At 44.5% G+C, this 144179-nt stretch overlaps 1 protein-coding gene and 1 pseudogene across 4 annotated transcripts; one reads left to right on the forward strand and one right to left on the reverse strand.

The window, feature by feature from the left end:
• Positions 1–13422: 13422 nt before the first annotated feature.
• On the reverse strand, positions 13423–84685 carry ITGA6 (integrin subunit alpha 6). Of its 3 annotated transcripts, none has more exons than XM_081095511.1 (26): positions 84269–84685; positions 51344–51468; positions 49675–49754; positions 48285–48540; positions 46719–46850; positions 43563–43773; positions 42691–42884; positions 42463–42551; positions 41660–41778; positions 38837–38935; positions 38542–38603; positions 33499–33659; positions 33172–33315; positions 31379–31494; positions 31073–31262; positions 30903–30986; positions 30723–30802; positions 30492–30569; positions 30302–30404; positions 28422–28595; positions 25824–25922; positions 25619–25729; positions 25425–25523; positions 20540–20665; positions 17712–17841; positions 13423–15587 (listed from the first exon to the last, which is right to left on the reverse strand). In XM_081095511.1, the coding sequence occupies exons 1-25, from the start codon at positions 84448–84450 to the stop codon at positions 17734–17736; spliced, it is 3222 nt and encodes a 1073-aa protein (XP_080951637.1). In that variant the 5' UTR covers positions 84451–84685; the 3' UTR covers positions 13423–15587; positions 17712–17733. The 3 variants fall into 3 exon arrangements, with proteins under 3 accessions (XP_080951637.1, XP_080951636.1, XP_080951638.1); XM_081095512.1 differs by lacking the exon at positions 17712–17841 and adding an exon at positions 44863–44979 and having other exon boundaries at positions 13428–15587; XM_081095510.1 differs by lacking the exon at positions 17712–17841.
• LOC308522244 (dnaJ homolog subfamily C member 30, mitochondrial-like) lies at positions 26336–27016 on the forward strand (annotated as a pseudogene). Its single transcript has one exon. The product of its transcript is annotated as a dnaJ homolog subfamily C member 30, mitochondrial-like (transcript).
• Positions 84686–144179: the final 59494 nt, after the last annotated feature.

The raw sequence follows: 144179 nt of genomic DNA on the forward strand, positions 1-144179 counted from the left end.
GGTGGGGAGGTGCACATGTCTATTTCATCTTCAATTTCCCTTTATTTCTTCCATGTCATTTGTTCTTGAGTTCCTAGCTGCCCCTTCTGGGGTTCATTCATTCGTTAAGTGTCTCTGGAAATGCTATGTGCTGGACGTAGCATGTGGAGCACGATTTCCAGGTCCCTGCTCTCCTGGTGCTTCTGAGGGGAAGCAACAAGTAATAAATAAATATGTAGATTACGTCAGAGAGTGCTAAGCTATAAAGATAATAAGACAGAGCAATAGCTCTGTGGGGGGGGGGGAGTAGGGGGGGAGTGGGGGGGGGGGAAGTGGGCACGATATGGAAGCTATTTACTGAGGAGGTCAGCAAAGGCCCCTCAGATTAGCACCTTCAGAGGCCCTAAGAGAAAAGGTGTCAGTGTGACCCTTCCCACCATGATCCTCAGAAAACCAACCATCCCTCTTCTAAAGAACAAAACAAAACAAAAAAATCCCTAAACTTGTTGGCTTTCATTCACTCATAATTCAGCATGTTAAAGAACAAAATTCAAGTGAGTAAATGTGGAGATCTAATTAGCTATGTCAAGTGATTCCTGAATCAGGCAACATCCCGCCTAGCACAAGAAGCGTGCTCCAAAGGGTAATAAATGAAGGTTTTCAGAGGAAGACTAGTGTATGGCATGGGAGTTAGCAAAAGAAAGGTTTACAGTCATGCACTGCAGAAGGATGTTTCAGTCAACGGCCAGCAATGCTCCCATAAGACTATAATGGAGCTGAAAAATTCCTATTGCCTAATACCTAGTAACGTCATAGACTAGAGCAATACACTGTTCACATACTTGTGTGATGCTGGTATAAATAAACCTGCTGCACTTCCAGTCATATAAAAGTCTATCACATACAATTATGGATAGTGCCTAATACTTGATGATAATAAGTGACTGTTACTGGTTTATATATTTATTATACTAAACTTTTTAAAAATATATATTTTTATTGATTTCAGAGAAGAAGGGAGAGGGATAGAGAGATAGAAACATCAATGATGAGGGAGAATCATTGATTGGCTGCCTCCTGCATGCCCCACACTGGGGCTTGAGCCCACAACCTGGGCATGTGCTCTGACTGGGAATTGAACTTCGACCTCCTCGTTCATAGGTCAAGCTCAACCACTGGGCCACACCGGCCGGGCTATACTAAACTTTTTATCATTAGAGTCCACTCTTCTATTTAGGAAAAAAGTTTGCTGTAAAACAGTATGCCATGTTCTACCTGCACAACCTCATACATCTCATGTTTACTGCATCTCTTGATGCCATCATTTTATCTTGGGCTTGATATAATCTCGTGTTGTTTTGTACAGTAACATGCTATACAGGTTTTGTAGCCTAAAAGCAATAGACTATACCATCTAGGTTTGTGTACGTGCATCCAATGACGTTTGCACAACGATGAAATCTCTTGATGACACATTTCTCAGAATTATCTCTATGACTATTTTTAGACCAGGACATCTTCTGTTGGAGGAAGGGAATGGCAAAGGTTTTGTTTTGTTTTTCTTATCATGCATATTGCCTCCTCTTTCTGTGGGGAATAGAGACAGCCCAGATGATAGGTTATCTCCGTGGTCGGCAAACTGTGGCTCGCGAGCCACATGCGGCTCTTTGGCCCCTAGAGTGTGGCTCTTCCTAAGCCTTAGGAGTACCCTAATTAAGTTAACAACAATGTACCTACCTATATAGTTTAAAAAAATTTGGCTCTCAAAAGAAATTTCAATCATTGTACTGTTGATATTTGGCTGTTGACTAATGAGTTTGCCGACCACCGTTATCTCATTGGTGTTGACCAGAAAATTCCAGACTGCGATTTAAGATTACATTTCTGGTGAAGGTTGAAACTGCAGTTAAGTCAGGTATTAAATCTAGGTTTGGTATCACGGCTCTAGCACAAGTGATGCCACTTTGGGCTTGTGGTTTTTCCTTTAACAACAGTAATCAATATGCCAGTGTGGGATGTTTTAGAGGACCTGTCTTGGGCCCCAACAATATGCACAAGGAATCATATCATTAAAATCTGTGTAAACATATCTATGAGCTCTTAACAAAATAAAATTCTAAGGAATAAGAAAGCATTATGTCATTGGAAATTTTTATTTCTTTTTTTTTTTTTAACAGCAAAGGTGGAAATTTATTAAAGAACAAGTACAGACTCCCACGTGGGAAGGGGGAAGAGTCCCACAGAATGGACTCCCATGTAGGGAGGGGGAAAGGGTCCCCGGAAATTTTTATTTCTTACTAGTTCATAAAAAATCTTGCATCTTAGAATTGATATGTGTATTAGATGTGATGAGTATGGTTTCACTGTTCCTATCTAGAGTAAAGAGGCTCCATGGCTTTTTGTTGTTGTTAATCCCACCCAAGGCTATATTTTCCATTGGGTTGTGTGTGTGTGTATGTTTTAAGAGAGAGTGGAGGTGGGGAGAGAGACAGATTGATGTGAGAGACACACATGGTTTGGTTGCCTCTCACACAGGCCCTGAACCTACTATACACCCTTGACTGGGAATTGAGACCAAGACCCTTTGGTGGGCAGGCAGATGCTCTAACCACTGAGAACACCGGCCAGGGCTAGGCTCCATGGCTTTGTTTAACCCTATAAGACCCACATTAGGTTGTTGGGTTAAGATTTTAGGTAGCAAGTAGAAAACATCCTCCTTTTCAGAGCTCTGTTACCTTCCATCTTTGCCTCCAAATGGATACCTCTTGCTTGAGCTCATCGCCTTCACAGGACTGTGCTAAAAGCAGGAAGACGCAGTCAACAGACATCAGTACCTGAGTCTTTTTCTACCCTTTCTCCTTGGCTGGATTACAGTCACCTTCCAAGGTATCACAGAGGATGGTGTTATTAGATGTTTTGAATAGCATAACAAGGAACACAGTACTGCAGCCTATAACATCTGACTTCCCTTTGCCTGTTCCAAACATTTCCATGCAACTAATGCCACATGGCTATGCCGAGGTGAAACAAAAGTAGAAAGAGGGGTTTTATACTGAGGGGTTTTATACTGAGTGGTTTATTTGTCCAGCTAACATTTGTATTATCATGGTAAAAAGAGAAAATGTTCAACAATAACGAGTTAATTTTTTAAGAGAGAAAGAGAGAGAGAGAGAGAGAGAGAGAGAGAGAGAGAGGAGAGAGCTGTCTCTAATGCAAATGGTAATTGGAGTTGAGATCACCTGTGGAGGGTAAGAAGCCAGAGACAAGCCCCCACAGCAACAATACTTAAGGAATGACCAATCATAGAAGCCAAGGAAGGAGGGCTTTCAAAAATGAGGGGGCATTTGATACTGTTACATATGCTTTAGCAGTGACATAAAATGAATCCGGAAAAGAAAGCTTTAGACTTAACAATAGAACGGTTGTTGGTGGCTTTGGAATATGTGATTTCATGAGCACAGTGATGAGGAAGTAAAGATGACAACTGTAAATAGTCCTTGGAAAGGGTTATGGAGCTGCATGGGTTTATTTATGGATTTGACAATGGAAAAGTCTGAGTAGTCTAAATGTGGGCAATGAGGAATCCATGAAGCCAACTGGCTGTAATGAAGAGGCAGAGGTTAAATGCCTGAGGAAGGTCTTGAGGGACTGGAAGGGTTGCGTAGATGGGAGGAGGGACATGCATCTGACTAGGAGGCTTTATCAGCATGTTTAAGAAATGTGTGGAATTGATGTGGGCAGAGTTGAGCTGGAATCAAGGCTCCTCCACTTTCTAACTATGTAATCTTCACTAAGTCGCTCACCCTCTCCAATGATTAGGGCTATTTCTCTTATTGAACACCTTCTGTGGGACAGGCACTAGCCAGTGAAATCGTTTTCCAGAGGAGAATGCTGAGGCTGTGTAGCCAAGTGGAGAGAACATGCGTGTTAAAGTAAATGAGACCAGGGCCCAAATCTAGGCAGGAAATTGGGAAAATCCCCACATAATTTGCAATATTTGTTTAGCAGGAGGCAGCATACAGATGAAGCTGAGGGGAAAGGTGGGGGAAACCCATAGGAAAACCATCTAACAACAGGAAGTTCATAAAGCCAAATATGTGTCTTCTCTTGACGATCCTTTCAGAGATGAGATGGGGTTGACAGATTTTGCTTTATATTAGGCAGGACTCTTGCAGACTCAAGTATAGGAAACCCATTTCAAACCTCCTTAAATAAAAAGAGACTATTTTGTCTCGTGTCCCAAAAAATTCCTCAGGTACAGTGTGGATTCAAAGCATCAGAGTGCCTCTGGCCCTCCTCCTCCTCCTCCTCTCTTTTCCTCCCCATATTTCAGTTCTGCTGTCCTTAGTGTTGGCTTCACAAGGCTGACTCTTTCCTCAAAACGACAGAGAGAGCAGAGTAGCCCTAGATGGGCAAAACCTTAGGAATGAGACCTCCCTTATCGTTCAAGAAAAGCACCAGACTGACTCTGATTGGGCATGTTTGAGCCATGTTTACACTCCTGGAAACATGTGAGGACACATGATACACACACACACACACACACACACACACACACACACTCATGGACTGAGTTAGGAAAGGTTCCCCAAAGTATGCAGCAGATCCTTTTACCCAAAGAAGGGATGCTGGGCAGGTAAAAACACCACACACTCACTGTCTATTTCCATGTTCTACAGACTGTGAATATATTTTCTTATATTGTTGTATAGTTACAAATTTCTAAGAGATTTTTTCATTTTTGCAAATTCATTACGGGGATTTAATTAACACATTCAGTCTATGAAATATGGTATTTTCTCAAACTTGATTACTTTTCATATTTCCCTCTATTTTTATTTCCTGATTGTTTCCTTTTTGAGTCAGGTGATGTACTTACATGTTTCCACCCTCTCTTGGAGATTTAGAAAAAAAAAAAAAGATTCACCTTTATGTGAATTTATTGGACATGTATCTTGAGAGTCAAGTTGATCTTAAAAGCAATAAAAGTGTTCTGGATCTAGCATTAGCTGGAAGAAGACAGCTACCTCCTCTCTACCGGTTTTCTCTTTTAATCTCCTAGATCTTTTAGCATTTTCTTTGAGTAAGTGGCTATATTAGTCAGGTTTCAATGCTCAAAATAGAGACCGCTCTAAATATTATTGGCATGAAGGGATTTAATTCAGGGGATTACAAGTATTCAAAATAGACTGAAGTGTGCTCTTAACTTCTAGAATAATGACCCACCCAGGGATCTCTGAGGCAGTCACTGGAAATTGAGGTGAAGGAAAATACTTGTTAGCTGCAATCCAAAGGAATCAAGAGGCCACCACCAGTTAACTCTTCTCTGATCATCAGAAGACACTCACACTATACATAAAAGAAGTAAAAAATAATGACAAAACATAAATGTGGAGGGTGTAAGTTAAAAATAATAGTGATTTTAGAATGTGTTCAAACTTAAGCAACCAGCAATTTAAAATAGACTGCAATAAGCATAGCTTGGTATATATGAAGCACATGGTAACCACATACCAAAAATCTATAAGAGACATACAAGAAATAAAGAGGACAGATTACAAACATAAGAGTATAGAAAATCATCAACATATAAGAGAAGAGAACAGGAGAAGAAAGGAACAGAGAAGAACTACAAAAACAATAAAAATATCATATCAATGATTATTTTAAATGTAAATGGATTAAATGCTCTAATCAAAAGACGAATGGATAAGGATGTGATATATATATACATACAATGGAATATTGCTTGACCATAAAAAATAAAGAAATCTTACCATTTATGACAACATGGATGAACCTAGAGAGTATTATGCTAAGTGAAATAAGTCAGATAGAAAAAGACAAATACCATATGATTTCACTTATATGTGGAATGTAAAAAAAAAACCCAAAATAAATGAACAAACAAAACAAAAACAAACTCGGATACAGAGAACAAGCTGATGATTGCCAGATAGGAGGTGGGTGGGATGAAAAAGATGAAGGGATTAAGAAATATAAATTGGCAGTTACAAAATAGTCACAGACATGTAAAGTACAGTTCAGAGAATATAATCAATAATATTGTAATAACTATGTATGGAGTCAGGTGGGTGCAAGACTAATTGGGCCAGGGAGGAGCCTGCAACTGGTACACACATGCCCTTGACCAGAATCGAACCTGGAGCCCTTCAGTCCACAGGCCAACGATCTATCCACTGAGCCAAACCAGCTAGGGCTGGGAGGAGTATCTGGATTGCTTGTGATGGGAACTGGCAAAGAAAAACTGGATAGTTGATACCTGAGAAATGTCAGATTGCAAACACTTCACTCTTAAAGTAAGCCTGAACCTTATCTCAATCTTTTTGTTTTGTTGCTGATTTAGAGACGTGACTATGACCAACCAACATCTGTGAGTCACTTACTAGAACTGACATATTGTTCCCCATTCTGTTGTGACAGTGTTCACTGTAATGGGGTTTTTGTTTCCAGCAGGGCAGTTATCTTGAAAGCATGGCCCATAGCAGTAGTCTAAGACTATCCTGGCAAGACAGTGCAAGCTATATGCTCAGATATAACAAAGATTATAAAATGTGCCCTGGTAGCTCTTTATTATGTTTGAGGATATTAGGGGATTGGAAGTTCTAGAGAAAGGAGAAGATGGTATCTTTTGGCTGGAAACCTAGGTTATAATCCTAGTTATCCCTATAACACTTTACAGATGAGGAAGTTAAACAATGAAGGGTTAGTAAACTTGCCTAAGGTCACCCAAGTTGAAAGTGGCAGAGCAGGGACTTGAACAAAGACTGACTCCAAAGATCCTTGCTACCTAAAATGTAATCCATGGGCCAGCAATATCACAGCACCTGGAGCTTGTTGGAAATGTAGACTCTCAGGCAGTATCCCAGGCTTCCTGCATCAAAACCTGCATCTTAACGAGATCCCAGGTGATTCATGGGCATGTTAAAGTGTGAGGAGGACTGCTCTCAACCACTCTGTTGATTCTGACTTCCTAACCAGCGGTGGCTTCTTGGGTTAGGTAAATGCCCTAGAACTGCAGCTCCAGCAGCAATTTGAGGACACCTGGAATCAGACAGCTCACCAATCTTAGGGGAAATGCTTTTTTTTTTTTTGCCTTTAACAAAAAAAGGGAGTTTTGTTGAAGAGAAATGGGAGGTTTTGTACTCTGCTCTTCCAGTGACAACTTTGGTCTAACACACATGATGTATCTCAAGCACAAGATGGCTCTGTGAGCAGCATTCCCTCTTCTGCACAGCAGCAAAGATATAAGTGATGAAACTGCAGGCTGCCCTCCCACTGAAGGAAACAGGAGACTTTATCATGTGTGTAAAGAACTGAGAAAGGGTTCAAAAAAAAAAAAGAATCTGCTTTATATACTTACATTTCTTTTCCTTTTTAATCAAGAATCAGTACATAGCAACCTCAAGATGCCTATACACTGACTCTGTGTGCTCCGACCCCAACCCAAACCTGCAGATGGTCCCTGCAGTAAGTACTGCGATGGAGTTTAAACACAGAAAAAAGGTCAGTCTTGTACAAAATGGCCTATATTGGTAAGAAGTTTAAATTTAAGAGTTAGGATCTCTTTTTTGTCTGTTTGTTTGTTTAGTTAGTTAAGGGCAGTTAGCCTTGCAGATTGTAGCTCTCACAGCCTCTGATAAGTCATGATAGACTTTGAAGAGTGAGGAGACAGACAGAAGGTTCAAGTGACAACTTAAACTGTGTTTACCCATCTGTGAAATGAGGAAGTAAAACCAGACTATAAAAATAGCTAACATTTAGCCTGGCCGGTGTGGCTTAGTGGTTGAGCATCATCCTATGAACCAGGAGGTCATGGTTCAATTCCCGGTCATGTTTGGGTTGAGGGCATGCAGGAGGCAGCCGATCATTGATGTTTCTATCTCTCTCCCTCTCCCTTCCTATCTAAAATCAGTAAAAATGTATTTTTAAAAAATAGCTAACAGGAGAAACTAAGATGGCGACATAGATAAACACCGGGAAATAGTCGCCTCCCACAACAATTGAGAAATATCCCAAAGGACGGAGCAAACATCGTCCAGAACAACAGGAAGGCTGGCTGAGTGTAATTTCTACAACTAGAAGAAAAGAAAAGCACGCTGAGAGCCAGAGGAGCTGCGGAGGCTGAGTGCAGAGGTACGGCGGCGGCTCGCGCGCGCGGAAAGGGGGTGGCACCTGAGGACGCGGCTGTCTTTTTGAATCACAAGCTCCTGACTGCTCTGAACTCCGGTTCTGGGAAGTCTCTGGGGACCCAGGACTCATACAGGGAGAGGCTGCTCTGTCAGGCGGCAGCGGGCGAACTTGAGGGCGGATTTCCCTCAGAGGTGCTTGCAGCCGTTACCGGGACACTGAGACGCGCGACTCCGGGCGCAGAGAATCAGCCATAGCTTCTTTCTCCGCCCTTTTGACTCCCTGAGACCCCGCCCCAACCAGGCTGCAGCAGAGGCTTTTGCATGTGAATGTACCTAACTACAGCCCAGCCAAGCAGACCCGGAACTTCCAAGAGAAGGCCCAAGGCCCCGCAGCGGCTTGCATTGCTTCACAGCTGAACCTCTCCGTGGCTCCGGCTGTGTGGCCTCAGGCAGGGGCTGAATTAGCACCTCCTTAGATCCAGGAGCCACTGTACCCAGTGGTCAGAGGGGGACCACTTCAGACACAGCTGCTTCCCACAGCCAATTGGCCTGGAGGTCAATTCCTCCCAGTGATCCTACAACAACCAAGGCACCAAGAGTGCACCAAGAGTGTCCACCCCAGGTAACTGGGGAGGCTGAGCCACTGGGCCCTACAGGACACCTGGCACGCAGGGCCACTCTATCAACACAGGGAAGCAGCCAAAATGCGGAGACAAAGAAACAGGTCACAATTGGCAGAAACGGAGGAGGGCAGACGACTGGATATAGAGTTCAAGGCTACGTTTATAAGGTTTGTCAAGAATTTTATGGAAACCGCTGATAAATTTAATGAATCCCTCAAGGAGTATAGGGAGACCATGGAGGACATGAAAAAGGACCAACTAGAAATTAAGCATACACTGACTGAAATAAAGAATAATTTACAGAGATCCAACAGCAGACAAGAGGATCCCAAGAATCAAGTCAAAGATTTGAAATACAAAGAAACAAAAAATACCCAACCGAAAAAGAAAAAAGAAAAGAGATTCAAAAAATATGAAGATAGTGTAAGGAACCTCTGGGACAACTTCAAGCATACCAACATCAGAATTATAGGGGTACCAGAAGGAGAGAGAGGGCAAGATATTGAAAACCTTTTTGAAGAAATAATGACAGAAAACTTCCCCCACCTGGTGAAAGAAATGGACTTACAAGTCCAGGAAGCGCAGAGAACCCCAAACAAAAGGAATCCAAAGAGGACCACACCAAGACACATCATCATTAAAATGCCAAGAGCAAAAGATAAAGAGAGAATCTTAAAAGCAGCAAGAGAAAGACAGTCAGTTACCTACAAGGGAGTACCCATCCGACTGTCAGCTGATTTCTCAACAGAAACCATGCAGGCCAGAAGAGAGTGGCAAGAAATATTCAAAGAGATGAATAGCAAGAACCTGCAACCAAGATTACTTTATCCAGCAAAGCTATCATTCAGAATGGAAGGTCAGATAAAGAGCTTCACGGATAAGAAAAAGCTAAAGGAATTCATCACCACCAAACCAGCATTATATGAAATGCTGAAAGGTATTCTTTAAGAAGAGGAAGAAGAAAAAGGAACTCTTACCATTTGCCACAGCATCGATGGAACTGGAGAGCGGATAAATACCACAAGATCTCACTTATTTGTGGAATATAATGAACAACATAAACTGATGAACAAGGACTGATCCAGAGACGGAGAGGCTTTGATTGGACTGTCGGGCCTTGGAGGGAAGGTAGGGGAGGGTGGGAGCAAGGGGGAAGGATCAACCAAAGGACTTATATGCAAGCATATAGGACTAACCAATGGACACGGACAACGGGGGGGGGGTGAGGGGATGAGCGGGGGGGGGGGGGTAGAGGGTACACATATGTAATATCTTAATCAATAAAAAAATATAAAAAAAAAGAAAAAAAAATAGCTAACATTTAATGAACACTACCAGATCTTCTCATTTACTCCTTACAAGGCCCTATGAGATGGGTACTATTATTAATCCTATGTTATAGAGGAAACGGGGGTACGATGTGTCAGTCACTCACCAGGACTATATTCCAAGAGGGGAAGCTAATTTATATCCAGATAGCATGACTTGAGCCTTATGGCAAATACACCTCTACCGTCTCAGCTCCTTACTAGTGTAGAGGCACCGCAAGCAGAAATGGGGCACTCCCACAGTGGGCAGAGCCCTCTCGATAAATATTCAGGCCATCTGACACCGCTGAAGCAGTTCTCAAACTTGGCTGTAGTTTAAGAGTCACTTGGGGAGCCTTAAACAGCACTGACACCTGGGTCCCACCCTCAGAGGTTCTGATAGTCAGTCAGACATGTAGTCTGGGCACTGGGATTTTAAAAAATGTTCTTGAGGTGTTCAAGTGTGCAGCCCAGGTTCAGAATGACTACTCCAGTTTTTCTGGGATTGGTGTTGGTCCCAAAGACAAGCTCCACCCACGTAAGATCAGGTACTGACTTTATCTGTCAACAATGGGCATCATAGTACACGATTTTGAATTCTGCTACTTACATAAATTGCATCCACCTGTTTGTCAGTATCATCTGTTGTTTTAAATATGAGCTTCCTCTAAAAACAGTGGTTCTCAACCTTGGCTGTACATTAGAATCACCTGGGAATCTTTTTAAAATCCTGATTCCTGGGCCTCATCCTCCGGAAAGTCTGTTTGTTATGGGGTGGGGCCACAACATTAGTAACAAAGAAACAGACTTTCCAGAGGATGAGGCCCAGAAATTAGGATTTTAAAAAGATTCCCAGGTGATTTTAATGTGCAGCCAAGGTTGAGAACCACTGCTCTAAAAGGTCAGAGCCAGTGTCTTTTTTGTATGTGTATCCCCAGAGCCGAATAACATCCTTGGACATTGGAGGGAAAATGATTGAACCATGTCTGTCTCCATCTCACAATGACAGGATCTTCACAGAAAACTCAAATCTGCTGGTTATTGAGGAATTAAATATTTATCTGCTGGTCCCTGTGGATGTTCCAGAACAGTGTGCGAGAAGTTTTATCCGACCTCCAACAGGTCTGCCTCTGCCCATTTCAGTGACCCTGGCACAGGCAGCCTGACTGAGGAATGGCTCCAGGGCAAAGGCGAAGAGAAGATTGAGGCATTTAAACTTGCTGACTGCTGCAAAAATCTTGACTCCTTCACTCCAGTGTAATCAACCATTACCTGGTTAGCTTGCCCTTGGTGGGCACCTGCCCACCCCTGCACTGTGCTGGAACAGTTTTCTTACTCAGATTTGTGTTTACAATTCACTTATCCTTCATCAGAGGATATAATCTTGAATTCCCTTTATAACTTTCCTCCTAGGTGGGTCTGTTGGCAACACCTCTGGCTCCAGCCACTAGTACACACCACTCCCACATATCTTAACAGCTGGATAGGATGCCTTTCTGAGTTAACAAAACCTGTTTTTTGAGGAACAAGGAATACTCACTTGCCATTTAACCATCACTAACTCCCAGAACAGACGCCTACTAGCTTCTTTGCAATAGCCACTCCTTTGAAATCATTCTCAAGTTCACTTTCCTCATCTCATTGAACCTTGCCTTCCCCTCAGTTGGACCCTCTCCTTTGATTCGAGGAACTGCCTTTAATCATTTACTTTACGCTACGAGCTGATCAAATAACTTTTCCACATTCAGTTTCCTCAGGGTCCGTATGTGGAACCCAGCCACCCACAGCATTTCCTTCTTTCCCTCCTTTAAAACAAAACAACCTCACCACCCCGTCTGTCTTCCCACGCTGTCTTTTTGTGGGCTGTGTACTAGAGATCAGTTTCTCGTTTAGATGTTTCCATTTAGGATAGAATGTTCAATCTTATGCTTACTTCCCAAGTCTGGACAATTAAAAGCATTCCCCACCTACATCTACCCTACATTCTAGAATATTCTCAACCACAAGGACACAACATAAGCCATGACTGTGCATGACTCATATGTAAGATAATAGCAAGTGCTCTGCAACCAACAAAGTGTCAATGTTTGCAACTGGACCCAAGGATAGCCCTATACTAGCAATACCATTACTACGGCTAGGCATTCCTGTATGCTCCCGTCCAAGAGGGAGAGAAAGAGCTGGAGTCCCAGGAGCCATATACAGCACTGCCATGACCTCCAGCCCGGGTCATTTATGCCAGAGCCCTAGCCAGACCACAGCTACGGACATCTTTAATGGTTACACATTATTACAGAGATTTAATCTGGATATATCCATGGGACTGTGGCTAAAAAAAGGTTCACAGCCTCTGGCCCTTCATTAAAAACTACGTGGTAACACCTGTTTGATCTTCAAAGCATTAAGAAGGCTAACATTTACTGTATAATACTAAGTATAATGGAAAATACTGGACAGATAACACATTTTAGATTGGAAATTTATTCAGGATAGGTAGGGCATGCTGTATTGTCTGGGCACTATTACATGCTTTATTTTTTAATGATTTTTTAATTGTGTTAATCAGCATTGTTTGAGGACTCTTTTTAAAAAAATTTTTTTAATTGATTTTTTAGAGAAAGGAAGGGAGAGGGAGAGAAACATGGATCTGAGAGCAACATGAACACCCTCTATCAGGGACCCACCACCTGCTCATGTGCCCTGACTGGGAACCAAACCGGCAACCTTTCAGTGCACAGGATGATGCCCAACCAACTGGGCCACACCAGCCACTGGCCAGGGCTATATGCTTTATTTTCATTTATTAAATTGTGATAACCCAGCTAGAGAAGTTTCATAAAACCACTTCAATCTAAATAAAATCCTTCGGTAAATTTTTTTCCTGACCATTCAACTCTGCTAAATCAGTCCTTGGTGTTCAGTTTAATGATACATGTCACAGCTGGACTGCTCTCACATCCAAAAGGTGTTCTAAGAAAGCAACTTAGCCATAAGAACTCTGATTTTTCATGCCATAGCATCATTGCTGAATAATACCTTTTCCTTCACAGGCATAACCTTTGAAGCAGATGAATCAATGCAAGACATTTCCCAATGTGTAGATGTCTTGAATAAACCATCTTTAAGATCATTTTCTTTTGAGTATCAACTGAACAGTAAAGCCAAGCGGGGGGACAACGCTCAATCGCATTTGTGGGGGCACACTAATAGCTTCTGCTGATCTGAGATTATATGGGGCACTCAGAATAAATGAAAACATCAAAAACTTTAGTTGGGCTTAATGAAGTAAAAAAAGCAATTCAGGTTACTTATAATTTTAGAGTTTGTTTCACATATACAATGCCGTGTTACTAAGTAATGAACACTTTCATAAAAAAATTTATTTCATACTTTTGTACAAATATCCACAGGTTTTTCTAATCATGAAATAATTTTACAATGCTAGTTAGTATAAAATGTATCAAATGAGAATAGACCAGTGACTTGACTTGAGATGACATTTTTCACAACTATAAACGTAAAGACCACCACATTCTTGTTTCTTTGTTGTTGAGCCACCCTTGCACCCACCTCCCCACCCCTTCCCAAGGACATTCGTCTTTATAACAAGGGCCTATACACACGTTCAAAATATCAGCTTCTTAGCAACCTATGAAGTACATTGGGTTCCAAGTTACCTAAGCAAGAAACTGAGATTTTAAACACTGTTATGACCTGTTCTCAAGAAATTTTTGTAAACAAAATATCATTTGGAAAACAGTATTTGTGAATGAAATTTCTAAAGTACAACTAGAGTAATGTTCTTAGTATCTTAAGGGTATAAGATTTCCAAAAAGGAAAGAAAATTAAAACTCCAAAGCAACAATGGTACATAGCTGTATTTTGTTAAAAGAATGAGACACAGCTTACATTACATCCAAACAAATTAGCACCTGGTTTGCTCTGGCTCCCCATATAACTTAACACCTTGAAGCACAGTCATTTTTTAAAATCTGGCTTTCATATCTATTCAATCTCTATTGAATGTATAGAAGAATAATGTCTTCCTCCCTTCCTCCACTTTTACACTTAAAAAACAAGTTAAAGTCCTTGTTAGAGTAGTCCTAAAATAATTTGGGGAATATACATAGGGGAGGAAACACAGCAAAAAAATAGAACTCTGACTCACATGACATGATTCCAATAATATTTAAAACGTAAAAGCCATGATGTTCTAATCTGACTTTTGGTATCGGGTATTCAGTAGTCTTCCACTGGATCGGATTGGATCCACCATAGGCACTCACCATTTCTTTCAAGTCCTGTATATACAGCAGTGAAAGGTCAAGAAATAAACCCCCTTTTTTTCCAAGAGTTCCTGAAAGTTATAGCATAAAATTCAGAATTGTCACACAGGGCTCCAAACTCAAAAATATCCATTGTCTGTTCAGAATTAAACTTCTAATGGTTAATCCTATTTCTTAAACAAACCTTTTGGGTTTGGAGGGAGGGGGTCAAGGTAAGGGATGTCATGAAGGAAGATGTTTTAATAACTTATCTGTAAATTATAACAACTCTCTGGTACATTTATAAAGCATTATTTTCTTTTTGCAGTAAATACTTTAGATCAAACCAATGACCTCCCATGTTCTAATTCTGATTGCTTACTCCAACCTGCAGGACAAACTGGAGAATCTTTGGCCCGTTAGTCAATAACAAAATGGTTTGTAAAAAAGAAAAAATAAATACCATATACAAATAAGGATAACTAGCATTCAAGTCAGTTGCGCCTGTGTGTTTTAGTGAAAAGGGAGAAGGAAACCTGGATGTCTTTGGTGTGAACAGGTATTCACACATCTGGGAAATGGAAAAAGATGGCAGGATGGCAACATCACCTTCTATTGCACATTTAATTTAAGATAGCACTTTAAATGGAAACACAGCTACCCCCACGGCATTGTCTTGTGATGGGGGACAGTTAACTTGCAGGTTCTCCAGTCCCATTGGGAAGAATGCTTGCAGAGGCAGCACCGACGGTGACCACGGGCGCCTTCTTCCAGGTACACTAGCGGGAGGATGTCAGATGAGCGCAACTGGGCGGGGCCTTCCCCGGCACGTGTGAGTCAGCCACACCAAAAACAAAGGCAACCCGGAAAGTTAAAGTAAGGCAGTTAAAGAAAAATCCATTCCAACAGTCTTACATTTGGCTGTGCAAAACAGGAGCCGTAGGCTACGTAACAATGTCCACAGCAGTTAAAACTGTCGGTTCGTACTATGGTGCAGTCTGTTTGAACTCAATAGTCAGGGACCGGGCTTTTAAACCATTTGAATTTCTGAGCTGGGGAATACAAAAGCAGTCGGGGGCGGTGACGCGCCTCTGGCCCCTAGGAGCAGCTTTCATTTCCACTCCACCTGGTGATCCACTGCTTTGTCTCCGGGCGATCGTTGTATTTTTCATCTCTGATCTCTCGCTCTTCTTTCGGGATCTTTACAGCTTGGTATCGGGGAATGCTTTCATCGTACCTAGAGCGTTTGAAGAATCCACACTGGAGAAGAGGGAAAGATAAACAGAAGCACGTTTAGTAATCCCAAGGAAAGCAAGTGCACTAGCCGGGAATATCTAAGCTTTCTGTTCAGATCGGCCTACCTCTGGGCTAAGGAAAAAAGACACGGTTTTCTTTTCAGAAGAAACTAATCGGCTGAAGGTGTTAACAGCCAGTGGGGACAAATGGAAGAGAAAAATAGTTGTAAAGCTGCTAGGAAAGTCTCTTTTTCCATATTGTTTTTACATTTGGAAACAATGTGAGCTCTCTCCTTACTGAAATTTAAGTTTATGCAACAGTGCTCCCATTTTTTATAATCCCAATACTATCTGTGAAAGAGCTAACTTTTAGATTAGAAGAACATCATTTTGAACAAAGAGGCCATAAACCAAAGGTTATTTCATGCCCCTCTTCCACTAACGAAATGAAACTCAGGTCACAGATATTTCACAAGTTACAGTTTGGACATGTCAGTGTTTGAATGGGTCAGTATAAGAGTCTTCTCTCGCCCGAGGCTGCGGGACACATCCCCAGCTGGAAGGAGAATCACGCAGCCGGGCTTGGTGCTGTGCGTCCCAATAAGCGGTTTCATTAGTAAATCGGGGAGTAACTCTGTCCTGCAATAAAATCAATCAGGTACCACCAGAGAGCTGAAGGAAAGTATCACCAGACTGAATTTCAGACGCTGCCTAATTGTTCTTTTTTAATGAATGTATATTTTATTCATTTAAAAAATATTCAATATGATTCCAAGTAGGTTTTTCTTGAGAACATATCTAGATATTTAACAATCAAATTGAATATTTTAAATGAGTGAAATATATGTGCCTTTTTTTTTTAAAAAAAAAGGATGTTTTCAATTTAAAAATGCAGTTAATAGGATGAGGAAGATACTTGGAATGGTTGATTAATTTGTTTATTACATGAACCCAACAGGAACAGAATGTTAATATTGAATTAATTTATGTTATCAGACTGTCATGGGGCAAAATAAAATTACATATACAGTTACCACTGAATAAACAGGAATAATGGGCCAAGAAGTTTAGTTCTAAGGCCATTTCAACATGGACTCCTTTATTCTGTGCAAAAAAAGCCAAAAGATCTACCTATTACAAAATGTGCTCTTGCCCCATTTAAACAAAGAAGGAAAGCAAGGGTGATATGCAATAGTTAAAGGGAGATGCTGGGATTCACTGTGACAGTGCCATGGAAAGGGACTGTCGGAGTAATTCTATCCTCTCACGCCCACAGGAATGGAAAAAGGAATCATCACCAATTCCTGTTTCCATGGGTTTACAAATAAGAGAAACAAAACATGAACTTAAAATCAATCGAATCCCAAGGTGTAATCGAATCTCAAGAATATGAAACAAGGTCAAAGTCCATTGAAATAAAAACTGTCCAGAGCATTTTTATACTAAAATTTGGATATTGAAGGTGACACTTTGGTAAAGAACTGCCTTCTGAAATTGGCCGTAATGTCCATCATGCCAATAGTCACAGTTTGCTGCAATGGTCTTTGACCTGAGGTAGATATGCAGGAAAGGAAGGTGCATGCTTAGCTAGCATAGAACAATTTCTGAGCAACAATAAAAGCATTCCAAACCTCCCCCCATCTTTATAGCAAGGAGATGCAAAAGATGACAGTGAGAAAGTCCTCTCACCCAGAGAAACACCACGTTTCCAACATGCAAAAGGTTAATTAGGCAGTCAATACAAGCGTCCGTCGGTAGGAAATTCCAAAATGGACAAGAAATCGCGGATGATTTCTCATGCACCTTCGAAATTCCATGGGATGCTGCATACTAAATGCACACTATGTGGCAGACTGGGCTACGAAGCCTCTTTCTGTGTGTATACAGATTTCAGTTTCTTCATTGCTATGGGTGATGTTTAACCACAACACAAAACAACTCACCTGCAACAAAGGACTCTGTGCATTTAAAACAAAACAAAATAGCTTTCAAGTGACATAAACAAAACCATTCCAAGCAGGGCAAGCCAGTGTGGACATTTGGAAACATCTGTTAATGGGACACACATAGCAAGCTGTTGCTCTGAAAGTTAGCCACCACAACCATAGCAGGTCCCACAGCTAGCAATTAAAAAACATTGAACAATTACCAATTACAGAAGTAGATCACTACTATGCATCAGAAGTAAGCCTTTCTTTATCAGATGGCTGAGCATGGATCTCAGCCTTGTGATATGTGGCATCATAATGATCTTTCTTATTTCTCTTGAAGAAACCACACTACAAGGAAGCAAGGTATTTGGTCAGTTTCGCAGTTCTGTGAAGAACTAGACAAAAGAAAATCTCAGATTTTAACCTGTTTTCTATTCATAGTTCGTTTACAAAGAGACCACACTAATGGATCAACCAAAAGTGAACAGCCACTGCACTGTGTTACTTTCGGACAGCAATCAACCCAACTCTGTTACCGTGGGTCTCTGGTCAAACATGTATATGGATGACATTAGTCAGCTAGTTGATTTTTCTATTTGTAACAGAAATCACGAAGACAAAAATCATCCTAAAAAGGAAAATACATGCATATCTGATTTTAGGTTTGGGTGGTTTTTTTCTTACAGAAAAATATGGACCTTAAAATAGGTAGATAGCACAAATCCAAATAAAACAGAGAGAGACTGTATTTTTCTGCTTTTCAAGTAAAAATGCCATCTATTTGAGGCCTCTGAATTTGTGGGGTGAATCAGAATATAAATTCAAATAAACCATCATGAAAGAATGATTACAGTCAGTTTCCCAAATTCTGGGCCACCATGTAAGATTAGGTACTCTAAATGACTATTAAAATATAATTCCATTTTCTACTATAATTTCCTCCATTCAACAATGAGGATTTTCTCTATTTACTTTAATCTAGTTCATAAGGCCATGGATCTGCCCTCTGAAATACAACTTGGTCGAATAAATCTCTGCCCTTCTTAAAAATTCTGTTTCTAAGTCTGGCAACTCATGAAGGTAAAACTTCAGATCTGCTTTGTACAATATGGTAGCTACCAACTGACTACCCATTGCTATTCAGATTTAAATTAAATTAAATTTAAAAGTCAATACCTCGGTTGCACTAGCCATATTCCAAGAGCTCAACAGCCACATGTGACTAGTGGCTGCCATATTGGATAGTACAGCCTCAGAACAATTCCACTATGACAGAAAGTTTTACTGGGCAGTGCTGATTTGGACAATGTATCTTGATATTTATTTGTGACTAAATACCTCAGTGAACACCCCTAATAAACTTAGGGACCAAGAGCCCAGTCCTGTCTCCAACTTGGCGACCTATGTAATATCCATGGGCATGAGCATCTTAATTTGCAAAATGAAGGCGACTGGAACAGCCCGGAGGACTTTCCTCTCTTACCTCCAAAAAAAATCCTCTGTAGAACCCCGATATTTAAAGCAGATACAATTCAGGGGGATGCGGGGCTTAGCCTCACCTACTTAGTTGTGGCACCTTCGTGGATGTGCAAAATCCAACTTAAAGCACACTGAACTAAAGTCCTTTCTGGCCCTAAAATTCTATGACTTTAAACTTATAAAAACGAACAGTTGAGTTTCAAAAAGAAGAGTATCTGTAAAATTATAAAAATGACTTTCATGCAAGGGTTGTAGATATTTAGAGTTCACTTGCAAGTTGGAATACTTTAGAACTTACAAAAAAAAAAAAAGAACCAATGAGATCATCTAATCTAACCCACTTATTAACAGCTAAGGCAACCCAGTATCCCAAGGAGGTGAAATGATTTGCCCAAGATTATAAAGCTTGGATTTCTCAACTCTCAACCCACTGCTCAATGGTTGAGTGTCAACTTATGAACCAGGAGGTTATGGTTTGATTCCCGGTCAGAGCACATGCCTAGGGATGCAGGCTCGATCCCCAGTGTGGGGCATGTAGGAGGAAGCTAATCAATGATTCTTTCTGATTGATATTTCTATCTCTCTCTCCCTCTTCCTCTCTGAAATCAATAAAAATATATTAAAATAAATAAATAAATAAGCAATATTCTGCATACATGCCACTGTAACAAATACATAAATATTTCTGCAGTGAAATGAATGCATAAGGGCTAAAGATTATCAATAGCCTCTCCTCTTCACATCATGTCAAGTGTTGCTGCCAAATAAATCACTACAAACTTTCAGTTTTCAGGTGGGGTTTTTTTTTTTTTTTTTTGCAATTTGATAAGCGACTGTGGACCTCCATTACTAAGAATAAATCCAAAATCTATAGGTTATAATCTCTGGCAACAAAATTTTCATCCATCTCACACCCACTTCCTGGTAATGTAAACTACTTATTAGTAGGAAGCAGGGAAAAGACATTACATTTTACTTGCAGGACCAATTCTAATGAAGAACACCATGTTGAACCCAATCTTCCTCATGTCTGATGTAGGCTATCATGACCCCCTTGAGATGGAGTTATTCATTAATTTCATAATCCCAACCTGGCTATAATGATAAGAAACCCCAACTGCAGCCATGAACATTACTTTGCAGTTGAAATGAGGAATACAGATTCAAATTAATGTGCTACCCAAAAATTTGGCTTAGATTTAGAAAATCATCTGATCATAGATGAAGAAAATGATAAAGTAGTAATATTTTAAAAATTGTTACTTGCCAAAGATGCTGACTTATATGTGAAAAACACCAAAATTTATACCTCTAAGAAACTTCTTATACTGTATAAATAATATATCTTTAAACACAAAGTATTAGATAGATGTACAGGTATTTATTGTAAAATTTCAAGTTTGCTGTTAAAGTTTCATAATAAAATGTTGGGAAGGGAAGAGGAATCAATGAAAAGAAATTATATAATAATTTACATATTCACACACACTACTAGTGTGAACTCACTTTTTTAAAAACAAGAAATAAAGTTTATAATCACGAAATTCAAATGCCAGGTATCACTTACCTTCCATAATAAAAGAACTAATAGAGCAAGCATCAAAATCCCAGCAAGAATGGCCACAAGGATGATCCACCAAGGAACTCCCGAGTGCTGAGCTGCCGTCTTGGAGGGAAACACAGTCACACGAACCTATGGCCACACAAGAGAACACCACGATTACAAAACAGGAAGACAGTTGACACCAGGAATTTGTCCAGACACACTTTGGACAAGGCAGCCTGTGGAAGGATGAGATGCCTTTTTGATGCAAGATCCTCTCCTTTACTAATGGACTATTGCTTCTTTCCTAGAACCTGGAAAATGCTGGCTTATGTTTTGACAACGTCTGTATTTCTTTGCCAAGAAAAGTAGATAAATTGTATAATAAATCATCATTCAACATCAAGTTGCAAGTTATCAATACACAGCCAAGTCTGTATCATCTTTACAACCTGGTAGCTTTTTGAGAACGATCACACTTTTTAAAAATTAGTTTTCAGCGATGAAAACAACGGCCAGTTTAGGCACAATTAGCCTACATTTGTCACTCAGATTTTAAAGATGTTGTGAAATATAAAAACAGGGAAGGAGCTGCATGACTGACGCTGTCATTGGAGAATTGGATGGGCAGAATTTCTCTGTTGCTAGCAGAAGAGGGGATCTTATGTTATCTTGAGAAAAAGAGCTTCCTAAGACTCGCATGGGAGAATGAGAGATTTTTACTTGTGTGAAGTTATATCCCTGGGTTTCAAAAGTCCCATTTCCCTTAAACCAGTCCTGGAAAAGGTGTAGCTGGTCAGCAGAGCTGGAAGCAAAGCCATTGTCCAGTTTCCTTTCCATGTGGAGTTAAGTCTGGCATAGCATCAGGCTAATCACAGTCCATTAGTCCATTGTGTGTGGGGTGGACATGGCTGTGGGCCATGTGGGTGAGTGCAGAGCATGAGAGCACACCCCCTGCAACAAGAGTCCTCCCGAGACAGCAAGAGGGCCAGGAGCGGGAACTCCCTTTGTTCAGGAGCGTCACACCCTTGCAGTGGCCACGCCTATTAGGGCCAGTGACCTACTCCCAGACCTCCTGGGCATGGGTCTATTCTTTCTTTGCCCAGTCCCTTTCCCCGGGATCTGCAGGGAACAGACCAGAAGAGTGTAAAACTTCAGCTTTCTGGCACGAATGGCTTGCCTACATTATCTGGCCTTCCCTTTGCTCCTTTCCTGTTAATTAACTAAAAACTGGGTTAATTATAACAGTATCAGTACCATTTTAACTTTTCCTTAGGATAGCAAACTAAGGACCCCAGAGAGCAATAAAATATCCTAAGATGGCTTGATGCCATCTTCTACAACAATATGTATGGATAGTTTAGACCCTGGATTCATTGATAGTTGGCAAATACCAATTAAATAGAAATAGTGTTCATTTAGAAAGCTAAGAAGTCGCTCATGGAAAGTCACAACAACTTGGTTAATGTGAGTTTACAATTCAAGTGAATGTTTGTGATGCCAGGAGAAGACCTGGTGATGGCTACACATATGATTTTGTAAACTATACTGATTGGAATTTGATCACTTTATAATTTCTGCTATTTTGGAGGTAAGAGAATAAAGAGTAAACAAAACTTAGAGGGGGCATTTAACTTCTATGAAATATTTTAGTCAAATATTCTATATGAGTATTAAACACTAAGTGCTGCCTAAAAATGTGTCTACACTGTGCTTCAATATTTCTAAGTTATAATTCTTTTCTTAATCTCTTCATTGAAGTACTTCCCCTTCTACTTATACCAGAAAACACCTATCCGTCCCATTTGACTCAGAAAATACTTAAAAAGCAAGAGAACTGCTTTTCTTTAAACATTTAGTGGGAAGGACCACATTCAGAGTTCCCAGCCAGCTAGACTGCCTTTAGATTGCCTGTAGCGGCAGCGGTAAACACCTTATCGGTGCCCTGGTTTCCTGTTTTGCTCTCAGCGAGGTTTCACTCTAGCTCCCAGCCACAGAGGGGACCTCAGAGCTCACTTCCCCTCACCGCCCTTGCTCCCACTGGTGTCCCAGCTGTTAGGAAAAAACAACCCTTCCTTCAGGTTACTGGTTCTAACACAGGTGAGCCATAAAGAAGGGAAGAAAGAATGAGGAGAGACCAGTGAAGAATAATACAGTGGATGCGACCTGTAAACTGACTAGTCTAAACGAGAGAGAAAGATCATTTCAACTAGCCTGTGCTGAAGCCCACTGGCCTTTGCTTCCCTTGTATCCAGCACAGCAAAGGCGCACAGTGTGTCCTTGGGGGCCAGGTGGCAATCTGGAAGAGCCAGTCTCATTTGTAAGAGTAAGTTCTGATAAAACTGGCGGTGGAGAGTGGAGTCTGGTCTATGCCCAGGAGAATCAACCTTTTTATAACCACACTGTATACCAAAGCCTTTTAAACAGCTGATCATAGGGGGAACTCTCTCCCACAAAAGGCTGCAATCCAACAGCATCCTGGCTGAACAAGGTAACTTTTGACTTTGCAGCCTAGGGGGGCAGGACGGACAGGGGGGAACCCAGATGAGAGTGCTAAGCCCCCGAGTCTGGCTAACCTGGTAACCAGAACTTGGAGCCTTGGAACTGCAAAACAACTCACTGGACAAAGACAGCGTGCGAGGACCAGGACCGAAGGCAGGGGCTGGGCTCCCCATTTAAAGGGCACGTAAGCTCTACAAACCCAGTCTGTGCAAGGCCTCGCTGGGGACCAGGGAGGTGAGAGGCCAGTGAGCAAGACTTCATTGTTTGTGTACCTCCACTGTCAACGGAAAGGTTTTTGGTTTTTGTCTGAGGACAGGCACCCTCCAGCTGGGATTAGGAAGAAGCAAGCGCTGGTCTTAGCATCAGGTGAGGGGAGACCATCCCGGAGCTGCCATTCCCAGAGATCCGGGAGCCTTTCTCATCTTGCCACACCAACTTTCACTGATAGACAGTAACAGGTTCAGGTGAGTAGAAGCTATTCCAACTCCAACACCAATATTTTTGTTTGTTTGTTTCATTAAAATTGAGGCATTTCCCTGGGAATGACCTCATCCCTCATGTGCCTGTAAGGGGAAAGGGCTTACTCTCCGCTGACACACCCCATTCCACCCCCAGCGAGCAGTGCTTCGACCCCGGCAGCCTGCCCACTGCGAAATGCTTCCCTACATCACTCTGCAATCGAACGCCCTGCAGTCCTGCTGAGGATCAGTGTAGATCACCTGATGAAGGAATTTTCGTATCTTTTATAAAACTCTCTATTACAGACACATTCCCTTTAGTGAATATTGCTCCTATCAGAAACCCACCTTACAAAAGGATCCACCTCAAGTTCTTTGAATTCAGAGCCCCAGAAAAGGAAAAATCACATTCCCCTGAAACATGACGTGTCCACTTTTTTTTACCTGTATTTCCTTTTCTCGTTGGCAGCTCAGATACTCGCTTCCTACTTCCTTAGGACTGAAGTGCGGAATGTAAGTAAACCAATGGACAACTCCCTCCCCTCTGTGGCTTACCTCATCAGTGCCCGCCAGCTTCCCCTTCTCCCAGACCACAGATCCCGAGCAGCTGACCCTGTGTCCTATTTAATAACGTTGCTTCTCTAGCATTTGTGCGGGGGGGGGGGGGGGGGGGAGGGGGGGGTGTACACAGTCCTTAATAAGTGCTTGTTCACTGGATGGATTTAATTTTTAAAAACATGTTTTTCTTGATTTTAGAGAGAGGAAGAGAGAACTGTCGATCAGCTGCCTCCTGCATGCCCCCTACTGAGGATCAAGCCTGCACTCTGGTGCCCTGACCGGAATCTCATTGGTGACCTCTCGGTGCACGGGACGACACATCAGCCAGGGCCAGGATGGGTTTAATTTAGTTGATGCTAAAATATAACCATCTAATCTGGTTCACTTAGGTGACCAGCTTTCTCTTTGTTATAACAACGTCTTAAAAGCTTTTATTGACAAGGGAACACAAAACTCTTACAATTGGTTTGGTTTTAAAGGGACAAAATGGATTTTTCTTTTTCTTTCTTTTTAAAGCCAGGATTAGAGTAAATGCAATGGGAAGACGTTTCAATATTAAGACTAAAAGACAAGACTGAATAACTCAACCTCCTTTGCTTCTATCTCAAAAGATAAGTAATCTTCCGACTGGAAAAAACAGATGAAGCAAGATAACGATGACACTAAAACCCATGATAAGCAAAGGAATAAAAAGAAAAGGCATCCTGACACTTCAAGGAAGCTAAAACTTTTAGGACCTAAAAAGCTTCTTAAAATACTAAGGAAATGTGTACGTAAATATGGTATCTGAGCTAGTGTATCTCAGAAATCACAGTAAATATCAGCGTCATAAGACTAGAGATGAGACAATGTTTCGGTTTTCAAAAGAAAGGAGTTCCAGATATGGGACCAGTAACCTGCACAAATCTACCAATTATTAAATAAAGCAGGATCCCAGCCAAGACTCCCAATCCCATTCGCCAGCACTAGCTCTCCACGCCCTCGGGGACATACAATGCCCCAAACAACCTCCTTTTCACTTGTGACCCAGCCACTGGACTGGGCACCAGGCCCCCAATTCCATCGTCTCCCAGAAACAGGAGCCTCTACTGCGGAGCCATGAGCCCCACATCTGGCCTCATGTCCCCAGGCTGGTGGTGATATGGGGAGGTGCACCGGGTCCATCCAGCAGCAGCTCCCAAGTCTACCCTGTGCACTGCAGAACCAGAGGCCCCACTGAAGGATTCACTCCTTTCTTCGGTGATTCTATTAAAATACAGCGTGCGGTGGCAGCGCCTGAAGACCTTATGGGATTTCTCCTGGACAGGGTCGCCGTGCTGTGGAATGAGCGCCAAGGCAGCACGTCCTGGGCAGGGGGTTTGGCTCCGAGTGCGGACCGGGGCCCGTCTCACCTGGGTGCCTGCGTGCGGCAGCTTGATGTTCCCGGTGGCAGCAGTTACATCAATGGAGGCCCGCACGAGGATGTCCAGGTAGTTCATTTTAGAGTACTCCTGTGTGGAGACAAAGTAGCGAATGCGTTAGGGAAGTGAGACATGTCCTCGGAGGTGGCAGATGGCGTCCGGAGACAGCCTCCCAGCGGCCACACCTCTAGAAACGTGCTGTTCCACAACCTGGAGCGCAGCAGCACCGAGGCCTTGCTGTCCAGCCCCCGCAGCGGGCACCTGATGTTCACGCAGTTCACGTTGACGCTGCAGTTCTGGGAGGAGAGGGAGGCAGGGGTTAGAACGCAAGGGCTCGGGAAGACCTTCCCCCCATCCTCCGTCGGATCGCAGCTCTTGAGAAATACTTACAAGGGTCTGGTATTTCCTGTCAGCAAACAGTGAAAATTTCTTGCTACCATCAATCTGTTTTTCGGCAATTTCCCGTTTCCTTCTGGAGTTGTGAGACTCCTGAAAGGAATTATATCCCAGATCATTCTACTTAACATAATTCTGTCATGATTTGCACCCTCCTGAGTACTTCCTCCCAAATGATGCCAAATTCACGGAGTCCACAGTATCTGCCCTTCTTCTGCCACCAAATGTGCAGAAATCATTTAAGTGTAAAAATCTGCAAGTGTTATTACGTCACTTCAAGGTTACTGATTTGGGTAATTAATTCCCACTCTGACCTTAAAACCCAGGGAGAGAAAGAGGCTGTCTTTGTTCTGTCTCCCCACCGAACTGTGAGCATCCTAAGACAGGGGTCAAATCTCATTCCTGTATCCCTACCACCAGGCAGATACCTAACACAGGGTGAAAAGTTAGCCCATCTTGAATGAGAACAGAGAAAGAAGCAAAAAGAACCCGCATGTGCATGCAAGATGGCAGCGCGACACGATCCAAGGTGGCCGCGCTTGTTATTGTGGAGCTTGTGGCGGGGTCGGGGGGGGGGGGGGGGGCCCCGCAAAGCCGGGTGTCCTGCCACGGCTTAGAAGCGAGGACTTACTCCCGGGGCGACGGCCCGTACTCGCGCACGGCCCTGTATGAGCTGCTCCACGGCGACGCAGGCGCAAATCAAGGCCGCCTACTACCGGCAAAGCTTCCTCTACCACCCGGACCGCAACGCGGGGAGCGCCGAGGCCGCCGAGCGCTTCACGCGTATCTCCCAGGCCTACGTGGTGCTGGGCAGCGCCACCCTGCGCCGCAAGTATGACCGCGGCCTGCTCAGCGACATGGACCTGCGCGGACCCGGCGTCCGGCCCTCCGCGGCGCCCTCCGCGGACTCCGGCCCGGCCCGCACCCCGTCGCCCGCCTCTCGCGCCCACAGCTCGGGTCAGGCCGCGCCGGGGGCCGGCCGCACGATGTTCAACTTCGACGCCTTCTACCAGGCGCACTACGGGGAGCAGCTGGAGCGGGAGCGCCGCCTGCGGGCCCGGCGGGAGGCCCTGCGCAAGCAGCAGGAGGATCGGGCCAAGAAGGGCTTGGGCTGGGACGAGATCCGAGACACGACTTTAGTCGTCTTTCTCCTCGCCGTCTTCATCGTCATAGGCATTCGTTCTTAATCGCGGGAGAAGGCGAGGGGATCAGCCCCCCAGCCCGACCCCAGAAAACGGCCTTTCCCGTCTTGAACCCTTCGCTTTCCACAGTCTACCTCTGCTGGGGTCCGAAGGAACGGCTCTCCCCCTTCGCTTCCCCGCTCGCCCAGCTTAGCCTCTGACCCGCACCTCCTCTTCCCTGCGGTCCAGGAAAAGGAGGCTTTTCGGTGCCAGAGAAGGAGACCCCTATGTGGACAGCCCTGAAGGCCCGAGAGTGAAGAGTTTCCTGGAGTCCCCTGGGTGCCTGCTTCCAGGGGTTGCCTTCCGGAGGTTGTCAACTTCTGGAACACTGGGCTCTGGCTTTATTGTCGAGCTCTGAGCAAAGAAATGTCTGCTCCGGCCCCGTGTTTGTGCCATGGAGCTCTGTAACCTTGAAACGTGCAATGTGGCCAGTTGTTAGCGGCCAAAAGAAAAATTCCGAGGTGTGCAAAAAAAAAAAAAAAAAAAAAGAACCAGCATGTGACTTAGCCAGAGTAGAGTACTGAAAACTAAGCCTTATAGGAAGTTTTAAAATTGCCCTTTCCTTATAATAAGGATAAGTTATCATGGATCAACTTATTTCTCCAAGTCGATGAATAAAGGATCATTCTAGAAGCCACCAACTACAAACACCGATCATACCCAGTCACCTTAGAATTCAAGATAGAAGAGACGGACATTCACTAACAACGTCAATCTCCATCACACTGGAGTGTAAATGATAAACCAGGTGCGACCGTGTGGAGCAGGAGAGGAAAGAGTTCCATGTGGCGGCTTTGAAAGCAGGCGGCACTAAATAAATGTTGAACCTGCCTCTTAGAAGCCGAGTGACTGAGAAAGTTCTCTCTGAATTTCCATTTCCTCATCCATGAAATGGTGAGGGAAAGAAAGCTACTCTCACAGGACTAGCCGGAGAATGAAGTGAGAAAATGCCAACAGAATGTGTAGCGCAGTGCCTGAGACTCAGTAAGCATTCCATACATATCTACTGTTTTAAGAAACAAGAAGGAAAGTCTTTGGAGGTCACTTGCTAAGGTGCCAATATCTTTTGGAATGAGTTTTCTTCTACCGGGAGTTAACACTGGCCGCACCCCCGCCTCCTCGCCTGTCCCAGTCCTCCTTATATGTCATGCTAGGTCATACAACTTCAGAAAATGCCATTTGCCTCAACAAGCAGTGAATGACCCTGACTTAGGAACCATAATGGTCTCCTATCCACAGAAATCCTCAGCCTGGCTTGGTTACAACACAACTGTCAAAGAGAAAGTGAGATGCCAAAGGAAGCGTCGACATGCCAGCACATGGGTTTCCTAAGGAGAGTAGTGGGTTCCCCCTCAGAAGTCAGCTTCTCCCTTCTTATCCATGGAGACGTGAGATGAACCCACCAACATACCTTTAACTTCAGAGGGTTTATTTCACTCCGTGGCTCACAAGCTATCTTTTCCAATCCTTTAGATTCTACTTTCACCAAATAAAGCAACCATTTGCCGTTGCTGATTTCTTTTGGCCACTGGATGTTCAAGGTTGCTGTGCCCAGGTTTTTAAGAGGCTTGCCCAAGTTAATAACCTGTTAAGAAACAAAACGCGTTATTTCCGTGCAATTGTTGTGACGTGGAATTAAGTAGCAGCTCCTATTTCCAAGAGAAAACAAACAAACAAAATACTTGGCATGATCACACAATCAAAGCAAAGGCTCTGAAATTAGACTATAGGCAGGGTATTCAAAATAGAGATTTGTGCTTAAAGGATTCTAGTCAATAAAAATGGAAAGAAAAAAAGGTCAAAGAGAAATGATGGTTCATTCAACCCAGGAACAGATGCAGTGTGCAACAGGTTATTGGGTACAAATACACCCCGCTCTCCACGTGTCCGGGGACAGTCATGTGTGACTAGCTCTGTGACCACCCTGTTTGGCAGGTGACAAGGCCTGGGCCGTGCACCAACCACCTGCCTCTGGGAAACCCCACCGACTGAAAAAATGAAGCTGCCTCTGTCCTGGACCACCCTTGGGAGGCGTGGGATAGCACCCGGGAAACTGAGTAAAACCCTGACGGCAGCCACAAATCTGAGGCCACGCTGCAGGCGGAGCCACTTCCTGCAGCAGAAGCTAGAAGAGGTACACGCCTCGTGCCTGTGTGGGGGACTGCTCTGGAACCCAGACCTCTCTCAGTCACACCCGCAGAGGCCTCACAGCCCCCACGGCCTGTCACAGCCATGTCTGTCGGGCTAGGAGCCGCACAGAGGAGAATTCAGCCCTGACCCTGCTAGAGTCAGGGATGAGCTCATTCCTGCCGTTTCAGTCATTCACCTCAACAACGGTCACGGTACTTTCAGGAACAGGATTTCGGCCACAAAGATCCGAAACGCGCCTGTCTAGGAGCCAGCTCTGTGCCATGCATTTATGTGCAGCCACCTGGACTTCGAGCTGCTGTGCCTGCCTGCTGTGAAAGGGTGCGGAGCAGCCATCGGTCTTTCGTACCGGCATATGCCAAAACCACATTCCCCAGCACAAAACTGGGCTTGGGAAAGGGGAGTGGGCATTAGCCACAGCAGTAAGAGAGATGGCCTTAAAACGGAGGAGGAATCACAGCACAGTCTAAAGCCGTGGTTCTCAACCTTCCTAATGCCGCGACCCTTTAATACAGCTCCTCATGTGGCGGTGACCCCCAACCATAAAATTATTTTCGCTGCTACTTCATAACTGTAATTTTGCTACTGTTATGAATCGTAATGTAAATATCTGATATGCAGGATGTATTTTCATTGTTACAAATTGAACATAATTAAAGCATAGTGATTAATCACAAAAACAGTATGTAATTATATATGTGTTTTCCAATGGTCTTAGGCGACCCCTGTGAAAGGGTCGTTTGACCCCCAAAGGGGTTGTGACCCACAGGTCGAGAACCGCTGTTCTAAAGCCAAATATAAGTCACTTTGCGATTTTCCTGCTTTTACACAGACTAGGGGCGGGGGAGGGGGGGGAGGGAGGGGGGGTGGAGAAGGGGGAGATCAAGTGTCCCTTTGTCTCTATACCACACAGACATTCAAACTCTCTGATAAGAAAAGCAAACGGAACTGGATTCTGGACAGAGTCCTGTGTTGTTCTCTGTTCTGGAGGACAGGACTTTCCCTGTAAGTCAGTGTGTTAGTAACTGAGCATTTATCAGGCTTATTTGTTAATATGACTTATTAAAATGACATATTGGAGACCCTAGTCAGCACGTGTTAGCTTCCAGTGTCTGTCATAAAAGGACCAATGCGAGGACTCACCCTGAACTCATACTCTATCAAACTTCCCACTTCATCTTCAGATTTCATAGCTTGCTCACCAAGGACGGTCCCTCCAAAATACACCTGGGAAGGTTTGGCAACTCTGTTAAATTAAAAAACACCAGTTTTAGTGAGGATTGTAAGTGGTTCTTTCAAACACTGATTTGTTATGCTAAACACAAACACTTACCCAGAGACCGATAAAAGCAGTTCAATAACCACTTTTGCAGAAGCTGTAATTGGAGCCAAATTATCTTGATTGCTTGTTCTGAAAATGAAAAGGAAACAATAGGGTTTTATTTTAACAGTCAGTTTTCTCACTACAATTACACTTCTTTTATGAGGTAGATCAGGGCCAATCCGCTGACTGGCTGTGTTTTCACAAAATAATTCTGAATGGAAAGGTTGAAGTGACTCTTACGTTTCCAACTTCAGATTAATATCCAGATCCGTGGTGTCAAAGGTGACCTCAGTTGTACTTAAAATCAAATAAAAAGTAACCTAAAAAATAAAAATAGCCATGAGCACGGGTCAGACATATCAACATTGTCATGGCAGTAAAAACAGTAAAATTCAATATGGGAAGGCAGGAAGGACCTACACTGGAATTTCTTTTAAAAGGATTTCCGAGCTCACAGTCCGCTTGTGAGCCATTCTGGTTGGCAACACAACTCAGCTGCTTCTCCTACAACAGAAAAACACACGAGATCACAACGGGCTCCCTTGCCACAGGGCGGCTCCCCCTCCCAGCTGGTGTCTAACTGCACGCACAGGGAAGGCCTTCAGCTCTCTGTATGCGGAGTAAGTCAGAGTGTCCGGGAAAGTCGCGATGAGTTTGGCTTCGTGCGCGTCGTCGCCATCTCGGGTGGGGTTCTTTGGGTCAGAAGGGCTGTTTGTCACTGTTATTTCTAAAGCAATGTCCTTCTGGTCTTTTAGGACTAGTTCTGGAACACCTTTTTGACTATTAAAGAAGAGAAAAATGACAAAGGCCTCAGTATGTTTTCAGGAAGCCCCCTTTTCACAAAAGCCCCCGCAAAGCCAGAGTCCGATCGGCTGGGGCCACAGAGCAGCTCTTACATCGGGAGGTAAGAAAACTTGTCCTGATTTCCTTCCCGGGTACAAAACTTGTATTCTAGTTTAAGGTTGCTGTTGCACACGTTGTCGTCTCCACATCCCTCTTTTAAGAAGTGCACCTGGAGGAAAACAAAACCATGGTCAGAAACGTCTGCCCTTTGGGGCTCACAGAGGCGGGTGACTGGCTTTCTCCTCACGGTTCATTTCCGCGTGTGACAGTTACGGGAGCAGAAGCCTAGCTTCAGACACACTTAGGCATGCAGGCCATGCCCCTGGGGTCTGTGTTTTAAGACACTTGGAGCCCAGCCAATGTGGCTCAGTAGCTGAGCACCCGCCTATGAACCAGGAGTATGTTTGCTAGGTGCAGTGTAATAGTGCTCGATAATCACCCTGATAAATAATTAGGATACTGTCTCCTTGTCTGTTATGTTTAACATGCCTACAGAGCTGGGAATATACACGAGAAATATTAATGTGATAATCAACATGAAAAATATATGAAAATATACAAAAGTATAAGGACAATAAAAACTGACAATGTGGCCCTGGCCAGTTTTTCTCAGTGGTTAGAGCAGTGATGGCAAACCTATGGCACGCGTGTCAGAGGTGACACGCGAACTCATTTTTCTGGCTGATTTTTCTTTGTTAAATGGCATTTAGATATATAAAATAAATATCAAAAATATACGTCTTTGTTTTACTATGGTTGCAAATATCAAAAAATTTCTATATGTGACACGGCACCAGAGTTAAGTTAGGGTTTTTCAAAATGCTGACACGCAGAGTTCAAAAGGTTCGCCATCACTGGGTTAGAGCGTCGGCCTGCAGACCAAAGGGTCTCGGGTTCGATTACCAGTCAAGGGAATGTACCTGGGTTGCAGGTTAGATCCACAGCCCTGGTTGGGTGCATGCAGGAGACAACCAATCGATGTATCTCTCTCACGTCAATGTTTCTCTCTCTCTCTCTCTCTCTCTCTCCTTTCCCTCCCCCCCCCCCCCCGCCCCCCTTCCACTCTTTCTAGGAATTATCCTCGGGTGAGGATAAAAAAAAAAAAAAAAAAGACTGACAATGTATAGATTTAGGCATCAGCTCCTACCCTAACACAGTGAGCACTCACTTCTAAAAAGCTTTATCAGTGGACCACCAGACCCAGGGGCCTCCGAGTGGGCACTGTGGTACTGACGGGATTCTGACAGCAAGTGCATAACATTCAATTAGGATGTCACAGCTCCAGCCTAAGCTTGCATCTCAACCAGCTTAAAACCTAGCAAACATGCCCCACCTCATAGGCACGCAGCGAGCCACATAATATAGATTTTTCTCCTAAGATTGTAGGGTACACTTAGCACTAAATGACTATTTCACAGCTGCTACTTTTTTGACTTGCTGAATTTTTATATTCCTTGATTTTAATGTTCAGACTAACAACAGTTGGTTTTCTACATCTTAATGTTCTTACTGGCAAAATGCAATGTATTTTTCTTTCTTCATACAGCTGTAGGAGAAACTTGATACGAGAATATGAAGTTCTGCCAATTATGCTCTCAGTAAGTTGCAGTGGCCAAAATTAAAAAAAAAAAAAATACTTTCTGGCTCCAAATTGTATTCCATATGCTTCTACATTCATGGCTAATCAGAGAAACAGATCTTCCAACTTTGCAGATATTTTTAAAAGCTTATTTAATACAAAGAAATGACCTTTAAAACACATCACTAGTTCTTGTGCCTTTAAAGACATTTGATTTAACATAATAATATGGCAAAACCTTTGGCAAAACAAGTCAGAAAGACTTACATCTGTATGGACTGTCTTGGGCTCGTTGGAATTCAGAATTGGAAAAACCTCTGGAAGTGAATTCACTCGCCGCCGCGTGTTCGGGTCTTGGATCTCCACCGAAGCAGTTATGGGGATGGGACGCAGCTTATCCCTGATGTTTTCCTGAAAGGTTGCAGAGTTACAGGTCAGCATGGGATAAACGCTACTGGGAAACTCCAGAACAACACTTCATTTCGTACTGAATAACGGGTTTCTAGGATAAATTTCAAAACCTATACATGCCACCATAATACCCAACCCTTGTCCCCGTTAAAAAAAACTGTTTTGACTGCCCGCCAGCCTCACCTGCAGCCAGAGTGTTTCCTCCATGCACGCCTTCTGCTTCTGCCTGCTCAGCGTGATCTGTTTACTATACTTGGGCTCAGCACCTTGGTTCCGAAACTGAACTCTCGATGACAGCCCGGATTTCCTTCTCTCCTTTTCAGCCTCAAGTGTGCCCACAATGGCTAGATAAAAGGGACAGAAATCATATGATCTTCAAGTGCATTCATGCACATTCAGCTGTAAGCATGCTGAGCTCCTTTTAAAAACATTTAGATTCCTTTTAGAAGGACACTTTCCCCACTGCCACCGTTTCTCTTCAGATTTCTTGATAATGGACATTTTGATTGACTTATGGTGTTCAAGTCAAGCTGTCCTTTCCTGCCCATTGCTGTTGACAGTCTTAAAGTTAATTTTTCATTGAGCCACCAGGGGGAGCTCAAGAATAAGTCAAAACCTCTGAGCAGCGTCTAAGAATCAGTTTCTGGCTGAATCTCAGCAAATCAGGGCACTCAAGATAACAGGAGAACCCAAGGCTCCCTAAGAGCCTACACTGACTCTCCCTTCAACAGGACGGTGCTTAAATGTCCTAGCACTTTGACACTCAAAAAGGGATTAAGAAGTAAAAATTGCCAGTTATAAAAACTGTCATGAGCCGAAACCGGTTTGGCTCATTGGATAGAGCGTTGGCCTGCGGACCGAAAGGTCCCGGGTTCGATTCCGGTCAAGGGCATGTACCTGGGTTGCGGGCACATCCCCAGTGGGAGATGTGCAGGAGGCAGCTGATCGATGTTTCTCTCTCATCGATGTTTCTAACTCTCTATCTCTCCCCCTTCCTCTCTGTAAAAAATCAATAAAAATATATTAAAAAAAAAAAAACTGTCATGGGATGTAAAGTACCACACAGAAAACATCCTATATAATAAAAGCCTCATATGCTAAGTGTCTGGTCATCCGTTCAACCAATCAAAGTGTAATATGCTAATGATATGCTAAGTTCAACTGCTCACTATGAAGTGCACTTACCACCAGGGGGCAGATGCTCTGACCAGCAGGTTAGTTTGCTGCTGGGGTCCAGCCGATCGAGACTGAGTGAGATGGGCCGGACACACCCTGGAGCCCTCCTGCGGTCCCTCCCCAGCTGGCCAACCTCCCGCATCCCTCCTTGACCCCGATCTTGCACCAGTGGGGTCCCTTAGCCTGGCCTGCACCCTCTTGCAATCTGGGACCCCTCAGGGGATGTCAGAGAGCCAGTTTCGGCCTGATCCCACAGGCCAGGCTGAGGGACCCTACTGGTGCACGAATTCATGCACTGGGCCTCTGATAGTAAATGATACTGTAGTAACTATGTATAGTGTCAGATGGGTACTGGGCTTACTAGGGTGACCACTTCATATGGTATATAAATGTCTAATAACTATATTGTACACCTGGGATGAGTATGTCAACTGTGATTAGAAGAGAAATTAATTTTTAAAAAATTAGAAAGAAAAGAAAAACAATCCCCTTCAAAAGGGTCTCTAGACGAGCAGCGCAGCATCTCCTGAGGTCTGCTAGGGATGCAGACACAGGCCCCGGCCAGACCCACTGAGCCAGCTCTGCATCGTAACAGGACCACCAGGTAGTTCTTTACATGCTAAAGTTTAATAAGCACTGATAAAGGACACGTGTCTAAAGAGGAATAATATATATTGGAGACATAAAAAACTTTTGACAATAGGTTGAGACTTTCCAAGTTTAAAGAAAAAGAATTAAAAGATAAAACATATTCCTTTTAGTGGCTAAAGGGCCTGTGTGTCAGCTTAACCTAGCTTCCACAAGGCACGCTTCCAACCTGCAGAGCTCTAGCAGGCACAGCTGCTCTTGACTGCCCAGACCGGCGGTCGCCAACTGGTGGTCCGTGAGGTCCGAAAGGTTGGTAACCGCTGACCTAGACTAATGGATCTGAGGCCAGCCAGGACCTGGATAATCAGTCTCCATCCTTGACTTCAGAATGCATTCTTGGCCAGTTCTCTGGATACAGCTGCTCTTTCTTTATGGGAGAACCCTGAAGTTACTTACACTCACTAACCACTAGCCATCAGAAGGAAGAAACCACAGGGTGTACAGGACCAGAGAAATCAGCCTCAAGGGGAAAAATCTGCTCCAAGAAATGCTGACAGTTGAATCAACAACCCTTGGTCTCTCATTCAAGGCAGGGTTTGCCAGAGCCCTTTTGAGAGCATCTACGGTAATACACTCTTCCTGCCGACGGAGACATGGAGGCCCACGGAGGTGGGGCTGGCCCAGAGCCACACAGTGAGCAACAGAGGTAGCGTCGGCTTCGCAGTCGGTGTCACCAACACAAAAGACAATTGGTTGATTTCAGAGTTTCTTAAATATCCAGGTTCCCACTTGCCTCTAGACCTCTGCGTGACTCACTCTCTCTGCCAGCCGGACCCCCTCTTTCCTCCCCTCCCCGCCACTGCCCACAAACCCTACTCCTTCAGATCTCAGCCTGGACATCACTTCCTCTGGGAGGCCTTCCCGCCCCGGGGGGATCTGACAGTATGCTACACTTAGCCCATTGCGCTGTCACCATCTGACCACCTTCCCCGGGCAGAGCTATGTATGGACAGGGACCTCCTCAGTCTGCTCACCACTGTACTGCCCAGCAAAGCACAATACCTGATACAAATACCATTTGTACAGTAGAAGAATGGAAGCGGGAGTGACTAGCCCCACATCAGCATACACACCGGTACACATCTGCCCACACAGGCACACAATGGGACGTTATCCTTATGCTGAAATGACAGCGCTACATGTGCTGGACCAAAATTCAGAAATACTGACAGTTTCGAAAGTAATTTCTGTGTCCATGTAAAGAATTTTCAAATGTCATGGCTGCCAAATGGAATGTGTCTCCATTTTAGGCCTTCGGTAGCCTTGACATCATCCATTTATCAGTGACCTGCTAACTTCACAGAGAACCAGACAAGGGCTCCCACGCCGAGTGGCCCTGGCAGCAAGAGGAGGGGAGGGTGTGGGTGCATTAAAACCGCTTATCCACCCAAACCACTCCAACCTCCTCCAACCCTCCAGACAGTTCACATCATCTTAAAATCCCTGCAGGCCGCCCTGGCCGACCTTTTGAGGGGCAAGCCACGGAGAACGCTCATTAAGGTTCAATTATAAATACTGTCCGTACAGAGTGCCACATCCGAGGGCTGCACCGAGTTAAAACGGCCTGGCCCAACAATACGCCCGCGTTCTCAGACCCCAGATGTGTTCCCTTACACGCTCTGTGGACATTCTGTTTAGTTTGATTTAGAATTTCCCAACACTGTGGAAATACAGGCAATGAGAGCAGGTTTTCTCTAAATGTCCTCAGAGACAAGAGTTCTATCCATAAGAGGCCCTCAATAAGCACTTGGTTAACGGAGTCGCTGTATAAGATGAAATTAATATTGATTTGGGGGGAGACAAGGAATGCCCTGATGAGATTTCACGTCTATTGTCGAACTGAGTGTGGCTGAGAGAACAGAAATGTTCCCCGTTCCTCCCCCGGCCTACTCAGAGTCCCCACTTCTCCCCGTCTCTCCCGTCCACTTCCCAACGCAGCGTAAAGGGCCTGTGATCCGAGCAGGCAGGCGTGAGGCGCTGCGTCTGGGTAGAAAGGACACAAGTGGTCCTGGGAGGAGGGCAGACAGTGCGAAGTCATCGAAGACGTTTTCTTGTCATTCGAAGCTGCACAAAGAATCGTTTCTCTGCTCAATGACATGCCAGCGGCCCCAAAAGCAAAGCGAGAGGCCACGCTCCGCCTGCACACACAGCCATAATCCGCCGGCCCTGGCCCCAGGTCCCAGGGAGATGACCCAGCGGACGCCGCCCGGCACGTCGGGGAGACGCAGAAACCACCGAGAGCTCAGCATCTGGGAAGATGAAGGCGAAGTGGCTTATGACAGTGGCCCAGGTGGGAGCAGACTTACCTGCCAAACACTGGGAGAGGAGGAGGGACATCTTTTAAACAGAGAAGACAGAGCAGTACTTGAGATAACAAGGAGCAATCTTGTGCAAACTCATTACCTCGAGGTGGAGGAAAAACATGAAAAGAACAGGAACTACCTGTCCCTCTAGAACCTTCCCTTGGTGGCACGGACACCACAAAGCACAGCAGCGGGGACCCAGGCCAGACCCCGGGGGAATCACCCTCACTCTTCATACTTCCTTTTGGGGAAAGATTTTCTGTAAATTCCCACACCCCCACTGGGAGCTGGAGCAGGTGGCTTACACCGGAAGAGGCATGGCTGCTCCAAGACACACCAGAGAAGCTGGTGATCGACCATCACTCTGGTTGTTGGATGGGGAGCCCTGTCAGGATTTGCATTACAAAGGAAGGAGCAGGAAGGCACCTTAGAAATGACAAACTGCTTTCACCACATCATCTCCTCTGATCTCCACACAATGTTACATAGTAACTCCTACCAGAGGCATTTTTTTTTTTTTTTGAACGAATGGGAAAATAAAAACTCGATGTGAAGGGACTTGCTCTGAGCTGTAGGGTCTGTCAGCATCAGAGCTGGAACCAGGAGCAGAGCCCAAGTCTCTGAACGGCCGAGGCCAGCCTTGGGGACACAGCTGCAGTGCTCCGGCCCCGGTGGGAGGAGGCCGGGAGCAAAGAGCAGAAACTGGCAATTACTCTGCCCTACTGGGCTCCTGCAGTCACTCTCCACAACCACCACCCACCACCCACCACCTCGCAACCGCAAAACCAACTTTCCACACTGCCGTTCAAAGACAGACATGGAGGAAACAGTTGTGGTAACAAATGAATCCTTTTCCAAGACATTCTGCCCCAAACCATCTGCTCTGGAAAATTCCAATGGGGACCAAATGGCAAGTGTTTCCCTCGTGTGCGTGCGGCGCCCTCCTGATGAAAGGGAAGACAGCGGAGAGACTTGATTCCGTAAACAAGAATGCACGGGCCCATTTTGGCCATTGCCATTTTATTTTTCTGTTCTTTATGCAGAACTTTCTACCTGGCAGACAGAAAACACGTCATTTTTAAGGGTACTAGGTACTTACATATTGAAGGATTGTAACCAGCGGGTTTGGCAGTATATTCGAAGCAGGCCTTAACCTTGAGGCTGTATAAAATTGAACACACACTTCTTAAAAGACGCACTATCGCAGCAGAAAAAAACCAACATGTTCCCCAGCTCTCAAATCCCCCACGGCTCATTGATGAGCAAATTCATTCGGCAGATTTCCTCTTCCCTCCGCCCATTTCTCAGTCTTCCCTGCAGCTCTTCAGGGCGATCGTGTGGTCACAAAGCAGACGTGTGAAACCAAGGGGTCTGTGGGCACCGCGGACACTCACCAGATCCCACTGGGCGCCCCGCAGGCCGTTTTCTGGCGGAGATCGAGCCTGTTGGGTGTCACTGTGACGGTTTTCTGGATATTAATCACAGGCCGGGATCTGAAGACAAAGGAGTAAGAAACAAGGTCAGTCCTTGCCTCCTTGCATGTAAGGTGAATTCATCATCTACACTGGCACCTCAGCTGCCCCATGCGCCTTAAAACCACAGGGAAAATGTTCCCCCGTGTAATTCATTTCCGCTATGACTGAAGAAAGGAACTGTTAAATATAATTTAAAACCCGATTCTGTAAAATTTACTGAAAATTTTTAAATGACATTGAAAATTCTAAAAAGTTTTAGTTTTAATAGGATTTTTTTTTCATTGAAAGAGTAATAGGTACGACATGTAAAAGTCCCAGGGTTTTTCAAGCAAATAGTGTCTCCGTCCCCACCCAAGCTCCCAGTGGCCTTGTGTATTCTCCCAGACACCTCACAGTCCATGTTGGTTTAAAATTAAATATAAAAAGATACACCTAATTATTTAAATGGGAAATCCCATGCTTTCTGTTGCTTTTCCCATTTATTAACGTTTTGGGTCTTCTCATATCTGTTCACATGGTTCCCACAGCTGGCGGGGCCGCGCTGTGCTGAGGAGACAGCGTGGGTATAACCAGTCCCTCATCGGTACCCATGCATATTGTTTCTGGCTTTCAGCCCCGACAATTCTTAATGCATCAGCCCCGGTACATTTCTAACAGCAGAGTGAGTCAAAGAAGATGTATATTTTAATTATGAGTAATCTTGCCAAAATAGCCTTCACAAAGGTGACACCAGCATACCCCTAAGAGCTGGGATGCTCACTATTAGGGTTTCTGCATGCACATGAGTTTAGTGACACAGGCGATCCTGCACCACAGGCCTCCATCTTACAAACATTCGCCCTTCCCTGTCCACCCCGGAACCACCATCCCCAACCTTGAGTCCTTGCCCTCCTGCTGCCGGAACGGACTACAACTTTTCTGCCCCACAATATCTCTGTAGGCAAACACCCGCGTCCCTCAACCTCTCCCCTCTGTGCTCTACCTCACCCCAACCTCACAAACACTCAAGAGGCCGGAATCCCACCCCGGGTCTTCTCACCGTATAAAAGCATCTTCTCTCTCCCTTACGTATTCACCGCTACTCCCCACAGCCACGGCGTCAGTGCTGGCCTGTGACCTGACCTCTGCACGGGCACAGTCCTGCAAGTGTGCAGTGGCTGGGGGTGCGAGTGGGATGGGGAGACACCTCTCGCCTCTGTCTCTCTCCAGCCAGAACTCAGAGCGGGTTCGTGGTTTCGTTACCGCACAGATTCCGTTAGACTGACTGTAGTGGGCTTGCGGTGAACCCAGCCATCCTGGAGAAGTATTCTGGTCGGAAAACGCATTCCAATTCCAAAAAACTAGGTTGAACCTCTGGAATCAATCTATCAGGAGGCCAGAGGGGAAGGTGGGAGCCAATAAAAGGCCAACGCTGCCCACAGTCTGTGTCTCCTGTTCATCCTATTGTTATTTTACATCTTGGCAGCTGCTAGTTCCCAAGATACTAACTAGAGACACTCCAAGTTTCAAGAGCATATTTAAAAGGCAAAAATTCACAGATCTTTTACCACCAGTTGCTATAGATGCTAAAGTGTTTTGAATATCATAGCATTAAGGCTTCAGGGTGGCATAAATTTCAAAAGAAAGTTATTTTAACACATTTTGGCCAAACTCTGTTTTTACTTGTTTTTTAAACACCCAACATCCGCATGCAATTCTGAGTATACAGTATATATGAATCATGAAAATTTTGCCGTTTAATACATAAAGCAAATCTTTTTGACCCAGCTGTCTTGTATTTAACTGGCATCTATTTATTAACTACCCTGAAGTTCTAAAATGATTTAATGGGGAAAATGTCCAGGGAAAGAGTTGGGAAGATCTAGGTGCCATGCCCTGTTCCCGCTGGATCCAGCCTTAAAAGCTCAGGCCAGTCCTGGGCCTCCGTTGCTTCGTGTGTAAAATAAGGGAGTTGGTTTTCCTTTCATTATCAAATGATTTTGAAATTTACTTTCCTACTATCTATGAGGGAAAAAGGAACAAGTTTACAGGATTCACAACCAGTTTAAGAGGACAGGAAAAGTAAGGGTGTTAAAACGTCAATGACAGACAGAAGCAAGTATTTAACTAAAGACAGGTTATCTGCGGGGAAAGACTTGGTAACCAAATTTTGGTAGAGAAAGGCAAGTCTTCTTTGATACCTGAGGGCTAGACCTCAAACTAGACCTAGAAGTTCAAATTGCTTTTTGATGGAAACTTTGCTGAAATAGTTGAATGTTATAGACGCTTCCACCTTTTAAACATGTTGACTATTGTATGGTTGGTATCCATATGAACAGAGAGAAAAGGGTCTAAAAGTAGAGCTGGAGAACCAGCAGGTAAAACACGGGGTGGATGCTTTAACCTAAGAGAAGGCACGAAGTACCTCCTCACTCCCCACTGGGACAGCCGGGGAGGTCAGGTACCCAGGACGGACGTACATTACCAACACAAACCACTACTGAGAACTTCCCCCCGAACTCTTTCTCTTCCCAATCACATACACGTGTTCATTTAGTCACCAATTCTAACTTACCTTTTTCTCTGTTCAAAATTAGCGAGATTTTACAAAATAGGTTTTTATCACATTGTGATGCTACTCACAAAAGAAAAATCTTCAAAATTCATGCCAGCTTTTGCCTTTTGAAGTATAGGCATTACAAATTTCAATTCAAAAGTCAAAATCTTAGTGTAACCCAAATATTGAACATGCTTTTCACACACCTGAAAATAGTTACTGAATCTGACAGCGAGCCAACGGCAACATCAGGGTAGGAATTTCTATCAAGGTCCATATTTCCAGCAATTGAATATCCAAAAAAACGTGAATTACCCTCGAGAACCTAGAAAGAACAGGTCATTAAATGGACACGGGGCCACCAAAATGAGCTTACCACCCATACTTTGAAAAAGACACACAAGTTTTTGAAATGAAGTTTAAGGGTTCGCTAATAACTGAATTGTATTCAATTGTAAATAAATCAGAACTAAGCATACATAAGATGCAGAAAAGTCACCTGACTTACCCTGTTTCTCAAAGAATAAAAGAGCCAATTTTTGAAGAGCTGGTTTACTATATGAAGTCAATCGGGGTCCTTCAAACCAAACCTTTCTAACTGTCCCCCGAATGCCTTATTTTTCTCAAAAGCAATTTTTAGATTGTGGAGTCTGAATAATCCATGCAATAACAATCATCTCTTTCATTTGCCCGGTTTCATCTCTACTTAGTATGCTACTGAAGGACATGCATCACATACATGTCCACCTACGTATGCTGTCAGTGTAGAACAGTATTTTCCTTGGATTACTTTGATTTCTCACTCATCAAAGACATTTTACAATTAAAACAAGCCAGTCATTGCAGTTATATCTATTTCCAAGCGATCTTCGAATAATACATTTTTTAAGATATAAAATTCATACTCTTGTGGCTTTGTAAGCTAAAACTTGATGAGTGGGAAATTCACTTAAACTTAAATATTCTGTCACCAGGCAAAAAGCTCAGACCCCCATCGTTATCTGGTTACCTGTGTTGGTTTGGTGTTTATTCCGCTCGCGGAGCCGTGATAGATAAAAACCTTTCCATTACCGTCATAGGGAGCGCCAACTGCAATGTCTGTTGACAACATCACATTGTAACAAACATTACATTTTTAAAACATTTCAATACAATGTTTTAAGTAAGATGCCATAAACACTGGTCAATCAAATAATCTCGCTACAAATCATAATCATTTCATAATCTATTCTTTTACCTGGGTAGCCATCTTGATTAATATCGCCAATATTTTTGACGGCAATGCCAAACATAGAGTCTTTGGTTCCGTTAAGACGAATTGGCTTGACATTTTTCCACCGGCCTTGCTGGTTCATGTAGACATACACTGCACCGCCAACCTCTCCATCTCTATCAAAATACTGTGGGGCTCCAATCACAATATCCTGCCACCTAAAAGCACAAGGAGGGGAGGAACGGTGAACCATCAGCTAAACAGTGAGCTTGGGGAGAGTACCACCAGCCCAGGTATAAGGACACAAAGAGATATATGGTAGAAAGGGCTCCAACTCTGCAATTTCTATCTCATCAATTAAAATATTTTTTAAAACCAAAGAAAAATTATGGAGGTAAAAACATGAAGCCAGTTCCCCGAGTTAGATCTAAGTGCAGAGACTCCCAGTAAAAGATTCCACTCCCCTTCTCCTTCCACTCCAGACCCAAACTGGCACCACCAGCCACAGACCTATGTACTGAGTTTGTCTCCAATCCCTACTTTCAACAGGACATTCTAGATGTTCCAACAGCCCCTTAAGAAACCAGAGAAAAGAACCATGTAGGTGTCATTTTCCGAGTTAATTTTTTGCCCCAAATTTTAATTCTCACAGACCCATTCCCGAGACATGATGTAAAAACTAAAAACTGAAAAAGATGTAATCCTATATCCGAGAAGCGTAATGATTGTCTACTGCCAAAATATAAGTGATGGAGGCATGAAAGGATGCTAAAAATTTGGCAGCAAAAATATTCTTTGAATCAACTAGCCTGAAAGGATGGCTCTTCTCAAGACCTACAGGAGCCGAAGAGGCCTCGATTTCCTGACAGATGCGCAATGACCTAACATGCTCTCACCCATCTTTGTTGAGGTCCACCACTGCCACGTCGTAGCCAAAGGAAGAAGCCAGACCTTCTCCTTCAAATATGTGCTCGGGGAGAAGGTGTGCAGACTTCATGTCTCTTTTGAGCAAAACCACAGCTCCACTGTGATTGGCCCTCGGAGCACCAGATACAAAAGTGATGTCATCTTTAGAAATGATCCCTTTCCCTGAGTCCAAAGAAAAGCCTAGAAAAGCAAAATACAGCTCACATCAACTCTGTGCTTTAGAGGCATCGAACACTGGTAACTCCTTTTGCTTCCCACCCCTCTCCTTCTGACCCTCCCCACCAGCTATCACACTTATGGTATGAAAGAGTCGCAGAGATATGACACAAGGACAAAGCAGCAGGCTATTTCACTGCTTTCTATGGAATATATTAAGACTTAAAGGAAAAAACCTATGCTATTTAGCATCTGTCCAACTTGAATCATGAAAGATTCATTACTCAGCTTGAACCTTATTTTAATATTAGAACTGTGGTAAAAGGAGATCAAATCAGATACTAAATTACCACAGCAAACTGACATCAGATACACAGAGATACAACCTGATAGAATAATTGAGTGCATGTTGTGGGGTTCTGCTATAACAAATGATTCGTAATGTCCATACTCATCAATCCCCTTGGTAATCAGGCAAGCACAAATGCCAACTTCATCGATACACCACAAGCAGCATTTCATTATTTTGAACCCACTTAGTTCTCAGACACAAACATGCAAACAAAACCATGATTGATGAGCCACAGCATTTGAGAACACACGTAAACAATAGAGGTGAACAACTTATCATCGATATCATTTTGTCAGGAGGGGGCGGAAAGCATTAGAACATCTCCTCGTAAAGCGTCAGGTAGGACGTCCGGTTACAAATACAAGATTTAATTGGGAGGCAAATATAAAAGCCCCTATCAAGACCATTCAAATTAAGCAAGTATTTCTGCAGAGGCGAGGCAGTGGCGGAGTGGTGTAAGGCCACCCTTTTTTATTGGGTTTTATTTATGCAAAGTTTCACCACTACTGTTGCAGTTCTCAAACTGTGTGCAGTGAGTCGAAAAATAGGATGAGCCACCAGTTTAGAGCAGGGCGATCTAATCGAACCCAGCTCTGAAAACCTTCTGGCGGCAGAGCCTCCCCCGCGCATGCTTCTCGTGCGGGCTTCACTTGAAATGAAATAGAAAATAAAAAGATTTATGCTCTGTACGGATCCAAAAAAAAAATGTTTTAAATGACCATGACCAGGACAATGGATTTGTCATCTGGGAGATCACAAACCTAGGTAGCTATTCATCATCACGTCAGGGGACGTGTCGGGCTGCTCCTTGGGAGGCTGTGTTTTATAAACAAACTGATCGGGATCTGTGTAGGAAACGCTGGTCAAAAACAGCAGGCCTGTGCACGTGCGAGAAGTGGAAGAGACGGAAGAAAAAGCAATTACGCCGGGTAGGAGGCACCACGGCGACCACCGTTCTTGCTGGATGATGAGGCCACCATGGCATCTGGCAAGCCACTCTCTCTGCCAGCTTCCCAAGCCGCAAGCAGATCATTTCATTCCCAAAACCCACTGACTTTTTGAAATGACAGATGCACAGACAGCGTGGACAACTAAAATGTAACCATAAGAACTTGGGCTTTTTTCCCAGGCAGCCACTTTTGAGGATATCCATTCTGAAAGCAGCAAATGTGTCAGACCCAAATGTCCCAATGGCAACGAAGCTCGGAAAACCCATGGGCCTCTATCCTAAAGACCAAAGTGTTGGTTTCTTGCCTGGAGCCATTAAAATGAAATGTTTCTCGCCATAAACTTATCCTTGAATAATGCATTTGAAGAGAGGTTGTCTGTTAAAATATAATCGAATAAAGTATTGGTTTGGTGATAATATTTACCTAGAAAAACCATATTTAGTAACTGAGGCTGAAAACTGCTTGGCCCTGTGTCCCCTTCATGTCCTGCAAAGCCACTCACACACCCAGCAAGAGGGGCAATGATACTTATTTTACAATATTGTTGAGAAGGTCAAATGAGACCTGTGAAGCATTATGTAGGCGCTTGACAAGCAGTTAAGTAAAACTTTTCTCTTCCCTCTTCTGTGCCTTCACACTAAGATTTTAATTTTTAATTTGGGGGGGGGGGGGAGTGTCTGAAAATTTTTAATTAACAGTTCTGTTTATACATACCTATATAACTAGAATAACTTATTTTTTAATGCTGTTTTTCAATTAAGTTGACATTTAGAACAATCTTTTAGGAATATGTTTAATACATTATTTAGAATTATTCTTATATTTATTCCTATTTTTTTCTTTCCATTGTTCCAGTAACATCTTTAGCATATGGGTTCTTTTCTTTAAAAAAAAAATAGGTTACTATTTGGGTTTAGGAGATTTTTTACATTTTTTCCAAGAAATGCACAATAATTATTCTTTATGTCACCTCATACTAAGAATTAAAGCTTTTAAAAGCCTTTGAGTAATTACCATAATGCACATGAATAATTTAGGACCCCATTAGTAATGCAAACACGCCTTAGGAGTTAAGGAACGGGCACTTAGCCATAATCTGGGTGTCCCCACGCTATTTCAGCAAGTCCTGCTCGGCCTCGGCTGGGAGGCCTTGTGCCAACCCGCCAGGGCCCGGTGACACGAGGCCCCAGTCCAGAAGCAGGGCCAACCCCTGGAGAAAGGCAATCACAGTGGAAGGACTTGAGGGTCTCGACCCGACACTTAAGAGTAACTTCATAAATGTGGCTCTTAGGAGTCGCTCTGGAAAGAGGCACTGAAGAGAGGGGAGGCAGCTCAGCTCATTGACATCCACGCATTTATTCTCAGCTGCCCGAACAGCCTTTTTCAGGTTGCAGAGGCCAACACTGGCTCAGGAAACAGACTGCCATGCAGAGGACAGACTATTTTAGGAGGAAGTGGGTTTAGTCCCCACTCGAGGGAGCCGAGGCCAGGAGGGAAGGATCGCAAGCCGCAGAACCACCAAGGCCTCAATCAAATCCCAGCCAGTGCAGCCGCAGGCCCCTGGCTCCACCTGCCCTGTTCTCCGCCCAGAAGGCCAAGGGCTCGGGAGGGCAGTGCCTCCCAGAGGCCTCTGCAAAGGTCGGCGTGCCGTCTCCTCTGATTCCTACCTAAGTAACTGTTAGCAGGAACAGGAACTAGACTCTCGTCATGGTCAGTCTCTCCACCAACTTCATAAGGCCCATCTTCAAAGATGTTCATGTCAAAAAAAGTGTTATTCTTTTGTTCTACGCGAACAATCCCTACAGGAATGAAATGGTAAAAAACAACAACAAAAAGTGAAGATGAAACAAAATAAAACAGGTGGATCCTAATAAAACATTCCTTGTGTTATCACACTAAGTACAGCAAGAAAAGTTAGGAGGAAGAAAAGGCAGAAAGAAAGAAGTGACTTTTGAGGTTACTGAAGTTAAAAATTATGTCCATGTAAATTTTTATGTTAAAGAAAGTTGTTCTTGCAATAAAAAAAATATGGCCCATGCATTTTCATGAATTATCTTTAAAATGCCATGAAAGTAGGTGAAAATGGAAAGTTAACTAAATCTACAGAAAACAATATTTTAAAAATGATATGAACCTGATGATACTTTACATTTTCTATAATCCAAAATTGTTACCTTCTTTACTATAGTGTAAGATGAAATTAATATTTTGATCTGTTCTCCACTTTAACCAATATTTCATTTTTAAAATTCTTCATTAAAAAGATTTTCTATAATAAGCCCAGTATGTGACTTTTTAAAAAGAGTCACCTTCTAAGTCAGGGTTAATAAAACAACAAGACATGTTTCCCGTAAATGAAAGCATAAATAATTGCTGGGTGTTTTTACTGTATCTGTTCTTCCTAAAATAAAACTACTTCTAAATTAAATGTGTTGTTTTGATTAGGTCGAAATAACCTGACAAATACCGTTATGTGAAAGATTCGATTGGGGGTGGGGGGACAAAGGATACTGCTGCCCAAGGTGACTACGGATCACATACAGAGGAAGTGTTCTCAAGGATTGTACCTAACAGGAATTTCAAAACTTGGAAGTTTTTTAATGGAAAGGAAAAGTTTTCCTAAGTTTTTCCTGACTAGTGAAAATGTTATAACATAAAATTTATCTTAATGACTTCCTTAAAATGTGGGCCATTCTTCCCCCTCCCCATGCCTCCTTTTACTACATCACAATGATAATTAAACAATACCATAAAACAACTTTTCTGAAATCATCATCTCAAAATTCCCTAATCTGCCATCTACCCTTCTAAGTCTATTAGCAAAAGACAGCCTTTTAAGATAGCATAAAATGAAAGGAATGTCTATATTAACACACTGTTATTTGCACTTGACAGACTCAATTCTTATCCATTTTCAGATCACTACCTTAACAAATATAAAACAGCAATACTACTAATGTTAAACTACTAATGTTTATTACCAGATACTCACAGAAAAAGTTAACTACTTGTATTCATGTAAATTGCTGGTGGAGAAAAAAAATCTCTTAAAACATACACTTGCACCGTTACTCGTTTTAAAAAGTCATATGATTTAGAGATTTGAATATCTTCCCCTAGTTAAAAGCACATTATAACACTTTTTGTTTTAATTTTAAGTTTACCAAACCTTGGTGCATATCACAGAAATACAGTCACTCTAATCTCTATTTCTATAAACACACATGCCATACCTTTCCAGTTATAGGTTCCCGGAGCTCCGAATACAATGTAGTGAAAGTCTTTAGTAAAAGTAGCTGCTACGCCTTGCTGGCAAGAACCGAACTTTTCATGGCCTCTCAGTCGGCCATCACAGAAACTCCAGTCTCCTCCATCCATCTCATCTTCAATCCTGAGGTTCTGACTCAGGACATAACACCTTCCAAAGATGTCTCGGGATTCCTGCTTTGTGTTAACGTGTTGTCTTTTTTCATATCGATGAGCACATGTCTGCAAACAGATGGAATAAAGTAGCCCACGCATGTCTACAAACCTTATGGTTTTCATTACAAATGGATACAATTGTCAAAAATAAAAAGGATGTTAAATGTGCCCTCATCCTGGAATTGGATCCAAAACCAGTAAGTCTTCCCCCCAAGTGTCACTAAGAAGACCTTTATCCATAGAAACCATAGGACTTTTTGTCTTATTTTCACCCAAAGAATAATGTCCAGTCGGAACACTGAATGCCAATCTGTAATGCGCAGGAAATTTACTTATAAATTTAGCTCATGCCAGAGCACGAACAATGGAAACACCTTATTTCATTTTCTTAATTTAATTGGCTTAGTGGCTGTATAAACCTTCACATCAGTATGTTTCTGAAAATAGTCTGTTGCAGAGGATAGAAACCATGGGCATATTTTCATAGGAATCAGGCAAACATAGCCAAACCAGACATTTTCCTGTTACCCATACTACTCCCTTATAATTCTAAATCCTAATTTATAACCTAAGCTCTGATGTAGTTTATTCTATAAGGTAAAGATAATTACACTGCTTGGAGAGATGAAATCATCTCTATAGTTTTACAGGATATTCAAAGCTGCATGCACGAAATACAGGCTGAAAATACTTGACAACATCCAAGTCTATTTCCCATAATACAGCCCTTCAATATCAATATTCAATGTCCAGTAAAATTCTCATTTTTTCTCCAAATTCTATAAACATTTGTTACAGCAATCGTATTTTGAAGGAGACACAAAAAGATCATCATACTCCAGCCTGGGGTTCACTTCCCAAGTCACCCAACATAATCCACCTATCAGACCCTCTCATTTTCCAACCCACTTCTACTCGAAGAAGCCCAGAATAAATCATGAGAGTTCAAACAATCTGACCTTACTTCCCATGACCATTTCCATATTTTTTATTCCTCATCTGTGAAAGTACATGGTTCCTGGGGCCATGTCCAGCTTTGTTTTGCTTTTTTATTCTAAGACCATCTAGAGTTTGAGATAGGCAGTGGAGTTTTGTTAATAAGTTCTTTGAATTTGAATGCTCTAAAGAAAGGCACTGCTGTGCTCACTGCGGTGAGCGGGGCCCTGGGACACTGTGGAACGAACACGCTCCTCTACTCACCACCACTTTGCCGCCGGGACCCTGGCTCTGCACAGTGACGCCCATCCACTGGTCCTCCTTGCTTTCCGAGGTAGGGTCGGCTGTGGGAAGCAGCACAGGTCACACAGTTAGGACTTCACAGTGACTGAAACAGGCAATGAACCAACAGATGAACAAAAACACAAGACACGTTTCTAAACAGCACTGACTCCGAGGGTAACTGCTTAGTAAATTCAGCTACTCGGTCCCGGAAAATTACTTCTCATCTTAAGAAAACAGATGGGTGACTGTTGGTAAGACTCTTGCATAAAATTCTTTACAAAACATACATAGGCTTACCAGGTAGCCCTTCACCCTCCGACACCCAGTGTCCCGACTACAGAGAGGTATTTGAAAAGTTAAGACTTCCAGCTTCCAAAATCCAGCTACTATCCAAACTAACAGAAAGTGTCCGCTTCTCTACACACTCCCAAATCTGCTACCTGCAGCATGAGCTGTTCTCCTCAGGTTCATTTTTCTATTGATGCCAAGAAAGAAAGGGGTGTATTTCTTTTCACTCCTTCTGCCCCCCAAAAGAAAGAAACCACAAATATCACCATGTGCTCGTCTCAATACCAATTTGAATTTATTGTATGACCTTCTATCCAAATGTTTGCCCTTCCTCAATGAGAAGCGTGGCAGGCAACAATTTTCAATCTCGAATCATTACAAAAACTATGGACACTAAACAACTTCAGGTAGACAGAAGGGAAATGCCAAATGTTAAATAAAAAGCGATTCTGTCTATATTACCAGTGGGTTTTCTTTATAGGTCACTGCCATTTACAAGTTTCCCATAATTAGCATGTATTATTTTCTAATCAGAAAAAAAGTCAGTTCTAAAAGATGAAAAAGCAAGAGAAGAACATAAAGATAAAACATGAATCTACAAATCTACTCAGACCACGTATGTCAAATGAGGTTTGGTTGGAGCTTCTCAGTGGCTAATAATTGCTCTGCCCAACATACAGTCCTCACAAAACCAGCCTGTCCCTGAGACAGTAGGGCAAAATTTACCCATGTTGGTCGGCTCATTTCAGAGAGATCAGAAATTTAAAATGGGCTTTCTCCCAAATACTTAACGGCAAGAGAGAACTTTGGGCTGCTATGTACAAGACATGCACATTCAATTCTCTTCCCTGCTCTGAATTCAGCTTTTCAACAGCCTCCTGTAGAACTTCAACACGTCGCTAGGTGGCAGCATCAATACACCGTATCAGGGCCAGGAGGAGCCGCAATACTGTGCATCTCAATGGGATACAGCCGTGGGCAAACTACGGCCCTTTGGCAAACTACGGCCCGCTTGAAATGAATAAAACTATTGAAAAAAAAGACCGTACCCTTTTATGTAATGATGTTTACTTTGAATTTGTATTAGTTCACACAAACACTCCATCCATGCTTTTGTTCCGGCCCTCCGGTCCAGTTTAAGAACCCATTGTGGCCCTCCAGTTAAAAAGTTTGCCCACCCCTGGATTAGAAAGTAATAAATGTTTTCAGGGCCAACAAGAAACAGTTAAGGCTGATGCAATTAAAAGTGCCCGCCCTCTCTCCAAGAATGCATGCTGGTCCCCCTTTCCTTCCTCATGGAAAGGGCAGGCGGGGTACCGAGGAGCTGGCCCAGGGAACACCGAGTGTGCGCAGAACACACCATCGTTGTCAAACTCAATCCGTGTGCACGGGTCCCGAGAGGTGATGTCGCAGCTGTACAAGCCTCCTGTCCGGTTGGCCCTCTGCAGCGGAAGGGCCACTGCCCGAGGGGCCCCCACCAGCAACCTGTGGACAAAACAGAATTGGGGCTGTGAGTTTAATACATCTCAACCAGTCAGTACCGAGATACTGGGCTTATTCTTTGTCAAGGAGTCCTCTGCAGTCTGGGCAGGGAGGGCGAGCAAAGGTAGAGTCCTGTGGCTGCAACACACAGACCTGCAACTCCTGCGCAAGTCAAGCACAAGGAGACGGGCTGCTGAAACCAAACAAAAAATACAGCCGTCCCTCCCCTCGCGCCTCGTACAGCAGCTCTCTCCCGGGTACGATTCTGTTGTTTTAAAAGACAGTTTTCATAGAACATGACCCCTTCACCTAAGCCAAGGAGATCCAATGGAGCTCAACAGACAAGACCAGCAGTCAGTCTCACAATGGAAGGGGGGAAATTGTCACATTAAACATAACAAGTGATAGAAAATGTCCATTTCTAACGTGTACTGTGTCTTCCTGAGGAATTTTTCAAAGGTAATTTTTACTAGACCCTAGATTTCAGCTTCTGTATTGCTAAGTGAGTTAAACCAGAACGCTATTAGACTGGCGTGGCTCTAATGTCACGGTGGCCTACGTGAGGGGGAAAAAAAGAAATCTCAGCTTGTAAATGTCTCAAGGTTACCAAGTCAAACCCCAAGGACAACCAATCACACACAGCCAAGGAGGCTTTAACCTATAGCTGATCAAGTCCTCTCCGTTCTTTGCTTCCTTGCCTTGTCTGTATCAATCTTTCCCCGGCTCCTATTGCTGGAGCACTCCTAACCTCTTCCATTTTGGCGATTTGAATCCATTTTTGCTCAAATAAACTTGTAAAAATTTTAATATGCATCAGTTTGCTTTTTTTTAACGATACTGATTTAGCACCTAACCTTTGCCCAAGATAAAACTCAGTGAATTCCTTCCTCTCTTTTGCAGTGCTGGCCTCTTTCCCCATCAGTTCTTACTGACCTTGGCAATCTTACCATCTCTGACAAACTCCTCCACTACCACCCGATCGGTCTCGCATAAAGGATTCAGGGAGGGTCTGGGTGGTTCCGTGTATGTACTAGACATCGTAATATTGCTTCTTTCTTCCCACCCCACCCCCACCCCCAGTGTTCTTGCTATCTCCTCAAAGAGGGGCTCCTAACCCAAACACACAATCCTCAAAATCTCAGTTTCACAGCCAGGAGGGATCTTTGGAGACCCACATCCTTTCTGCTGGGTTCCTTTTGCTAACGCTCTTTACTCACCAGCAGTCTTACAATCTTTGGGATCTCGCTGACTGGTGGGGACAAATGCTTAAAGAAAGAACACACTCCTGACTGGACCGAGAGAAATGAGGCTGGAACTGAGGAAAAGAGCCAAGAAAACAAATATGAACAAACTACCAATTCCCCCAAACAGAAAACAAGCCACTCCTGGCCTTCAAGAAATCAACAAACCTCAGACACAGAAGCAAAAAAAATCAACCCACAAAGCGAACAGTCCCTACCACCTCTGCCTCTGCTGTGATCCCACTGAAGGACTGAATGAATTTTTTTTGACCAACGCAATGCAGTGGGTGCGACAGGTAGAAAATGCACTCAGGAAACAGAGGGGAACAGGGCTGTGCCCAGGCAGAGCCAGTGAAGCCGGGTCTCACAGACGGAGTGAGGCGTGACTCGTGTGGGAACACGCATCCCTAACACCATCGTTCCTCCCAGACCCCTGCATGGTGGCCCAGTCAGCCGCCACCTCCACTCCTCCCTACCCTTGAAGGGACGAAACTAATCACACCAAGGTTCAGACCTGGAACTGAGTCTGAGCAGGACCAAGGCGGAGTCCTTGGTGCCTGGAACTTCTTGGCAAAGGCAAGGCCAAGGGCCACAGGGGTCTCCATGGAGCCTCCCCGCACTGATTCCATTCATGTCCATGAGCCCAGGAGCTGTGACAAATAGCTGAGAGGTGAACTGGCCTGGACTGTGAGCAAGCAGGTTCAATTACCTGGCAGGTGTGGGGACGGAACCCTGTCCCAGGTCCTGGCAGGGATAAGCCAGGTGTGGGGGTCAGAATCACAGAGTCACGAGGTGTGAGCACTGGAAGCACAGAGCACATCCTGCCTCTAGCTGGACGGGTGGAGAAGAGAGACCTGTGGAAGGAGGGCGATTGCTCTGCCTTAAGATCTCACAACTAGTTGGTAGCCAAGACAAAAATTACTTTGTAGCAATGCTTTCTCCGTCCTTTGAAACGGCTTCCTAGGAACTAGAACGCAGGACGTTAAGGCATTTACCACCCGCTGAAAGGGCGAACCCTACCCAGATGAAACACTGAAATAAGACCTGCACTGTATGCACGACTCAATGAGGGAAGGCAGCGGGGGAAGGCAGTGCCACAGCACGAGTGGGCGGGGTGACGACTGGGGAAGAGATTTCCCGTAAAGGTAACCAACTCCGACCGGAAGGCTCGAAGGAGCAGCCCAGAGTTCCAAGATTATTACTGTGTCTCCTCTGACCACCTCCTCTCCTCCTCGGCCACGCCCAAGGAGGCTGGCAACCGACCTGGGGCAGGTACGGGGCTTGTTGTTTCCTGTGTACTGTACTTGCTCATTCCTTCGCTTATTCATTCCACAGTCAAGAGCCTCCCAGGCTGAATAAGGACTCATCCCCTCCCCTTCCTGCCAAACTGTCCCTTGTGGAGCCAGAGCCATAAGCTGGTCATTAATCCACAGGAAGGTAGAGGAAAGGCGAGGGCGGGCCAGAGTGCTGTGCGTAGCCAGAGGAGGGCGCCAAAGCCTGCTTGGGAGGAAGGCATCACCCAGAGGTAACACTGGAGCTGGAGGGGCCAGGTGAGGAGCAGGGGGCCAGAGGGAAGGCCGAGAGGGAAGGAGCCAGAGGAAAAGGAGTGACGAGATGGAGCCACCGAGCCCCACACTTCCGCAGCCTGCTGTGCCCTGCGGGAGATAGGTGTTTCCTTGCATCACGTTGTGTAAAAAGCTGCAGAGATTATTCCATTTACAGAGCAGCACTTCCTCCCAGCCCCTTTTCTCTTGGCTGCGTCCTAGGGTTTCTCCCTACTTGGTACACCTCCATCTTCCAGTGAATCCCTTACCCTTGTGGCTAAGGCACCACCTGGGATGGAAGAAGGCAGGGGTGCTCTGTGGCCTTAGGCCCCGGCCCTGGCAGCCAAAGGAGGAAGAGCAGACACTCATGGGGGAGGGGGTGTCCCTGGGACCACACATACAGGAAAATCAGCAAAACAATGATTGGGGGGAGGGGTTAAGTCAGATAAAATCAGAGTCATGGAAAAGGTAAGGTAGCACCTCAATGGGAGAACACAGTCACCCCAACCAAACTCAGCAATTGGCAGGTGTCTTAATCCTCAGGGTAAGCTAAAGCTGCCCTCTCTGGTTCAGGAAATAGGCAAACTCTTCATTCTGCTCAGAACCAGCCTTCATCACAGGAGGACACAGCCATTAGCTGAGGCTGCGTCTGGCAAGAACAAATCAAAAACAGAGCTGTGTCCAGTCAGTGACACCGTCCCTGGTGCAACCCATCTACTTCCTAACCCAAGTCCTTCAGGACCCTGGTCTACGCCATTCAGAACAAAGCCAGCTCCTGAGCCAGCAGGGAGGGCACAGCTCCCGGAGGGACAGTCTGCATCTAGGGGACCCTCGGGCCACACCAACACCCAGTTTCTGCTCAAACCCCAGCTTCCTTCCCTTTGCCCCCAATGCCCTTTGATGCTGGATTCAGAGTGAGCAGCGGGCATCTCTGGGCACCACGGGAAGATACCCACAGCAGCTCCTGGCACCCGGGCGGCAGCTGCCGGGCTGTTCAGCTCATTTCCCTTAAGAAGCACAGCAATAGCAGCTGCTCTTAGTGCCGACCCACCCATACGGGTGGAGGAATCCAGAACTATAGTAACAACATCCAGAGTGACAGGGACTAAGCGATATGAATTATGGCCTCCAATGGGAAGTAGTGGAAATGAACGGAACAGTGTCTCAGAAGCCTATTTCCATATCAGGTCCAAAGGAAAACTGCATCAAGGAAGGGTAAGAATTTGGGTTTAAACTAAGATAGTTTTAGACATCAAAGGAACAGGAAAAATTATTTCTGAAATTGCTTTCCACACGGCAGTGGACAATGACCTCCACTATTTTAAAGCCATACTGACATAAAAACGCCTGGGGATTCCAACATATTGAAAACCCACATTTAGAAGACACAACAGCCCTAGCTGGTTTGGCTCAGTGGGTAGAGCAACAGCCAGCCAACTGGTTCAGTTCACATCAAGGGCACATACCTGGGTTGCAGGCTCAATCTCTGGCCCCAGTTGGGGGCGCATGCAGGAGGTAACCAATCGGTGTTTCTCACATCGGTGTTTCTCTCTCTGTCTCTCCCCCTCCCTTCCACTCTCTCTAAAAAATCAATGGAAAAAATATCCTCGGGTGAGGATGAACAAAAATAAAAAATAGAATACAGGACAAAACTGATGAGGAATACAATTTGAAATAGCAAAATGCAATGTGCCGGGAGCCGGTCCATGCTTGCTGTTTCAAGGGACCTGGCATATATGGCATACTGTTCTTAATATGTTTGTTCACCTTCTAGGCACTATGTGTTTTAACCAAGGTCTCTGAGAAAGGTTGTTTCCCCAGGTAGGGATTTCCCCCTGAAGTTAGGGAGGGAATAAAACCTCTTAACTAAGTGCCAGGTGGGTAATTAATCACTTTAACTACGAACAATCATGCTTAAGCTACATAATCCTTACTCCCTGGAATGGAGATAAGAAACGCCCTAACCTTTGTAATAGAGATTGATAGGATCGAATCAACTGGTATAAATACAGATGTAATAAGACAGCAAGACACAGATGTAAGGACACACAGAGAGAGAGACAGAAATCGGCACAGAACCTACACAGAACATTCTCTAGAGACAGAAGAACTTCGCTGGAGAGAACATGGCAAAAGATCCTGGACAGAAACTGGCCTCAGAACCTAGAGACAGAACCTAGCGAGAGAACATGGCAAAAGATCCTGGACTGAACCTGACTACAGAAATTGGCAAGAGAACCTGACTAGAACCTGGTGACTGAACCTGGCTGGAGAACCTGGACAGAACCTGGCTGGAGAACCTAGCGAGGGAACTTGGCTACAGAACCTGGCTGGAGAACCTGGAGATCCGGGCTGGAGATCCTAAACAGAAAGAACTTCGCTGGAGATCCAGACCAGAACTTGGCTGGAGATCCTGGCTAGGCTGCTGATCAACTGAACGCTGTCTCCCTGTCATTCCTTCTTCGCCGACTCCGTCCACACCTTTGGGGACCCCTGGACCTGCTGGGGTTGGACCCCAGCAGCAATGTAAAAGGCTAACTACACAAGTGAGACGGTACCTGAGAATATAATATAAATTCAAGTCGTTGAGTCTAGATCAGAATTCTCGGCACAAAGATTCAGGACTCCCTATCATGCTATTAACCACAAGGTTATTTCAACAAACTTATTCAAATAAGCCACACTCCTCTTTCCTATAGTCAAGTTCTCACTCAATTAGCATACTTTTATATAACTACTTCAACCAAAAGTCTTAAATACTGGGGCACTTTCCAAACTCTGGGGACAATAGCAGCTTTGCTTCATTGTTTTTGGCAATAATTCATTTCCTCAAGGATTAAAGATCCTGCCTCCAGCCATGCAACTTTGTCTCAGGAAACATGAAATATTGCTTCATTAGAACAAGGACACTATTCTTGCTTAATTTAAAACACAGCCTAGCCTTCTTAGTTTGTCCAAATTAAGCCTTAAAAAATTAGGAGATGGCGTTAACCATTTCAACTGTTACCTCTTCATTTAACCCATCTTCAAAGTTAGGGGTTTTTTTTTAATTTTTGTTAAAGTAAAAAATACAAATAAAAAAGAACTTACAATGGAAAGCAACCGACTCCAAACTCATCCCAGGCCCCACTCTCTGGGCAAAGTTTTTGTTTAAATTTCTGAATTTACTTTTAACTCTAGATATTGTTTATACATTTATTTCTAGATATGCCAGCTTTAAGCAATACTTGTTGACCCCACAATATGAAAAGAACTTAAATTACTTGCTATTTTGTCTGTTTAATAACTATATTACTTTAGTTCTTCTCCTTGCTACCCTCTAAGTTTTAAATAATGCACGTTAACCTCTACTTTTCCCTTCATCGACTTCTAACACAACCTCTCCATTCCCCAGGCGGTGACATGACGCTATCAGCAATCTAACCCTTTCTCCCAAACTTTCCTCTTGACTTCTCCAAGACCAACCGTCTGTTAGCTATACTTTTACATTATCAGAGCCATGACCACTTACATCTTGTCATGTAACCACAATTCGGTCATCTGTTCTCTAATGCAAACGGGTAAATATTATTCAGTGCTGAACCAAACTGCACCGAAACGATCCTCTTTCTATCTGAGACCCGTATCAGAAGCCCTCGACCTCAAAGGAAACTGTTTCTAGCTAGCATCAAGGTCAGACTTACCTTACATTCTATCAGTTGGTGTACTTCGCATCTGGGCCACGACTTTTGCTTTTCTTGGCTTTCCTTTCTCGTTGCCTTTCCTTCTCCTTACATTCTAGCCTCAGTCTTTCCTACGCTCCCAGTCATACCTGCCTGGAATCGGGACCTCCCTGGTCCCAGTTTCCTTCTCAGAGCCCTTGCACCTCCTGCTACCACCCAGACTGCTCCTCTGGGCCTGCTACCGGGTCCTCCTGGGACTTCCCTCCCTGCCCTCCTGGGTTGATCTGCTTTGAGCTGGGTTCCCACATTTTCCTCTTATTTGAATTACTTTCTTTTTTAAAAAAATACATTTTATTGATTTTTTACAGAGAGGAAAGGAGAGGGATAGAGAGTTAGAATCATCAATGAGAGACACATCAATCAGCTGCCTCCTGCATGCCCCCCACTGGGGATGTGCCCGCAACTAAGGTACATGCCCTTGACCAGAATCGAACCTGGGACCCTTCAGTCCGCAGGCCGACGCTCTATCCACGGACGCTCTATCCACCGAGCCAAACCGGTTAGGGCTGAATTACTTTCTTAAATAACACCCTAAGGAACACTATATGAAGGGTAAACTGAATCCCTGCATAGACAAAAATGTCATTATTCCACTCTCCCCAGCTGGGTAGGTTGGGTGTAGGACACCAGGGAAAAACTTTTCTTTGATGTTAACACTCTAATTCTTTCTAGTATCCAGCGATGCCAATAAAAATTCTGATGTTAAGTCCAATTTTCATTTCTTTGAGGGCGACTCTGAGGCTCTCCACTTGCCCCAGGTGTTCTGAACAGCAGGGCAGTGTCTGTGTGGGAGCCTTTATTCGCTCACTGCGCACTGCGCGGCCTCTCTCCGTTTATAGACTCGCACATCACTTTCCAGGAAACACCCACCCTGCATTGATCATTTCCCTCATTCCATTATCTTTGGATGAATCTACCTTCTCTTTTTCCTCTCCTCTCTGTGGTTCTGGGATTTTTCAACTTTATTTCCCAGTCCTTCTACTTTAAATTTCAATTGAATTTAAATTCAATAAAAATTTAAATGTCAGCACTTATAATCTCCAAAAGCTTTTCATTCTGATTGCGTCTTTTACATAATGCATCCTATTCTTCTTTTGTGAATTTAGTATGTTCTCAAAATTCTGAGTATTTCAGTATTTTACCTAGAAGTCTCTCCCCTCCCCAGGTCTCTTCCTGTCCCTGGATCATCTGTGTCTTCCCGTTTTTCTGTTGGTTACTTCAGTCACCTTTTCTGCTGCCGGCTCTAATCCTTGGCTCTCCTGTTTGGCTGTTGTGGGAAAAGGCCCCTTTCTGGCTGGGTCTCGGCAGAGCAGTTCTGAAAGGGAGCCCTGGGAGGGGCTGCCGCCCGAGGTTTTCACTTCAGGCGCAGTGGGCAGGGAGCTGTTGTCAGGCTGCAGACCGCCCCGCTAACGCTGGTGGAGGAAGGCTTCATCCTTGGGGTGCCAGCATTCACACGAGGATCCCTACCCTGTTTGAAAACAATGTCACTGCCTCCCTCGCCTCTTCTACAGGAATCCATTCTTTTTTATTTTTAATTGAGTTATAACTGATTTAAGCTTTGTAAAACCTGCCCATGTCAACATTTCCATCCCTCTCCCTGCCAAGGAAGTGTTATGGGTTTTTGTTTTGTTTCTGGCTAGAATAATAAATGCCAGCAGCCTGTACAGGCAGAGTTAGTGGATGAGGGTGTCATGTGGCGTCCGTGGACCTCCACAGACACCTTCCGTTCCAGAGCCACGCCTCCTTCCCAGGCCACGCCTCCTTCCCAGTCCCCGCCTCACTGATGCACTGATGACCCCCAGGTGGCCACCGGGGAGAACCCCCCTCCTTCCTCCGTCCCCACCTGATTGTGACTCCTTCCTGTAGTAAGGTCGCAAAGCAGAGCCCACCTGCTTTCTGCCTTTCGGTGATCTCCCAGCCACCACTGAGCCCTGAGGAGCCTGGAGGGAAGTGCACCCAGAGTACCACCTGGAACCCCAAGTCAAAATCCAGTATCTTGAAGGAATCAGATTTTCATCGCAGCCTAGTTCCCCCGCAGTTGAAGGCAATGTCCTTCCCAGCTGTTGCCACATCTCTTTAGCGCTGCTACCACCCCTACATGCCAGGTGCAGGCCTACACACATAAGACTCCTTCCACAGAAAAAAATCCAGAAAAGGCGTGCTGTTTTGCCACTTTGTATATTTAGGCTTTTATGATGCAGATGAAATAGTTGATTGACAACATTTGACCATTTATATAAAAGTGTAAAATAACATATTAAACATTCTCTTAAAATAGTTTTATTTGTATTTCATGAAGTGATTTTGTTCAAACTTCCTATGTTTCTTTGACATTACTTCCTAAAAGCAATGTCTGAGCCCGTTTTCCAGAGCACTTCCAGGACATGTTAAAGTTTATAGCAATATCCAAGACTTGCAATCTAGATGCCAAATCCTGAAGAATCGTTACCAAATGGAGGAAAAGAAATTTAGCTCACTTCTTTAAATCAGTTTAATTTATTTAAAATATTTTAAAACCAAATTTAACCTCTTTCCACATCCACAATTACAACTGATTATGGTCCTTTTAGGCTAATGTGTTTATAACAGAACTTTGTGGTTCACAATAAAGTAATCAAGAGGGCAGCTGTCACAGGAGAAGGGTTTTATAAGGCTCAGATATAAGGCAGGATAGTTTGGGGGTGAAAAGAAATCTTGCCTTATATTCAAGGGTGTACAGAAAACAGCTCTTCAAGACCCCCAAATCGGAGAACATGACGCTTTGGACAGACATCGTAAGGCAGGCCCTGGGCCACGCCTTCTCTCCTGCAAGCTACTGGCTCTTCTGCACAAAGGCCATGTTGTACTGAGCCAGTTTTGGTCATCGGACTATCCACAAAGCACAGAGTGGTTAAAGCCTGCAGTCCTTAGCCAGGCTGACAATACATACAAACTCCCCCAGGACCTTTGTCCTGGGCCCCCTTACATTCTCAAAAAATGCCCTAGTGTGGAAGACACATTACACCGTCACCCCAGCCTCAGATATAAAGCTGGCAAAGCAACTGACTCATGCAGCCGGCTTGAATGTAATGATGCCCTGCTTGGAATTCCAATGGTGTGGCCGGATCTGGCCGTGGTTCCACAGCCACTGTGAGTGCTTTGGCCCGGGAGGCCCTGTGCTCAGTCTCCACAGGGGCAGCCTGTCTGGTCACCAAGCTCCGCCGGTTTTATGAGAGCCCTTCTCCCCAACCAGGGGACTCTCCAGTTGTCCACTGACAGCAGCACTGTCCCTCCTCCAGCTTTCCCAGGGACAGTGGTCAAGAGGGAATGCCACACCCTTCCACCATCCCCTGGCCACCAGCAGCAAACCTGGTAGCCTGGCGAGATGGCGAAGGGGTTCTGCCCTTTCCTCCCCTCCCTGCTCCACCTGGTGAAGAGGAGGAGAGGAGGCATTAAAGCTTGTTAAGGCTTTCACCCAAACTGTGCATCTCTGCCTGTGCCAAGTTCCTCTCAGGGGAGAGAGGGCCTGGCCTGATTCTCTCTCCTCTGCAACCGGAAAATCAGTAAATAATAATAATAACTATACATATAGTTATTATTATTTACTGATATATATATATGTATATGTGTGTGTGTGTGTATATATATATATATATATATATATATATATATATGATTGAAGAAATATACCTGAGATCTCTGCATTCACCAATATTGATACTCAGCGGTCCTGAGCATTAACAAATATTACTGCACCCTGGTATCCCTTTGGGCAGATCTGCTGCCTGCCGCCCCAACTACTCCCTGGTGTCAAGGAGCCCAGTTTGAACTCATCTGAGCCCCCAGTTTTAGGGAAACAAGGGTGATGGTTCATAAAGGACCTGCCCAGGTCACAGTGAATTACACGGCCGGCATTATCGCCTTAATAATCAAAACAACTAACCACCTGCAAAGAACTAGTAGGAGGAGAAAGATGGACAAGGAAACTGACTATATTCCACCTCTTTCTGAATCAAACTAAAACGATATTCCATTGTATCGTTTGAGAGGACTCCCCAGAATGTCAAATCCCTCCAGAGTCTCAGCAGTAAGATTGGGCACCAGGACTCTTCACTGCAACCCTAGGTGGCTACTCCTTAGGCAGCCCAATGCTCTTTTTCACAAGAAGGGCAGCACCCAGAGCAGTGAGCCAACTATGACACTCTGTAATTACAAGTCCTTCACATACACTTCTATTCAGATATGTCTCAGCAACTTGGAGACGAATAAACCGAGGCTCAGACATGACCTGACATGGGTAGGACTTCAAGCCCCATGCCCTTCCCACATGCCGTACCCTTCCCAATACAACTGGTAGCCATCCCTCCGCCATCTGGCCACACCCCAGCCATCTACCCTCAGTTGCCCCAACCCCCTCACTTCCGGGTTCACAAAGGCCTTGCTTGGTGCCTTTGCTCACTGTGCTTCCTGCCATCCTGCCCCCACCTCACGAGAGCTCTCCTTACCAACAACTTCCAAACTCCAGCTCCACGCTTTCCATATGGATTTGCCTTCAAGACCCTGAGCTCAACTTTCACTTTCTCCAAAGTAAACTTGCCTGGACAGGCTTTCTCTCAGCTCCCCTTTTAGTGGGCTATAAACTCCTTGAGGGCAGAAAAGCAGTCCTATTTTATTTTTGTAACCTCAAGGGTGTTTGGCCAAGAAAATTCAAAACCTATTTAACTATACAAACTGGCTGATCCAGTTGGGCAAGTATGAGTTACAATTCACAGTGGAACAAATCTGTTTACCTCCTAGCCTTGAGCTTTCACATAGAGAAATCTGATTAGAAGGCTGAGGCTCCCTTTTCTCTATGAATTATAAATCTCACTTTCAAAAGACTAGATTTCTCATAACCTTCCAAGAAATCACATAATAAAAAACATATCCCCTACCTGCAAATGAAGGCAAACAACCTGTCATTGTTAGCAATACCCTGGCAGCTCTCCTCTCCCCTGCTCTTATATTAGGCACTCTGCTCGAAGATTATCAGGAAGTAGACACTATTTCCACCACCCACTTCACAAATGTGGATGCAGGTTCAGAGAGGACAAGCCACATGCCCAAGGTCACACAGATGGTTAAGTGACGAAATAGGAGCTGTGCCCTGCACTCTCTGATCTTACTCTAAACCACAAAACCCACACTCTCCTTTCTGCTTGTTTGGACAAAAACATCACTGAAGCACTTTGATCTACCCACCTTTTTAAAAAAGAGCATCTTCTGCGCTGGCGGGTGTGGCTCAGTTGGTTGGAGCTTCGTCCAATGCACCAAAGGGTCGCCAGTTCGATTCCCAGTCAGGGCACATGCTCAAATTATGCGTTTGATCCCAGGTCAGGAATGTATGAGAGGCAACTGATTGATGTTTCTCTCTCTCTCATGGATGCTTCTCTCCCTCTCTTCCTCTCTTTCTCTCTGAAATCAGTGAAAACATCCTCAGGCAAGGATTTATTTTTTAAAGTATATTACAAGAAGGTGGTTGGTTCTAATTAAGGTCTATGGGTTTGAGATGCATCTCACAAGGGCCCAAAAATATTTGTTGCCTTTGTCTGTATCAAAAATCAGTAAGTTTTGTCCTGACCTTTCCAGAATTTCACCAAAAAAAAAACTTTTTCCCTGTCTCTTTGGAGAAACCTGCCAGAACTGAATCCAGTTTCCAGTGACTATGAGACTCCTGTGAGGTAGGAGCCTGAGGGTTCCAGTTCTTACCTGACTTGGTACATTTTGCTACAGGTATGTCTCTGACCAAGAACAAGGGAACTCATGCAATAAAGGAACACCCAAAACAGATCATGTTTTATTACCCACAACAGACAACTCCTCCTCCAGTTCAGAAATCTCTACCATCAACCAGAAAAAGAAGAAAAAAAAGATGTGAAATCATGTCATCCATCTCAACCATTTAAATGGAACACCAACACGGGTGGTCAGATCGGCAAAGTGGAGAGGGCAATGAGGAAGGAATCCTGGTTCTATTCCTGGCATCACTTTTTAGTATGACCTTGGTTCCACACTTGCTTCTATCTTCTCAAAAATAAGGACTTAAATAATCTCAAGGAATGAAAGCCATTAGTACCCAACAAGGTAAAATTACAATATACCTGGCCTACATTTTAAATGGCCAAAAATAGTACTTCAATTCCACACAAATTTATAACGTATAGGTATAAATACAGAGCCAGCTCATTTTCAGAATAAAATTATTGGCTGAAAGGGCTGACCAAGCAACTCCTACCGGTAAGACATCACTCAGCTGTAATAAAAATGCTGTTATCTACTGCAGTAAGGAAAGGAAAAATAAAAGTCTCCAAGCAACCCTGTTCTTTCAGTTTCACAAAGCAGCTGCCAAGATCTTGTTAAATGTGGCCTTTAGTCAGTTCCTGTGCTTCTTTCTAAAAGATCAGGTACCTGACTTTCGAGGTGCAAATTACAAGTGTCCAGTGAACTGTCCTTTCAAGGAACAAGTCTAAGAACCTATATGAACTGGACCATGAGACCACACTCCTATCCTTGACCTTCACACGGTGCTTGACACAGAGCAGATGCTTAGTAAATTTCTGTTAAATGAACAAAGTATATTTTATAATCCATCACCACATTCAACAATTTTAAAATTCAAGTATGTTGTTCTCAACCAGGCTTTCATATGGCAGTGTGCCAAGCATCAATATTATCAGTGCCAACTCTTTTTTTAATTTCTTAAAAGGTTAAATAGCTCATTTATAAAAGAATCCATCATTTTTCAGTAAAATAGTTCAACAAAAACCAGGAAGAAAAATGGAATAGTTAAAAAGTCATCGTGCCCTGGCCAGCATGGGTCAGTGGTTAGAACAGTGGCCTGCACACTAGCAGATCGCCAGTTCAATTCCCAGTCAAGGGCAGGCACATGCTTGAGTTGCAGTTTGGTTCAATCCCTGGTTGGGGTGCATGCGGGAGGCAACCAATCTCTCACATCAATGTTTCTATCTCTCTCACATGGATGTTTCTCTCTCTCCCCTTCCCCCCTCCTCCTTCCACTCTCTCTAACATCAATGGAAAAAATATCTTTACTCCTCGGGCGAGGATTAAAAAAAAAAACAAAATTTAAAAAGTCACCATATCCATTTTATTATTCCAATAACTTAAGAAATCCAAATTTTTCAGTATTTTCTTCAGGAAATTAATAAGATCACATCGTTTATTTTCTAAACAAGATAACTGAAACAACAGGCTTAGTAGCCGTGCCAGAGACTGCTGGCTGTTGCCCGATAGTAGCTCTCCCCTTTTGCCATAAGGAAAGAGTTTCTGAGTGGGCGTAAGGCCCCGTGAATAAAGATCCCAGCCTCCCCTTCCAGCTGGACCTGCCACAGAACTCGATCCTGATGCAGGGACACATGGCGAAGTGTCACTCTGCTGCAACCAGGACTCTCCTGTTGGTGATGGCACCCACCAGCCTTTGGCTCTACTCCTCTCTGTCCCTTCTGTCATCCTGCCTAGAATGTAGATGCTGCCACCGCGGACTCCCAGGCAGAGGCTGCACATGGTACAGCAACAAGGAGGACAAGTACTGGCTCCTGACAGCTCAGACCAGCCACCCAGACGCTCACATAACAGGGAGACAAAAGCGAGATCTTTCATGTTTAAAAAAAAAAAAAAAGATGTAGAAATAGGATACTGTGAACAAAACAAAAATGCAATTTAAAAAGTGTACCTATATCAATATTTACAGAAGTTGCATTGCTAAACCATTACATTGTTTATTACTCCACTCCTACATTTAAAGATGATATTTAAAAAATTTAGCAAGCAGTTCTGCCTGGGAATTAACCGACACAGATGGTGACGTAGCATTGGAGCTGTGCCCAGAGGCCCCTATTGTATTAGGACATGTCCCCTTTAATTGCTGGATTGTGGGGGGAAATATGGGGAGACAGGAACGTCCTATGAGAACAGTGGCCAGGGCAGTGTTGAGGGACCCTCAGGGAGGTTGGGAAAAAGCAATTTACCACCCAGAAGTATTTCAACAGTTTAACAACTAGAGCCGCTGCACTGGCGTACGCCTGCTGACCATCAGTCCTACGGGGACCTGTCGTTATCGGGATAACATGGTACGTGCTTGAGCACGTACTGTCTCCAGATACCGCACGCCTTCTTACCTGCCCTGTAACAGCCTGGCAAGCCCAAACCATAATCAAATACTGAGGGAGTTACAAGAAGACTCGGTGGGTTCAAGTGCCAGCTATACGGCCTATTAGCTGGGTATTATGTGTGGGTTATCTGTGGAACGGCTCTATCTGAAGTTTCTACTGGTGTTACCAGGATCAAATGAATCACTGTCGGATTGCCCCACCAGTGTGGCTCAGTGGTTGAGCATTGATCTATGAACCAGGAGGTCACAGTTCGATTCCTGCACATGCCCGGGTTGCAGGCTCGATCCCTGGTAAGGGGTGTGCAGGAGGCAGCCAATCAATGATTCTCTCTCATCACTAATGTTTCTATCATTCTCTCCCTCTCCCTTCCTCTCTGAAATCAATAAAAACATATTTTTTTAAAAAAAAAGAAAAAGAAACACTGTCAGATAACCTTGAAACACGGACGCGGTGGTGAGCACTACCGGTGCTGTTATTAGTACTCAGTTAGCACATATTCCAACAAGCCATTCTAATTTTAACAAGTACTTTTTAACAAGTGCAGGTACGGGGGTTGGGGGGGAGGGGGGGGCTCAAATGCTGAGGCCATCAGGAATGCAACAGCTCGAGTGCAAAACTGTCAACTGCACTTGTTGAAAATATCCCAGCGACCCCACTGGTAGAGTATCCTGTGACATCCGAGGGTAGGACGGAGCTTGTGAGCAAGTCATGAAGAGCAGCCAGCCCCTCCTCCACATCAGCCACGACCATTAAACAGCGCTGGGCAAGCCTCCACACTGGGACTCAGCCGGCCCTCTACTTAAAGGAGAGGAGGAGGTCTGTGGCACTGCTTTCTATGCAACGGATCAGAAGTTACCTGGACACCCACACTCAGTAAATAAACTGTGATTCCTCCTAAAAACCGAATGCTCTGCAGACATTAAAAATGAAGGAAGCTCTTATTGCTAACATCAGGCACTAAAACATGGCAAGAGAGGTGAAGACCTGGGGCGGTTGGTAGGGGCTGGGAGGAGGCCAGGGGGCTGGGGGGAGGGGGGAGGGAATTACAGCTATCTGTAATACTATCAACAATAAAATATATGTAAAATGACATGGCAAGAGAAAACGAGCAAGGTGCAGAAGAATACATATGGCATGCTACCGTCCCTGTAAAAAACGTGGGTGTATGTATTCGCTCTTAAATGTACAGGTGCCTGTGAGAAGGCACAACAAGCTGGTCAAACAGTGGTTGCCTCCAGGAAGAACAGGGTGACCGGAGACCAGGAGGTGGGAGGGGGCTTTTCGTTCCACATGTTTTTGTATTTACAGCGGTACCGTGTGACTATTCTAAATCGAAAAGGTATAATTTCTACAATGATGTCAGTCAGTGGACAATGGGTCGTTGAAAGTCTTGCGGAGAAACCAGCAGATGTCATCATGGAGGTTAAAATCAGTGCCCAGAAGTCATGAAGAAAGCAAACCTCGTAACTGCATAAGGCAAGCTCACACATGCTGTCTTGATGCAGGCAGTTGCAGGCAAGCAAACGCCAAAGACTGACTTTTACAGCCCATTCAAGAGGCATGACAACACGTCAATAAAGATGTTGATAAATCTGTCCCTCTGGTGCGCCAGGCACTGGGCTGGCCATCTGGGAATTGCAATAAAGTCCAAATGGAGGGCAGAGGTTGAAAAATACTGAAGAGAGGAAATCCAAGCTGCAAAGGTAGATCAGCTTTCCACTGTGGTCCAGTGAGACACAGAATAACATAGAATGACAGAGAGAACTCTCCCTTTCCCTGTGGAAGTCCAAGGCATTCGGGGGCACGACTGGGCTACGGACAACCAGCGATATAAAATGCTCACCCTTCCTTTAGAGCACATTTTTGTTTTACTTTGAGGAAAGCATGCACATTAGGCTCCACGTTCAAGCTCTGGGCATAATAGCCTAACCAGTAGGGAGTGACCCTGCCCAGTTCAGAGGCAGCTCCGCGTGCAGAGCTCACGCCGGTAAGTACTGTTTACAAATAGCTGCGGAGTCCGAACGCCTTTGCCTTGGATGCTGCGGACAATGCCACCTGCGAAGGGAGGAGCTGCCGTGAGTCAGGCCTGAGTCAGACTCCTGACCTCACCTGTCATCTAATCTAAAACATGAATGAGTGGCGGGGAGGGATCCGGGAACAGAGCGGGGTGGGGATCCAGGTGGGAACACACAACTGCTTCTGGATGTGTGGTCAAAGGCAAACCCAGGCTGTTCCTCACTGACAAGTGCTTGTCTCAGGGACTCGGGATGGCCAACTCCATGATGAGAAAAGGTTCTCAGACAGTCTGGTGGGCCTTAAATGGATCCGCTTAAGTTTCTGGTGACATTTATAAAAACAGACACATTGGCTAGCTAGACCCCTGCTTCAGGGTGGGCAGTAGAGGTGGAAACCAGGGGCTCTGTGGGAAACCAGAAAGACCTCGGGGCACAAGGGGGGATGTAGGTGCAGCCGTTGGAAGTTGGCCACCAATTCATGACATAAAGTGAGGGAGACAGTGGTCTACCTTTCTAGATCATTTCCTCCGTTCCTTCCTAACTTCTGCAGGTGGTTTACAAGAAATGCACAAAAGCACGGTTGGGTAATAATACTAGACTGCTCCCATTCCTGTACCGATGGAAACACCTATGGCCGAGCATGGAGTTTAGATTTCTTTTACAGCACATTTTTGTTTTACTTGGAGGACAGCATGCACGTTGAGCTCCACGTTAAAGCTCTGGGCAAAATAGAAAAATCAGACCCAACTCCTGCCTGCAGAAGGCCCACAATTCACAACTGTCAGGAAGCTTTTATTCGGACAGCTCCCAAACAGCTTATTAGAAATTCCATAATGAAAACATCAGTAAGAATAAAGAGAGTATGAAACTCAACAGGACCTGACCAACACAGTCATTAGAAAAATCAAAGAGGTAAGAAACAGAGGAAGAAAATAAAACTGCCTGTAGGCAACAGATTAACATGGCTCCAAAGGAAGCTAGGGAGCAGGATAGGGGGTTGTAGTGTGAACAAGGGAAGTATTTGCAAGACGAGCTAAAGATGGCCCGACTACCAGGGACAGCTGTTAGTCTAATCTGGTGTTGCCTGAACAAACACACTTCCTTTCGAACTTCGACCTGTAAATATCATATCAAACCTCAGCCTCAACCTGAACATATTGTGCCACTGAAATTACGGTTTCATTTTAAAGCTACTAAGAGAGTTAGGTAGGAGGAGCAGCAAGACATAAGAGGTACATGAATGTGGCCAGGCCTTTTATCTGTTGCAATTTTCTCTTTAACTCAGTTAAAAGCTTAGGACAAAATTACAGCAGGTCCTCAAATAACGTCATTTTGTTATAACGCCATGGCAACTTAACTCTTGTTGATATCAATCAACCTATGGTAAAGTTGCTTTCATTATATGTTGTTTCACCACAGTTCCAAGAACTTATCGACAACACTGAGGACATAACAGGATTCTGGTTTCTCAAAAAGATGCCCAGAACCTTGAAGGTGCCCAGAGGGAGCCAGGCACACAGGAACAGTTCTTTACCAAAGTGGAAAACCCATTCTAAGCTATGACATGGAATTTTAAATTTCTACCATAAAATGTGTTAAACTATTAATTACACTGCCACTAATCTACTTTAGAGTATCATCTCAAATGGTATGATTTAGCACAATTCCATAGTCAGTTATTTTAAGTTTAGTTTATCAGTAATTTATGGCCTCATAATATGGGGCATATACTAGGTGTATCGGTTAATAATGCGGATTTTTTCAATAGAGTTACACATATGTTGATAAAAATGCGATTTGATATGTATGCTATTTTGTTGTATTGACAACAAGCTTCAAAACTTCATATGCCAAATCTGCTGAAGGTGTTAACATCATAGGTATTTTTACACTTAAAAATGTTGAATTTCGTGCCCAAAAAACAGCATCTATGGGAAGTTTTAATTCATTACTTTATTTTGAATAAAAGTGCTGAATACTTCGGGAAGCTTACGGTGAACATGCTCCATCTCAAGATACGTGTGAACGCTGTTTTAAACGCTTTAAAAGTGATGATTTCGATGTGAAAAACAAAGAATGTCCGGGTGAACCGAAAAAGTTTGAAGTCCAACAATGACAAGCATTATTGGATGAAGATGCGTGTCAAACTCAAAAACAACTTGCAGAAAGATTAAACATTGCTCAGCAAACAATTTCCGATTGTTTACAAGCAATGGGCAAGATTTTAAAGGAAGGAAAATGGGTGCCACATCAACTGAACAAAGACAAATGGAAAACCGAAAAGTCATCAGTAAAATGTTGCTTCAATGGCACGAAAGAAAGTTCTTTTTGCATCAAATTGTGACTGGCAATGAAACCTGGATTTATTCTGAGAATCCCAAATGCACAAAATCATGGATTGATCCAGGTCAACCATTAATATCAACTGTAATGCCAAATAGCTTCGGAAAGAAGACAATGCTCTGCGTTTGGTGGGATCAGCAAGGTGTGGTGTATTATGAGCTTCTAAAACCAGGTGAAACTGTTTATACTGACAACAAATAATCAATTTGAACCATGTTTTGATTATGAAATGACCAGAATGTTCCAGAAGACACAGCAAAGTAATTTTGCTTCATGATGACTCACCATCACACACTTCAAAACCAGTTAAAGACACGTTAAAAGATCTGGCCTGGGAAGTATTAACCCACCCGCCGTATTCACCAGACCTCGCTCCTTCAGATTACCTGTTCTGATCGATGGCACACGCACTTTCTGAGCAGCACTTCAAAACGTACGAAGAAGTGGAAAATTTGGTCTCTGAATGGTTTGCCTCAAAACAAGAAAAGTTCTATTGGGACGGTATCCACAAATTACCTGAAAGATGGGGAAATGTGTAGCTAGCGATGAAGCACTTTTGATATTTCTCTTGAGATTATAGTGTTTTCTTTTATTACAAAATCTGCATTATTAACCAATACACCTGGTACGTGCCTGATATCTACACACTTTAGGACAAGTTGAAGAAGTGCCGGAGTATTCACAATCATGTGACTACACTTAACACTACTGAGCTGCACACTCAGAAACGGATAAGACAGTGAATGTTATGTGATGTGCATTTTACCGCAATGGGAGGAGGAGGAGGCTGAGAACCACCACCACCGGGTATAAAGGCTCATTCTGAAGAGAGTGTCATACCACTTCCTGTTCTCCAGCAATCTGTACTGCCTCTGGAAATCAACTCATAGAGCTTAACAAACACGTATTAGGGACCCATTTCTGCTATTAGATTTGAACCAAAAACAGACAGGCTGTCAGTCTTGCTCTTAAGATGCCCACAAACAGCAGAGATAACATCTCTCAGGCTAACATTTCTAGAGCACCCTCTAGAAAGGTTTCGTTCCAAGAATAGGCTACCTCACCAAAAGGTAGATGTGTATGGCACAGTATTAGGTGGACTGGGCAATCAATAGCTGGGTCTCGGGGCGCACAATGTCACGACCGAGCTGTCACTTGACTTTCCCAGGTTCAGTTATCCCTCTGCAGAGAAAAGGTTGGGCTGGTCGGTGCTTCTCAACTATTTCCACAAAAGCACAGAGAAAAGTGAATGAGAATGGGGGCATAGCCCAAACAAAGCAACCACCAAAAGCTTGAAATGCCTCTAAACCCTCTTGGGTTTTTTATTTTATTTAAGCCTCTTGTTTTATATTATAAACTTACATGTTCCATTCTGCACTATAGTGATAGAACTTTAAAAAAAAAAAAAAAAGACACCTCACCATCATGCCACCTAATTCGTGGCACACCCCAGGGAACTAGATGCTAAAGTCCTGATTATTCACACTCTTACATAATTTCAGTGATATTCTATTTCCTTTCAGATTCTGATTTACCGCAGGCTATCTCTGCAGCCTGTACTATTTATTGTGACAGAAGAGATTAAAAGCTGGCAGTGTTTTAGAACCCACAGTGCTCTTACCCATAGTGCACTCCTGACAATTCAACGAGGCCATGAGTCATTTCTTTTCAGTGCGTGAAGGGAGACATTGTGACATGTTGACCAGGATCACAAAGATGATGATGGACCAGGCCAGCAGGAGCAGGAGGCAAGGTCCTGGGGCCCCTACCTGTTCCCAGCTCACTATACACCACCCTGCACAGCACACGCCCACCTGTCGACGCCCTGCTGTCGACCTGGCCTAGAGGACACGCAGACACCATGCCATCCTAGATAATACCAGAACTTGCAGATACTCCCACATGGGAAATGCACACACAACACCTGAAATGAGCCTGATAAGAATTTAACAAAATAAAAAGCGGGGGGTTGGGGGGATCAGGGGGTCTCTGTAGCGGGAATATAGCATAAGGAGCTGGAGATTCTTGGAGGGTTTTGAAGTGCTGCCATTTCCCCTTCCTCTCTTCAAGACAATGTTACAGCTCCCATCCGCCTGTGAACTGCTCTGACTCTGGCTGCAGCCCCACCCATGGGGCAACCTCACCTTTGACCTGACCCCCCAAAGGGCAGCTGGTTCCCAGACTATAAAGATAAGATAGCTACAAAACTCCTCTGTGTGAGGGAATTATATTGCTATTTTACGTTAAGGCAGCCACCACGTACAGGCTGGTGTTCACTGGACATGCCGGGCACTGTGCTAAGTGCTTTATACTCCCACATTTAATCTGCACAAGCCTCTGGGGTTGGTACTGTCAGTGCCTCCACTTTACTGATAAGGCCAAGTAACTTGCCCAAGGTCAAATTCACAGAATGTGGAGAAGCTGAGATTCAATCCCCACATCCCTAATTCTAGAATGGAGTGCTTACTCCTACAGGCTACACAAGTTTTGAGTAGCTTAGAACTTATGATCTGCTGTTATTCACTGAGAAATTAGAAGCAAGCAAAAAAAAAAACCTCACCATCTTCCACCTACCTGCATCGGTGCCCCTCTGTGATGTGGTAAACAGGCCCACCCCACCACTGGTGCATTCCCCTCACCTCTTCGCAGACATCACACCAGCTCCTCCCGCTCCTGCATTCACTTTTCCATTTCTACTGAGTCAGCACCAACTAATCAGCTGACTATAATTTTATCCCAACTTAAAAAAAAAATGATGAGCCCTGGTCAGTGTGGTTCAGTTGGTTAGAGTGTCGTCTCATGCACCAAAAAGTTGCCAGTTCCAGTCCTGATCAGGGCACATACCCAGGCTGTGGATTCGATCCCTGGTTGGGTGCGAGGATGCGTATGGGAGGCAACCAATTGATATTTCTCTCTCATATCAATGTTTCTCTCTCTCTCTCTCTCTCTCTCTCTCTCTCTCTCTCTCTCTCTCTCATCCTCAGGTGAGGATTAAAAAAAATTAAATTTCCTCTCAACCCCATTTCCCCCTTAGTGCGTGTTCTCCTCTCTTCAGCAAAACTCAAGAGTTCTAATCCTTAGTCTCCCTCTTCTATTCTCTCTCCAACCTACTCCAACCAGGCATTGCCCCCAATCCTCCCCCGATGCTCTGGTAAGGTCCCCGATGGCCCCCACATTGCTATAGCAGGGATCAGTTCTCAGGGTCATATGACAACGATGGCTCACTCCTGAAACAATTCCAGGACAGCACACCTAGTTCTCCTACCTTACAGGCCATTCCTCTCCGTTTCTGAGGCTGGTTCCCTTCATCTCCCTCACCTCTACTAGTATATCTTCAATCCAAACCTTTCCACCTGAACTTCAGACTCTAATACAACAGCGGACTCAACAACTCCACCTGGATGTCTAGACATCTCAAATACAACATGTCCTAGCCCTAGCCGGTTTTGCTCAGTGGAAAGCGCATCGGCCTGCAGACTGAAGGGTCCCAGATTCTGGTCAAGGACACATGCCCGGGTTGCGGGCTCAATCCCTAGTAGGGGGCATACAGGAGGCAGCCAACCAATGATTCTCCCTCATCATTGATGTTTCTATCTCTCTCTCCCTCTCCCTTCCTCTCTGAAATCAATAAAAATGTATTTAAAAAAAATAAAAATAAAATCAAACTCCTGACCTTCCCCCAGTATCTATGCCCCTTATGGTCTTCCCTAAACCCTTATATCACAACCTCACATCCTTCCAGCTACTCAGGTAAAAAACCTTGCAGACATTCTTTTCTACTCTTTCTCTCACCTAGTATCTAGTCCACAGGAAATCCTATTGGCTCTGCCTTCAAAATATGTCCAGAATTCCACTACTTCTCACTATCTTTACTGCTATCATGTTGGCTCAAACTACCATGGCCTCTCATCTATCATTACAGGAGCCTCCTAATTAATATCACTACATCTACCCTTGCCCTCATACAGTCTATTCTCAACAATGTAGCAGCTAGAAAAATGCATTTAAAAATCCAAGTCCAGCCCTAACCGGTTTGGCTCAGTGGATAGAGCGTGGGCCTGCGGACTCAAGGGTCCCAGGTTCGATTCCGGTCAAGGGCATGTACCTTGGTTGCAGGCACATCCCCAGTAGGGGGTGTGCAGGAGGCAGCTGATCGATGTTTCTCTCTCATCGATGTTTCTAACTCTCTATCCCCCTTCCTTCCTCTCTGTAAAAAATCAATAAAATATATTTTTTTAAAAATCCAAGTCGGATCATACTCTTCTCAGCACACTCCAATAGCTTCCCATGTCATTCATGAGTAAAAGTCAGTTTCTCAAACACCGTAAGGCTCTACACAATCTGCCTCCAGGAGACGATCGGCCTCCTTGATGGTTGTTACTGAACATGCCAGACATGCTTCTGCCTCAGGGCCTTTGCACTTGCTGCTTTCTTTGCGGAAATGCTCTTCCCTCCAACACTGACATGACTCCCACCTTCACCTTCTCAGTGAAGTCTTCCCTGACTGACCTATTGCCAATCACGTCCCACCCCAGTCCCACTCCCTATTCCATTTCTCCACCTTTTTCCCTCTGTACCACCTCCTACCATCTAATATTGTACCCTCCTTATTTTGTCTGTCTCCCTCACAGAACCTAAGCAGGAATCTTATCTACTTTGTTTGCTGCTATATCGCCAGCACTAGGTCAGTGCCTAATACATAGACAATGGCAAACAAATTATCTGTTGAACTAAAAACTTCTATAGGAAAACCCCCAAAAGCTGGTTATGAGTTCTCTAGCAGGTCCAGAGCGCAGTCCCCTCCAAGTGTTTACTTGTTCCTCGTGTTCAAGAATGAAAACCCTTATTTCCTTTAGGTTGAAATATAACATACATTTATACAGACGCACATACACAGAAATAAATGCACTTACCAAAGACCCATTTCCTATCCTCTGACAGTGAAAAACCTCAGATGGCTTCTGGCTGGTGAGCTGGTGAGCTGGAGCATGGCTGCCTCTCAGCGCTCACTTCCTGGGATCATCCTGCGCGAGGGCCCCAGAGGCCTCCCCACACTCTGTTAATCTCTATAGCAGACTTGGGCACTTTCTAAATATAACACGAGGCTTAGAAAGCACTTTTCTATCTAACTGGCTGATCTGATATGGTATCTGGAACACTGCTCCAGCCGGCCCCCAAGTCCTCCCTTGGGCTTCGGACCCTCTAGTTCAGCGGGCCTCTCTCTCAGTCTTTCCCAGGCCCTCTGTCTTTGAGCCTCTAGCAGGCCCATCAGGGTCCAGATCCACCTCCTTCTGCACGTGTGAGTTCATAGGAGACCTTTCTATCACCCAGATCTTCAAGCCAGCTCAATTTTCCCCGAGTACTGTCCTAAGTTAGCACATATGCCCAGTCTCACCAGCAGCCATGAGGCCGACGTGGCGAATGCCATTGTCCCAGAATCATGTTTCTGCACATCCCCCGGGCACATCGGAGCCTCTCCAAGCTTTTCCTTGTTCGGGAACGCTTAGAATTTTTTTAAAGCATCGGTTTATTTTGTCACAGCAAAGTTGGATTCCTTAGGCCATCATCAATACATTCAATCCCAGCTCTTTTAAATGCCTTTTTCTGTATATCTCCAACCTCTCCAGAGTCTGATAGATGTCTAAACACTTCCATTTCACAACTTCAAAACACCTTTTGTTCTTGAAGGACAAAGAGAACGACCCTGCCAGTGGAAAGGGCGGGGGGCGGGGGGTTCCAGGCCATCACCTGACCTGGGCAGGACTCCTCACTCTCCTCAGCAAGAACAGCAAACCTTCACACTCCCCGTGCTGCCAAATGGGCCGCCCACACTAGGGACCGACCACTCCACACCGCTGGCTGTGACACGCTTTGGTGAGGATCCTCTAGTTAGCGTTCCGTCGCGGTGCTTTGTTGGGTCCACAGAGACTGGCCACTTGAGCAATGGCCCTGTGTCCTGAAGAACAGGGTTCTGATTCTGCCAGGAGAAAAGGGTCCATGGCTCCGAAGGCTTATGCTTCAGTGACGTCCTCCCCCTCAACCCCTCCCGGGCCAGAGATGTTTATTATCGCTTGTATCACACACACAATTAAAATAACCTCAGTACAAATGGATGTCCTTGGCAAGGTGCAGAAACTGTAGTGACACTGATCCCGCCACCCAGAGCCAAGCACAACCCTGGGTAAGCAGGCAGGACCTGTGCTTCGTTCACTCTTCCTATCACTAACCAACGTGCCCCTTCCAAATTATTCCAACGTTTATTTTCATTTCCACACCCCCAGGCTTAAAAGGCCTATTTCTCTAAAAGGTTTTTCTGATACTGTATCTGAAATGGTGTTCCAAAAAAAGTAATCTTTGGATTGTATGACATGCAAAATACATCTCCAGTGACGGCGAACCTTTTGAGCTCGGTGTGTCAGCATTTTGAAAAACCTTACCTTAACTCTGGTGCCGTGTCACATACAGAAATTTTTTGATATTTGCAACCAAGTAAAACAAAGATGTATATTTTTGATATTTATTTTATCTATTTAAATGCCATTTAACAAAGAAAAATCCACCAAAAAAAATGAGTTTGTGTGTCACCTCTGACACGCGTGTCATAGGTTTGGCATCACTGATCTAGCCAGTTGGCAAATAAACATGGGAGCAGACATCCATGGCTCCAGGTCACTTGTCTTTGCCTCCTACAGTTGCTTCAGCGGCACCATCCCTGTTCCCCCTAACTCAGAACAGTCTTCTTTACCACATAATCGGTTTTAGAGACTTAAAAGTGTTCTAAAGTCTTTTTGCCAACTTGGGAATAGATGAAGTGCTAGCAGAATCCAACACTGCAATCCAGGAGAGATGTGTGTGTGTGTGTGTGTGTGTGTGTGTGTGTGTGTGTGTGTGTAAGGTCGCTGCTATAAGGTCTGTGGCCTGTGAAAAGTGTCATTCCGCAAAAATGCTAACCTTGGAATAGCTAAGCTGAGTTAGACTTGTCTTGCTTCGCTTATCTAAATAAAAAAACCAGCAGCAGGTCAGATGACCATCATGCTAACAGGGTTCAACAATGGTGAAGAGCCAATCTGTAGGTGCCAGTTCAAGCCTAATTAACAGCTAGCCTCTTGCTTTAGTTCCTAGGGATCACGGTTTGCTATTCTAAGTGCCAGTTTAACAAACCAGAATCTGCTAAAGGTTCAAAATCTGCACACTGCCCAGGCCAGGAAGCATAGACTACATGGATTTACAACCTCTTCACCTCTGACAACCTTGCCTTCCACGTTTATTTAACAAACACAAAGTGCCTCCTCTGGGCCAGGACTAGTCTAAGGTTCAATTATCCTCACTTTACAGCTGAGGAAAGGGAAGCCTAGAGAGGTTAGGTATTGACTTATAAAAATATACAGGTGTTATGACTGATAATACATATATACTTGGTCTTTATCCCTGTTTCTGTCACAGGGCTCCTAAAACCCTTGGAATTTCCTAAGAGATCACAGTGACAAAAATTGTCTTTTGTTATGTCAATGAGATGTCTTTAGGAAAGTACCTAAGAATGGGGGCTGGTTGCCAGGAGAACCAAACACTTCATTAGAGGGTTGGAACTTTCAGTCCCACACCCCTGACCTCCTGGGAGGGAAGAGGGGCTAGAGGTTTAGTTCAAACACCAATAGCCAAAGATTTAATCAGTTATAATACCTATGCAAAGAAGCCTCCATTAACAATCCAAAGGATGGAATTTGGAGAACTTCCAGGTTGGTAAGCATATGGAGATCCCAGGAGAGCAGTATGCTCAGAACCTGGAAGCTCACACACACATACACACACACCCCACATACCCCGCCCCCATACCCTGCCCTATGCATCTCCTCCATCTGGCCATTCATTCCTGAGTTCATACCTTTTTTATTTTTTAAATATATATTTTTATTGATTGCAGAGAGGAAGGGAAAGGGAGAGAGATAGAAACACAATGAGAGAGAATCATTGATTGGCACGATCCCCACTGAGAACCCAGCCCACAACTGGGGCATGTGCCCTTTACCAGAATCGAACCCAGGACGCTCCAGTCCACAGGCCGACGCTGTATCTACTGAGCCAAACCAGCTAGGGCTTGAGTTCATCATATCTTTTAATACTAAACTGGTAATCTAGTAAGTAAAATGCTTTTCTGAGTTCTGTGAGCCACTCTAGCAAATTAATTGAACCCCAGGAGGGGGTCGTGGTAACCTCCAATCTGTAGCTGGTCTACCAGACAACCTGGACTACAATTGGTAGCTCAAGTGGGGCAAAGGCGGTCTTGTAGGACTGAGCCTTAACCTGTGGGATCTGATGCTATCTCCAGGTAACAGTGTCAGAATCGAGTTAAATTGTAGGATACCCAGCTGGTGTCTGAGAACTGTTTGGTGGTGTGGGGGGAAAACCCCCACAGTGGAACTGGGTGCAGAACTGTAGGAATCCTGCACCATGCCACAGCTGGTAAATGCAGAGCAGGCTTTGATCCCAGCTAGCTTTAGACCCACAGCTGGGATCTAGGCTCTAGCTCTAGAGTCTACTCTTACCCACTACGTTATGCTGCCTTCTGTACTTTCGTGTACGTTTAGCTCAAACCCGGAAAACTTTAAGAACAGATTCTTGGATTACATCTACAGAAACTGACCACATCTAGCACCATAGAGCTGGGCTGAGCCTAGAATTACATTTTTTTGCAAAGAGATTTCCCAAGTTGCCCTGATGAGCCGCCAGCATGTGTGGGAGAGGCAACCAATTGATGTTTCTCTCTCTGTGTCTCTCCCCTTCCCTTCCACTCTGTCTAAAAAAATCAATGGAAAAAATATTCTCGGATGAGGATTTTTTAAAAAAAGAACCCTGCCCTCACCTAACCTATAGTCCATTTGGGAGAGATTGGATCATCCTCTGAAAAGGCAGGTAACAGTTAAACAGAAAACCATCAGAACTGTCAGGCACATGATAGTAAGTGCTGCAGACATTCAAAGGAAGAAGAAATTGCTACAGTGTAGGTTGGGCTAAAAAGACTTTCAATGAGAAATTTAAACTGGTTCTTGCGATATGATTATATTCTTTAAGATGGGCTGACTTGGAACCAACCAGTGTTCCAGGTAAAACTGACCCTGTCATCTACATACAATAGTATTTTCTATTATGTCTCCATTGTCCCTCTTGCAAATGACAAGTAATAGGCTGGCCAACTCTGCCCACTATAGTATGTTGAGCCAAGGTCCTAAGGGTGCCATATGCCATAATTCTAGTACTATTTCGTTACAAAAACCTGAATTAAATCAATATTATTGTTATGCTAAAATAAGAGACGGATGCAGCTAAAAACAGAGTAATGGCTTCTTTACAATAGAGAATACTATACGAGCATGTAACCTGACTTTCCCAACAAATTATTCAGACCAAATGAATTCTCTGAGCCTCATCTCAACCCTGTCATTGGGTGGATAAATGTAAACTACTTGGGTAAAAGTTAAACTTGTTTATTTCTGCGTTCTTGCAGAGTCCTATGATCTCTCAGTGTCCCTGTCCATGTTGACTCTCAGGACTCAAGGTGACTGAGCACAGTCACAGTGCCTGGATGATGGCCTTGGGCCACATGGCACTCGGAATGAATTCAAGGAAGCAAGTGCTTAGGTACACATCCTGAAGACAACTCTGATCCCTGGCTAGCTTGTCGCTACTCACAGGGCTTTTCCAGAAGGAGGGGATGACAGGCAAAGAAGGAGGGACCCAGAAGCTGATCCAAGGCCAGTTGGAATAAGGGCCAAGAGGAAGAAAGTCCAAGCACAGATATTTAAATAGACAGCCCTGACCTATGTGGGAAGCAGTTTAATAAATCAACCTGACATAGTGCATTTCCAAAACTCAGATGCTAGCCAATTTATTTCTGTCTGAAGGGCATTTCTGAATTTTCCTCTTAAAAGATGGCATTCGCACGAGTCAGAAATAGCAAGTTCAAATCCATATCCTGCTAAGATTCTTCTTATGTCATTGTGAGAATTTAGACATTTTTTAGCTTTCGGCTTCAGTTTCTTCATCTACAAAGAAAGCCAGTCGGACTAGATAATTCCTAGTCCAGTAAACATGATTTTTAAAGTGGGGGCATCACAACTCTGAGAAAAATCAAGAACAAGCACCATAGAATCCGAATAGAGTGACTGGGCCTGGCGAGCCTCTAACAGTGGTTCTCAACCTTCCTAATGCCACAACCCTTTAATACAGTCCCTCATGTTGTAGTGACCCCCAATTTCATTGTTACAAATTGAACATAATTAAAGCATAGTGATTAATCACAAAAACAACATATAATTATATATGTGCTTTCCAATGGTCTTAGGCGACCCCTGTGAAAGGGTCATTCGACCCCCAAAGGGGCCGCGACCCACAGGTTGAGAACCGCTGCTCTAGAAGATAGTGATCAGAAAGTTCTCAAAAAGAAAATTGGGATAAATCCAGAATTATTCCATGGGAATATCTGTTATAGCTCTCCCTCTTCTGGGTTCTGCCCTAGAGTCATACATAGATCTGTATAATCTTCCCAGAAGAGCTAAGAGTGATGATTCATAGAATGGGCATACCCATATAGCTATCTTCCCATACTTTCTACCTGGGAGGGTGGGAGATGGGAGTGGTGGTGTGTGACTCAGCCTTAACTACCTAGAGAAATGAAAGATTCCAAGACTTTCAGACCCTGGCCTCAGTAACTCAGCCAACCCTCTAAATATTTTGAAGTCTGAAACTTCTTTAATATACAGCCTAAAAACCTGAGTGATGTTTTATAGTCTCTACTTCAGTTTTATAGTGCTGAACGTTTGAGGAATACACAATATGTTTTAAGGCTCTCAAATAACAGTATTATTCTATTATAAAATCTTAACTAGAGTTTAAGTTGTTACTAAATAGTCAAATGGCATGGTAGAAAATTTAACCCAGAAAAATCTATCGTGGTTTCTAGAGCAGTGCATTCATTTGATATTCCCACACATCTCTGATATTTTACTTCTCCTAACTCAAAGTACCTTGTTCACTAAATTTTCTTTTGTTATAAATCTAATTAAAGCCAGATTAAGGTTAAATTGCTTTGAAAATGGGTTTCATAAGTGGGACTCAGAGTTTAAAACATCAATTACTCAAACTACAATAATCTTTGGCTTTACTCTTTGGCAGTCTTAGAATCGCAGAATGTTTAACATCTGTATAGTAGCTGGCACATAGTAGGAATTCATTTACTCTTTCTAAGTTTCTCACCATTAACAGCTACCATTTAATCAGCAAGTAAACAGGTCAGTCAGGAATTAAACACTTTGCATGTTATCTCTTAATCCTCACAACAACCCTCATTAAGCAGTAATATCTCTGTTTTACAGATAAACACACTAAGATTCAAAGTAATACAACAGCTGCTAAATGGCTGAGAGCGAACTTGAACTTGAGCTCAGGTCTCTCACCAGAAATACTCCCACTAAGCTTGTCCAGAGAGGGCAAAGTTTAGGAAGCTGGACAGTGGGGTCTAGACCTCACCAGCTGTTATTTAAACCCACATCCTTTACTGACAAAGATGACAACAGATGTGGGTATGGCCTGTGTGTGCTGGTTACCCTGAGAGGGCAATGCTGCTCCTGAAGCTGAAATACTTGACCAAAAGAAATAGGGCAGGGAGTGGCATTTGACATACACCACAGCCCCCTAGAGCAGTGGTTCTCAACCTTCTGGCCCTCATGTTGTGACCCAACCATAAAATTATTTTTGTTGCTACTTCATAACTGTCATGTTGCTACTGTTATGAATCGTAATGCAAATACCTGATATGCAGGATGGTCTTAGGCGACCCCTGTGAAAGGGTCGTTCGACCGCCGAAAGGGGTCGCGACCCACAGGTTGAGAACCGCTGCCCTAGAGTGTGGTCACTGCCATACTCCAGGCTCCAGGGCAACATCCCCTTTCAAGTGGGCCTGTCCCTATCTGAGGGTCTGATCAGTCCCTCCGTTAACCTCCAAGAAGAGCATTTCTAGAAGACATCACACCCCCTACATAGGCTTATTCTTACCCTGGGGAGGACTTGCAGCAACTCTAACCGCCAAGAAGCCCACCAGCAGTAACAAGTTGTAGCAAGCACGCTGCTAACCTTGGTGACAACAGAGATTCCTGGCTACAAACACAGTTTTGCACATCTCCCACCCCAAGGACATGTTCTTGCCCCAGTACTTCCCCTTCAGAATGTTTGCTTGCACAAGTACTTCAAGGAAGCCACCAGCTCCAGGCGGCATCTGATTGCAGAGGGAAACGCCAAGGACTGCTGGCCCAGTCATTTCTGCACGAACAAGTTCAAATTCTCCCTATGGGTAGCTACACATCTAGGCACTCCTAAGTATTCAGACACACTAACCCTCCTCCTCCATTAACTGACTTAACAGAAACCACCTTTCACTTCAGATTTACAGCTTAACAATTCTTTCCAAAGCAGATAGAAGCAGCTGGCCAAGCCGGCAGACCACTGGCCAGCGGCCTCCCCACCCCCAACTAATTCTAATTCCTTTACTTAACTAGCAGGTGTTAAAAAAAAATAAAAATCGAAGATTCAGGGGCCCACAATATTCACCTATTCCAACATTCTTAATTGCTGAAATCAAAATCTAAATTCCCATTCGCCTCTCATAAACACTAAGTCCTCTCTTGACCGTGCCTGCACTTTGCTTTCTCCGCTCTGTTGGTCCTGGAAGAGCCTCAATTCAACTAAAGTCGCGGGGGGCGGGGGCGCTTTGGTGAGTTTATTTTTCGGTAGCACAGATCAAGAATGCAGCCCCACTGCGATTAAGTCGACTAAGCTCCCAAACACCCCTCTCTCCAACCTAAACAGTTTGATCATGTGGGAACCAAACACTATCTAAGAAAGAAAGAAGAAAAAAAAGGAGAAGCTGAGAGTGCCGGTCTCCGCTTTCTCCTGGGAGGCGCCCGGCTAATGCTGTGCTGGAAGGGGGCTGTCACTTCCAAACCTGGCTTGCAAAGCGCCAGCCCAGATCGGACATGTTGCTTTCACCCCTCGGCTGGGCCTGCCCACTGCAGGCGCCCAAAGGGTCTCGGGTGCCGCCGGGCGCTTTGGGGCCTGGGCTGGGGGCATGGCTGGGGGTGGCGAGCACACCATTCGGGGGGGGGGGGGCTTGTTTTCTCTGCAGATATGGCTCCTCGAGCAGGTGCTGGGTTAGTCCCACCATTGGCGGGGGGGGGGGGGGGGGATGTTAAAGTATCTCGTGCGGGAGCACCCGCCCCGCGGAGAAAGCCACACGGGACGCGATGGAAAGTGACTTTCCAACTTCTGCGGGGCTCGCGAGTCTGCAGGGGGACGGGGAGCTCCGCACGTTTGGAAAAGGCCTGGATCTTCCTGGAGCAACACGCCCAGTAACCCCACTGCAGCAGTGCAGCGACCCTACAGCCCAAGTCACCCCGCCCCAACACACACGTGAAGCTCAGCGAAGCGTGCCACCTGCCGGGTTCCCAGCAAACATGCCCGGAGGGAAGGACCACCGGAAAGTACTCGCTTAAAAAAAAAAAAAAAAAGTAACACTCTCGGGGCAGAGAACAGACCCGGCTGGCACCGGGGCCGCGGTGCGCAGGGGTCGGCCCGCGGGGTCTCCTCCTGCCCGGGCTGCCTGTGGGGAGGCTCCGCTCCAGGCGGAGCCGGGGCCGAGCGCGCGGGCCGGCGGAGTCCCGGGCGGGGCAGCCGAGGGGTAGGGCGGCCGGCGGGACCCGGGGGCCGGCGCCCGGGTGGGGGTGGGAAGATCAGTGAACTCACAGCCGCTTGTCCTCGGGCTGCAGCTGCCAGTGCATGGCCAGCGAGAAGCCGAAGAGGCTCCCGGGGTCCCCAGTTTTCCGGATCACATTGTCCTCGCGGGTGTCCAAGTTGAAGGCAGCGCCGAGCCCGGGCAGCAGCCCCGCCGACAGGTAGAGCAGCCACAGCTGCCCCGCGGCCGCCATGGGAAGGTCGGCGCCCCGGGAAGGGAGCGGGAGCGGGAGCGGCGAGGAGAGCGGGAGCGGCGAGGTGCGCGGGCGCCCTGCGCTCCGGGCCGGGTTCGAGGCTGCGGCGCTGCAGCTACCGCGGCGGCCTCGGTCTGTTCTCGCCGCCCGTCCGGCCCCACCCCCGGGACGAGTCGCGCTCTCTGCCAGGCCGCTCCCCCTCGCAGGCAGCTCCCACCGCTGAATGAGCCCGTTGTTCTCTGGAGACTCGCAGGCGTTTTATCAAGTGACGAGGACGCCGGCCCCGCCCCTCCCCACCCCCGGCCCCTCCTCGCGCGCCAGCCTCGGCCTGCCGCCCGCACCTTCCCCGCGGGCCCCGCTGCGGTCCCCTCCCCGGCGCGCCCCTCGCCGCCCGGCCGCCCCTAACCTGGCCCGGAAGCAGCGGCGCGAGAGGCCGGCAGACGAGCTCTGGGCCGCGCAGCCCCATCCGGGGGGTCCTCTTGGAAATAAGCACGTGAATGGTGGTTGCCATTGAGCGCGGAGCCAGGAGGGCGTTCACTACCTGTTAGTAAAGGAAAGTGCTGGTGAGGCGCCGGCCCTAGTCGCCTGAAGCGGCGTGTTTTTGCAGACCGAGGCCCACGTGCAAATGCAGACTTCATTCATTCATGCCACAAGTGTTTGCTTCTGCACCAGTGCTTATGAAGCGCATGACGCCTGCCGCCAGGTTCTCGGGGAATCGGGCTGCCTAGATTGTTCTCGGCTCTCAAGAATAATAATGGCCCAAACGTTGATAATGCTGCACAACTTACAGCTCGCAGCTCTTCTCTCACTTACTGCTCCTGACACTCCTGTGAGATGGGTATTTTCTTTTTGCAGACGAGAAAACAAGCTCAGCCTTGGCCAGAGCTGGTGGGAGAAGCCACACTGGTGCCAGCAACTTAAAACTTGGTCTCCAGGTGTGCTGAGGCTGGGCAGCCCTGCACAGTAAAGGACGGGTTGTTTCAAGTGCACCCACGAAGCTCAGACACGCTTCCTCCCTGCCCCCCAATTCCCAGAACTAGTTGTAAGAACTTCCCTCCAGGAGGCGGTTCTGAGCTCTGTGTGGGTGGCCTGAGAGTTCCTGCCTCCAGGACTGGGGCAGCGGCCTCCATGGAGATGTTGACCCCTGGGGTGACTTTATCCTGTAGTGGTTCTTAACCTGAGGAGAGAAAATTCAAGTGAATTTGGATGACAAAAAAAAATTTTAGCATTTCCTTTCATTATGAATGAAGGATATCCCACAGTCCCCGCAGGCTACGTATCTATGACTCCAGTAGTAGTCTCCAGTAGAACCCACAGGTTCTTTACATCACATCACAGTTGTTGCAAATAGCTTAAATTACAGTAGTTATTAAGTAGACCCTCAGCTAGATCTTACGTCAGATGTCAATTAAAAAGTATGTGTACTGCCGGGCTGGCATGGCTCCGTGTGACCTATGAACCAGGAGGTCATGGTTCAATTCCCGGTTAGGGCACATGCCCAGGTTTCGGGCTCCATCCCCAGTGTGGGGCCTGCAGGAAGCAGCCGGTCGATGATTCTCTTTCATCATTGATGTTTCTATCTCTCTCTCCTTCTCCCTTCCTCTCTGAAATAAATAAATAAATAAATAAATAAATAAATAAATAAATAAATAAATAAAATATATATTAAAGTATGTGTATTGCTATAGTACAAATTTTTAAACATTGTGTTAAATGTATTTCAATGTCATTGGTTTTCATGTCTTTTATGCATTTAAGAACCTTGTTCTGAAAAGGGGTCCGTGTCTTCAGCAGCCTGTCAAAGGGGTCCCTTGGGATAAAAATGGTTAAGACTTAGTGCTAGGCCAGAGGCTCCTGGGGTCCCTGCATGGGAAACAGGAGCACAGAGCGGTCCCAGAGAAGAGCTGGAGCTCTGTGTGTGCACGTGGGGGAGGGGGGGAGGTGCCGCCGGTGCTAAAGAGAAAAGCCACCTGAACATCATCAATGGCTCACAGGTGGTGACAGCAGCCAACGTGAGCCCCTCAGCATAGCTGGGGGTAACTTACCTGCCAATCAATAACTAGTCATATGCAACCCAAAGTGGGATGCAGCAGGTTCCAGTTTAACAGTCTTGCAGGTCCATATTTATAGCAATAAAATACGTAGTGCTACTGAATTGGACGATGCTGTGTAGGAGAAGGAAGGAATAAAGAAAAGCAAGGGGGAGAGACTTGTTCTGGAGTGATAGCCTTGTGATAACAAATGTGTGATAACCTTGGTGAGGCTGAGAAACTTTTGAAGACTATAGACTAGGAAACTAGGAAATACCTGCACTATGGTTTTCCATGCAAGTTGGTTGCAAGTTTGCCTTCCCTCTTCATGGTAAACACATACTATTCGAGAGAGACAGGTCCAAGCTATTATAAAGCACAATGAACCTCACAGGATGGTACTCAGGGGAGCCACTGATAGAACTGTCATAATTGAAGTACTTCTGAGCTGGTTCATAAAAGCCTTGCCCTGAGTTCCCTAAGTTCAACTACATCCTACCCCCCAACCACTCCCCTAGGACACACCAGCTTCCCCACAATGCAGCAACTAAGGGGCGCTAAGCCCTTAAGCCCTGGCACAGCAAAGCCTCCTTCTGATTGGGTGTCCTTGTGTCGCACCGGCTGTTAACTATACTGAATATCACCCCTTGTTTCCAAAAGTCACTTTCTTCCCAGGATATTTAGTAGATGATGTTTGACTAGCCCAGGGTTATCTACTTGATCCCAAATACTGACTGTGCTCAAGTTGAAATCTTAAACAATGTTAAATTTAAATATAGCAATAAAATATGGACTGCTACTGAATTGAATGACGCTGTGTAGGAGAAGGAAGGAATAAAGAAAAGCAAGGGGGAGAGACTTGTTCTGGAGTGAGCCGAGTGCCCATCACATGAAAAACAGCCACACGGCCACCTCTACCCAGCTCCTGCCTAGGGTGCCAAACATACTTGAAGTTGAGTGTAACTCAAGGACTCAACAATAATCTCATTGAAGACGGTCAGCTCTTCCTGACTGATTAACTGTAACAATAACGTTTTTGTGAATCAGTTGTCATTTCCGTGGCACAGACATAAGTGAGAAGTCTGACTAAAGGGAGACGCTTCAGGATCTACTAGGACAATGTCAGTCTCTGGGGCCAAAGGAATAAAGGAGTCAAGAAACCTAAAAAGTATGAATTAAAAGCCCGGGAAGGGAGGTACATAGTTTAAATGAGAAAAAAAAAAAATCTGGGACAAGAAGACACTTGCCTGGAACTAAAAGAAGAGAGATAGCTTGATAATAAATATGTACTGACTATATAGGGCATGGTGTGTGTGTGTGTGTGTGTGTGTGTGTGTGTGTTGTGCGCACGCGCACGTACACATGCACACATATGTATGAAAAAACAACCATGGCATGTTCCCAAGAAGGCGGATTATTAGAAAACAAACAAAAATGATGATCACATCATAGAAGAGACCTACAAACTGGAAATTTTAAATAAAAAGGCAGTGCAAGCTATGAATAGAGTTATTTGCTCAGATGAGAGCTTTCGAATGTTTATATTTTACCAATGCACTTTTCAAAAGAAAAATATTTCTATATCTCACCTTTGGCAGGGGAGCTTTCAAGTAATTTTAAACTATTGGTCACCGGTGCAGAAGTCTGAGGCACTCATGTCATGCCTGATACAATTTCCATTTCCTGGGACCTACTTTAATCATTTTGCCATCAGTTTCACTGTTACGTTGACTTCATTATCACCAACAGCAGAGAATATCATATTTGCTACTTTTCGTCAACACAGAAACTATCTATCGGAACATCTCCATTCTCCTGCGGGTGTGCTTACCAACCATTTTACATGTTCCCTGGAGCCCTTCAGAGAAAGGTCACGTATCAGAATGGTGAGCACGAGGTCTGTGGAACCTTGCTCAAATCCTGCCTCTGATGATGGCATCTACCCCCACAGCACTGACTTGCCTTAGGATTAATAAAGTTCATGTGATCTGAAGCACTTTGGATGTTGTGCTAATACCAGAACTTCCACCTGTCTGCAGGCTTTCAAATTTGGCTTTTACGTGTGATGCATTGACCTAGATATATACCTCTACATATATCCTGTGAACTGGATAGCTAAACTATTTCAAATAGGGATTCTACTATTCAATGGCAGATTTTTTTTGGGGGGGTCTCTTTAAATATTCAGGGGTTTTCCTTCCACATTGAACCTTTGTTTTGATGCCTTTGTTTTGACATGTTGTTTGTTCTAAGTCACAGCACATCTTTTGGGGCAAATCTGCCTTTGGTTTGGATCAGGAGAACCCTAATTGCCAGCTATTCCTTATTTGCACACCCAGAACTATTTTATTTATTTAATTTCCAGTTTTATTGAAATGTAATTGATATGTAGCATTGTAGAGGTTTAAGGTATACAATATAACGATTTGATACTTGTGTACATAGCAAAATAATCACCATAATAAGTTTAATTAGCATCCATCACCTCAAATAGTGTAATTTTTTTCTTGTGATGAGAACTTGTAAGATTTACTCTCCTGGCAGTTTTCAAATACACAATATAGTGTTGTTAACTCTAGTCCCAGGTTGTGCATTACCTCCCCAGAACTAATTTATCTTATTAACTGGAAGTTTGAACCATATTACCACCTTTTCCCACCCTTGCCCCCTGCCTCGGGTAACCACTAATGTGTTTTCTGTTACTATGAGCAATTTTTTCTAGATTTCACATATAAGTGAGATCATATAGTATTTGTCTTTCTCTGTGTGACTTATTTCACTTAGCTTCATACCCTCAAGGTTTATCCATGGTGTCACAAATGACAGGATTTCCTTCTTTTTTATGGCTGATAATTTTCCATTGTATGTACACCATAATATCTTTTCTTTTTTAAGGGAGGAAAGAGGGAGAGAGAGAGAAACACCGATGTGAGAGAGACTGATCAACTGGTTGCCTCCTGCACTCGCCCTGACCCGGGCTAAGGGTCAAACCTACAAACCTACATGTCCTTAACTGGGAATCAAACCCGTGACTCTTTGGCCCATGGACCGACACTCTAACCACTGAGCAAACCAGCCAGGTCTATGCTACGTTATCTTTATCCATTCATCCATCAAGACTCTTAGGTGGTTCACCCACATATATTTTAAGGTAAATTCACTTGAATGTTTCTAATTCACTTACAGTGAGCTCATTAAAATGTTGTAGAGTATTTCACATTGCTATCTTAGGTGGGATTCTTTTTTTCAAGTTTGTTTTGAGGAAATTTTTCTATGCCAGGAAGTCACATTTTGCCAGCAAGCCAGAAATAAACTCAAACTGTAAGTGAATCAAGTTAAATTTAAAATTGAGCTCCCAAGGCTGAGGTGAAACCCTCACTTGGGAAATTTGGCTTTCCGTCCCCAGCATCGTCAGAAACAAACATGAAGCTATGTATATCTCATGCCACACACCATGCAGTCTTGGAAGGCCAAACTTGGAGATGTTTTAAAAATTAATTGTATTAATTTAAAGGAAATTTTTATTGGCTTTCTATAAAAATGTCTTCAGTAGGGAACACATGCAAGCTGATTCTCATTTAGAAGTTAAACTCGTGGTCTCTGGAGTCTATCAATTCAAGGCAAACACTCGAGGAAGACAGCGTAGCCTCGCCCACTTCCCATCTGAGTGACTGAAGCAAGTTCCTCTACGTCTCTAGGACTCCATTTTCTAATCTGTAAAATGGCCAGAATTCTTAACCCACACGGTTGTTACAAGGATTAAATGAGATTATATGTCACATGTGATATATGTACCACAAGGTCTACTATTAAATATGTGCTGAATAGAATGATAGCTGAGAAAACGAAATAGAAGAAAATATACTAGAAAACGAAATAAGAGATGACTTCCGGTAACGGGCATTAAACACAGGGAGACAGAATATGCAGATGGAGTCATCTGCACTCCACATTCGATCCATGTAAAGAGGCCGGGCAAACCATTCCTTCCCATGATAGCTTGGCAGAAAATCCCTGTTAGATGGCAGCTTCTCGGTGCCTGGGGTTTGGGTGGAAGCAAGTTTGTGCTTCACACTGGCTCTGGACCACTTCCATCTCTTACCAGTGTTCGGAGAAGCAACAATGGGTCCCAAACTCAGCATCACAAGTTCAGAAGAGAGAACCGGTTCCGAGGAGTAGGCAGCGAGGAGGCCGGTAGAAGAAAGAGCTGAAAGGGGAAGGGCATTCCCAAGCACATTGTTTTCTCCCTCATTTCACAATCCGTTCGGCCACCGGGGGAGTTAGTGCCAAGGATTATCCAAAATCACAGCCAACACAAACATCGCTGTTATTTTGTTTGAAGCTTTATCTTATTAAATATATCTTACAGCTTATTTTTTATTTTTTTAAATATTTTTTATTAATTTCAGAGAGGAAAGAAGAGGGAGAGATAGAAACATCAATGGCAAGAGAGAATTATTGATTGGCTGCCTCCTGCACACCCCCCACTGGGGATCAAGCCCACAACCCAGGCATGTGCCCTTGACCGAAATTGAACCTGGGCCCCTTTAGTCGGCGGGTCAACGTTCTATCCACTGAGCCAGATGGGGTAGGGCATTTTACAGCTAATTTTAAATAGCTTATACTACTTTAAATGAATTGGCATAGTAGTGAGGAGGACATAGGATAATCAGACCTTCAACCTCAAAATCTCTTCAAAGTTTTTTGAATCTGGAAAGCAAGGCATTGGCACATGAATAAATACTGAATTTGACTAGTCGCTTCTACTGGCACATTAACAAGACATTTGAAGGCAATATAATAAATTCTGCCCTGTGCAGATACCATTATATAGAACAAACGACAAAGAAAGGGGGGAAACAATGCAGAAATCTGGACCACCTAAGAGCTGAGAATGTCCCTGTAACCGTGGCTTTGTGGTCCCAGATCGCATGATCAAAAAAGTGAGGGGCCAAATGGCTCTGCATTGTGGTATGTATTTCAGGACATTCCCTGGTGGAAAAGGAGAAAAATGGGCTCTCTGATAATTAGATCACATTTCCTTTCCAAAAACCTTTAGAAAGTCGGTGCAACTCCACAAGACAAAAGCCATTGTCCTAATTTTGTATCTGGAGACATCGAAGCAGGAACTCTTCGTAAGGGAGGAAGTCAGTGTATCTGTGACCAAATTAAGACTCAGGATTTCCCCGCTTCTGATTTCATCCACGAGGCCACACCTTCGTACCTTTCTTCAGCCTTGGCCCACAGAGTCCACTGAGACCAAGTTTCCTGCCTCCCAAACAAGGAAATGTAGCAGCTCACCAGGTGTGGTCCCGATGGAGAAGTGCTCTCCGGCAGGAAAGAACACAGTCACCTTCTGTCGCTTAGGTCACGGCGACGGCGAACCTTCTGAGCTCGGCGTGTCAGCATTTTGAAAAACCCTAACTTAACTCTGGTGCCGTGTCACATGTAGAAATTTTTTGATATTTGCAACCATAGTAAAACAAAGACTTATATTTTTGATATTTATTTTATATATTTAAATGCCATTTAACAAAGAAAAATCAACCAAAGAAATGAGTTCGCGTGTCACCTCTGACACGCGTGTCATAGGTTCGCCATCACTGGCTTAGGTTGAGCTGTTCATCCATCAGCACACGCTGCTGGTCCCTCTGCTGATGGAGGAGGGAAAGCACAGAAAGGCCACCCCGGGGATCCGAGCCCTACCTACCCATCAAGCCAGGATGAATTTTTCAGCCTTGGCCCCCCTGGGAAAGTCTCCACCCGCTGCTCCAGAAGTTTACTTTCCCCAAGCAGCCAACCCTCCCTGGTTGCTGTTGGTTACAAGAAACCGTTGGGTAAACGCCACATTGGTTGAAAGGGAGGTAAGAGAGAAGGAGAGACAGTCAGCTCTTTGATTGAAGGGCTATTAGAATTTCCTACTTTACACTCTGTAAATAACCAAAATACATCTATTTCTCTGAGACTTTCTTTATGTGCTGACTCGTCAGCAGGCGATGTCTTTAGTGGTTATACACAGTTTCAATTTGTATTTTTAAAAATAATTCAAATTCAGGAAAAATAACTGTGTATTTTTAAACGATATTCCAAAGTTGACATATTTTCAAATGTTCATTAAAAGGATGTGTGCATGTGTGTGTGTAGTATATATATAACAGACATATTACAGCCATCAGCCACCTAGGATAAATATCCAGAGGAGAGGAGCGTTAAGTAGACATTCTATCCTCTGCCCAGCACTCCCCTCCCAGACTCTAACACTCTGCATACACCTCTCTCCACTTTATATTGAGCGATACTGTGATTTACCTGCTTACATGCCTGTCTGCTGCTACACTGTTAGTTCCTTCAAAGTAGGGACCATGCTTAATTCATCTCTGTATCCCTCATACCAATAACTAGACTGGGAACATGGAAGCTACTAAAACATGACTGACTACGGCACCTAACGGTTTTCACTAATCATCACTTTTAAGCCGGTAGACTTCTTTGAAACAAACATGAAGCTATGTGTCTATTAGGAAATTAGTTAAAAAACAGGGGTGTTGTTTTTTTAAAGAAAATGTGTCACCCTTGTATTACATGCTTAAAATGGAGCGTACCCAAAACCCCTGCATCAAGTCAGCCAATTAAAAGGAGCCATTTTGAACTCAAGGTCTTTGATGCTATAATCCTGCCAACAATTCAAAGACAGCTAGGGAAAAGTGAAAGCAAACTGTATAATTTGGAGCGGAAATTCTTAGCGCAGGATTCTGGGGAGGCTGGATGGAGAGTGGAGAGGAGGAGGATGGATTGGAGAGGAGGGGCATGGTGGCTGCACACCCAGAAGTCCTTTGAGCAAAGAAAGCAGTGGCCTCCTAGGAGGGCTAAGTTCCCTATATGGGAAAATATATTTGGTTCACTCTGGTCTAATGTTCCAACATGCTCACGGGGCTACCACCTTCAGTGTGTCTCACCCTTCAGTCGCCAAACAAAGAGAAGACACGGCGAAATGGAGTAGGAAGATTCCGGTGATAGATTTCCCCTGTATTCCACCCCCTCCTCTAACCAACCCTCCCAAGAGTATATAACTGAGTCAGTCTGCCCTCTCCCCATTTCAACTGCACAGGCTTACATGGGAGGGAGCTCAGTGCCAGCTTGGCCTTCTCAGGAAAAGATTGCTGGGACCAAGTACGCCTGAGTACCACCAAAGACGTGGCTGAGGCTTCTGAGCTTAAAGCAATACTACAGATGTGACTTTTTATTGCAATACAAATTAAAAGACTGAGGAAATAGGTTTCTGTTTGCATTTGCAGGTGGTTCAAAGCCACAACTATAGTTTACAGAAAATTCCGGAGACATGGGTAATAGGTGAAGGAGTATGGTTATAGCAATGAGATGATAGGCCATGAGGTAAATGATGGGAAAAGGCATCCAATATGTGAGTCTCGGACTTTAATGCTTATAGACAATATTGTTTCATATACACATCAATTTCCTTTGTGATTTATTCAAGGTTGATAGTAAAATTGTCATCTAAGAGTTACACATTTGAAACCTGTGCAATTGCTCTCAATCATGATTCCATTTAATAAATCTCCCAATTGTTACTATTATTAAGCACTCAGTGCACACATAAAGGTGTCTTGGGAGTTTTCTTCTCCCATTTTCCCCCCATTGTTGGGTAAGGGATTTGAGAAATACCTTGACATAATACTGGTCTTTCTCCAAGGTCATTAGAAAGGGTTTGAGGTGAACTCAAGATGGCCCCAGAGTTTTTTGACATTCTACTCATTGAAAGGTGGGGTCTTTCCCTTCCCCTTGAATCTGAACTGGGCTTAGTTGCTTTGTTGGTCAATAAAAATGAGCAGATGTGACATTCTGGGGCTTTCCCGGCTAAAGCATAAGGAGCCTTACAGCTTATGCCTGGGCCTCTCAGAACACTCATTCCTGGACCCTGTGCCTCCAGGTAAGAAGTCCACCTCCCCTGGAGGAGCAACCATGAGGCCACATGGGGAGGGAGAGGTCTGCTGATCCCAGCCTTCCCAGCCAAAGTGTCAGGGATGGGACTGAAGCCATCTCAGACCCTACAAACCTTCCAGCCACCAGCTGGATGCCACCAAGTAATCCCTGCGGACACTACGAGGAACGAAAGAATCAGCCAGCCAAGCCCTGCCTCAATTTCAGACCCATGGAATTATGAGATATTAATAAAGTGGTTGTTGTTTCAGCTGCTAAGGGGTAGTAATGAAGCAATAGATAACCAAAACAGTTGTAATACCAAGTTCCCACGTGGAACGACTCTGATGGTGGCATCAGCTTCTACTCAGCTGGCCCATCCTCTGCATCTTGCTCAGTGGGAGCAAATCCATAGTGCCAGGCCGTGGTTGGCAAAGCTACTGAGTCATGCTCTTGCAGAAGTGTGATCAGGTACAGTTGCTTAAAGGCGACTAGAGTTTGGTGGATGATGATTTTGTGGTTCCATGACCAATTACCAATCACTCAAAATAGTTCTAAAACACGTGCGAAGCCGAAACCGGTTTGGCTCAGTGGATGGAGCGTCGGCCTGCGGACTGAAGGGTCCCGGGTTCGATTCCGGTCAAGGGCATGTACCTGGGTTGCGGGCACATCCCCAGTAGGAGATGTGCAGGAGGCAGCTGATCGATGTTTCTCTCTCATCGATGTTTCTGGCTCTCTGTCTCTCTCCCTTCCTCTCTGTAAAAAATCAATAAAATATATTTAAAAATATATATATAAAACACGTGCGAATAGGGTAGGTTTCATACAGTTCTTCTTAGCGTCTAGCATGGCAGGTAGGGAAGAGCAAAAAGCAGCCTGTCTGGCATTATGTGGTTGGTGATAGTGTCCACTGATCCACAGGGCGCTCGCTCCCTGACCCCGCTTCGTCGTTAGTCTTTTATGGTCCCTAGTTACCATTAGCGTCACACGTACCCATCATCACAACAAATTGTTTAAAGGCACCGCAGAGTGTCTGGTAAGAAGGAGGACAAGTCGCAGAGTGTCACTCCAACACCGAGCATCAGGATCCCAGCCCGAGGGAAGCTTTCTAAACATTTAACGACTCCCGCACCCAACAACTCAGGACTCAGCCGCCCTCTTCATTAAAGGCTTTGGCTTTTTTTTTTTTTTTTGTCCCTCTCCAGCTCTAGTTTCATTCTGTGAAAAGGTTCACCGCCTTATGTGCCATGAGCAGACAAGCTTATCGAATGAACTGTAAATCTCATCAGTTTGGCACCGGGCTTTCATGGGAGCCACGTAAACAATAGCTGGAGTTGTGTTAAGCTTCAGTGACTCCAACTGATTCTCGGTTTGGCTCATTTGTGCAGAACAGTTGGAGGTACAAAGCCAAGCCCATTAGTTGCCAGAGAGCGGTTCTGAGGGAGGAATGAGCCGTCGATCCCCAGGAGGTTTTCCATCCAAGCTCTCATGACAGAATGTTATTTATGACATAAGGTGTGTTATGTAACTCTCAAAGGAGTTACTCCATCTCCTTCCATTTCCTCAATATTCTGGATTTCTAAGGAGATCCTGGCCGTGCTTGCTGACATTAGAATCCGCTGGGGAAATGAGCAGAGAACGTCTCCAAGTTCCTCTGGCTCGTGATGGTGATCGAAGTGTGGTGCCGAACCCCACCCGGGAGGTGTTAGGGGTGTTTTTTTTTTTTTTTTTTAATGTAGCTGTGCCCCAGATTACCTCTGGGGAAGAAAAGGGACTTCATTAGTTTCAGCAACTAATTCAGTTCTATTTCTCATTTGTACACTTTCACAGCAACACGTCCATTTTCAGTGTGAATTACACTTGACTGTGGAGTTCATGCAGTGACAGTGCTCAAGTCACATGTGTGCAGTCTCTTAAGCCGCACACGCCTAGTTTCCAGACGGAAAAATGAATATTCACCACAGCCCCATCAGGAACGCCAGTTTCCCCTCACTCCCTAGCACTGGCCAGTGCAGTTAGAAAACTGTGCTCATTTAAGGCATTTTCTGGGCCTCCCAGCCTTGTACTTACATACCAGCTGAAACTGCCAGTGGAAATGAATGGGGATGATGATATTTGCCTTATTCCAGTTTTTTCCGTAAGAAGGAGAAAGGTTGGAAATAAGCAGATGTGAAAACACTTGTCACGAATCAAAATGTTTACCGCTAGGTTCGGAGAGGCTGCCGGTGTAGAGGCAGTGAATCTGATATGTGTACTTAGCAAGGTAAGTGTGTTTAGTGTGACAGAACCTTGGACAGAACTTTTGCAGGTAACCACTAGCAACTCCATATTTCTTTGTCTATTAGGCTTTTTGCAGCTCATAAACTTGGCTTCCAGAGCGCCTCTTGTGTCTACTTTAGTATAGACTCTCACACTAATACACTCCCAGCTTCAAGTCACTACGCCCACCGGTAATACTAGTACAGGGCAAAAGGCCAAGCACAGTGTCACTATAGGATTGAAAGATTTAGCTTTGTCAAATAGTTCATGTTATATTAAGGAAACTTTCATTGGAATAAATTTAATGTCTAATGTTCTGGAAGACAAAAGAAATCTTGCAATTGCTCTCAAATTGATCCCAAGCATTTAAAAATATTTATAACAGGAAATTCATGAAATAATATACACGAAGATGACAGAAAATTACCGACGTGATTTTGTAAATGGGATGCCCATCCATGAGTGCCATGAAGACCATGAGTCAGAGGAGAAGAAAGAAATAGAAAGAGTATAGATCAAAATGAGAAGAAACAAGAAAACATGGAAGTATGTTAGAGGAAGTGGTCAAGTTAGCATTCAACTTTCAGATGAGGTCCAAATGTTGCTCTCGCTTAAGCTCTCTTGTTTTGTGCTATATAGCATGTAACAGGATGGTCACCATCAAATCACATCCAGCTTTAGGAGCGATCCAAATTGAGCATGACAAATAGGGGCCAGGAGTTTAGGCACTTCATGCAGTCTCCCTTCCCCACTCTCCACAAGGCCTCCTTGGGGACGGCTTAAACACTCCATGAGGTCAGGCCAAACGAATGCATCTTCTTGTCAGGAACTCACCCAAAAGTGGCCCCCACCGGAGTGGGAATACCTTGGCCAGAAGAATACCAGTGACAGTGCCTCTGTGCACTGCCCATGCTATGCACAGCTCTCCCCTGGACTGATGTATAATTTGAAGGAAAATGGGTGAAAGGGCCCTTATTTCTAAGGTATTGTGCTGATGAAGAGAGACTTGTCTCCATGTTTGAGCACGGAGGCTAAATCCTAATCCCAAGTCCAAATTTATTTCACGAGAAAACTTGAGCATACCACTTCCTCAGTTCTCCTACTTCAGTCCCTACAAAGCAAGTTAGGCTGACTTTGCTCTGACTGATATATCTAATTACATATGACATACAACAGACATATCTGACCGAGTTGCTATGTTTAATTAAAGCTGGGCTTTTAAAAAAGGAATGAGAGAGGAACTGTATGGTACTCACTATGCAGAATTCTTAGTTCATTGACCACTTTAGAGATCAGAAAGTTTTTGTCCTAAAAGAGACCTTAGAGAGCACATAGAACTCAATCTTTCCATGTGTGTAGAGGTGAGGAAACGGAGGCCCTTAAAGGAATTGGGACAGAATCAGGATCAGATTTTGAGTCTCCTTAATCTCACCAAGTATGTCCCCAGCAGACCAGTTCAGCACAGAAGTAGCACCAACACACTAGAATTCACAGGGCTCTGTAACAGAACGCAACCACGGAAGTTATATTGGCCCAAAAGTTCTAAGATTGTAGAGCAAACACTGGACAGAGGCTGAGAACATGACTGTGTCCTGGCATCACACTCCACCAAGGCAAGATCCCGTCTGCTTTAACAGGACACGATGCTCACCAGTCACCTCCACCCAGGCTCTACCTGAGGGCTCCCAGCCTTCCTGGTTTCATACTGCTTCTAATCTAAGGGTTTGGATGAGAAGAAACTGAGAGAAAGTAGACCTCCTGCTTGTAGGGAGAAGCTCCACCCTAGATTTTGCCCGTCTATCTCCATGAGCTCCCCCCTCAATCAATTCAAATCAACTTATTCTAATGACTTGCATAACACCTGCTCCTGGCATGAGTGTGAATCCAGTTTCATTTCTCATAAGTAAATGATTCTAAATAAAAAGCAATGTTTTTAAATAGTTAAAATATGAGTCACATGATCATTATTAAACAAAGCAACTTAGACAATAGAAGTCTACAAAACAGAAAGTGACATTTTCCACCCGTCCAAAACCACTCCCCTGAGATAATCATTGTTAACAGTTTGGTTTACATCCTCCCTTTTACGCATGTAGGAACCTGTTTATAAATATTTAGCTGTTGAACCTTGACTAATGTTAAGAAGCTCCCCCTTGGAGATCATAGTTTAAATCCCTCTGAATAATCTAGTAAGCGCTACTTCGGGGATCCTGAAACCAACCAAACAAAATAATATACGTATGGAAGAGGCCGACCTGGCTTGCTGTGACTAGTTTTTGACAGGGGACTCCAAACATGCAAATAAGTCAAATCTGGTCACTTTAAAACAGGACTCTAGCTCTTACTAGAGTTAATAACAGGAACTATGGAACTGGGGTCATTTTCCAATGCTCTTCTGCTGGGTTGCAGGAAGGGTTCAAGCATAGAAAAGCTCTATTTAACACTAAATGGCATCTAATTAGGAATCTACTGGCACAATCTGTTTGGTGTTCTGCATTCTCTAGTGATTTTCTTCAGTTACAAGAGTAACTATGGCTAGGGTGATGTTCCCCTGATATTTGGGGAGGTGGTTACAACCTGGTCTGATCTGAAGACATTCTCTCCGGTTTCATTATGACTAAGGCAAGTGCACGCCCAAATACCTGAGGGTTGTGCCTCCACTTGCCTCGGCTGAGGCAATGCAATCTCAGGTGCTTATTTGTTTGAAGGGCTCCCAAGCTGCTGAGCACCTGGCAGCTGCTCAAGAAGAAGGGACACCTGTACTTGCGGAAGAACAGCAGCTCCCATGGACCCTTCATGGGTCTATAATTAGAAGCAGATAACACCTTGCAAGCTGACTGCTGGCTCTCCTGGTCTCAGACGAGCTATTAGCTTTCATCTCTTCCCTTGTAGCTGAATAGGACACCTGGGGGAGGTACAGGAGTGTGTATTTAGTACACGTGCTCAGTGAGGCTCTGTGCATTGTGGTCTGAGATACCAATGAGTCCTATTTAGCCAGAAGAACAAAAAAGGCAAAGCCTAAATGATTATCAGAGCAAACCAAAGGCTGGGCAGTTTATATGATTACCCCTCACTTTTCCTCTCAATTTGGCACAACTTTGACCTCTCACCTAAACTTCACCACAACTTTCTCCGTGCCCCTGGAGTGCTGTTCGCTGCCTCAGTTTCGTTACCTGCAGAATAGGGTTAGCAGCGCCTATCCCCAAAGGAGGATAAGTTGGTTCATGCCTGAGTTGGGTGTTGAAAACATGGATTAATGGCCTCCAAATATCTCACTTACAACAATCGCAAAAGATTGCCCAATTTCTTCTGTTATCCTGGAATTAAAAAAACAAAAACCCAAAACCACAGTTACTACTTGAAATAAGCTAGAGCTATGTTTTTCAAACTGAGATTGACAAGTTCTGAAAGAATTTTAAAAATTGTGGTTTTTATTTGGATTCTGAGCTAAGAAAAGTAATATCAGAGTGTTCTGGGCCATTGGATGACAGCCTTGTAATCAAACACTGTCTTGAGTTCAGCATCTGTCTGCATTTGTGTTTCCAAGAGACTAGTGTTAAACCTTCAGTGCTGTATCCAACACACTATACACATTGTATACAAGGCAATGTATTAACCTGATTGGACAACTAATATAATGAATCAGTGGATAGAAACCCAATGTAAAAACTAGCAATAATAGCAATGACAACAAACAATGATCCATCATATTCAAGATCAAAAGAATCAAGTCTACTAATGAAATATAATCAACTAATCACATCTCCCTAGCCCAGCCAGTGTGGCTCAGTGGTTGAGCAATGACCCATGAACCAAGAGGTCACCAGCTCGATTCTGGTCAGGGCACATGCCTGGGTTTTAGACTCAGTCCCCAGTAAGGGAGTGAAAGAGGCAGCCAATCGATGTTTCTATCCCTCTCCCCTTCCTCTCTCTCTAAAAATCAATAAAAACATACTTTAAAAAATAAATACATCTTCCTATTAAACCCAACATCAGCAATTTAGTTTACATAAATATCTGTTGCTCATTTGAATTTTACTGATTTTATAATTATGGATATTTAATTGGTAAATATATGTTGGTGTTATGCTTTTTAAGGGTATTAAACCTAAGAAGTATATACCTAGTTTTGTGTGTGTATATATTTAAGTAATGTTACTTTTAAAAGTAATAATTTGAATCATCACTTGGGCTAACAAGAATTTTTTTCCATAAAAAACAGTCTATAAATTAATATAATTTGAAAAATACTCAAGGATCAGCTGGGGTTTGGTTTATTAAATAGAAAATCTCTTCCAATGTTAGCTATTATAAAGGAATTTTGTCAGTAACTTTCAATCGGAGATTTAAAGTTGGTGGATCTTCCTAATTTTATTCAAAGTTTTCTTTTTCAATGCACATTTGTTCATATATTCACTCATTCACTCGTGAACCACTGAATACCTATTATTTCCAGGCACTGTGCAGGAATTAAAACAAAGAATATAATAGTATTTTCACCCTCAGGGTTTATAGCATAGTTGATAAACTAAAGAAATGGCCAGTAGACATATATTTAACTGAGAGGTAAGAAGCCTCCTTGGGAAGAAAAACTCGAGCTATATGTGTTCATCTCTGAGCATATCTGCCCAATTAATATGTTATTTATTCTTTCCTATTGATCTATTCTTGTGATAGGTCTATACCAGGGGTGGGCAAACTTTTTGACTCGAGGGCCACAATGGGTTCTTAAACTGGACCGGAGGGCCGGAACAAAAGCATGGATGGAGTGTTTGTGTGAACTAATATAAATTCAAAGTAAACATCATTACATAAAAGAGTACGGTCTTTTTTTTTTTTTTTTTTTAGTTTTATTCATTTCAAACAGGCCGGATCCAGCCCGCGGGCCATAGTTTGCCCAAGGCTGGTCTATACTGTATTTTTTTTAATCCTCACCAGAGGATATGTTTATTTATTTTTTAGAGAGAGAGGGAGAGAAAGAGAGAGAGAGGGAGAGAAACATCGATGTGAGAAACATTGATGGTTGCCTCCCATACTCACCCTGACAGGGAATTGAACCCCCAACCTTTTGGTGTACAGGGACAATGCTACAACCAACTGAACAACCCAGCCAGGGAAGTGCCATACTATTTTAATAAAAATCTTTACAGTACATCAGTACATTTTCCAACCTGGAAAAGTCCTACATCATTATTCTACTTTTTCAGGATTTTCCTGCATACTCTTACATGGATTTTTTTTTTCCCCAAATGAACATTAGAACATTTCTGTCCGGTTCCCCTTAAAAGTGTCATTAGCATTTTCTGCCGGGAGCCGGTCCATCCTTGCTGTTTCAAGGGACCTGGCATATATGGCATACTGTTCTTAATATGTTTGCTCACCTTCTTGGCACTATGTGTTTTAACCAAGGTCTCTGAGAAAGGTTGTTTCCCCAGGTAGGGATTTTCCCCTGAAGTTAGGGAGGGAATAAAACCTCTTAACTAAGTGCCAGGCGGGTAATTAATCACTTTAACTATGAACAATCATGCTTAAGCTACACAATCTTTACTCCCTGGAATGGAGATAAGAAACGCCCTCACCTTTGGAATAGAGATTGATAGGATTGGAATCAACTGGTAAAAATACAGATGTAACAACACAGAACTTAGAAGACAGAACTTAGAAGACAGAACCTACACAGAACCTAGAGACAGAAGAACTTCGCTGGAGAGAACATGGCAAAAGATCCTGGACAGAAACTGGCAACAGAACCTAGAGACAGAACCTAGCGAGAGAACATGGCAAAAGATCCTGGACTGAACCTGACTACAGAAATTGGCAAGAGAACCTGACTAGAACCTGGTGACTGAACCTGGCTGGAGAACCTGGACAGACCTGGCTGGAGAACCTAGCTGGAGAACCTGGAGAACCTAGCAAGAGAACATGGACACAGAACCTGGCTGGAGATCCTAAACAGAACCTCTCTGGAGATCCAGACCAGAACTTGGCTGGAGATCCTGGCTAGGCTGCTGATCAACTGAACGCTGTCTCCGTGTCCTTCCTTCTTCGCCGACTCCATCTACACCTTTGGAGACCCCTGGACCTGCTGGGGTTTGACCCTGGCAATTTTCATTATGGATGTGTCAAAAATATTAGAGCTTAATATGAGGGGATTGGCTTACTACTAATATTGTGTCTTTATTAGTAGGCATATAGAGCATGTTCTCCATGTATTCAAAACCTCTTTTACATGTGTCAAAAAGAAAGTTGGGTTTCTTCGATATATTGGTGTAGCATAATTCTATTCCTCTGAATTTTATGTTTTGTGTGTGTATATGTCTTACTGTGGGGCGCGGCTACAGTGCTTTGGCCAGGTTCAAGCCTCGGACTAATGAAAGGACAGGGTCCTCTAATTGCCACGTGCAAGTCCCAGCTGGAGGGCAGGACCCTCCCAGCACAATTATAGCCAACAGCTATGGTTGTAAGCTTGAACCTAAGGCACGAACACGTGGCCCCACGTGCCTTGTGCTAGAGTTCGGGTGCATGTAGTTGAGTAGGGTTGAAACTCACGAGAATGCTGTAAACAACGTGATCACGCCCCTACTTTGCCTCGTGGCATCTGCTATAAAATAAAGACACGGCTTGTGGGCGCTGGCGCTGTCTTCTCATCAGGGAGCAGCGTTCCACCGAGACCCAGCTTTCATTCTCTTGTCTGTCTTTTCTCAATCCTTTCACCCCCTACTCAGGATCACCTTTGGCTGTAACAAGTGGTGCCCGAGCAGGCACTTTGGCCATAACATCTTACTGTGAATGAAATCTCTATTTTTATTATATTTTCCACTTACTGTTTGCATACAGGCACTGTATTGATCTGCATAATTATTTTGTAAGTGAGATCCTTAAATGAGTACTTCTGAAGATTACTTCCAAGTCTTTTCACCAGAATGCCTTGAATGGCAGATGCCATTTTAACTGATGTTAACTCAGAATTTCTTTAAATCTCTTATTTTTCCAGTATTTGTATTTGATTCCTGAACATGGAATTGTTGTAATGTAAGTAAGTTTGGAGATCCAGTTTGGTTAAGAAAATTGATTCCCTAGGACAGTGATGGCGAACCTATGACACGCGTGTCAGAGGTGACACGCGAACTCATTTTTGTGGTTGATTTTTCTTTGTTAAATGGAATTTAAATATATAAAATAAATATCAAAAATATAAGTCTTTGTTTTATTATGGTTGCAAATATCAAAAAATTTCTATATGTGACACAGCACCAGAGTTAAGTTAGGGTTTTTCAAAATGCTGACACGCCGAGCTCAAAAGGTTCGCCATCAGTGCCCTAGGATGATATCTAACACATATTTCACAGTATGTTCATTCCAACTCGACAAACAGTTTTTCAGATGCCTCCCTGGGTGTAGGCTGTCTTCTAACAGTTTTGTAATTTTTAAAATGAGGATTATTTTATCTCCTTTTAAATACGTATCTCATACAATATCTTGTTATAAAATGGCGATGAAACAGGTTTTTAACCTTTATGTTACACTTTCTTCAGTCAGATGCCTTCCAGTAACTTTTAACTTAGTGACAACATTGAATAATAACACACTGTTTCATATTTCCAAACAGCGACAGGTCAGAAGCAAAAATCTGGTTGCTAATCTGCTCTGCTCGTGCCCTGTCAAACCCCAGCCTGTGAGCAGAAGTTTGGCATTTTTGCTCTGCCTGCTCACTGCTCTGGCCCAAGGAAATGAGTTGGATGAGTGCCCTTCTTTTTTATTCAGAGATGCCATAGATTAATTTTAAAGACTTCCTTTCATCTACATAACAGAATGGGTTCAGATAGCCTTTTAAGCTATTATCTGCAGTTTGGAACTTTGCGCTGGAAAGTCACAGCGATCACACAAAAGGGGTCTGTTAGGAACAGTGAACAATGAGAGTTTGACATTTTTCTCCTCCTGCCTCCAGAAGAGAACCAAAGCAACTATTTTATTGCATTTATGCATTTCATAAAAGAATGTGGGGTTATATTTATATGCCAGCAGGCTTCATGGAAATGACAAAACTGTGCAGCTTGTTTAAGGGGACGCGCATGAGGCCCTCATTCCCACTGAGGTGGTTGGAGGAAAGTGGCAGCACACTGGTCTGTGCTCTCCAAGGCTCTCAAACTGGGCGCTTGTTTAAATGTTAAGAAAAAGAGGAAGCAACGCCTCATCTAGGAGGAGATGCAGCCTTATTTTGTAAGGGGAGGGCCATGAGGGAGGGGGAGAAGAGCAAATAGTGTGCAACATTCAGAATGTTGGCTGAAATGAGGCCATGTATACAAAGATTTTTTACAGAAATTCAACACAAAAATTTTCATTTTGCCGTTTCACCTAAGTGTGTCTTGGTTGCATTCGGTTTTGTTGTTGCTGTTGCTTTTCCTGCCCCCGTTTCCTCTCTTGACTTCATTGATTCTGTGTGAGCCCCCGTGTGAGCACATTCTTTGAATATAAATTGCTTTAAATTAAGAGCCACCTGAGCCCGAGAGCCCACCCGGGCTCAGGAATTAATTCAGTTCTCAGCGTAACAAGGTGAAGGTCTGGCACAAAGGGTTTCGTGTCCGGCTGCCCTTCCAAAGGAGCTCGGATTTTCCAGGACAATCTCTTCTTTGAACCCAACATGAAAACACATTAGAGCTCTTTTTGGAACAAAGAAATATACATAGGAAATAAAGACATTGTTTCATCAAGTCCTCACCATCTACTCTGACGTAAGCTGGCTAGGAAAGAAAGAGTCTCCTTCCGAGAGGAAAGTGAGTCCGGCCTGTTTTCTCCATTCTTAATCCTGCTAAACTTGGTTGGTATTATTTTTTTAAAACGTGGAAGCAAGTTTCCCCGTTTTCTCTTCCTGGGAGTTTGCTCCCAACTCCTCCCATTCATCCTGCACAGGTTGTGAGCGCCTGCCACTCAGCAGGTGGGAGTCCCTGACTGGGTAACCGGGCGGCCCCATCCCCTTACGTGGGTTGCGCTGGTACTTCACACTTTAATCACATTTATTTCAGCCCATTCTGCCTTATTCTGGGATGAGGAGGGGCCTTTGCTGTCTGAACCTGGGCTGCTCAGAACACAGGAGAGAGGAGGGCAACATCCGGTCTTGTGGCCTGCCCTTCGGAAGTGACTTCCAGCGCCTCAGGCCCCAGAGGTGGCCTGGCTGGGACAGTTCAGACACCGCCTACACCATGGCCTCTGACACCCGGGGTGCCTGTGGTGACCCTCGAGCTCGCCACTGCACACAGCCAAGAGGCCGGCTTCTTCCTTCCTCTCTCCACGCTCACCCGATTCCCCCAAACCCCTCTCTGCCCAGCGACCCGCCCACAGGTCTGCAGTGACTCATCCCGGAAGTCTTTCCTACCTTCTTTCAGTTCCTCTAGCTCAGCGCTTCTCAACCTGTGGGTCGCGACCCCTGTGGGGGTTGAACGACCCTTTTACAGGGGTCGCCTAAGACCATCGGAAAACACATATATAATTACACATTGTTTTGTGATTAATCACTATGCTTTAATTATGTTCAATTTGTAACAATGAAAATACATTCTGCATATCAGATATTTACATGACGATTCATAACAGTAGCAAAATTACAGTTATGAAGCAGCAACGAAAATAATTTTATGGTTGGGGGTCACCACAACATGAGGAACTGTATTAAAGGGTCACGGCATTAGGAAGGTTGAGAATCACTGCTCTAGCTGCTTCTTCCTTCTAGACTCTGCTTGAAATCTAGTCCTTGCTCTCCACCTACCAGAGCAGACTGGATGCCAGCCCTCTACCTACCCTCGTTTTTGGACAAAAACGCCAGCCCCCTTCCCTTCCGTGACCAGTCTGAGGTGCTAGAATCCCAGCCCAGTCAAAGGCTTGGGCGGTCTCTGCAAGGTGCCGGATAAAGACACACCCCAGGACATACGAAGACCGTGGGGTACCCAGAATGCCCAGAGCGTGCTCACTGACTCAATCACAGACTTCCGTTACTTCCCAATCTCAAAAGTAGCAAAAGTCTGATCATGCTACAGTCTTGTACCTGAGGACACGTAAGAACACCCAAACCAAGTGTTGACAAAAGTCGCATGGTGTAGTTCATATTCAACTTGCCGACCACTTCAGCAGATACAAACAAAAGGGGATATAATAATCTGCCTTTCTGAAACTGTTTCATTAAAGAGATATAAACTTAAAACATTTCTTCTACACTTATTTAGCACCTACCATAAATGGCAGGCAGGGGACCAGGCACCAGATAAGAGAAATGAATTAAGACATAGTTGGTTACCACAGGGACTTTGCAATGTAATAGGGGGAAGTGAGAAGCAGCAAGGAGGCTGGAAGAGATATGCGCACTGGGAACGAGGGGGACCTGCCGCAGTTTAAGAGACTCTGAGTGGAGGGGACGGGTCATTCTCCAAACAGTGGCCCAAGGCCTACTGTGTTCCTGACACTGGGAACAGTTAAAAGACAGTCCCAGTTTTCAAGGAGCTCACCATCTACTAGGAGGTGACTCTGAAACAATGTGACACAGGGCACACCAGGGACATGTATGGGATGCAGTGGAACTCAGGGAAGAGGCTCTAACCATAGGTTCTCAAGATGTGTGACTAACCAATCAGAAGTGACTCCCGCCCTAAACAACTGGCTCCACAAGTGGCTACACCAGCTGACTGTGAAAGAACCCCGTGCCCAGCCCAGTCTGGATGGCCAGGGAGCTTCCTGGAGGAAGTGATGCCTGATTAGACACTTGGAGGACAAGTCAAAATTGGCCAGGCAAGGGCATTTCAGACAGAGATAACAGCGCACGCACATGCTTGGCGGAGTGAGCGCACAGTGCCTGTCCGGAAGAATTGGCGTGCCTTCCCCCCACACGCCCAGGGAGCACGCAGGGCACATGCTCCCATGGGCTTATCGGCAGCAGGCCCTTGAAATGAGGCAGCCTGCTTGTCGAAACCACCTAGACACCATCAGAAGTGACACTTGAAGATAGTCAGGACTGGAAACAACACACACATGCACACACTACTGCTGTTAGTAACCAGAAGCCCAAGATACACCCTAGATGATGAAGACCAACGCCTGAGCCCAGGACCCAAAGAGAGAGATGGTAAATAAAAGGAAGCTGACCAACGATGGAAAGTGGGAAATGGTCAGGCTGCCTCAGGAAAGCCTGAAAAAGAAAAAAAGGTGAAGATGAAACCATAAACTGCTCCAATAAGAATCTAATTTGTGACTTACGGTAAGACTGAATGCAAAAATGAAAACTGAATGGAAAAGGAGTAAATCTACTGCAACAAGTATAGTGGGCATCTATTGTTTCTGCCTGCTCAGACTCGCCCCATTCCTCTGTACTGAAGCCCCTCTTTCCTGTGAGGGCCCCAGGCCCTGCGGTTCAGGTGGACCTGACCCTCCTGGCCCCTCCTTCTCCACAGGTCCTATTCTCCTGGGAACAGGACCTGGCCTGGCCCAGGTAGCTCATCCCGCTGGCCCGTGATGGGTTCTCAGGTGAGCAGGTGGTGTAGGCCCAGCCAGGCAGTCTTTGCCAGGACTTTCCCGGTGGAGTTCAGTGAGGGAGCTCTTCCTCACTGGGGCTGGGAAGCAGTTGCATGTGAGCCTTGAGATCCTGGAGACCTTCCGCACCAGAGGTGAGAGATGAGGCCTCAATTACATCCTTTCAGTCCCCGGAGCGACACCCATCCCTGGACTTCTCTGTTGTTTGAACTAATTCCCATTTTTGCCTGAGCTCATTTAAGTTAGAATCTGTTGCTTACAACCCAAAAGGTCCCGGAAGAAAGGAACCTATACGTGTTGAGTCCCCACTCTGTGCACGCACAGTGGTTACTTTATCTGTGTTAACTCAGAAGAGATGCTGCACTGTGACATTATGGACCTGCCAAGGCCTTGTGTGTTCTGAGATCACCAAGAAAAAAAATTCAGTACTGGCGATTAAAAAAACTCTTGACTTAGTTAAAATGTAAGGGTGCTAAAGTCAGTAATTAAGATTATTAATATTATGGATTTTAGTGCAAAAAATCCAGAATAAACAAAACATCAAAATTTAAAATAAAGGCAGAATCAGACCCTGCACTTGTGTGACTCATCTTCACTTGCCCACCCTAATTCCGGCCTTGCTCCTCAGGGGCTCTGTGCACCTTGTAAGATTTGTCACTTCCTGTCTGGGTTCCTGTCCTAAAGAGCAAAACAATTAAAATGGGTGTGACTCCTGTGTTCATCTTTGGGGACACCATGATAAAGTAAAGCCAGAAACTACCTAAAAACAGTGCCTCCTCCCTGTAGAGGGGGGAGGAAGGGAGATGCACCCTGTACCCAATCTAGGATGGGAGGGAGGAGGACAGCTAGCATGGATGATGGAATTCTCTTTCCTGCAGAGACAGCCAGAGGGCCTGGGTAGGAGGACTCACTCACCAGTGTTGCTAAACATCGCACCTCTCTAACAACCCTCTCTAGTTCCCTGATGGGATTAACCAAGCCCCCTGAGCTTTGAAGAAACCAGTGAGTAATGAAATGCACACCATGGTCCTTATTTCTTCTCTCTTCTCGGCCTTTCCATTCGGCCCTTTTCTAGGAGCCTGTGGGGCTCGTATCCCAGTTACAGACGTGTCCACATCGAGCTCCATGCAAAGCACAGGGAACGGGGCAGAAATAAAACGAACAAATGGGCTACCAACTAAGAATGAGACCACCAAGGAGCGAGCTGGGGCCTGAGATCGACTCAGATTCTGCTACTAAACCGTCAGTTTTTTCATCTGCAAATTGAAGATAATATTTCTGGCCTTGGTATATTAAGGTGCTCCTAAAAAATAAAGACAAAGCAAAATGGGGTTCAGATACAAGAAATTAATCTGTATATTTAGCTAGAGAATTTTTCAAACTTATTTTTATTGGCTTTTAATTTAACAAAAGGGTGGGGGAGTTCTTGGCACTATCTGTGATTTATACTGAATGAGAAAGCATGCCAACTTTACTATCTCCATAAAAATAATAAAAATAACTAACACTTTATGTGCCACATACCATATTAGGTTTGTTTAAAAATATTATCTCATTTAAAGGTAGAGTTTGCTTTTTTAAAAATAATGGAATTCAAATAAAGTTAAAGGAAATTAATATACCTTCTGTTTATTAAGAGATTCATTTTTTTCATTCATTTATTCATTTGACAAATACTTCATGTATGAATAAATACATACTTTTTACTTCTACATGTTTAAGGCCTTATAGGGTTACTTCATGTTATCTTAGAAGACTTTGGAATTTATTTATAAAAAAGAAAAATGATTTAACCAATAACGTGATTATACTTACACCAAAAGTTAACGCAGGCTCTGAACTCAGAGTCAAATGTATTCCCCCAATGATACCTTAAAACCATGCAATTCTCTATATTTTGACTTATGGTGGCCTCATTTTTCCTGGAAAACCACCAAAATGCCCTGACGTAGTTTATGCAAAGCAGTCATTCAAATAACATTTAGTTAACACCTACTGTGTGCTAAGAACTATGCTGCCAGTTGCTGGTGCTACAGAAATAAATAAATAAAGCACAGCTCTCTCCCTTCAGATCATTGTTAAGTGACAAAGAAGTGCACACGTAATGACAATACAACATGATAAGTGGCAACAGAAATGCAGAAAGTGCTGTGGGTGCATGAAGGATAAAAAACATGGGTTCTGGATCCTTCATGTTTTCTAAAAACGAAAGAGTACAGGACCCACTTCTTAAAACTGAGGGGTATTATCAAGAGAAAAATCTGCAACCAAGTGAGAAAAACCAACAACCAAAAAAGGACAACTGGGAGAGAGGTGCTTGGAGGCCTTATCCGGAGTGTGGATTATCACACTCTTGAAAGATGTCCCTTTAACCCCAGCGCGCAAGTCTTTTGGAGTCAGACACTGGAATCAATCATTGAGACATCAGATTTCAGTTTTCCAAGCCAGCTGGGAAGAATAGCTGGATTCCGTCTCTAGGGAATGGCCGGGAGGGGCAATTCTCTGGATAGGAACCTTCTAGCATGTGCTGTAAACTGACTGGCTTAGGACACCCTCCACTCCCATGCCTTCCCCAGATGTTTTGGTGAAAACTTCCCCTTGCAAGTCACTGAGTCTAGGGCAGCCGTGGGCAAACTACGGCCCGCAGGCCGGATCCGGCCCGTTTGAAATGAATAAAACTAAAAAAAAAAAAGACCGTACCCTTTTATGTAATGATGTTTACTTTGAATTTATATTAGTTCACACAAACACTCCATCCATGCTTTTGTTCCGGCCCTCCGGTCCAGTTTAAGAACCCATTGTGGCCCTCGAGTCAATAAGTTTGCCCACCCCTGGTCTAGGGGAAGGAGAAGGGAGAGAATAACAGAGAACAACAGAAATTCTCAAATGAGTGAGAAAAATGAATTCTCTTTCCCATAAGCCAAAGAGGATCCATTTACTGTACCAAGAGACCTATAATTGCTCCACATTTAGTCTTTTATTTTGGGCCACATCTCCACAAAATAAAAGAATTGACACCGCGTGGATTCAAGTTCCTTGGAAACAGCCCCCTACCATCCTTGCCAACAATTGTAATTATTTTCGCACGTTATTTGAAGGCTATTGATGGTTGACACCTTTTCTAATGAATAATTTGCCCAACTGTAAAAATGTTTTTGCCAGCACAGGTAGCTGTCCAGCCGTGGGAAATCTGGGGCCCAGACAGATGAACTGAAGCCAGTGGTACGATCAGATCCGGAAGACCACAGCTGAGCTCTTGACCGCCGAGGGCTTTGGTCAGAAGCTGTCTTGCGTACATCGTGGCTCTCACCCACACGGCGAAGCCGAAGAAGAGAGAATGGTGGTGTTCACATTTGTGAGAGACTTTTTACGTATGAACGAGCTCTCAGGCACATTTTCTTTTTCTTGGCAAGGCTGGTATCTCTTCCTAGCTATCCGCCCAGTTGCTTATCGTGCTTCAGATTCTTTGATTCGGGGAGAACAGCCCTAAGGCTCAGCTGAGAGCTGTGCACACCCTCCCTGGCCTCCTCGCATTCACTGTGGAAGGTCCACCTGGAAGCCTCCCAGGGCAAGTCCTCCCGAGGGGAGGGGGAGATACCACCCAGAGAGCTCTGTGAGCCCGCCTCCTCCGGTGCACATGTGCTCCTGGCCCTGGCAGAGGCTGTCCCTGGAATTTAGCAAGACGCCTGCAGAATAATTACTATTGCTGTGGGGCTGACAGCTGTTCAGGACTCATTAGGGAGTGTCAGTTTTCCACAAGCAACTGCATTTCTGAGAAAAGGCACTGACCTTGGAGGAACCCCCCCCCCCCCTCCCCAAACTAGCAGCTATTTCTAGTTCAAGAGAGCGAGTTTTTGAACCTGAAGTGGCGAGAGAGTTCACAAACTCCTTGATCTCCCACTTCTGGCCCGTTCCATCCACTCTGGACTACAATGTGGGTCTGGACTATAAAATAAGCACTTGATGAGTCTTCCCCTCCCCTCCTCCCAAACACATGCTGAGAATATAGTGAAGAGCCTCAGGGTCTGAAAGATGAGGCCAACCAGTTATAGCACATACTGGGATAGTCATTAATCACCTCGGATTTGGAAATGCCAGTAAGTTCATGTTCAGTGGCTCAGGCTTTAGAAGAAATGAATGAGATATAGATACTCCTTACCCTGAAGGAACATATGACCTGAAATGAGAACTAACCCCGTGGAACAATTAAAGACCAAAACGAGACGGAGCAAAATTCAGAGACGGTGTCTTGTGGCACACAGGAGTGTAGGGAGCAGAGAGGTCACTGAAGGCTGGAATGGGGTAGATGCTGTCCTCTCAGGAGTCTGTCCCAGCCTTCCTGTTCAGTCTGATGCTTCCAGCTCGGTGGTTCCCAGGAACCCACATTGAGAATCTCAGTTGCTGCTGATGTGTACCCAACTTGAATGAGTGTACCTCGGGGGGTCTCCATTCTGCAGCACATTAGAATCACCTGGGGAGCTTTAAAAACCACCTCTGCCCAAGTCCTATCTCAGACTGTTTGCATCCGAGTCTCCAGATGAGGGGCCCCAGCATCCGATTGTAATGGGCAGCCAGGTTGAGAACCACTGGTCTGAGCAATAGAGGGTAGTTTGCAGACTCAGAGGAAAACCACAGGGAGGGAGGTGGAGCGGCCCTTAGAGACAACCAGAACCAGGACACACGATCCTCTTGGCCCCCTGATCACTTCTCCCATGTGTCTGCTGCGTCTTCTCAGACCCATTCCTTGTGCCATGGGAACCATTGCTAGTAGCAGCTCTGGTGCACTCGTAGCAACTAGAGAAGAGAGGGTTCCACACTGAATCCCTCAAATCCCCACTTTTAAAAAGGGCAGAAACTCTGGCCATACGGGGGTCCTGTGCCACCCCTTGCACTGTATTCGGATATTATTGTTGGTCCAGCTTGATTTGTGTTCATGTTCCTAGCCCTGAGGAGGACGCTGGGGAGACTGAAAGGAAGCCCAGCAGGGTAGGCATCATTGGGGCTTGTGAGAAATGGAAATTCTCAGGCCCCCATCTCAGGCCCCGTTCAGAGCCTGCGTGCTAACAAGGTCCCCAGCTGATTCGTATGCACCTGAAAGCTGGAGAAGAACTATTCTGCTCTAGTATCATTTTCTCAGGTTGGCAAGAGTATAGGTATTCCTTGCTCTTGGTTTCATGTCAAAGCCTCAGAAAAACGATGCCGCCAGCACCTACCCTCCCCCACCCCCATGCCCACCCCCTGCTGCTTCTGACAGCAGCAGTAGCAACACCAGGTCTTGCCTGGTTGGCAAGAAACCCAGTCAAGCTCCCTGTGCTATTTCTTTTTTTCTTTTTAAAAAAATATATTTTATTGATTTTTTTACAGAGAGGAAGGGAGAGAGATAGAGAGTTAGAAACATCGATGAGAGAGAAACATCGATCAGCTGCCTCCTGCACATCTCCTACTGGGGATGTGCCCACAACCCAGGTACATGCCCTTGACCAGAATCGAGCCTGGGACCTTTCAGGCCAACGCTCTATCCACTGAGCCAAACCGGTTTCGGCCCTGTGCTATTTCTTTTTCTCCTTCTTCAGAGCTGGCTCTGCCCAGGCTCGTGGGACAGGGTCTGTGGTTTTGCTGCAGGAGCTGATATGGAAGAGGATGTGGTGCTCTGGGCCAAGTCGGGTCCAGCAGCTGGTGCTTATCGGCTGCACCCAGGGATCCACACAGATGTGTTCACGCTGACCTTCCTGGCTGAGGACATGTGGGAACTCGAAGCTTCCCATGGGAATGGATGACAGGGCAGGGGATGGAGGAGGCTGATGGAGGTGTGATGGCATCCGGCCAACTGCCCGAGCACAGCCCCCGTATCTCTGCTAGTTGGCAAGGAGGATTTGCCTCTGAAACCTGGAAGCCTAAACATAGAGTCTAGGTGTCTGTCGCTCTGTTTGCTTAGTGACGCTCCAGGTCCTCCCTGGAGGATCCTGTTTGAATGTTCACTGAACTCCCTAGGCGCCAAGCCCACCTTCTGTGTCCAGACCAGCCAACCAGTTTTTTCCTTTACCTTTTCCTTCCTGTGTCCATTTCCTTTCCCACTCCAAGAGGAAAGGGTGAAAATTAGTGGGCACTCAATAAATATTAGCTGAAGAAATAAATAGATGTATAAACAAACACATGAAATTTCTCATATTTTTGGAAGGAAGAGAGTGGAGCTTGGCTTTCATCTGCTCTGATGGGTAAATACCTTCACTTATGGGAAATTAAGTTGAATGACCACATAAAAGTCATCACTTCATTTTTGTGTGTATCTTTCCGGCCTCCCACCCTCCACAAACAAGAAGTCCTCTATATATTTGTATTCCAGCGCCTCGATTGTTTATTCTCCCTAATATGAGCTACGGGAAAAGCCTGCCTTTGGTCTCAATGATTTCTTACTGGCAGTGCCCCTAAAACATGGAAATAATCCCCCTCGCCCCAATTATTGGAGTACTTTCATCCCCCAAAGAGGTGTAATTCTATCTCTTTATTCCAGAGCATAATTAGAACGGAGAGCTGGCCTAGCTGCTTCATTTTGGAGAGGAGGGAACGGAACTCCAGGGAGGGGACTAGATCTGTCAACGTACAACTAGAAAGAGGCAGGTAATGAGTTTTCTGAGTTCTGACCCAGCCCTTTCTCCTTTCGTACCACCGTGTAGCCCATTGACTGCCCTGCTATTAGCCCTCCGGCACTACCACCTTCCGATGGCTGGAAGGCAACCTATGAAAGGCCCCTATGTGTTCAGGCCAGAGGCCCCACCTCTAATGGAGGGCTGTGGAGAATGGACCACGTAGGATTCCAGTGGCTAGTTCCACACCAGCCCCAAAGTTACAGACCTGATTTTCCAAAAGCCCATTTTCTTCTGTCTCCCTTACTCAGCCCAAGCAGCAATGGAGAGGATTTTGCTCAAACTTTCCAAAATAACTTCCCTTTGGGCTGAAATCAAGCATGCGTAGCTTCAGGCCAAAGGAATATTAAGAAGTTTATGAGTCACTAAAAATAGACAATTACAAGAGAAACTCCCTCCTATTTCTACCATCCCACCCAACCACCCCCACCCCACCCCCGGTTCGCTACACAAATACGAAGGAGACTCCAACCAAGAAGAGTGGAAAAAAAAGCAGCACATGCTCCAAGCTCCGGTGTAATTATATGGGAAATAAGTTTAAGAAAGAACAGTCTTGTTTCAGGAATAGGTCTGACCCAAATATCATACCTGGAAAATAGAGGATCCATTGGCACATCCTCCGACCTTGAATTCTTCCTCCCAGAGCCAAAGAAGGGCAGAGGCAGGAGTGCTGGTTGGACTCACCCACAGCCAGAGTGGCCAACCCACCCTAGGCCTCTGCTCATTTGCAAGTTCCCATCTCTTTTTGGAAATAGAAGCCAGATTTAATCATGGTGTAGGTTCAAGAACATTCCAGAACAATTCCAACAGCGCAAAGGGCCTCTCTGAAGTATGTTTGGACTGGTTATACAGACTGTCCCTTGCCTTCTGCCTAGACAAAGTCTGTATCTGGCTTCTGTTTCACTTTATTCACTTTATAGAGCCTGGAAGATAAGCAAGTTAAGTATGGTCTTTAGGTCCCAATGTACCTGGTTTCTTGCCAGCCACATACCAGGAATCCCTGAAATACATTTCACCGGGGTAAGAGCTACTAGTTTAACTTCCAGCCTTGAGTGAGTCCAGCATCCACTGGGCCTGTATGACACTCTACATGGCACTGGGATGAAATGACAGAATCCCACCAAGAATGAGGATCAACCCAAGTGCTTAAGAGAAAGCAGTTGTATGTTTGGTTAGTCCTGAAGAAAATGACTGTTATGGCCCTCAGGCTATTGTGGGTATGTCATGAAATTATGAAGTTACACAAAGTAAGAAAAAGAACAATAGATCTACAGAAAAGAAGACATATCTTTCCTATCCACTTTGCCCAGAAGGTGGGTGGGGCCCTGAGGTAATACTCCAGATTCTGGTTCTCCCCAACATCCCCAAGGAATAATTTAAAGTTGTGTGAGACACAAGCATCACTTGGGCATTTCTTGTACTTGAACTCTGTTTATATACCCTGCACTGAACAGTGACCCATGGTTGTTAAGATGGTTCTATTCTATTTTTAAATAATCCCCAAAGAGGAGAACCAGCACCTTCCTTAACTGGCCATTTTAGTGCTTTAACAGCTCTTTGGAGAAAGTAAAATCACCCTTATTCCTAATCCAAACGTCTCATGCTGGGATTTAAATCCACTTCTGTTTGGCTCTTGTAAAGAAAAGACACACCTGGAGCCCTACCTGTGCTTATTGCATATGTTATCTCAGGTTTCCCATTTTATTCTCTTTTACCTTCTTATCCATCACTGAGGCCTCTTCAGTTCTTCATCTCCCTTTCTCATTATGAAGTCCAGAAGTAGCAACAATACCTGAAATTGGACACCTCATTTTGTTACCCCATTCTCCCACTTCCCGCACTCCCCATTTCTGGCAGCCACCAACCTGTTTTCTGTATTTATAAGCTAGGTTTTATTTTGTTTTAGATTCCACACATAAGAGAGATTGTACAGTATTTGTTTTTCTCTAACTTCACTTAGCAAAATGCTCTCCATGTTGTCTCAAATGGAAGGATTTCATTCCTTCTTATAGCTGAATAACATCCGTGTGTGTGTGTGTGTGTGTGTGTGATAATTTCTTTATCCATTCATTTATCAATGGACATGTAGTTTGTTTCCATATCTTGGCTACTGTAAATTAATGCTGCTATGAACACAGAGGTACATATTCCTTTTCAATTACAGAAGTGGAATTGCTCGATTTTATGGTAGTTATATTTTTACTTAAGTTTTTGGAAGAACGTCCATACTGTTATCCATAGTAGCTGCACCAATTTACACCCCCACCAACAGTACACAAGGGTTCCCTTTTCTCCACATCCTCACCAACAATCTCTATTTCTTGTTTTGTTAATAATAGACATTCTAATGGGCATGAGGTGATACTCATTGTGGATTTATTTACTTTCCCCTGATAATTAATGATAATGGTTAAATTTTCATGTACCTGTTGCCCATATGTCAGTCTTCTTTGGAAAGATATCTATTCACATTTTCTGCCCATTTTTTGAATAGGGTTGTTTGATCTTTTGCTGTTGATTTGTATGAGTTCTATATATATATTTTAGATATTAGCCCTTTGTCAGACATATGACTTGCAAATATTTTCTTCCATTCAGTAGATTAACTTTTCCTTTTTTCAATGATTTCCTTTGTTTGCTATGAAAAAAAAATAGTTTGTTATAGTCCTACTTATTTATTGTTGTTGCTTTTGCTTTTTGTATCAGATTCAAAAAATAATCACCACAACTTATGTCAAGGCACTTACTGCCTATGTTTTGTTCTAGGAGTTCTATGGTTTCAAGTATTACATTCAAGTCTTTAATCTTTTGAGATAAATATTGTGTATGGCATAAGATAGTGGATGAGTTTCATTCTTTTGCATGTGGTTGTCCAGTTTTCCCAACACCATTTATTGAAAAGACTGTCCTATTCCCAGTGTATATTCCTGGCTCCTTTTTCATGTATTAATTGACCATATATGTGTGGGTTTATTTGTGGGCTCTCTATTTTGTCCCATTGATCTATATTTGTTTTAGTGGCAATGCCATACTGTTTTAATTATTATAGTTTTGTAATAAAATTTTAAATCAGGGAGTATGATATCTCCAGCTTTGTGTTTCCTTCTCAAGATTGCTTTGGCTATTTGGGATCTTCTGTGGTTCCATACAAATTTTAGAATTATTTGTTTTATTTCTGTGAAAAAAAAATGCCTTTGGAATTTTTATAGGTTTAGGGATTGCACTGAATTTGTAAATTGCTTTAAGGAGTAAGGACATTTTAACAATATTGATTTTTACAGTCCATGAGCACAGAATACCTTTCTATTTACTTGTGTCTTCTTTAATTTCTTTTATTAATGTTTGTAGTTTTCAATATACAATTCTTTCGCCTCTTTGGTTAAATTTATTCCTAGGTATTTTATTATTTTAATGCAATTGTAAATGGGATTGTTTCCTTAATTTCTCTGATAGTTTGTTACTAGTAGATAGAAATGCAAGAGATTTTTGTGTATTGGTTTTGTATTCTGCAACTTTACTAAATGTGTTTATTAGTTCTAAGAGTTTACATAATCTTTTAAAAAAATTTCATTTGCACTAGCTCATTTGAACCTTAAAATCACCATTCTGTGAGAAGAGTGAGCAGCTGGCATTACTTCTATTTTGAGGATGAGGAAACTCAGGGGGTTGAAGCTAACTGCCCACTGTCACAAACCTAGTAAGTAGTTGGATATGGAGCCAAACCCTCACCTTCTAATTCCCAACTCAGGGCCCTTTCATGACACCTTCTTTTGTGGATAAACCTGTATAGAAAGACTGTGTAGACCAGGCTCCTGTCTATCTAAACCTGGCTCCTCCCTCCACTCTTCCTCTGAACTCTTTTTTTAAAAAATATATTTTATTGATTTTTTACAGAGAGGAAGGGTGAGAGATAGAGAGTTAGAAACATCGATGGGAGAGAACCATCGATCAGCCGCCTCCTGCACATCTCCCACTGGGGATGTGCCCGCAACCCAGATACATGCCCTTGACCGGAATCAAACCTGGGACCCCTCAGTCTGCAGGCCGACGCTCTATCCACTGAGCCAAACCAGTTTCAGCGCTCTGAACTCTTTTCACACTTTTTTAAAAATATATATTTTTTATTTATTTCAGAGAGGAAGGGAGATGAAGAGAGAGATAGAAACATCAGTGATGAGAGAGAATCATTAATCAGCTACCTCCTGCCTGTTCCCTACTGGGGATCGAGACTGCAATCCAGGTGTGTGACCTGACAGGTTATCAAACTATGACTTCCTGGTTCATAGGTCAATGCTCAACCACTGAGCCACACCAGCCGGGCTCTTTTCACACTGTTGTGAGAGCATGTCAAACACTCCCTTCACTTGTTTTTTTATTCCTGGAGGGTAAAGACTTGATCTTCAAATCCCACCTTGCAAAGTGGGCTGGCCCCTGTAAGTAGAGTGAATGAATAATGGATGATTTAAGTTCAATGAATGAGTGAGTGGTAAAAGCACATAGGGAGATAGGAGAAGGGTGTTTATGCAATCATTTCTACTACTATGAAGCAAATAGAATTAATAGAATAAAAGGTACAATTACACAACTAGAGCATTAAACGAAGCTTTCACCCTGGTAATTTTCATGAAGCTTTACTAATCACAGTGTATTACCCAGCATTATAACATTCAAATTATAAACAGGGCCTGGCCAGAGTAGCTCAGTGGTTGGGCATCGACCTATGAACCAGGAGGGCATGGTTCAATTCCTGGACAGGGTACATGCCCAGATTTCGGGCTCAATCCCCAGTAAGGGGTGTGCAGGAGGCAGCTGATCCATGATTCTCTCTCATCATTGATGTTTCTCTCTCTCTCTCTCCCTTCCTCCCTGAAATCAATAAAAATATATTTAAAAAGATAAAAAACAAATTATAAGCAGGTATTCCTGTGGTTATATTAAAAATGTATATAATGTTAAATATCAAATCAACTATTTCAAGTCACTTCAAATCTAGGAATTTATTTTCCCATGTTAATATTCTCCATGCTATCAACCCAAGCCATTATGCTCAATTAATATTTGACAAAGGAGGCAAGAGCATATAGTGGAGTCAAGACAGTCTCTTCAATAAATGGTGTTGTGAAATTTGGTCAGATAAATGCAAAAAAAAAAAAAAAAAAGGAAAGAAACTAGATCACCAACTTACACCATACACAAAAACAAACTCAAAATGGCTAAAGGACTTAAATGTAAGATAGGAAACCATAAAAATCCTGCAAGACTCCATAGGCAGTAAAATAGCAGACATATGTCATAGCAATATCTGTGTCGACAGCTCCTAGGGCAATGGAGACTAAGGAGAAAATAAACAAATGGGACTACCTCAAAATAAAAAGCTTCTGCACAACAAAAGAAACCATCAACAAAACAAGAAAGCCCACTGCATGGGAGGACATATTTGCCAATGCTATTTCAGATAAAGGTTTAATCTCCAAAATTTACAGGGAACTCATACAACTTAACAAAAGGAAGATAAACAACCCAATCAAAAAATAGGCAAAGGACCTAAGCAGACACTTTTCGAAAGAGGACATACAGAAGGCCGAGAGACATATGAAAACATTCTCAAAGTCACTAATCATCCAAGAGATGCAAATCAAAACGACAACAAGGTACCATCTCACACCTGTCAGAATGGCTATCATCAACAAATCAACAAAAGACAAGTGCTGGCAAGGATGCGGAGAAAAAGGAACACTCCTGCACTGCTGGGGGGAATGCAGACTGGTGCAGCCACTGTGGAAGACAGTGTGGAGTTTCCTCAAAAAGTTAAAGATGGAACTCCCATTTGACTCAGTAATCCCACTTCTAGGACTATATCCCAAGAAACCAGAAACACCAATCAGAAAGGATATATGCACCCCTATGTTCATAGCAGCACAATTTACAATAGCTAAGATTTGGAAACAGCCTAAGTGCTCATCAGCAAATGAGTGGATTAGAAAACTGTGGTACATCTACACAATGGAATACTATGCCGCTATAAAAAAGAAGGAATTTTACCATTTGCAACAGCATGGATGGAACTGGAGAGCATTATGCTAAGCGAAATAGGCCAGTCAGAGAAAGATAAATATCATATGATCTCACTCATATGTGGGATATAATTATCAACATAATTTGATGAACAAAAATAGATCCAGAGACAAATGGCAGGGAAGGTGGGAGGGGTCATTAGAGAGCAACCAAAGGACTTGTATGCATGCATATTAGCATAACCAACAGACAAGACACTGGGGCAGTGGGGGCTTGCCCGGGGTGGGAATGGCTGGGCAGGGGATGGGGATGGGGTCAATCGGGGAAAAAGGAGACATATGTAAAACTTTAGACAATAACAAATAATAATAATTTAAAAAATATTCATCATGTTAAAATGGTTCCTGATATTTTTTCCAGAATATTTTCAAACAATAAATGCCTAATCTATCACTAAGTACATGGCAAACATTTATTGCTCACATTGATGGGTCACATTTTTATTTCCAACTTCCCATAGAAAGCCAAATAGGATAAGCCAGTTTAACATTTATGGAGCATTGCCATTGCTTTTTGTCCCATAAAGGTAACAATATGTTAGAAAGCCCAACCTCTGTTTAAAGAGTGACCTAGTTTTTAACTTCTTTATGACTTGGGAGAAGCTATAGCTTAGATAGCTAAATATTGGACCTACGGTTCACATCGAAAAGCACAGTTTTCATTTAAGCACCACGTATAGCTGGGAAATGTATGTCCTCAATGACATACTGTTGAAATGGTCTTATTCTCTGCCTGGGGAAAAGAAAAACTTGCATTTGGTTGCCTAGTCATGTGTGGTTAGCAAATTAGGAGCCAGCAATGCATCTTCTCACAACTAATGCAAGTCTTAAAAACAAGTACTTTTATAATGTTAAAATTTTCTTCCTATTTTTATTCACTGTGAAAACTGGGGGGGGGGGGGGGGGGGGATAGTCGTGTTTGATGTTATTGCTAGAGTACCATTATAGGATTAAAAGAAAAAAGGAAAGGCTGAGTAATTGTTTATGTAATTATTTATGGCTTCTTATCTAAGATCGTTTTTTTTAAGGCCCTCCAAAGGAGAAGGGAAGTGGTTATTTCCTATACACAAACTTGTTCTGTCACAATCAACAATTTGGAGACCATAATAAGCGGTGTAGAACTTGACGGTTTCTCCACCAGAGAGGACGGCTCCCTAAGGACTTTGAACGGAGCTCTTTGATTTTGAGGAGCCCGAAGTCTGGCAGACATCACATGGCGCTCAGCAGTGCACAAGGGGAGGACATTTATGGCATTTTCAATTCTCACAACTTGGAGATCTCCTTTGACAGAGAGAAGTCCAAAGTAAAGAAGAGAGCATGGAACATTTCCCACAAATGAAAAACTAAATTGTAAGCTAAAATGTCATAGCCAGACTGCAATGTAGTACACAAGCTACCTTAGCAAGCTAGAGGGAGAGCACAGTGTAACTGTTGAGGGGTAGCCACGTGGAAACTGGAAGTAACCAAAGGCTGGCTTCCTACAAGGGCTACACTTGCTTGCTGTAGGGTGTTGGGCATTTGGGAAGTCACTTTATCATTCCATTGCAAGATTCTTATGCTAAGAAACCAAATGAGCCCTGGTCGGTGTGGCTCAGTTGGTTGGGTGTTGTCCCATGCAACTAGGGGTTGTTGGTTCAATTCCCAGTCAGGGCACAGCCAGGGTTGCAGGCTCTATTTCCCGGGGGCCGGGGAGGGGGGGGGGAGGGGCGTGCAGGACACAGCTGATGGATGTTCCATGTTTACATCAATGTTCCCATTCTCTCTCTCCCTTCCTCTTCCTTACTCTCTCTAAAAATCAATTTAAAAATCCTAAAGAAAAAAAAAAAAGCGGGGGAGGCAAATGAGAACCAGAAGGCTAAGTCATGGCCAGTGGAAGTTCAGCACTTGGTTTACGCAAATCAGACCTCAGGCTTGATAGGGCTCAGGAAACTGGAAAGTCGATAGGTACGTGTAGGTGGCGAAAAAGCAAATGTCCGGGTGAGATGATCGGATTCAATGTCTAGTGTCTCAAGCTGGGTCATGTGGGAAGCATGTTCTGAGAATGTGGCTGGGGTCAAAGTTCAGCAGTACCAAAAGGACAAGGAGGAATAGACAGTATCCTCCGTCGGTTTGAAGTTCACGAGTTTGGGAGGCACCACGCAGACACAGTGCATTAGGGTGTGAAACTGACAAAGTGGAAGGGCCAGGCTGGAGGGTTTGACCATAGCTCACATCTTCAGCCTTGTCTGAAACCAAACACCCAAGTCGTATTGAAGACTTTGAAACTTTCCGAAGAAGCTCAACTTTCTTTTCCTTGCTCCTGGGACTTCTCACAGGCTGCTCCCTCTACATGGAAGGTACAGAACTGTGCCACCCACCTACACACCCAGGAACCACTTCATGTGGAAAACCTTCCCTGATCCATGCCTCTCACCCAATATTGGATCAGGTGTTCTTTTCCATGTGCCCCCACAGCCCCCACAGAAATACCACCAGTACTGGAACTGTATATCTTACAGGATTTCAACCTTATTTCTAATTGACAGAGAGCACTTTCATCAAAAGAAATCTTACTCAGAGCCCGACGCAAAAGAGCAGGTGCTCTGAGGAAGTAGAGGCAGGAGAAGGAGGGAGGCTCAAGGCCTTGCCTGCTTGGCCTCATTGCTTACCCAGGGAGAACCCCCTGAGAAATTTCCAAAGAAAGGTTAAAGGGGGTCAGAAAATGCTTTTAAAATCCCAGGCCTAATACACATGACTCGAGGCCCAGTGCACGGAATTTGTGCATGGGTAGGGTCCCTCGTGGCTACGAGCCACCGGCTGGGGCCTCCCTTCCTGCAGTTGGCTGGCCGGCCCCAGCCCTTAGTTGAACTCCTGGTCGAACTCCCGGTCAAGGGGACAATTTTCCCAAAAGCCACAGACTTTTATTATATAGGATTGATTATACATAAAGTATAGGCATTCTTCATTTAAAACTGTCCCCATGAAGTACTTGTTTATATTAAATACTATTAATCACTGAAATAGTTCCAATCTACATGGCACGACATCAAATAATCAGCTACTGATAACCAGTGTAGCTGCGCTGGTGCATACAAAGTGAAGGAAGCACTGAGCATACAGTCGGTTCCCACTAGAAATCCTCCATTGGCGCGTGCTCTCCATGCCATGAGCCACCATCCCTCAGCTCACCCTCCCCTCAGTTAAGCAACCACATTTTTAACCCGACGTGCACTTCCTTTCTGCCCAGCACTTTACATTATGCTGAACACTCATCATGGCCGATAAAGTGTGGAATGTTGGAGCTGAGCCTCCCAGGAAGCAATGGAGGTGACTCATGTAGGTTGGGAATGCAAGTTTAGGGCACCTCGTATCACCTCCAAAGAAGTGGCTGAGGAAATAGTTAAACATCAAGATCCAGAGGCAATTCGGGATCAGTATCCATCATAGATATGACAGTGCCCTGGGAGGATTAACCTACCGGTGTACCAATGAGAGTTAAAAAGAAATGAAAGTGTGCTTGCCAGTGCACCAGGGCTGGGACACAGCTCAACGGGGACCCTGCTACAGTGACTCTGTACACCAAGGGCCTGGGAAGGAAGATCTCCACAGAACCAAACAAGTGGGGCCTGGACTCTAGCTGCGGAGCGAATGGGCAGCAGGTACAGAGGGTTGGTGGCAAGCCTGACCCCTGCTAAAGAAGGTCTCCCTGCCCAGAGCTAGAGCCGGGCACAGCCCATGACCCAGGCTCCTCCCGGGCTCTTGGAGTAAATGCAGTTCTGCCTTGCACAGCGAGAGTGCCAGGAAAGTCAATAGAGGGACATTTGAAGCCTGATGCTCAGAGCTTGTAAGATACTATCTGTCTCTGACTTGAGTGGCTTTCTCGGTCCCAGAAAGAAAATGCGCATTGTGAAAGGGCCCTAATAGGCCTGGACAGTGCCAATAGTAGCATAAGTTACCATGGTAGCTAATGCACACGCTTCCTTCTCAATAAGTAATACCCCCTTATCTGCTTTCTAAACAGAATGCATGAAAGAAGAAGAAAAGAAAGCAAAGCTACACCTCCTGCGAAAGATGCCATTTCCTTCTGCTTTTACTTTTCTGGGTTCTAGCTGTTGCCAGAGGAGCTGCCCTGTGATTATCTGGATCTCAAAGAGCAAACAACCCTTACTTCATCACAGATGCGTAAAGCAGGCAAGGGAACATCTGACTATTTGACTGCCGCAAGGAAAAGGGCACTTTGAGGCACCAGAGGGAATTGGGAGAATTCTGTCCACTCATGATGACATTTGCAGTAATTATGGAAGAATAAATGGAAACACGAAAGGCTTTTTGAAATGACGATCTTACCACATTTTAGGATGACATTATGTGTGGGTGCTTTTCAAATTTCTTCGGTGCAGACAATATGGAATCAGAACCCAATTAAAGATGAAAGGGCTTGGGGGTAGAAGGGGGGTATGAACTTACTTCTTTGTTTCATTGCTTCAGCTCCAGTCTTTCTCCTTCATAGAAACCAGACACAAGAAAAAAAAAAACCAACTCTGAGGTCATCTTATTGATGCCCTGCAGGGTCAGCGCCAGCCTATTCTCCTCAGTCTGAGTGAAGTGCTTTATTCAGGAAATTTTGAAAGGATTTAAGTAATGCAGTTCCCACCATTTCCTTTGGCAAACTTGAGTGTCCACAGCCTTGAGCAAAGGTTTGGTAGTTTTCTGGTTTTTTACAAAACGGCAGGCAGATAATGGCTGGCTTTCAGGACAACGACCTGCAGGCGCTGCTGTTGGTAGAAATGTCACGTACGTAGCAGGGGCCACACTAAGTAAGAGCAGGCCCCCAAGATGCCTCGGCGCGGAGGGTGCTCTCACGCTGTTGTGGAGCTGTAGAAAATTCTGTTTTCTTCCTTTCCACATTTTGTCTTAGATTCTGGAGGGAGGGAGCCATCAAGTGCTGCAAGGCCACAGTCATCAGCCGGGGAAAACAGCCCCCCTCCCGACCCCCTGCTAGGGGAAGACCAGGCAGGCCATCCACAGGCTGGTGCATGGCCCAGCAGGAGAGACTCTGCCCAGAGGACTGCCGGTGACTATCCGGGCCAGTCAGATCCAGTCTCTTGTAGAATCTTGAAGGTAAGAGACAAGAACACTGGTTGGCAGTGAGCAGTGGGAGCTCACAAGCAAACCAGAGTTAGGAAACAGAGGTCATGAGGATCCCGGAGCCGTGGGCCAGCAGAAATCCCTCAGTAGAGAAAAAGATACAGGATGAAACGTGACTCAGGCGGCAGGTGGATGCTGGGAGAGTCCAAGGACAGACAAGAAGAGCTCTGCCATGTCACGGTGGAGATTCAAATGTCGCCCTGAGGGAGCAACGATTTAGACCCTGGAGAAATCTTAGTTCTTTCAGTTCTTTCCAACTCCTGAACTCGATTTCCTCTTCCATGAGGACCCTCAGGCCTCTGGTCTGGGCTCTTGTGGGATCCCCACCTCTTGCATTGCTATCTGTTCTTAAAATGTCCCCTATTACCTGAGAGAATCTCCAGTCCCTCAGAGCCTGACGAACGAACCCTTACTCCAGCCCTAACCACACCTTGGATATGGGCCTGGGCTAAATGGGGAAGCAACAAGAGTAGGAAACATAGTCCTGGTGGAAAATCTTTAAGACATGAAGTACAATTTGGAAAGCCAAGTTTTGGTCATTGGCCTCTACCGGGGGAATAGGATAATAGAGGCTTCACATGTGGCAAAACCAGGAAGAGAGTCTTTCTCACTAAAGACTCTGGCACACGGTCTGCCGCACGACTCTGAGTAGCAGCTTGCTGGGACAGGCAGATGGAGTAGGGACAGCGTCATAGGTCTGCCCTGTCCTTGTCACCTCTTCCTCTCAGGCAGCAAGGCTGGGAAGGCACAGACACAGGAGCCAGCATCACACAACTCCAGGGAAAAGGAGGCCCTGGAAATGCACCCTCAGCCCTTCCTGGTAGCCCTTGTGGAGATCCAGTGGCAGGAAAGCATGTTCCCTCAGCAGCTGCGGACCCTGAGCCTGCCTCCTCCCCACCCTCCTATCTCCAACCTGTGCCATCTCACTGTGCTTCCAAGAGATAACCCAACCTGATCACTTTTCAAAGCCAAAGTCATCCTGCTCAGCCCCCTTCCCCCACACCCACTACAGCCCCTTTTGCTGTGACACAAAAGCAACCCAGATCAACAGCTTGAGCCGACCACAACTTTTAGCCACTAACAAGTGGCAACTCTTCCTCCTCTGAGTAAGAGGCATGTGATGCAGGATGTCCTAGGGAGAGGCCAGGGGCAACTGGACATTTTTTAAAAATTTGATTTGAGAGAGAGAGAGAGATTAACATCACTTTGTTCCACTTAGTTTTTCATTGGTTGCTTCTTGTATGTGCCCTGACCTGGGATCAAGCCCACAACCTTTGCATATTAGGGTGCTGCTCTAACCAACTGGGCTTCCCAGCCAGGGCCTACTTTGCTTTTTTATCAAAGGAAGCAGGGAGCACTAAGTAGAGAAGATCAGTAAAGAGCAAGCACATCCATCATTACATTTCTATACAGCAATTCATTACCAAAATAAGTTGTAAAGAGAAACAAAAGCAAAAATGCAACTTACTAGTATGTGGATTATATGTAGTCACAAAGTGAGGGAAAGGTGATTTGTTTGTTAGTTTGTGTGTGTTTTGTTAAGTTTCAAATCTAGTGCTTATAAAACGCACTCTTATGAGAAAGGTGCCTACTACCAGGGAAATGTTTTAGACTTTTTTTCCCAAGTGAGACTTTTAGAATAAGCAATTCCAGAAGTTTTCTGGAATTTGTGGCCAAAAAAGTAGATGGGGCCAAAAGCAGCCCCTCTTCCATAGCTTTGTTTTTCTTTCATCCAAATGCTGAATTCCTTAAATCTCTATGCATAGTTTTTATTCCCAAAATATAGTTATGAGTTCAAGATGGCCCATTGTTCAGACGCTATATGCTGGTACTGTCTCTTGGCCGTGGGTTACACCAGAGTCCCAGAAAACCTCACAGGCCACCGTGGAAGCCAGCTAGGGGCGCCTCTCTGGAAAGCCACTCACAGGCAGGGCACTTCCAAGGAAAGAACTGGGGTGGATGTGGGCACACTCAGGCCTGCTTACTCAGAAATGCATCCCCCGGGGAGTCTGTGTGTAACTGACACGCCCTGCTTCTCCCCTCAAAGCCAGGGTGGGTCCATCAAACACTACGGAATGTCTACAAATTGCAGAAAGGCCTCTGCTCTGAGAGCAGCGCTGGAGAATATGTTAGCGCAGGTAGCTGGGTAATAAAGGAAGGGAGCAAAGGGAATCGGACATTATTAAGCACAATAAACTAGGCAGCTGAACTGGACAGGAGGCCTGAGTAAGTCTGGAAGTTTCAGCTTCAGACATCTCAGGGGAACCTCGTATTGCCCCACCAAGGGGACTGACACCATCAGTCCCCCATGCACATAGGAAGGACCAGCTTTCCAATCTCTCGAGGTACAGCTGGTCCACTCACCCAGAGTATGGGGGGCAGAGGGAGGAATAAACAATAATGGGGAAATTCCTCTGCTGGGTGTGCCCAGTAGGAGCCAAGATGGTGACCACAAGGGGAGGAGCCTAGCCTGGGGAAAGATCGGATTGGGTAAGGGACACAGACCCCCCAGAAGATCTAGGAAATGGATTGGTTTGGGGAAAAACCCAACACAAGCCCCTGAAAGATTGGGAAATTGATTGGTTAGTTTGAAAAAGTGCCCAGTCCTTCCCAAGCCCCAGAAAATATAATCCATTTAATAAATCTCTCTCTCTCTCTCTCTCTCTCTCTCTCTCTCTCTCTCTCTCTCTCTCCTTCTCCCTTTCTCTCTCTCTCTCACCACTTGCCCAGTTCATTTGGGTGTATTCTCTCCATAGCTGCCATGCGACCCTAGCAGCTGTGTGGCCAGGTCAGCCTCATGGACTCAAGGCCCAGGCCCCAAGCACAAGCCTGGGTACAGCAATCCAGTGCCTGCCAGAGCAGAGTATAACCAGGAACAGACTACGCTAGCTGATGGGGACAGACATGAACTAAACCAATGGCAGATAATTTCTGGACACTGCTCTTTGTTCTAGGCCTGCTGAAGACAAAGCTGGACTTTTATTTTCACAGCAGGAAGGACAGAGATGAGACACTGGGAACCTGGGGGCAGCCATTCATTTCAATCCCAATCAATCTTACCACCAAACCTCACCTTCCCACTCGTGGGTCCCTGGAAATGCTTTTCACACAACTCCGTAAAAGGCCCCTATTTCCCCAGCAACAAAAGGCCATTGTGTTCTACGAGAATAAGTAACAGGAACCCACTGATGGGAAGAAAAGAAATTTTTGCTTTCATTCAAAATTTAAAAATACTTTCACCTGCTCGAAAGAAGCTGGCAGTTGGGTAGCTTGCTGACCACGCATGCCGTAATTTTAGTGAAGACCTCCCCGCAGGGCTGAGCTTGCTTGCAGTAGCGCTTTGCAATGCATGGCTCTCCGTCCTGATGGCTCCATTCCCAAGCTTTTGAGTCTCTGAAATTCTTTTGCAAAACAGAGCCTCAAATCCCTCACTTGTGGGTCTATCAAGATTCTATATGAGGATTTGGAACAAGGCTCAGCATTCACCAGAATCACCCGGCCTTCTTTTCTCCCCTTCGATTGCTATGTTAAGGAATCTATTGGACGTCACTGTGACCTACAAGCTCCAATGCAGTGGGACAGCCCTGTCTCTGAACTCGATCTGTCCCACTTAGAAAGGAAGAGACGCCCTGACCGGGCTGAGGGGGTCAGGGCGTTTAGGAAGCCTTCCAAGACTCAGATCATTGTGTGGGGATGTAAGAGATCACAGCTCTCCTGGTTGTTACCAGTGATGAATGGCTGGGCGGGCGGTTCTGCTCCACAAGAATTGCTGAAATCGAGGAAGCCTCCTGGAATGAACAGCAATTGAGGAGGAAGCCAGAGGCCTGTGTCAGAGTGACCCCAGTGGCAGCAAAGCCATGTGTCACATGGCTGTAAAAATTTACAGCAAATATTTCTCTGTCTGTGATCTGCCTTTAAATAGAAATCGCAGACGATGCAAGCTCAGTTGTATCACGTCCAAGCACAAAGTCCTGCCAGTGGGGAAACTGCAGGAAAGGGTTTCACGGGTTTGGGAGACGGTGCTGGGAAGAGCCCAGCTGTTGGAGTTTCATCTGCTATTTTTTTAAATAACAGTGGCTTTCTGAAAGCTACAGCTGGGGATGAGCAGCCTGTATCTCAGAGGTCTGTAGCCAGCTCAAAAGCCTCAGCTCGGCACTGTGCCTAGGTTCTCCTGAGTGGCTCAGGCCCTGAGCCCACTTCCGAGGGGTCCCACCCATCTCCCAGGCCTCCGGGAGGAGCAGCGGTACCCACTAGTCTGGACAAAGGCGCTCAGAGCCATGGGGAGCCTCTGGCACCAGGCCAGCCACACACATCTCTAAGTTTTGTCTCCATTACTTCAGAAACAACACTGAAATTTATGAGCGATAGACCGGGTTGGGTTACCTCTTCCACACTTATAAGGAGATGCACAAGACATTCCAGAAGGAGGATTTCCAGGGATTCAAAGAAGGTGCCATCAGGCAGCTGGCCGTACGGCATACTTGATGAAGGAGTGGGCAGAATGTATAGTCGTTAGGTTCCCCAGCTGGTGAAAAGCACAGTTGCATCCTTTGGCTCTCACTCAGGAAGTCCTTCCAACTGTAGTTCTGTCTGTCCCTTCCCAGCATTTGTCAGTCATGAACTTGCCTCCTCTTCCTTTGGATCAGATGGGAAATTTCTAGCCGTGCATTTCCTCAGGGAGAATTTTCTCTTGCATAGTTTGAGTTGAGGGAAGGGCTTGGCCATCAAAACTTAAATACCATAGTTTTTTGCATCCACTCCCCATCCCCCTAGACCAGCGGTTCTCAACCCATGGGTCGCGACCCCTTTGGGGGTTGAATGACCCTTTCACAGGGGTAGCCTAAGACCATCGGAAAACATATATAATTACATATTGTTTTTGTGATTAATCACTATGCTTTAATTATGTTCAATTTGTAACAATGAAAATACATCCTGCATATTAGATATTTACATTAGGATTCATAACAGTAGCAAAATTACAGTTATGAGGTAGCAATGAAAATAATTTTATGGTTGGGGGTCACCACAACATGAGGAACTGTATTAAAGGGTCGCGGCATTAGGAAGGTTGAGAACCACTGCCCTAGACATATGTGGTGACCCTGATGGTTATCAGGTAGCTCGTGAGGGCAAGGCATTCTACTCTCTTGGTCTTAAAGGGAGTCAACAAGGAAACAAAATTTACTCAATGGTTAAGCAAACACTCTCTTTATGGGTATTTGGCCTGAACAAGTTCTTTTACATGGAGCACCTGATAGAATTTAAAATGTGGAATATTAAAAACTTAATGCCAAGGATCAGTGGCTCAAAATAAACATAGTGGTGAAAGATTACAGCACATAGGTCATAATTAGTAAGTATAATAAATACAGTGTTCTTACAGCAGACATCCAGAAAAATATCTGCTAAAATGCAAAATGTCAAAAACAAACTCTGATGCCAGGGCTTCCACATACACACACACATACACACACACACACACACACGTGCACACATTTGTATGCATGTGTATGTATAAAAAGAGAAGGGGGGGGGGAGGCGGGGAAAGATCTCTTGGCCACCGTTCTTTCTTCCACATCCTGATTCTAAGAAACAAATAAATGGCCCTTAAGATTAAACTGTTGGGTTAGAGGGGGCCTCTGGAACATTAGAGACAGGGGCCTCCATGCAGCTAATGAGAATTCTCTTTACTTTCACATGACTCCGTGTGATTTGTCATTACATAGAACCTTGGCTATGCAACCCCATTCCTCTCTTTTTCCTTCACTCACTCCCTTTCTCTGGCCGCCATGTCACTGCCTAGAGCAGTGTGGATCTCTCTGGAGACTTAGTATGGACTGTCTTAGGAATCACCTGCAAGGAATCCTGTTTATCTGGTTTGTTTGATCTGACAGCAGTTAGAGGAATTATTTTCTGGTCAGCAGGCAGGAGAGAACAGCGTTGAGCCTGGATGCAAAGGTATGTTGGCACAGAGCTGTTCCATCTTTCAGAGACGATAGCAAAGAGGAGTGATTGATGCCAGCTGTCACCAACACTGACTGTTGAAATGGAACCAGGATTTGGGAGCAGTGGTTCTGGATAGCATCTGAGGCAGCAGGAGGTCACGCTTGTGAGCACCTCCCTGGATGGAATTCGGCTTCATTGACCATGGGGATCCCTCGTCATTTCAGAGGCCGAGCACTTTCCTCTTCCAGGAACAGATCATCTTCTCAAAGCAGAGTCTTTCCCTGTCTTCAGTGCTGCTTTCCAGCTGTCAGATGGAGGGAAATCTTCCGCGTGTCAGAGTTAGAGTATTTCATTTTTGTTATTTCGGGATATTTGCTGCTTCAGAGCCTCCAACATTCTTCCAGAAAGTTCATAGGACAATACAGAAACCCAAATAATAAAAGGACAATCCTGGGGTTTAGGGAAGATGGAGATGAGGGAATTCATCTTTCTACCCACTATCTTTGTGAGTGCCATGACTAAGAATATGCTAAACTTGATACATACTTTGCAGGCATTAGGCTGAAGAGCCAAGCCTTTTTAAGTTTGACTAGAAGGAGAATAATTCCTTCAAAATTGCTACCTTGATAAATGTTTTTATTCTAGCCCCTGGATGGATTTAATTCAAAGTCATTTGCTTATTACCCTGAGAGAGTCAAGCTCGAAGATATTTAATTATGCCTAACCTTTATCCCATTAAGTAGATTAAAAGTCTAAAGCATTGGCTGGCCTCCTGTATGGCTGGTCTATTAGATATGTATGTTCAATGGCAGCTTGCAAAAATGCAAGAATTACATCAGCCTTAAAACAGTATTTATTCAGGAATTGATTCTACTTTGAGATTACACTTGGCTTAATTGTGCAAAGCAAGGAAATAATATGACAGTGAAGCCACTGAATTCACAAATACGTTTCTGTTATCGAGAAAGGCCAAAAGAGTCATCCAATGTAAATTTATCCTTGGCTATTGAGTAATCACTCTTTCAAGGACTTGGGAAATTGGCAAGACTTCTGATTCTGTGCCAGCAGTGTTCTTAAATGCAATCTTATAGTAGGAGAAGAAATACACACCTAAGAAAGTACATCTGGGTACCTTCTTTGGGTGAGGACCCTCACAGTGTGAAATCCCTTGGAGGGGTTCAGGGAGAAAGATACGCACTGCAATGTCTAGTAATGTTTATCTACCTGCCCCAATAAGCAGGCAGATAAATATCTTGGAAAGAAATTCTAATTGTGAATGATGCATATAACACGATATTTTTATGCATAACAAGGTTTCCCTTGACATGTTATGTTGAGACATAAAGTAAAGGTGATGATACCTGTGTTAGAAACAATATGGAAGAAGTCTACATTGGGGGAGGGTGTGTGTGTGTGTGTGTGTGCGCGCACAGCAATGTGCTGGTAGATGTTTGATAGACAACCCTCTGAAATAAAAAGCCCTGTTTTGTAGTGTTTGCAAATTTCCATGATGTAAATATTGCTACCATGGCTGATTTCGAGTTACCAACATGACTCACTGAATATAACTGGGGAGAGATGTACAATAGCACGTTATTATATTCCAAACATCCTATCTAATAAAAGAGAAATATGGTAAGTAGTGTACAACTGCTACCCTTCCCATTGGCTAATCAGGGCAATATGCAAATTAACTGCCAGCCAAGATGGTAGCCAGCAGCCAGACAGCTGGAAGCTAACATGAGGCTTGCTTGCTTCAGTGACGGAGGACTCCAACGTTCCCCGCCTGCCGCTGCCGGCCTCTGAGCTGCAACTCTAAGCAACTATGTTACAAATATAGAAGCTAAATAAAACCCCAGAAACCTGCTTTAGTCCGCTGGGCTTCAGCCAGCAGGATCACAACATTGTTTCAAATACAGAAGGTAAACAAAGGCCAGAAACCTGCTTTCAGCAGCAGAGGCCTAAGAGCTGGAGCCAAGCTTCAGAGCTAAAGCCGGCCCAGAATAAAAAGAAAAAAAAAGAAAAAAAGGAGCGGTTGGGAGCTTCAGTCACCAGCCAGCCTGAAAACAGCCCTCAGCCCCTCACCCAGACTGGCCAGGCACCCCAGTGGGGACCCCCACCCTGATCCGGGACACCCTTCAGGGCAAACCAGCCGGCCCCCACCCATGCACCAGGCTTCTATCCTATATAGTAAAAGGGTAATATGCCTCCCAGCACCAGGATCAGCGTGACAGGGGGCATCACCCAAACCCCCTGGTCGCCCTGCGGCTCTGTGTGTGACAGGGGGCGGGGCCACAACCTACCTATCGGCCCTGCTCTGTTCATGACAGGGGAAGGCGCCCCAACCCCCTGATTGCCCTGTGGCTCTGTGTGTGGCAGGCGGTGGTGCCCCAACCCCCTGATCGGCCCTGCTCTGTGTGTGACAGGGTGCGGTGCCCCAACCGCCCCCCCTCCCCACGGGCCCTGCTCTGTGTGTGACGGGGTAGAGCCATAACCTCCCCTTCGGCCCTGCCCTGAGTGTGACAGTGGCAGCGCCCCAACTCCCTGATCGGCCCTGCTCTGTGGGTGATAGAGGGCGACACCCCGACCGCCCCCCATGGGCCCTGCTCTGTGTGTGACGGGGTAGAGCCATAACCTCCCCATCGGCCCTGCCCTGAGTGTGACAGGGTGCGGCGCCCCAACCCCCTGATCTGCCCTACTCTGTGAGTGACAGGGGGGAGCTCCCCAACCCCCTGATCGACCCTGCTCTGTGCGTGACAGGGTACAAAGTCCCAACCCCCCTGATGGGCCCTGCTCTGTGAGTGCCAGGGGGGAGCTCCCCAACCCCCTGACTGGCCCTGCTCTGTAGATGACAGGGGGTGGCGCCACAACCTGCCCATCGACCCTGCCTTGAGTGTGACAGGGGGCGGTGCCCCAACCCCCCAATCGGCCCTACCCTGAGCGTGACTGAGGGTGGCATCGCAACTTCCCGATCCGCCCTGCTCTGTGCATGACAGGGGCGGCGCCCCAACTCCCCAATCAGTCCTACTCTGAGCCCAACCAGGGGCTGCACCTAGGGATTGGGCCTGCCCTCTGCCACCCGGGAGCGGGCCTAAGCCAGCAGGTCGTTATCTCCCGAGGAGTCCCAGACTGCGAGAGGGCACAGGCCGGGCTGAGGGACCCCCCTTCCCCCCGAGTGCACAAATTTTTGTGCACCGGGCCTCTAGTACAAATATAATAGGCATAAGTAATTAGGAAGTGACAAATTTTCAGTAACAATTTATTTAATTATTCAGTTTATGTAGACTTTATTAATGGCTGTGTTTAGACATGGGCTTGCAAAGTTCCTGGAAATTTAACGATTAGTTATCAGAGGCCGGCGGAGCACACCGTGTGTGTGTGTGTGTGTGTGTGTGTGTGTGTGTGTGTGTGTGCCTGCATGTGCTCACTTGGAATATAACTGAGGTCAGGACAAAGTATAAACCTATCTGTGAGCCAGGGAGTTTGCCAATCCTAGAGCACTTCTTTTTGAGTTTGAATAGAATTCCAGAGTAAAGCAAAATGCATAGTGGATAGAACAAAAATTGGCCACAATCAGGAATCCAGAGTGATCCCAAAAGCTGGTGTATGACTTTGACTTCCCAAGAGTTTGGGTGACATTAAAGTCAGGCTGCAAATGAAAAGATGCTTGCACCTTGGCTGACCCTACCCCACAGTACAAGATTTTAATATAAAGCTTTTAGCTAATTACTCAGAGAATACTGTTTTTCTTTGCAGTATCTGAATTTTTAGCAAAAATATACATTTATATTATTTCTGTAGCCTGAAAATATCCTTGATTGTGGATCAAAGAGCATAAAAGAAGGGGCTTCTATAATTATCATTGACCAGTTCTTTCATGAGTGGGACTGTGGTCACATACTTTTCTTTCGGTCTGAAAATATCACCCACACCTTTCTTTTTGTAAATAACCCAGTCCTCCTGACCACAGAAGTGGTTTATGAACCAGGTCTAACAACTTAGAGCATTCCATCCCTCTGAGAACAATAACTGGTTCGTGGGATCTGTGTTTGACTCCTGCATCTAAGACTAGATCAACCCCTAGACTCTCAGTTCCCAGTTACATAAACTAATCACGTTCTTACTCCACTGCTGCTACTACTTTTATTCCTTTTCCTCCTAATAATGCTAGTTGGTTTCCATCACTTGCAATAAAGAGATTGGGATAGGCCAAAAAAAAATCCTTCTAGTTAAAACCACTGGATGCCCTAGCCAGTTTGGTTCAATGAATAGAATGTTGGCCCGCGGACTGGAGGGTCCTGGGTTCAATTCCAGTCCAGGGTGTGTACCTCAGTTGCAGGCTCCTCTCCGGCCCAGGCCTTGGTCAGGGCTTGCGCAAGAGGAAACCAAATCGATGTGTTTTCCTCACATCGATATTTCTCTCTGTCTTTCCCTCTCTCTTCCACTCTCTCTAAAAATCAATGGGAAAATATCCTCGGGTGAGGATTTAAAAAAAAAATCACTGGAAAGGAAAGAAGGGAGGGAGGGAGGGGAGAAAGAAAAGAAGGAAGGGAGAAAGAAAGGGAGGGAAGAAGGAAGGAAGAAAGGACATATAAGGGAAGAGCAAATTTAAGTGATAATTTCATGTGTGGGAGATAGTTGGGAGAGCTGCCAGATTCTTGGTTATTTGGGATAAATATTTAAGAATCATTTCCAAGAAAAATCATTATAAACATTCTTCTGAAAAACTCAATGCTTCCCATATATTTTTTTTACAAGTTTTAGATATAAGGAACCAGGATCAGTAGGAAAAGAAGTGATTTGCTCATAGTGTTACTGAGAGGAGATAGAACAAGAGTGTTCTATCTAAATATCTCTGCCCTCCTCACCTTTCCTGTTCTTTGCCAAGGCCCTGAGTTGGGCCTTCTTTCTCTCTTGCCTGCACTGCGGCCATACTCTTCTGTCTGTGCTTCTTGGTTCTAATCTCTTCTTTATTCACCCAATTTTTATATTACTGTATGAATTATCTTCACAAGTGGACATCTGATCATGCAAAATAAAGTCTAAATATGTTGATGTGGCCCATGCCATTCTTGAGTCTGACATCATTGCCCACCATGTCCACCATGCACCTGGCATTCCAGATGAATTTTCTGTTGTTTCCCAAGCACATTGGGCTTTTCTCATTGCTGTGCTCCTGTTCATGATGTTCCTTCTTTCTGGGATAACAGTGCATCTTTTCTTTTAAAACTCCTACACTTCCTTAAATACATAGTTTAAATGTTACCATGAAGCCTTCCTGAAATTCTCCATAGAAAGAGCTCCCTTTCTGCACGTTAACACTTTGGTCCATACTTTTTTTTTTTAATATTTTTTATTGATTAAGATATTACATATGTGTACCCTCTACCCCCCCCTCCCCGCTCACCCCCTCACCCCCCCGTTGTCCGTGTCCATTGGTTAGGCCTATATGCTTGCATATAAGTCCTTTGGTTGATCTTTCCCCCTTGCCCCCACCCTCCCCTACCTTCCCTCCAAGGCCCGACAGTCCAATCAATGCCTCTCCGTCTCTGGATCAGTCCTTGTTCATCAGTTTATGTTGTTCATTATATTCCACAAATAAGTGAGATCTTGTGGTATTTATCCGCTCTCCAGTTCCATCCATGCTGTGGCAAATGGTAAGAGTTCCTTTTTCTTCTTCCTCTTCTTAAAGAATACCTTTCAGCATTTCATATAATGCTGGTTTGGTGGTGATGAACTCCTTTAGCTTTTTCTTATCCGTGAAGCTCTTTATCTGACCTTCCATTCTGAATGATAGCTTTGCTGGATAAAGTAATCTTGGTTGCAGGTTCTTGCTATTCATCTCTTTGAATATTTCTTGCCACTCTCTTCTTTCCTGCATGGTTTCTGTTGAGAAATCAGCTGACAGTCGGATGGGTACTCCCTTGTAGGTAACTGACTGTCTTTCTCTTGCTGCTTTTAAGATTCTCTCTTTATCTTTTGCTCTTGGCATTTTAATGATGATGTGTCTTGGTGTGGTCCTCTTTGGATTCCTTTTGTTTGGGGTTCTCTGCGCTTCCTGGACTTGTAAGTCCATTTCTTTCACCAGGTGGGGGAAGTTTTCTGTCATTATTTCTTCAAAAAGGTTTTCAATATCTTGCCCTCTCTCTCCTTCTGGTACCCCTATAATTCTGATGTTGGTACGCTTGAAGTTGTCCCAGAGGTTCCTTACACTATCTTCATATTTTTTGAATCTCTTTTCTTTTTTCTTTTTCGGTTGGGTATTTTTTGTTTCTTTGCATTTCAAATCTTTGACTTGATTCTTGGGATCCTCTTGTCTGCTGTTGGATCTCTGTAAAGTATTCTTTATTTCAGTCAGTGTATGCATAATTTCTAATTGGTCCTTTTTCATGACCTCCATGGTCTCACCATACTCCTTGAGGGATTCATTAAATTTATCGGCGGTTTCCATAAAATTCTTGACAAACCTTATAAACGTGGCCTTGAACTCTAAATCCAGTCGTCTGGCCTCCTCCGTTTCTGCCAATTGTGACCTGTTTCTTTGTCTCCGCATTTTGGCTGCTTCCCTGTGTTGATAGAGTGGCCTGCGCGCCAGGTGTCCTGTAGGGCCCAGTGGCTCAGCCTCCCCAGTTACCTGGGGTGGACACTCTTGGTGCACTCTTGGTGCCTTGGTTGTTGTAGGATCACTGGGAGGAATTGACCTCCAGGCCAATTGGCTGTGGGAAGCAGCTGTGTCTGAAGTGGGAGAATGGACCCCCTCTGACCACTGGGTACAGTGGCTCCTGGATCTAAGGAGGTGCTAATTCAGCCCCTGCCTGAGGCCACACAGCAGGAACTACGAAGAGGCTCAGCTGTGAAGCAATGCAAGCCGCTGCGGGGCCTTGGGCCTTCTCCGGTCCATACTTTTATTACTGCAATTATTACAACATAGAAGAAAAATGTATACATTTGTTTCTCCACTAGGCTATGAACTCCTTCAGGAAAGGGACAGTTTCCTGTATTACCATTACCCAACATGTTATTCCGTACATTCTGGACGCTTGGCTTATAATTTGAATGAATAATTATATGAATAATCAAATTAATGGTAGCAGATATTCCTTAAGCACTTATTACACACTAAGCACTTTATTGGATTATTTTGCTTAATTCTCTCCAGAACCCCATGAGGTAGATACTATTACTGCAACTTCCCCAGGAGAAAACTACAGCTGACAGAGTTGAGTCACCCAAAGTTCACACAGGAAATAGTCATAGAACCAGGACTGGACCCAGGACATCTGATTCCTGCTCTTACTCCTACACTAAACTGTTCCCCTAGATTAAAAAATCTCCTTTTTGCTCCAGATACTTGGCTATTCCCTTTTTGCCATCTGGGACTGGAGATCTACACAGCCAGCTCTTATTCTGGAAGCCATAAAACACCCCAGGAAAATTCAATCCACAATCCGTTTCAGTCTTACTTGAGCTTAGAAGGAAGAGCTGCCTAACCCCATCTCCGAGACATCTGGGTGCAGGGCAGTGAAGAATTACTCACCTCCAAAGGGATTATTCTCCCCCTGGGTGAGCTCTTTTTGGTCCTTCCAGGGTGGGGCTTTAAAACTTAAAGAGCTAGTCTTAATTAGAGCATTTCCTGGCTGAGTAAATATTAACCTTAAATTCAGCTACGCCTTTGGTTAGCAAGTCACAGCTTGAGGCTTTGCCTTCCATGTTTTCTCCCAGGTTCTTCGTGGAGATGAGACGGCAAGGGGAGGACACAGTCTAGGGAACAGGGAGACCCCAGGAGAGCTGTTCTGTACATCTCTTACTAAACCCCAAGCACTCGTTACTCCTTCCAACTGGTAAACTATTAATCTGTGGCATTGTTCCTGCCACTGGGCATTAATTAGACTTTGTTTAAATAAGTAATTCCAATAGTCACTTACCAGGCAGGCTACCTTAAACCAAGTAAAGATTTCTGCACATTCTAAAAGGCCAGATACTTGGCAGTCACAAATCAAGGATTCTATAGTTTTTTTGGGGCAACAGAAATGTCACTGGACTTAATCCTGGTTTTTCCATTTTAACTGGAACACTGGCTAGAGGACCAAAATGAAGAGTTGCTACACTTGGAAACCAACCTAGCCCTTCCCACTGGGCTCACGGGAACATGGCAGACATTCTAATGACCTGTACATACGGAGAACTACAAACAGAGGGCAGGACGGGCTGACCAGGCACTTTATTAGAGCGGCTATTATTGTGGGGGCTATTGTCTAAACTGATTTTGATCTTTTACGAGACCATGGCTTCTAAAAGAAGACAGGAGAGAAGCTGTGAACAGTACAGATTAGAGGGCTGAACCCAGACACACTCACAGGCATCACTGGTCAAGGAACTTGGTGCCTGATTCTACCCTAGTACTACCTTCTTTCCTTGGTTGGGACCTTTAATCAAGGCACTTCCCAACCCCAAGCCTACAAGGGGCCTCTGACTCAAGAGAGACTATTCAGATGCTTTCTCTGAGGAATCTGAAGATTGAACAAAATGACAAATGACTGTTGGAATAGATTCCTCTTAGTAAGATAGCAGCCATCAACTCCGCCACTTAGAGCACACCTTCTGCTCCCTCTCCCACTTCACGGCTCCTGCCCGTCCCGCGTCTTCTTCAACTAGCCTCCTGATAAAGCAGCTGGGAGCACTGCTGCCCATGAGAGGGGCTCCCGGATGTGAAAGACTTGAATAAGGAAAGATTTGCAGCAAATGCCTTCTCTCTCCTTCTGCCTCTTCTTTTTTTAAAAATATTTTTTATTGATGTCAGAGAGGAAGGGAGGTGGAAGAGAGAGAGAGAGATCAATGATGAGAAAGAATCATTGATTGGCTGCCTCCTGCAGGCCCCACACTGAGGATTGAGCCCGCAACCCAAGCATGTACTCTGACCAGGAATCAAACCATGACCTCCTGGTTCATAGGTTGATGCTCAACCACTGCACCACACCTTCCAGGCTCCTCCTTCCTCTTCTTGATCCCTGTGTCCCAGCTACCAGAAATGAGGTTGGAGCTATCAGGATCAGAGGGCAGTTTCATCATCAGCTACACTGGTGTTTGTGGGAAGGCCTGGGACTCTAATGGTCTCTCTAATATTGTTCTTACAGCAACATGTTTTTCTAGTATAAGGCACTGACACATTTTCTGGACCCACCACTTTCTAAATGCTCCATGCTCCTGTACCTGCTCTGCTGGTTCTGGTATCACTGGTCTACCGGAAAGGCTTGATGATATTACTGCCATTTTTCTCTTCTTAAACAGTAATATGAACCTTGTACATATCAATATCCTAGTATTCATGGATTACTCATGCCCTGGCCAACTTGATTTTAGATCAAGTTGGGTAAATCCCAAATGATCCTAGTTAATGGATATGCCAATGTACAGAAATACACTCTACAATACAATGACGCCCAGAAGATAAAAGAAGTTATAAGATCAGTTGTCATAAATAAGCAAGAATATTTTTAAAAATTTGGCCCCAAAGAGATTTCTGGGCACTTTGGCATTCAAATTAACATCGAGTCATGTTCATGTATCACTGGAGCCTGTAGCTGTGGATTTTATTTAGTCCTGGAACATTGATGACAGTCATAGGTCAATTTATTAGCTTTTCAAAGAAATTATTTCCCAAACCAGGCAATACAGAGCCCTCTGTCATAGCCCTTACTCATCAGTCATCCATATGAAGATTTTAAAAAATGGAGTCAGACCAGACCTGTCCAGTTAATTAAATTTCCTGAATTGTCTGACAGAGTAATCATCCCAGCATAGCTCTGGGCAGTGTTACCTGGAGGTAAAGAGAATGGAAATTCTATTTTTCACTGAGTCACTCACTGTACGTCTTGGGTAACTTAACCACCCAGGTCTTTACTTACTTGAGGGATAGAATGAGGACAAGGAAGTAAAAATACCAACTGCATACATAATACGGTGGAATGTAGGACAGACTAGTGACAATATCTTCAAAGAATTACAAGAAGCCACAGATAACCTCTTTATTTTTTTAATTAATCCTCACCCGAGGATTAATTTTTCCTTTGATTTTTAGAGAGAGTGGAAGGGAGGGGGAGAGACAGAGAGAGAAAAACATTGATGTGAGAGAGACACATTGATTAACTGTTTCCGGCACACACCCCAACCAGGGCCAGGGATCAAGCCTGCAACTGAGATACATGCCCTTGACCGGAATCGAACCCACGACCCTAAAGTCCGTGGGCCGATGCTCTAACCACTGAGAAAAACTGGCTAGGGCCAGATTACCTCCTTTTGGTAGGAATAGTCACAATCAGAAATGGAAATATACTTCACTATGTGCATTCTTCCTCTCTACAAAACCTTCTCTCCATAGAGACAATTAAGACAGAGATTTTAACAACCATTTTTCATCAGTTCAAGAACACCTATTTCCATTTCTGAAATATGGAGGTGTCTTATGTTTCTATTTGTACATCACTGAACTGGGGGTGCACCTTACAATTGCTAACACCTTAAATTTAATGACATGCAGCATGTCTTTTTTCACTTACACAAGTAGGTCTACACAGAACTACCTCCCTTGGCTGCCTGGCTTGCTGAAGGGATTGTGGTGGCTCTAGTGGCTTTGGAGGCCTGAACGTTTGCAAAGGGTTGACAGAGTCAGAAGCACCCTGAACCCAGTAGGACAGATTCATTTAAAAGACAGCTGATTAGTGAATGCTCTGAGAGGACACACACAATTCTGTGAGACCAGCCAGCCAGCCAGATGTGAGTTGGAGGAGGAAGTCAGGAAAACTTTGTGAAGGAGGTGATGTTTTCGCTGAGACTGAAATAAGGAATCAGAGTTATCTAGAACACTGCTACTCAAAGTGCCCACTAAGTGTGCTTGTTAACGGCTTTCCCTGGGTAAATGGAGAGTAAGCATTTAGAAACTTTTATAACAGCCAGACAAGGGAATTTTATGTCTGTTGAATCTAATAATAAAAAATTGGGGAATGTACAGTATGCATCTGTTTTAATTTTAATTTAATTAACTTTACTGTATTTTACAAAAATATTACTCGGGACAGATTTTAAATTTTTTTAAAAAGCAAAATAACAGATCTTTGGAGAAACACTGAGCTAGAGGCAGTGATGAGGAAAGAGATCAGAGGCATCAGTGAGGTCCTGACCCTACAGAGAGAGAGGAAGAGAGGTGGGCACAAGTGATGACCATTTTTTTTTTTTAAAAAAAGGTTTGCACTTTCTTTTTTAAAATGTTTTTATTGATTAGAGAAGTGGTTCTCAACCTTCCTAATGCCGCGACCCTTTAATACAGTTCCTCATGTTGTGGTGATCCCCAACCATAAAATTATTTTCGTTGTTACTTCACAACTGTAATTTTGCTACTGTTATGAATCGTAATGTAAATATCTGATATGCAGGATGTATTTTCATTGTTACAAATTGAACATAATTAAAGCATAGTGATTAATCACAAAACAATATGTAATTATATATGTGTTTTTCAATGGTCTTAGGTGATCCCTGTGAAAGGGTCGTTCGACCCTCAAAGGGGTCGCGACCCACAGGTTGAGAACCACTGGATCAGAGCGACAGAGAAAGAGAGAAATATCCTCTAGGGAGAAATATCAATCAGCTGCCTCCTTCATGACCCCTACTGGGGATGGAACCCGTAACCCAGGCATTCATTTGCCCTAACTGGGAATTGAACCCCAACCTCTTGGTGCATGGGATGATGCTCCAACCAACAAAGCCACACTGGCAGGGGCAAGTGATAACCATTTTTATAAAATTTCACATGGGAGTTAGCAGACTGGAAAATACTGACCAAAATGTTACAAGTTGATTATCTCTGGATGGTGGTACTCGAAGAGTTTGCATGTCCTTAATTTTAAGCTTCTACATTACAATGAGTGCTGTAACAGGCATGTTTTGCCAGTCAGCATCCATTCCCCTTCTGGGGAAAGGGTCCCAATTGCCTTCTGGGAAATCTCTGCTCTCTGCATGTTGTGGTCATGGAGGGGCCATTCACTGGGTGCTCTGCTCTCCCAAGCCAACTGACAAGTGACTGTGGGACTCGGGCTAGACCAGTGGGCCTCTCACCCTGGGATCTGCGAGAACAAAAGCGTGCTGGGCTCCTTCAGCCCATGGCCGTGGCTCCTGGGTCCAGACACCAGGAGCTCTGA

Source organism: Myotis nattereri (genome assembly GCF_964212035.1).
Source record: "Myotis nattereri genome assembly, chromosome: 7".
NCBI classification, from domain to species: Eukaryota; Metazoa; Chordata; class Mammalia; order Chiroptera; family Vespertilionidae; genus Myotis; species Myotis nattereri.

Excerpts from the sequence above, each read along its gene's own strand:
- ITGA6 (XM_081095512.1), bottom strand. The coding sequence starts at position 84,450 with ATGGCGGCCGCGGGGCAGCTGTGGCTGCTCTACCTGTCGGCGGGGCTG. Across the intron at positions 51,469-84,268 it reads CAGCCCGAGGACAAGCGGCT|GTTGCTGGTGGGGGCCCCTC; the intron begins GTGAGTTCACTG and ends TTTTGTCCACAG. Across the intron at positions 33,316-33,498 it reads AGGAAACACTCTGGCTGCAG|GAAAACATCAGGGATAAGCT; the intron begins GTGAGGCTGGCG and ends GCAACCTTTCAG.